General features: G+C 39.9%; 2 protein-coding genes across 2 annotated transcripts; one reads left to right on the top strand and one right to left on the bottom strand.

The window, feature by feature from the left end:
- The first annotated feature begins 1871 nt into the window (after nucleotides 1-1871).
- Nucleotides 1872-15345, top strand: CCKAR (cholecystokinin A receptor). Its single transcript, XM_058024795.1, has 6 exons — nucleotides 1872-1911; nucleotides 9067-9213; nucleotides 9957-10208; nucleotides 12225-12486; nucleotides 14081-14208; nucleotides 14819-15345. The coding sequence occupies exons 2-6, from the start codon at nucleotides 9090-9092 to the stop codon at nucleotides 15343-15345; spliced, it is 1293 nt and encodes a 430-aa protein (XP_057880778.1). The 5' UTR covers nucleotides 1872-1911; nucleotides 9067-9089.
- A 13789-nt stretch (nucleotides 15346-29134) lies between these two features.
- On the bottom strand, nucleotides 29135-87893 carry RBPJ (recombination signal binding protein for immunoglobulin kappa J region). Its single transcript, XM_058024984.1, has 11 exons — nucleotides 87882-87893; nucleotides 54514-54552; nucleotides 51106-51201; nucleotides 45408-45573; nucleotides 44111-44285; nucleotides 42450-42587; nucleotides 42121-42233; nucleotides 39872-40012; nucleotides 35436-35591; nucleotides 34533-34636; nucleotides 29135-33727 (listed from the first exon to the last, which is right to left on the bottom strand). Exons 3-11 carry the CDS (start codon nucleotides 51192-51194, stop codon nucleotides 33412-33414), a joined length of 1398 nt encoding a protein of 465 aa, XP_057880967.1. The 5' UTR covers nucleotides 51195-51201; nucleotides 54514-54552; nucleotides 87882-87893; the 3' UTR covers nucleotides 29135-33411.
- Between the last annotated feature and the right edge of the window lie 56286 nt (nucleotides 87894-144179).

Below are 144179 nucleotides of genomic sequence, written 5' to 3'. Positions count from 1 at the left end.
CCTGGTCTTTGAAGCTGAATTGAGGCTTGCACTTATAGAGAGTAGAGCTGGGTGGATTCCTGCTGGATAATGTACAGCCTCAACCTAAAATATGGAATTAAAATTCCTTATTGGAGTTGTTCAACAGCAGAAGGGCTTCTCATTTTGGCAAAATTAGGCTAATAACAAAAGCAGCATAATAAAATGTTAGATCAAAGGTGTGATAGGTGAGCTCGGCCCCCACACAGGTATTGGCATACAGGAGATAACAGCATGAGATCATCACAGAATCATAGAATATCCTGACTGGAAGGGACCTCAGGATCATCAGCTCCAGCTCCAGACCCTGCACAGATCCCAGCAGTCACACCTTGTGCCTGGGGCTGTTGTGCAAATGCTTCTTGAGCTCTGCCAGGCTGGATGCTGTGCCACTTCCCTGGGGAGCCTGTTCCAGTGCCCAGCCTCCCTCTGGGTGAGGAACCTCTTCCTGATATCCAACTTAAAGCTCCCTCTGACACAACTTCATGACACTGACTCTTTTAAGGAAGGTACTTTAAAAATGTAGGGTTGTTTTTCTTTTTTCCAGATATATATGTGGGGTTTGCAGCAAGAATATGGATGAGACAAATATATAAAACAGATTCTACTAGCTTTCATAATCTTATCCAAGAGGCACAAGTCTTTGAGACTCAACCATTTATTTCCTCCTTAGAGCTGGAAATAACACCAGTTGGGGGTACTGAACCCAAATCAGTTGAGTTGTCTAAGGCATGAACACTCCAGACTTAAGGTGCCATGTTCAAACTCAGTTTTGGCTAAGTTGGCCTAAAGCAGAAGAAAACTATGCACAAATAGGATGAGCAATAGGTAAAAAAACACTAATGAGGATGCACTGAAGAAGGAGCAGAAGAAGTTGTTATCATGTCACTAACTAAAAGAGCCACCATGTCAGGGTGATAGGAAAAGTGTAAGCAAGGAAGAATCCTGTGGTTTTTTTCTCATTCTCCTGTACTATTAAGGGAAAATAAATGTATTGCCTTCTTGATAATTAAGCTGGATTTCATCAAAAACTATCAATTTGTACTGCCAGTTTCTTCTCAAACAGTGTTAAATTTGCAAGGCCTTGGCTATTCAGTAACACTTCAGACTACAGGAATAAAAGTTTCCTATTATTTTAGGTTAGATAATATTGTATGTGACCTACCATCTACTCCTCTTGAAACAGAAGATGAAAACTTCTTTACCAATTTATATAATGATCTGATTTTTTAGAATTTATTTTACTATTTCTCACAGAATCCAATTTTAAATTTTTAGTCTTCTCTTTATAAGGTCTTGTGAAAAAGATATTCTGGTATGAAATGGCTCAGTTTAACAGCTAATGAAATAATGATTTTTTTTTTTTTTTTTTTTTTTTTTTTTTTTTTTTTTTTTTTTTTTGCCAGAGCATTCCTATTTGACTCCTAGTAACTTTCATGAGCAGTCACTGAGGATTAAGTGAAGACTTTGGGGAGGTCTGTCTTTACAAAGTATAAAATCACAGCTGATAATTCTAACTTTCTAACAGAAATTTAAATTGAAATTAAAGAGATAAATCACTGTTAGATTATGGTTTGAGCAGGATTATGCTTTAAGTACCACTGGGTTTAAAACCAGAGTGGGTGGCAGTGTAAACTGGGAGTATTTAACTAGCATATTGCTTAGAATATTTTAAAAACCTTTTACTTGCTCCAGGAACTCGAGTCAGCAAAGCTTGTAAAAACAAAAGACAAAATGTTACTGATCTTTTGTCATTATCTCATCAGAAATACCTTTCTTACATCAATTTATTCATTTTTCCCACATTGTAGGATTGCAGAATGAATGCATTAGAATGAAAGGAGAGCATTGTGAAGAGGTGAGGTATCCAAGAAGAGACACAGCAGCCAGAATGTGAGTATGGTCTGTGACTCCTTTGCTTTTTCTGTACAGAGCACCAGTGCAGTTGGTTCCGGAAAGGGCCAAGCCAGAATGGCATGAAATTGCAAATATGAGATAATGACTTCAGGCACACACACAAAAATATTAGGAAAAAATCACCCAGTTAATTGCAGTTAATATACTTCAAATTTTCAAGTGTTCATTAAAAAAAATCAAGAGTGTGGCACGTAAGTTTTCTATATACAAGGATTACATCCAAGAGATCCAACTTCTGATATGCTTAATTTATAAACCCTGGATATCTGGACACACCACGGCAGCCTGACTGCATCTGACTCTGTCAAAAATAAGTGTGGAGAATTCAGAGCTGAGTTTGTCCTTGGGGTTTTGTTTCTCCCTTCTTTTGAGAGTTGAGTCTTCTTGGCAGATTTAAAATAGTTTTGTAATGTAAGCAAAGACTAAACAATGAAAATTAATTTAAAACTTACATACTTTCAGTCACATTAACTCCCTGCACTATGTAATACCATATAAACATGAGCAAATAGTCCAAACTAACTGCAGCAATTGTTCCCCAGAGTATATTTTCTTAAGGATTATATAGACAAAAGTCTGGCAAGTAAGGCAAACAATACCATAATTTAACAGCTCATCTGTGCTGAAAAACTGGAAAGTATTATTTTCAGTATTTTAATAGTGTTTTGAAATTGCTATCAAATATTTCCAGGACTGGTTAGCACAATAATTGAAATAAATTAGAGTATTTTTTGTCAGTATGGACTTGACCTGCCTCCCCCAGTTTCTCAGAAAATTATAACTGACAACTTTCTGCACACAGTTATCGTTAGACCAATCAAAGTCCAAAATGCAAAGAGCATTTAGGTAATTTACAAATAAAGCTAGACATCACAGAAGTTAAGACCTGGAAGAAAACTTCAGCTGGGGTAAATTGTCTTTGCTCCTGAAAGTCTCCCTGTACCTCCTCTTATTGTGTTCAATAATTAGTCCAAAGTGCCAGCTAGCAGAGTTCCATTGAACTGAAAAAACTGGCCTGGAGATTATCACAGTAAGAGAACAAGAGTCAAACAATAAAATACTTAATTGTGTACGGCAGAACACAGGCCATGAGCCTAATTTAAAATCTTACTTTCATTTTATGAGTCCACAATTTGAAGGGGACAACCTGTCATCTTTCTGTCCATCTACCCTTCCATGCAAAATCATGACAATGGGAAACCAGCAAAATTCCAGACATCCCACAGTCTTTTGCTTTTCTGTTTATTAGATCAAAATCCTACTTTTGTTAGATACTTTCAAGGAGTGTTGTTTCCCTGTGGGCTCTGCTGACAGGGTTTAATAGAGTACAGTTTCTGTCTATGTTGTACCAGTAGTAATGACAGATAGGTCTTCTAGTGGAGAGACATTTTGCAATATCTTCCAAAATTTTTGCTCTTTACCTTCATTTCATGGTTTGAATTTTTTCAAATGACTAAAATTCATACTCAGATATCAGTTGTTAAGAAGAGGTTTAGCCAGTTAGTTACTCTTTAAAATCTGAGGCTATGTGCCCCTCTTTGATACTGAATAACAGAGAATTCATCGAAATATAATAAATTGTATGTTCTAATTCTTGTGCAGACTTGTACAAATTTATGTCAAACCAGATGACTGCTCATAGGAAGTTTATGTTTCCTGTAAAAAAGTGAAACTTTAAAGAATGACTATTGCTGATTAAATTTCTTCATTTTATGTAAGTGTAATTTTCAGTATTTGTCTAATAAAGACAATACTTCTCTTGATTCCCATATCTTGGGTTCCCTTAAAACAAGGATTAGATTACTCTTGGGAACTCACATGTCAGTGAACAAAGCTCAGTAGTATTACCTTCAGGGAATTTATTATCAACAGACACTGATACTCCTCTAAAAATGTTGATGTTGGATGAAATGCTATGGAACACAAAGTAATTTCTCTCTGTACATAGTAAGACACACAAACTGAAGCCCCGGCTTCAGACATGCTGGTACCAATTCACCCAATAATACATCAGCTGACCTTCTCCATTTCCTCCCTGCTAATTGCCCAGCCACTCTCTAAATTACTTACTTGGTGTTGTGAAACTAACATCTCTTTATCTAATTCTGTGGAAATGTGGAAATCCATTTGATCTTAACGTCATGAGGATAGAGTGGCTTCTTCTGAGGGCAAACTATCAGACAGCAGCAGTCTGAAAAGACTTCCTTGCTTTTTCCTTGCTTTTCCCAACTGTTCCACTCTCCCACTGAGTGGCCTGTGCCAAATCCTTGCTTTGTTTTTTCATCTTTAAATTGAAACTCATAGCAGCTGCAGTTAACACAACCAATTTCATTAATATACCTCTGTGAGATATGCTAATGAAAATCTCTTGTGGTAAAATAGTTGTGACTCTTTGTTATGTGCCTAACTGAAATATTAAAATTAAACACTACAGTTCTTAGTTGTGACAGGTGGGGTTTTATTTAGCAGCCTGTTGCTGTTTGGAGCTTTATTAGGGAGTTGAGTACTGTCAAGAGCAGTTGTACCATTTTGTTGCTGATGTTATAACCTATTGGGGTTGTTTCTGGTGGCAATCCCTGATCTTTTGTCTGTTTTTTACAAACCATGTCATGACTGTACCTCAGAGAAGTCTCAGATGACCAGTACCTTAGAACATGTGATGGATTTTGACTTTGACTGAGGTTGGTCTAATATGCAAAGGTTTGCTCAAGGGAGAGCATTAATGGCACCAACATTTGATGGTGTTAATATAACCCAGAAAAAGTGGTCTCCTGGGCCATGGGTTGATGCAGTTTACTTGGTGTGGAGTTCTAGCACATAATATACCCACAGCATAAGGGTATGCAGGGCTATTCACTTGCATGCCTAGTTTAAATCCTGAACTGTGTTTTCCTAGCAAATTAACATTCACAGGGTGAAGGGACAAAAAGGGTTGTACAATATCATGTATAGCCTGCAAAAGAAACAAATACCTTTTAAAATATCTGTGTTCCTCTTTCATGGGTGTGCATTCATTCCTCAAAGCACTTATGAATCCGTTGAGATAAGACACAAAAAGGAAAAGGATCAGCTGCAGTTGTTCAGAGAGCACTGATGTAAGTTCTGCCCTCATTTTTAATAGTTAGAGGGCAGAGGAGATGCAGCTGAGCTGTGACAGTCTGAGAAGTGCCAACCTGAGTAGCAGCATGCAAGGTGAACCATTTGGGCAGAATGAGTGCACCATGACTCATCCCAGACATCAGTGATATCACAGGGACTCAGAAGGATTGTTATGAGAACTTATGTTACACTGGACAAATGATTTACACATATTTCTTTGAAGCAGTTTCCCTAAATTGTATACAGAAATTGCATAGAAATTTCTGGAGCAGAAATCCATTTTGCACCCTGGAAGCCCATAGAAACTTTACCATGATTATGAAACTGGACCTGAGGATTTACAGAGACAGTGTGCTTTATTCATCCCGTTCCTCAGAGAGCTTTGGACACTGTACAGGACTCACAGCCATCACCTGGGAGGTCTCATTTCCTCTCTTCTGAGCAAGGTGGTAGCAGCTGGATGCCATGAATGCATCAGGACCAGCTGCAGTGCATCTCACAGGCAGGTCAGGTAGATGGTACTGCAAATATTCAGTAAGTTCAAACAGTATGACTTTGCACTTTCAAAACAATGAAAAGTGGTCACCCCCAAACAATTTAAAAGATACCTTGAGATGTGTCTTGATAATAACATGACCTAAATACAAGAATTTCATCATTGAAGACCTGTGGAGTCTTCCAGGATTAATTAAGCACCATGCCATGTAATATGTGACCTTTGCAGAAGCACTGCAGGGGCAGCAGGAGCACCTTGTTTGCCTTTGATTCCATCTATGGCTGGTGAAGGGGGTTTCAGAAATCACTGATAGTACAGCAAGGTGCTCAGAAGTAAATTTCATCCTTATATTATTTAGTTCAGATCAGTATGATCTGAACAGAACTAGACCATGACTTTCCATATATGTTTTTTCTAATTGATTTATTTAATTTCACTTGCTAGGACAAAAAAAGGCCTGGTAAGGTCTACCCTAAGATAAACCTAAACCTATTTGTAAATTGGACACCATGCTTTTCCAAAGTCATCATTTTACAAGTGGATTTTCTATTTAAGTTAAGTAAAAATCTTTGTCAAGTTAATGAAAGAATAGAACAGAATATTCTTCAGGAAAAAAGAATGAGGTAACTGTAAATTGATGTGGTTTAGTTTTGGATGTGAAAAGGTTCATATAGATAGCAGGAAATGGCAGAGCACACCAACTGTTTAGCTGCAAGGGCAGTGTGTTCAGCATATGACATTACAGGAGAGAAAATAATTAAGACTAGAATTAGAAGAGGCAGATTCTTTTATTATCACAGCTTAGCAAGCCTCCTTCAAATACAGGGAAAATATTTTGGTATACTTTTGTCCAAACTATCAACACAGTCACATTAAGATATCTAAATTATTTCTTAATTGAAAAACAATTTTATTAATAAATCAGTGTTTATTAATAAATCAGTGCTAATAAAACAACCAGCTCCAGAGAAGTTCTTGCCTAAAACTCTCAACATCCCAAATAATGCATGATTGAGTACAAGAGGACAAGCATTCGGGTTTTTGTTTCTCCTAAATGATGAAATTACATCTGCAATGAGCAAGCATTTTGTTAAAGCCTCCTTTTTTGTCTCTCTTGAAACGTGCAGGGAGACAATGAGATGATACTGATCTGCATGGAGAGTGATCTGTCAAGCAGTTAGCTAAATGTGGTGGAGAGAAATGATATTATAAAGGCAACTCAGAACTGTTCAAACATGGGGACTATTGGCTGTACATTTGAGTAAATCTATGCAAAATGAAAGCTTAGAAAAACAAAACTCTTTGATCTTGGTATGTTTCATACAGAAACCCACTCCAAAATGGGAGTCAAGAGTTCATAGCAAATTCTTCCTCATTTACTCTGGCAATTTAACTAGCAGATGCTGAATCGAGCTCAGCCCAGGACCAGATGGTATTCATCCAGAACTTCTAAAGGAAATAGTAAAATTATTAACTAGGATGTGCAATCTATTGTTTAGAACTACGTTGTTGCCAGGGAAAAAAAATTGTGTAAATGTGGTGCCAATGTTTAAAAAGGACTCCAGGGGAACTAAACCCTTGGAATTGTGAGCCAGTCTGTAAGCCTGGTGTTCAAAGGAAAACTGATGAGGACTCTAATAACAGATAAAAATCTCTGGACAAATTTGTAGAGGAAGGCTGCACTTTATACATTCAAAGTCCTGAGCAAGTGAACAAGGGGATCCAGTTAGTTTTAAACACTAACTCCACAGCTGCTGGGATGTGCAGAGAATAGCATTCCCTCACACATTCTGCTCTTGCTTTTGTTGAAATCCGTACCTTCTGGAGTTGGTCATGGCTCGGTGCTTACCCTCAGCCCTTCAAGCCTGTGCTGCCCCTGCTGTCTGCCAGCCTGGGGCCCAGCCCTTGGCCGCCTGCCCTGCACACGGGGCGCGCTGTGCCCAGCGCAGCCGGGCCCCCTTTGCCTTTCTGCCGGCCCTGGGCAGCCTCCTGGCCTCACTGGCTTCACCGGCGCTTAGCAAGCATGTCTTGACCCTGAAGTGGGCCTGGGGCTCGGTGAGGGGCTCCTGCTGACCTGGGGGAGCTGCTCCTTCACCCTGTCCCACCCATCTTTGAGGCTGATAGGAGAAACCTGCAGTGGCTTCGCAGCGTTAATCCCAGCCCTGGCCAGGCTCTCCCAGCCTGACAGCGAGGGGGGCAGTGGGACCATGCTGTGCTGTGGGCCACTGATGGCCAGCTGCATCCAGGACTCCCAGAGGCACGAAGGACAATTGAGAAACCAGAACTTTCAATCTAACTTTTCAATCTAGTTTCCTACATCTCTATTCCCATTACTTGTACTATAAAGCAAAGTTTTATGGCAAGACTGGAAGAGAAAGCCAGGCTTTCCAGTCCGTGTATATCAGCTTTGAGGGGTCAGGATTTATTGCAAAGAACCTATTATTGCTCTGCTTTTAAGTAAAAGGGATTTAAAATGTGAAATTAGTTTTTCATTCAGTTATAGTAGAGATTAATTTCTAATATTAATTTGCATTTCTATATAAACAAGCTATATACTGGAAAGTAAAAGCCCATGACTTTGTGAAAAAACCAGTGAGGATGATATTTATTAAAAAAGCAGAATTTCTAAGCCATAAAGATCTTTGTTTTCCACTGGTGTGTAACTAATGTGGCACAATTTATCAGGTTTATCAAGTTTGTCAAGTCATATACAAGTTCTTGCACAGAGGAAATGTATAGACTTCTGCTTATATTAACTAACAATTCTAATATGCTTTCATAAGGTTTGAACCACTAAGTGAAATTGGTGAGTTTTTCTATTGACTTGCTGGGGTTTGGATCAGGCACGTACAGCACTTTCACATGAAACTAGCACTTTGCCAATTGAGATAAATGCAGCTGCTTTTATTTCTCTGAGTCTACCCTATCTTCAGTTTACTCTGAAAAATATGAAGACAAGAATCATTTCCATGTAAGGAATGCAAAATCTTCACTATGTTTTTATCTTCTCTGCCCTTTTATTTAGCAACTCTTACCATTTTAAATGTTAGTTGAGAGACAGATTTATCACTCTCCTCACTCACTGGGTCTCATTTACAGGCTGTGACCTAAGAGGCTGCCTCTGAGAAATGATGCAGAGACATGAGTAGAAGCAATCTTGCAAGGGGTTAATGCTGTAATCTTTTTCTAGCCTGTTTATAATCCCAACAATAGTGCAGTGACAGAAGAGGGTGGATCTAAGAAGTACCCAGGGGGATGTGTGTGTGTGTGTGTGTGTGTGTGTGTGTGAGTGTGTGCATACGTGTGTGTGAGTGTGTGTGTGCACGCTTTGCTCTCCCGAGCGGCCGTGGAGCCTCTGGAATAAATCGTGTTCAGCCAGAGCAGGACTCTGTGTGCTGGGTGCTGCTGCTGGAGAGTCAGAACAGCTTCCTTGCACAGCTGCCTCCCTTGCATTTCTTCTGAAGACTTCATTCAGAAACCATTTGTTTACTGAAAGCATGGGCAGATAGGTACAAGCCCACCTTCTTCTTCATCAGAGCTGACCTGTGGATACTGAAGAATGGAAATAGTTGATGCCAGTAGCTTCCTTGGGAATGGCACCAACATTACTGATTTCTTCTGCGATATCATCTTGGAAAATGACACTTTTTTCTGTGTGGCTGATGCACCTTATCCTTCTAAAGGTATGTATGGAAAATTGATTTTTTGCAGGCAGTTTTAGTTCTAGCTGGATGCAGAGATACTATAGAAAGAAAGAGCTATGTAAGGCATTTTCTTTGAAAGAGTGCAAAATCAACTGCTTGCTTTTAAGTTAGTATGAGAAACAGGCAGCAAAAAATTTAGTATGTGCTGGTTTTCCGAGTTCAAAACTGAACTAGGAAAAAATTCGGATATAACTGAACACTAAAACAGTAACACTTTGGAGCACAAAATGCAAACATCTCTGCTAAGAACTTGGAGTAGTATGATTTTTATTCAATTCAATAACAATGGAGTGATCAGATCTGATACCATGTATGAAAGTGATTTAATATGAAATCATAGTACTCTGAAGCTGAAAAAAATCCATATATTAAAATGTCTTTTGATTGCTTGATCTTTTCTTACTTCTGCATAAAATAGAATCTCCCGTGGTGAGTAAGTGGTGCGCACTCAGCAGCATGAGAAGCACATGCTTTAAGTTGTATTTGACTCTCCAAATGTACATTGTATTGCTTATATTGTAGAGTAATGCTAGGCAATTTAGGTAGATCAGAATGCATTTAAGAATTTCAGCAGTTTCACTGATTTTGTGTTGGTGTAATGACATAAACCTTCATAAAACTGAATACAGAAAGGCTTTTACCTTGTGATTAAAGGTTGAAATATATAATATTAATCTGAGTTGAATACTGTGTAACTGATGTTTTCTCGTGACAATTTTCAGATTTGCATCAGATAATAAGGATTCTGCTGTATTGCTTGATATTTCTGCTCAGCATTTTGGGGAACATTCTGGTGATTACGGTGCTGATAAGAAACAAGCGGATGCGAACAGTCACCAACACCTTCCTGCTGTCACTAGCAGTCAGTGACCTGATGCTCTGCCTTTTCTGCATGCCTTTCACCCTCATTCCCAACCTGCTAAAAGATTTTATTTTTGGAAGTGCTGTTTGCAAAACTGCCACTTATTTCATGGGTAAGTCTGGGAAGTTTATACTTATTTTGAAGACTGACTAATGAGACAGGTGAGAAGGTATTAAGATCTGTAAGGGGCTGATTGCTTCCATACACCATTGAAGTTACCAGTATCATGAAGAAACAACTTTGTAGTGTAGATCTTCATGGTTCTGGTGTCCTTGGTCTGATCCAGCAAAACACAGAGGCACACACACACACTTAACTTTAATAACATACAGAAGTGTTTTGCTGGATGTGAAGATGTTGCACGATCAAACTTTAATGAGGAACCCAGCACTTGTTCAGCCATCACTGGCAAGATTCTTACCAGTGTCCAGATCACCCACCAGCAATGATGGGCTTGTACACCCTCAGTAAGGGCAGATCCTACCCACAGATTTTTGGCAGCAGTGATACATAAGCAAGAAAAGAGAAATAGGCCAAAGCAGGTGTAATTTGCAGAGCTGGAATTTGGAGCAAGTACTCTTTGCGCACAGACCAGGTGTGATCAGAGCTCCCCAGAAGACCATAAAACGCAGATATAGATTTTAGAGGCTGACTTTAATAAACATCACTTTTGTGTGCCTTGCCATACTCTTCTTGGTTGTGGAGCCAGGATCTAGGAGTTTCAAAATGTCTGGGTTATGTATGTGTAAGTGAATTTTTGTCTCACTTTAATATTTCCTCTGCATTTGCTTGTTTCTTAACCAAAAAAAAAAAAAAAACCCAAATAAACAAAACAAAAGAAGAAAAAGAAGAAAAAAAAAAGAAAAGGAAAAAAGGAGAGCATTATGTAAAGTTTTTGCTGCTTTGGGAGACTCTTAGTTGATTACTGAAACCTCAGGTCCCCTTTCAACCCATGCCCTTGAGAACTTTGATGTAATGTGAAAGTAAAGTGTACGAATGGGAAATCAACATCTTTTTGTAGATAAAACCAATAAAACTAAAGGCCATGTTTAAACAATTACAATGAATTGCTGGCAAAAATATCCTGAAACATTACTGAAGCATTGTCATCTTCCTCTTATTGCACACAGTGTAAGTTACTTTATTTTAAAAATCCAGTGAAATAAAGTTTCTTATCCAGCATAAAGTTTCTTATTATGAAGCTGTTTTAAGAGTCAGAAAGAGAAGATTTCCCACTAAATGTCCAGGTAACAGAGGCATCACCTGACAAACCATTGCATCAAATATGCTCAATTTTTCATTTTAAGATGCAGAAAGACAAATTTTCAATTACAGATGATTTCTTTAAAATAAACTGTAATGATACTGGCATTTTATAGTCTGACATATATTCATAAAGACAAATAAAAAATCATTCACTGAAAGAAAAATTTGTGGCCAAGTTAAGAAGAAATATTGATAATTTTACCGTGGTGAACTTGGGCACCTCAATGACAGAAACACAGACAACAACAATATATTTTATAAAATATGAACAGAAGTAATTAAGGATACTCGAAGGACAAAGACTCTGCTTCATCACTTCATTTTTCCTTGTTTGTAAGTCCATTAGCATCTAATTAAAAAGTTGTAAAAGATTTAACTCTCTTGAATGAAAAAATCAGATCACAAGTCAAGCAGGACACTCATAAAAATTAAAACAATAAAAAAGGGACTGTGAACATCTGTGTTAAGAGAGTAATTAACTGATCTCAAATGCTTTGTTTGAATTTCAGTGCAACTAGTGAACAAACTGCAGTAGCAAAGAGAATAATTAAGAGTAAAATTGTCTTCATTCCCTGTTACCAGAATTTTATCATTTGACAGAGTGTGTATTTTTTCTTGCACTTTTGGAGTAAGAGAAGCACAGAGCAGGAATATCAGTCTGGAGCAGTCCTGAGACCCAGACCCACTGCCCACACATTCCTCACTGACTTCATCAGACTGCTGTTTAGAAATCCTTTTGCTTATAAATAGTATGCTATATTTTTAATTTTTTGTATGCATACAGCAAGCTAGCAGGACCATTTGAACATAACATAACCTTTAAAATAAGAGGATAACCTTTTTCTTTATGTTACATGCATAGGTGTCTCTGTAAGTGTCTCTACCTTCAACCTGGTTGCCATATCTTTGGAGAGATACAGTGCCATTTGCAAACCACTGCAGTCCAGGGTCTGGCAGACAAAGTCTCACGCCCTGAGAGTGATTGCTGCGACCTGGTGTGTGTCCTTTGTGATCATGTCACCATACCCAATCTACAGCAAGCTGGTACCTTTCACCAAGTACAACAACACCACAGCCAATATGTGCCGGCTCCTCTGGCCAAGCGATGTCATTCAGCAGTCCTGGTAAGAACAGCTGGCTCTTAGCAAATGTGCAATTATCTGCTCGTAGCAATCAGCCTATGGAAAATCAAGTATTAACCTTCAGCAAATGTTTACACTCTATCATTCTTATTTAAGATATAAGAAAACCCCAACATTTTTAAGCTGCTTACATTTTGACATTTGAATGACTCTTCCCTTGCCATGGGAAAGACTGCCCAACGTGGCAATGATTCTCACACCATGGTCTGCTAAGCCCCAGCTGTCACTGTCAGGAAATAACCTGTCACTTGTAGCAAAAATACTGCTTTCACTCATTTACACATAAACTTCAACATTCTCAGAGAAACCCTTGATTAATTGTTGAGAAATGCAGACACACCCCTCTGTGTGCTGCCTGGCCTGTTAATGTGTTTGAAGGTTCTCCATAGCAGAAAAGTAGAATATGAAGCTGCAAATGTCTTATTTGAGAATCCTTTTGGTTGCTTATGGAGAACAGGGGCAGAGAGAAGTGGGAGAGACAAGCTCCCAGTCCTACACATCCAGGCAGGGTAAACAGCAGCACTATCAAACAGCAGTAGTACTTAGACATGATGTCCTTGCACGTTGACTAAACACTGACTGGCACTGACAAAGTGTAAGATTTTTTTTTTTACACTGAAGGTCAGCTGGAACTGGGGAAAAGATTAAAGTCTGCCCCATTTTGGTGTGGTATATCCACAAAGAGTAACTTTGTGTTAATACTTTCAGTAGTAATCTCGGGTATTCGGCAGCATGAGGAGGAAGGGTACAGAAAAAATTCTCTTCTCTGTGGTCTCCTTACAGATTCCCAGCTGTGTTACTGAGTTTGCACCAAGGCCACAGGGATCAGGAGGGGCATGGGCTCATGGATGCATTTAAACATCATTATTTCCCCAGCTTGTCACCACATCAGAGAGGCTGACTAGGAGAGTAGCCTATGTGAAACCACATAAAAGCTGCTTCCTTTATCAGAGAGATTGCCAGTCCTGGAATCCCTCCTCAGGAGCTCTTCATGGCTCCAGGGATGAGGACCCAGGTTGTGGCTGCTCTGGTTTTGCCCACATGTGCCAAGGCCCTCTGGAAGTCAGATCTCTCTGAAGCACAATAATAGAATAATTTGCATTGGAAAAGACCTCTAAGATCACTGACTCCAACCATTAAAATATTTTTAATGTACCAAGAACCCCTTTAAGAATCAGCAGGTGCTCGTTTAGCTTCTCCAAGGCAATTTTTGCATTGACCAAAACTACAGGGCATCTGATGCTCATCTGGTTACAGCAGGGAGTCCCACTCATGGGCAGAGAGAACTTCTGCCCCCTTTCACTACTGTGGGACTGCCCATCTCCTCTGGGCTGCATAGGTGGGATGAAAGGTGATTTTCGGCCATTATAGTCTTTTTCCTTTCTGAGGGAAGCAGGAGAAGAAGTAGGAAGCTTCAAAATTCTGAGGTGTCAAAATGATACTTTGCATTGGCATGAAAAAAAATTCAAAAAATCTTGAAATCCTGTGTTCCCCAATTCTCAGTTGTATAAAAAGGACTTTTTCTGTTTTTTTGCCATTCCCTATTCTCTCTCCCTATTATCTTTTGATTCCTTAGGTACACTTTCCTGCTCCTCACACTCTTTCTTATTCCTGGGATTATAATGATGATTGCGTATGGTCTAATTTCTTTGGAACTCTACAGAGGAATAAAATTTGATGCCAGCCAGAGAAAATCTTCACGAGGTAACAAAACAATGTGATTTGGGGTGGGATTTTAAAAGTTACAGTTGAAGATACGAGCAGTCATTTTGAGGCTAGTAAAAGGAAAGCTTTCTGCTTCCAAAAATGATCGTTATGGTCAGTTATGTCGTGAACTTGCCAGACACATTTCTTACAGTTAATCTGCAAATAAACCTTACCTATGGCTTGTTTGCAAAGATTCTGGGCAGAATACATTAAATTTCTAATTTGTTTATTATAGAAATACCAAGCTTTTTTTCTGGCGATGGATGAGGACCATTTTTGCCAATAAATGTCACAATGAAAATTGTCAAATAAAGTAGAAACATATAACCTTGAAAACTATTTTCTGTCCATATAACAGACTAAGTAACATTCTTACAACTTTTGCATCAGTTTATATAGACTAAGATGTGAGAATATCGGGAGACAGTGGGTTCAGAGCAGCTGGTAGCATGACTGACTCAGAAGCAGGCCAGTGCTTTCTTTGCAACAGTTGCTCAGCTATGAATTATGTTGTTTATTTAGATTTAGACTGCGTTCTTCATTTTTTATTTGGCTTACTGTTCAGAGGTATTTAGCCAAATATTTAAACAGCATTTTATATGTATAGAAAGAAGAATAAGTACCTGCAGCGCCAAATACGAGGATGGAGATGGATGTTACCTCAACAAAACCAAAAGGAAAAGGAAAATGCCATTGCAACAGCTCTCTGCTATGAGCCACAACAAAATAGAGAGAGTGAGAAGCAACAGCTCTTCTGCCAACTTAATGGCCAAGAAACTTGTCATCCGTATGCTGATGGTGATAGTGGTTTTGTTTTTCATTTGCTGGACTCCCATCTTCAGCGTCAACGCCTGGCGCGCCTTCGACACGGCCTCCGCCGACCGGCGCCTCTCGGGGGCTCCCATCTCCTTCATCCACCTGCTGTCCTACACCTCTGCCTGCGTGAACCCCATCATCTACTGCTTCATGAACAAGCGCTTCCGCATGGCCTTCCTGGCCACCTTCGCCTGCTGCGCCCCGCAAGCGCCGCCCGCCGCGCGCGGAGAGGCAGCTGAGGAGGAGGAGGGCAAGACGACGAGGGCTTCCCTCTCCAAATGTTCCTACACACACATGGCTGCCTCTGCACCCCCCTGAGCTGCAGCGGGGAGGCGGCGAGTGGTGAAACGTCTGCTCTTGGAACGTGGCTGTGGCGTCAGCTGAACGCCGTTTAGTCCTGAGCTAATGAAACGCTTCAGCTGGCAGTAAACACAGCAAGAATTTTATGGGAAATTGATGCTATCACTGTATGAGTGTTAAATCACTTTCCCTTCAAAAGTACAAAGGAGGAAGAGAGCTCTGAAGATAAAGGACTTTATGAAAAGCCTTAGAAGTTGCTCTATTTGTAATAAATTCCACTGCAAAAATTGGTGTCCTCTACATCAACGGCTTTGCTCAGTTTTCAGATGCAGTCCTGAGTATCTCAAGATATTTCCAAGATGCAAATAGATTCTCCTCAAACGTAAATATATGTAATGCAGTCTTCACTTCACCAGCTATGTCTCATAAGCAAAAATCTTTCTGTTATATTTGTAGTACTTTTTCACATTATTTTAGCTGAGCTAATACATGTTGAGATAATTTTGGTGCCACTCTCATGGGAATTCTGGGGTGGTGAGAATGGGCTTGTCCATGTGAAATTAATGCTTTTAAATAAAGTAATTTCTTTTTAAAAAATAAAATGAAAGCAAATATCATCGGCTTTGTGAGTGGAATGCTTTCTTCACTCAGACAACAGCATAAATTAGCATAATTTAATGTATTTTTCACTTATATAAACTCCATAGAACAAGGACAAAGAAATGGCTTTCTTTGGTGCTGAAAGCACACACATATGCAAGTGGTGGGGTCTAAGATGAGCCACAAAGGCCCGTGTGGAAATTTCCACTGTGGGAAGCACAGGGATAAATGCTTGGAATAAAGTAAAGAGGTGTTTTACAGAAGAGGCAGGACTGGAGGCACAGGCTGGTGCCCACGGCAGTCCCATTTCACAAATTAATTCACACCCACTTCAGGGACGGCACTGCCAACTTGGAAATAAAGGCATTGGTGCAGAATGGCAGAAAGGGCAGATACAACGAGCAAAGGCTGAAAGGCTTGGTCAGAAAACAGTTTTTCTAAACTTTGGAGCAGCTCTTTTCTCCAGCTACACACACTTATGTGTTTATTTCATGTAAACAGATTCACCGTGGAGCAGAGCAGCTTTGAATGAAGCAATTATTGGTGCTTTGTGGAGCAGGAATCCAGTCTCTTTCCTGTGCAGCACACAGGTGAGTGTGGGTGTTCAGGTCCTGTCCTTTGCTCTGTGGAACTCAGATGGAGAAGTTACATCCCTTATTTTGGTTTGTGAAAATATCCTGTTGGAGATGTTTCTATCTTCTAGCTGAATCAATATCATTATAAACCCTTGTTATTAGACAGAGATTAAATTTGAGCACAGTGTGGAATGTAGATGTGGATATTAAATATAAGCCCTCTCAAGGTTTTTAATCAGGAAAATCTGATCTCTTTACAGAATGATTTTAAATTAGAAATATACTGTGAGTTCCAGGACACAGATCCATGTCCTGCACTCAGTTATTGCCTGAAATGGTTTACCCTAAAAACTTAGGACACAACTTCGGCTATTATTTTTTTTTCCATCCAGCTTGTCCACACACAGGAAATTAAAAAAAAAATTCTAAACACTATTTATGCACAATCCATAGAAACAACGTTTTGCCTGCCTACTTAATAAAGCAGCACTGCTCCTGGAACAGTGCTGAGACCGCTGACATCAATCTGAACTTTTCAAGTACCCAACAAATTAAATTATGGGATTTAATTCATAGCAATAAAATGAAAATTTTACCTCACTTACAGATACGTGTTGAGACCCTCTACAAACCTGTCCTGTGCGCTGAAACTGAAGGAACAAACTTAGCTGCTTTGGAATTTATGTGGAGCAGTGACAGCAGCAAACATACTTGTGAAGTATTTTATACCATTTGAAAGCCTGGATCGATTATAGGCAATAGTTTAAAAATTGTTGTTTGAGCAAGAAAACCTTCCACATGTTAATAACATACTGGATGTGACTGTTGCTGCCTGTGTGATGTGTTGCAGGACAGCCCATAGCACAGCTCTGTGTGCTCTTTCAAAAGCAAATTCCTTTTTGTAAATGCAGCTTCTGCAGTAGCTGTGATGTCACCTGAGTGACATAAGAGGACATGCACAGTTCACCTGCTCTCACTGATTGAGTCTGAGCATGGTGGTTTCAGATGAAAGCCAAAAGCTATTTTCAACAATGCCTTAATCAGATCTCAGCCCCCCACGGCCTCCAGTAGCTGCAGCTGAGAGGAGCAGAGGTTCTGATTGATTCCCTTCTCGAAGCTGTCAGGGAGCACAATTAGGAGGAGATGAAACGAGGAAGGCAGGGGAAGATCCTGATGGAGCGGTGGCCGGGAGACAATCAGGGAAGGGCTGAATTGTGCCATTTCTCCAAGGCCCATCTGTGTGTGCGTCACTCGTCCCCTCCATTGCCCCCTCTGCACCTATTTTCTTGTTATATCAACACAATATTTCTTTTGATCAAGCTCCCTAAGCCACAAGCCTTGTGCCAAATTCCGGCAAGAATTAGGAATTAAGCTTTTAAAATGCAATATAGCAACCCAGTCATTTTGTATTTTTCTGCCCTGGTCTCCTAGCACAGGAAATTTCAGCCCTTCTGCATCTTAATGCCATTTTTCCTGATCTGTGCATTGCAGAAGTCATTCCTGGGTCCAAATGTTTCCCTTTCATTGTTAACAGATCATTACATTCTCCCAGTACCTTTAATTCAGATGCTGATATCACTGAAAAGGTGTCTTCAGTAATGAATATGGCATACCAAAATAAAAACAGCCTATGAACTCTTCTCATTTTAGCAGTAGTTTACAGGGGTTGTGGAGAAAAATCCTATCCTACTACAAGCAGTATCCTGCTAAACGCAAACTGTTTTCCAGATGTAGCAGACAAATGGCAAAACCAATGAATTTCCAGGTGCATAACGTTCATAACTCTCGGAAGTTTTTATCTTCTTTTGCTTTCTCCCAACTCCCAGGGCTTTTCCCCCTCTGTCTGTCTTTCTCTTATCTCTTTCAGCTGCATGACACCATCTGATTTTTCTCCTGCATGCTTCTCAGTCTCTAGGTTACTTTCCCAGCACCACCAATTGCTAGATGATTTTTTTCTCTTTGACAGGTTTATTTTCTATCCCAGATTTACTTTCCCAGAAAGCACTCTCATCTTCATTTCCCCTATCATCTCTGGCTGACAGACTCCTGGAGCACATTTCTCCAAGCAATACATCCTGCCCACAACAAAACAGCTCTGCAATCCCCCCTACCCTCCTTAGCCTGGGCTCACACAGCAGCTCTTGAACACTGGCTCTCTGACCAGCAGGATGTGCTGGTTCAGAAAACAAAAGTGGAGCATTAATTACACCCAGACCCTCCTTTGATACTTTTGTCACTGTCACTTGAACCTCTGTTATTAGGGCATGCTTTAATACTGATGCCTCACAATACTGCTAAATACAGGACTTGGTGAGGGGCCAAAGGAAAGGTATTTCACTATTGCCAAGACAAAATACTTTAATGCTCTTAATGGAAAGCTGTGTGTGCATTTGGAACTCCAGCCACCAAAGGTTTACACCCCTTATACAAGTCATGGCCTCTTTTCCAATACCACCAATCCCTTCTTGGCAAATCTGTGATCCCACCTGCTCCTGCATCCCCTCCTGTTCCTCCTGCCTCTGAGCTCAAGGATGGAGCAACCCCAGCACAGCCACCATGGCTCATCAAAATACAACCCAGCAGAGCCACCATGGCTCATGGCAATGCAACGCCAGCACAGCCACCATGGCTCATCAAAATACAACCCCAGCACAGCCACCACAGCCCGTCACAACTCAACCCCAGCACAGCCACCATGGCTCATCACAGTGACCCCAGCACAGCCACCATGGCTCATCAAAATACAACCCCAGCACAACCACCATGGCTCATCAAAATACAACACCAGCACAACCACCATGGTTCATGGCAATGCAACCCCAGCACAGCCACCATGGCTCATCAAAATACAACCCAGCAGAGCCACCATGGCTCATCAAAATACAACACCAGCACAACCACCATGGTTCATGGCAATGCAACCCCAGCACAGCCACCATGGCTCATCACAGTGACCCCAGCACAGCCACCACAGCCCATCACAACTCAACCCCAGCACAGCCACCATGGTTCATGACAGTGACCCCAGCACAGCCACCATGGCTCATCACAATGCTTTTCTGGCCTGGAATAGAGAACATCAGGATCAGTCAATACTGAAATGGATGTTGAGCTAAACTGAGGGTTTCTGGTGGTAAATGATGCCTATTATCAAAAGGAAAGTATAGAGAGATAAAACCTAATGGTTTTGAATTTGGGAAAGGATTATGTGAGAGCAGAGGCTGTAGCCTTTTTATTACAGCATCAGAGTGGTAGAGAGTATAAAATGAAGGTTTGGACTTTTGGTTGGGTTGTATTTGTCTGTAAAGTGTTTTGCTCTTCACTTCAAATATAACATAGACCAACCAAATACCACTTCACTCAGATGTGCATGTAGGTCAGCAGTTTGCTCACCCTCTGGCCACTGTTTTCCAGTCATTTTTTCTATATGCATTATTAACTTCAGTTAAACAGCATGAGCTTTTATGCACAATCCATCCAGCATGCACCCAGCTCATCTCCCAGTGCAGCACAGCCATGTGTGCCTTTAACATGCCAGAATTTCTCTCTCAAGTGTGTATAAAAACCTCAACGTCTAGAATTAGCCATTTTTATTTTTTCCTTCTGAAGTGGTTGTTAGGCTGCCTTGGGTACCTCCTAAAGAAAAAAATATAAAGGAAATATTCATGAATTGTAAAACTCCTGTTTTGCTGCCTAATAGCAATTCATCCCTGCTAGGAGCTATTTGTCTGCATCTTCACAGATAACTATTTCATGAAGAGTTTTCTTGGCTTCCACTCCAGTTGTGTCCAAAAAGCTGATTTTGAGGTAGCAAGATGTCAGTTGTTCCACTGTAAAGTGAGACAAGAACAAAGCATATTCATTAGCATCAGCTGGTAGTAAACATCAAGTAGGAATCATCCCCTATGGGGTAAACATGAGTTAATTGATGCCCTGCTATTTTGACAGTTATTAAAAATTTAAAAAATATTTCCTGATACAATGAAGAAATGCAACTTCTACACAAAGTCTGATTTAAAACAGTAGACAAAAATCACTGCATAGGTCCTGTGAAAGTCATACAAACACCAGAGTTACAAAACAGGCATGAGGAAAAGTCACGTGTACAGAACCTAAATTCACAGGAAGGGAGATACTCATGCACTTTGCTTGCTGTCAGAGGCAATTCTTCAATTATTATTGAATGGACATTGGCTCAGGGCCTTGTTCTGAGAATATTTAGCAACTGCTAAGAGGCCTCATCCCTGACCAAGTGAAGAATGACACACAGAGGTGAAACCAGAGGGGAAACTTTGCTAAACAGACAACAGTGCCCAAGAGAGAACTTTCCAGCCAGCTGGGAACTTTGCATTGACTCCTACAAACCTGCTATGGTCCTTCTAACACCTGAGATCCTCAGGATCCTCAGGAGGGTAGGTGTGGAGCAACCAGAGATGCTCCTTGCTCTGCAGCTGGCTCAAATCTCAGCCCATATCTTGTTGCTGAGGCTGGCTTGCTGCTATTGGAAAGGAATGTGGCAGTGTCATCCAAGACACTCTGTCTTGGGAGCTGCTTTTACTGTTGGCATCCCAAAAGATGATCCTGCCACATGCAAAAAGGAAAAAGAACACTACAGGTATGGCACTGAAATTAATTCAGGAGTTGTTCCTCCACTCCTTGTCCAGCAGCCAATGCAGAGCTCACCTCTGCTGCTGCTGCCATGGTGGGAGGCAGCTCCAGGAACATGACACTCCATCAGACAGAGCAGCAGGAGGGACAAAGCCTTCACAAACCATAAAAACCAGTTGCAGTAAGTAGAGAAACAACTATCTAATGAAGCAAAGGATTATTAAAAAAAAAAAAACAAAACACAACCAAACCCCTCCCAAATGGTGGTGTTTGCATTTAACAGTTACCAGTAACTAACCAGCATTTCACTGGAAAGAAGCAGGTATTGCCTCTCCTGCCTCACCTGCAGCTCACTTTTCTAAAGCTCTTTTTCACCACAGAGCTCCAGTGTCCTCATTTTGAGGACTGATAGCAGCAGTCTGTGGTGCATCTCGGTGCTACCACCTGGCTTTGCTAGATAATAATTGTCAAACCATGTGTCTGCTTAGGCTACAGTGCCTCGAGGGTTGAATTATTCTCCTAACTGTACCAAAAGTAACATTTCTAAATTAATATTAACTTACCAAAATGCAACTTTATAACTGATTCATGTTGTGTCTGTTCTTCCTCCAAATGTAGTTTGAATAATGTTTTCTAATCTACTAACACATAAAACAAACTGAAGACTTTGATATTATTTCCATGTGCTTGTGGGCTCAAACGTAGCCATCTGTGCAACTTCAGGCTCTCCTTGTGTGCCAGGAATTGTTATTTACTTACATTTGTCCTTGGTCCTCTCAGAGGAACGTTATTTGTGCAAGTGCTTTTGAGCACTTTGCTGTGTGTGTGAGAGTCTCCCCACCTGTGTGAGCGGCTATCGTGGGTATCAGGCGGGAGGCCTTTGAAGGAGGGACACTTGGGAACACCTGCTTTTTGCTTACAACATCGAGTACATTTACACCCACTTTTTTTTAATTTCCATTTTTAATACTGCAAATTTTCACATCTGGCTTGACATCCTTCTGCTTTGTTTCGCAGCTTTAAATGAATCTTCCTCTTTCACCTTCTACAACTGAGCTCTAATTCCAGCAATTCCCCTTTTCCTTGGGGAGTATCTCACACACAGGTCACCAACTAAACTACTGTTTTTTCGTATCCAGGAAATAAAAGCAATTTTTGATTGCTTCTCCTGATGCATTGTGTTCAGCTTCATCAAATTTAAAAGGTTAATTTTATTAATATTTCAGGACTTCCACGTCTGCCCTGACAGACAAATTACCGTTCACAATTGTTGGACCATCTTGCACTTTTTGGTTCCTTGCATTTGGACCCTTCAGCTCTTTCTGTGGGGTGAAGTGAGATGTGATGACCAACAACCTGGTAGGAGCAGTCCACGGGAGACACTGAGAATAAGGGGAGACAGATACATTTTCCAGATTTCACTCTCTGCAATAAATTGCAAGGAAGGAGTGACAGCACATACTTACGCATCATTAAGGAGGGTGAAGGTTTGGGCAGCAAGGCAAGAGGAGATTAAAATTTTTAGCACATGATGAAGCAGGAGGCCACTGAGTACATAGATTGCATCTGTGTTGGAGAGGAAATTAGCCTAAAATGCAGACATTTGAAGTCTTTGGTGTGGATGAGGTAGTTTATACCTGCAGCAGAAATGTTCAGAAAGGAACAGCTCTATCTTGCAAGAAATGGTGTAAATAAAGGTGCACATTACCTGAGGTGCTGATGATCTGGAAACCTTTTACACATTTATTAGCTACTTCTGCTTCAAACTCAGACTAGGTCAGTGCCATGTAACCCTGCTTGTTCCCAAACAGCAGCTCTGCAAACAATCTTGGGCTTACACTTGCAGATTCTATTGCAAGTGTAAACTACTACATCCAAAAAGCACAACTCCCCTTTCCTCTGGGTGTCCAAGAAGAAATTGTGCATTTGTTTGCAAGTGTTTGTCCACACTAGTCACCAATACATCTGCCCAGAATCCTACTCTGGCTGTGTCCATCAGGATTTAATTCTGACCCCAAACACCCATCTGTGGTGAGGGTGGGGCTGGAAGGCCACAGAGGCAGAGAGACCATTGGATCAGTCAAAGTTTAGGCTTTTTCATTATTATTTTTCACATCATTTTGAGGAGGCAGAATAGGTTTAGTGCTGTAGCAAGGCAGTGGAGCATTTATATCATTTACAAGGAAACAATTCTTTCACTTTTCTAATGAACTTTTAGCTCTGCCTCCAAGCTGAGATTCCTGCATGTCTCCATCCAAAAGCTCAGCTGATGACCAGACCTGATTTCAGTGCCTCACCACGCAGAAACCCAGCACAGCACTGGCATATTCCTCATCCAACAGTTCCCAGAGCAGGGCTTTTCCAGGCAGCAGCTACAGCTTGAAGCTCATCAGTCCCCATCTCCCCTTTCACACAAATACACTCTCACATTTTTGCTCAAGGTCTGCCACGTCCAGATCCTTATTGAGGACTTGCAAGTGCTAAAGGTCATGGTTCTTCAGCATCCTCAGATAACATGACTTTTCATTTGTGCACACTAAATAATTCCTATTTCTCCATCTCAGGAATGTAATTAATTCCTTGAATAACTTCACTATTCAACTCCAGCTGGGAAATTGGGTGAAGTGAGAGTTCTTCAGAGGCTTTCCTATTAAACTACCCAATTGAAAGTTTTTTGATAGAGGTAAGCCAGTCAGAGTTAATATTTTTTTTTTTGGCAGGAAGAAAGCTCTTATTGTCCAAGACAGAAATTCTGCTTTAAGGTGAGAGAGAATCAGATTTTAACCTCAGTGCACCCACCATGGTTCATCATTTTAGTCCTTTCTGCCTCAGAAAATGGATTTAAACCTCAGTTGGCTCCATTCCAGGCAAGTTGGACTCACTAAATGGTTAAGATGGAAGACAGACTTTACAGCCTCTCTGGTCTGATGCTTTATCAACATCTATGAACTATTCTTTATTGAAAGAACAAGAGAAACACAAATCCCTAGAGAAATTATTTCAGTAAGATGCATCCCAGCTTTGCATCTGAAATAACTATCTTGACCAGACTATGTTTTTTACCATTTTCCCCCTTTTTAAAAATTTTATTTTTAGACTTGTTCTCTCTGACCCTGGCAAAACACACCAAATTAGTTAAGATTAGGTAAATTCAAGATGATTTCAACTTGGATGGGGTACATGCCTGAGTTTTTTTAGTAGCTATCCTGAATATGATTTGATATTTTATATCTGAGCCCTTGACAGTTTACCAAGGACAATGAATTGCTAGAGAATAATAATTTTGAACTTGGTTCTGGTACAGTCTAGCAGTACATTGAATTGTAATTATCATTAGTCTGTTATTTAATTTTTCCTATTTTACATCATCAGGTTTTAGAACAAAATGATTCCTAAGTTCTGGTCATCAAGGCTACATCTGGTACTCAACAGAGGGATTTCATGTGTGGTTTTGTAACAGCCCATCCTCTTGACCTTATGACTCACTCTCTCCCTATACATGTCTATATAATTGGAAAGTTTTCAGTCACATATACAGAATAAATTAAAAAACAAGGTAAACATTTTTAGTGTCCACTCTAATATGACCAGCTGCAAAGAATTTGTTTAAACAAGTAAATGCAAGTACAGGTGAGAGAAAGAAGTTAGATTGCAATATTTGGTAGATTGTGATGTGCATACTGTGCAACTGACTAATAAAGATTTTTCAGATTCCAGCAGATGAATGGCAAAGTTCTATCATATTTCATAGCTGCATCCCTCAAGGTGGCTGAAAAAACATGCTGCAGAGATCTTTGTATCATTTTAAAAAGCTACGGCTGCATGACATATTTCAATTTTCTCCTTGACTTGAAGACAACCCCATGCAAGTAGTAAGCCTAGTTTATTGTTTCACCAACCTAAAATCCAGTGAGAGGAGATGAAATTCTTTGTTTTCTAATTTAACACATTTATCTTGGTAGCCAGTATCTATTTTCTACAAGTTTACCTGTAAGCTGACAGTAAAAAGTTGTGCAAAACTAGAATTGTATAAAAATTTATTATTTTAAGCTCTAGATATGGAAGACATCCAGGGGATAAAGACACCCAGATCATAAGTTTAGGATGAAACTCACTTGGTTCATGACAGCCCAGGTATCTGAAGGCAGAAATATAGAACAACAATAAAAATCAGATTAGGCTTTTTTTTCTTTGAATAAATAGCACAAAATTATTATTAACCTGAAAAATGAACCACTTGGTCAAAAGTGGAGCTGTATTTGAAAGTCTAAACACTCACCAATTGCATTTATTCTCCCAAAGTAAAGAATTTTTCTTATCAACATTATTTCTAAATTAAATGAAGAATAAACGACTTTTTCAGACCTCAGTTTGATTTCCATATCTATTAAATCTCCAAGGTAAAGCTGTTTAACAAAAAATTGATTTAGAAGCCCAAAGCTTTCTGAATGTGTGAAACTGGGAAGATGACACGACATCAGTCTCATGCCTGAGGTTACCACATCAAGCACAGTCCAAAAGGCAGATGGATTCCTTAAGCCCAGGAATGCTATAAAAGGCAGCATGGAGCAGCAGCAGGACTCAAAAGGAAGATACAAAAGCCCAAAAAAAGATTAATACATGTCAGATCCTTCAAGAAGTTTAATTTTCTCTGATCTCTCTTCTGAAATTTGTAGTAACTGGTGAGGAATCTCCACAGCAGAGCCACAAGACATTTTCACGTGGAACAAAATTAAACTGAACCCCTCCTTTGCTGAGAATGTTGTGCTGTCTATTTGGTCAATACAAGATTTAACACCTTTTCTGCTGATGGTTTCATAAGGGATCCTGCTGTGCATTCCTGCAGACTGCCAGCCTGTGCCACCTCAGCAATCACAGCTCACCACAATGCTGGAAATGACCAGGCTGCAGCTCCTATGGAAGCAGGGTAAAGGAACAACAGGACCATCACTCCCTCTCCTAAAAGCAGCAGGTGCTGTTAGAAACTGCACTGACACCAAGATGCAGCTCTGCAGTTGCTCTGTCTGTACACTGAAGTGCTTGTTTTCTAATTCTGGCAAACCAGGAATTGCCCAGAACTACACTAAATAATGCAAGAAATTTTAAATTCTTTCTTTCAAAGGCAAAGCATAGAAACACTTTGCCTTAAGACTAAGATGAGGACACTAAAAATCAGACATGCTACTTCCCAACCTAATGATTTCTTTTGTGTTAAAATCTAAGTTGCTCACCTTTTTGGAAAAGTTCCAATTACATTTTTTAAGGCAGTAAATTCAATTACTATGAATCCTCCACTGCCCTTCCCAATTTCCACAATGAAAAACTTTGAAAGAACTAAAATGGAATTTGAAGCACACCTAAGAGAGAACAAACAGCAACAAAGTACAATACGGCTAACAAGATACAAACCAACTATTTGTGTCTGTTTTTTTGTATGTGTGTGTATCTACATGGTGTTGCACAAGGCATGCTTATGCAGATAAAGAAGTATTTATAATTACCCCTGAACTAAACTCTGCAATTACACTGCACATACAGAAGTATCACACAGATACTTGGACAGAGACCAATGAAGTTGGAAGGCACTGCTGTCACATTTTATAGGCATGACACCACCAACATGGATCTCAGCATCACATCCCATTTCACAGCAGATACCTTGGCTGGATTTTAACAGATCATGTACAATTTTATTAGAATTATCAAAATCAAGAAGAAACGCTAGAACAAACTGTCTCATTTAAAAAAAAGTATCCTAAACTCACTTGGAGATTTTAAGAACTAAACTTTTGTTTGTCACTAGCTAGCTATTAATACAGGTAATTTCATGACAGAAAACAGTATGTATAAATCTGTGCTTCTATTTTTTATCTAAGTGGTGAGATTATTCTCCAAACAGAACTATGAAGCTCTTGGAAGGATTCTGTTCATATGGTCTGCAGCTTCTGTATCAAAATCCTTATTTTGATCGCCAACAGATGGCAATTTACTAAATGTTGTAATGTACTGGTATAGCAGTGATCATATGAATGCAGCTGCTGTTAGTTGGAAATGCCAAAGGCTTCCAGGTCAAGTCACTCAGGAGAAGCTGAAGCAGAAAGATGAGATGGAGGTTGGGCACAGAAGTAGCTGCCATAGCACAGGGCCCCGCTTGCCTGTGAACACACCCACTGGGATTCACAGGAGTGGAAATAAACTTTTACCAGTGAACAGATCTGCAAATAGAACAACAGAGAAGACTGAAGGTTTAAGTGAACATAGATGAGGGGGCAACATGACAGAAAATACAATTAAAAGATAAATAAAAAGCCAAGGGTTTCTAAATTAAAAGAATTTACAACTTTATATGGTTCTAAACTGTGCCCCCCTCAACTAAAAACCTGTAGATCTTTAGGGCCAGGTCTGTAGATCCTTCCTCTCCATCTACAAGCAGCTTAAAAAACAAACATTTCTTTCTCCCCACCCCACAGTCCAGCAGTAGAAACAGCACCAAGAGATGGCAGCATGCAGTCTCAAAAGTTGGGAGTTCATCTTACTTAAAACCAACTCCTCTCCTAAGTTATGCAGCAAAATTTACACATTCTGAGAAAAACTGAAACATAATTAAGAACGTGGAAAAGTACACATGAAAAATAAGGGAGCTGAGGCTAGAATACATAGGCACTAGCACACAGAACAGACAATATCCAACTTTTAACCATCCCTCTCCAATACAGGAAATGCAGAACCCGAAAGATGTCAAATTCAAAAGATTTAATCAGATCTTTGTCAATTTCTCTCACTTTAGCATAGCCATTAAAGTCTCTATTCAAAACAGAAGTATTTTTAAGTAATATGGGCTATAACTCCTCATGCTTCTATCTAACACTGAGCTTGTACTACTGGATATCAGAAATAAATATCCTTTACAGAGACACTCAGTTTTTTCCACCCTGCTCAGGAGCATGCAACTCCAATCTTAACTGTGCACCATGAAAAGCCAACTACTCGACCAAGTTCAGTAGTTCTCAATGTTCTGAAATATTACATGCAAACACTAAATGAATCATTTCCTCTAGCCCTCACACCACTCTCCTTTTAATCTTCTCTGAATCCTACTACAATCTATTACTGAGATTACCTATTTAGTTAATTGCCAAGGCTTGGCTGAAAAGATTTTTTTTCTATCCATAGCTGTTCATCTAAGACCAGCACCATCCCATGCAGTTTCTCCCAATGACACCAACATTAAAGTCTAGCAAGTGACCATTGTCTTTGCAAAAACCTCAGATCTAATTTCTACTCTGTTCCAGAAGAATCAATTTACCATTTCAAAAAAAGACTGAACGGTCTTGGAAATAATTTTGAGACCATAATTTTGAGAATAATGTCCATTATGTCTCTGTTTCAAAAAACAGAAGTTCTGCAACTGTTGAGTCTCTGACTATTTTATGCCTCTTAACGGCAAACACATTGCAGATGTCTCAATAAAAGTATCTGTAATCCTTCTTTAAAGCCAGTGATATTTTTTTGTTGTTGTTGTTTTTGTTGTTGTTCTTGGCTCTCCTATTTAAGAACCACTTTTAACCCCTTCTCACTCTTACAGGTAAACCTGTAGTTCTTCAATCAGTTTAATACAACACTAGTTAGTACTGGCAGGCTGCTCCTATTCTATATTCTCTCTCTGCCATGTCCACTTCCCATCTAAAAAACTTTCTTGAAGTGACTTGTGTCACTTGTGCTTGCAAACTGAGAGTGCATCATTTCTAGCTGTGCCTGACAGCCCTACTATTCTGTCAAAACAAGAAATAAGTTAATTTGCTGAATTTCTGGCTCTAGCTATCAACCGAGTGAAATGTCACACATTCTGCAACTAAGAATAAGATCAAAAGGAGTCAAGTGCACTAGTTGCAAAAATGAAGTTGCTAAAGTTAAACAATTAAACACAGTTCATTTTTTCTTATTTAATAAATTATATAAAAAAGTGAAACTTTTTTTTACACATTATTAAAAAACAGTTTCTTATCTAACTTCAGCAATAATACAAGCAAAAATGAAACCGATTTAGATTTTTGGGTGGACATTCCATATCCCATTTAAGTGGAGTCCAGTGCGCACAGCCTCACAAGTACTGATGACTTCTCACTCCCAGGGTTGGTCTTCTTTTGTGCTGCTCTGGTTCCACAGATGGCCTCACTGTTCATTTGGGGGGAAAAAAAAAAACCTCAAAACAAACAAAACAAACAAAAAACAAACCCATATTGCTTGGTCAACATAGAAAAAAAACTAACAAAATGTGGCAAGTTTCAACACCTGTTCAAACCATAAGTACTTTTGTATCATCATACAGATGTTCAGTTATGTTTGTCACAGCAACAGTAACATGGCATTTTATCATTAGCCTTGTAGAAAAAATGAAACCCGACAGTTTATGCACATACACACACAGAGTACACTTGACAAGAACACTTTTATGTGGTTTACATTTCACTTTTATTTAATCCTCAAAACTGCCCATATTGCAGGGATTTTCTTGATGAAATATGGAACTGAGCAATTAATTCTACAAAATTATGGTAAAAACTTGCTCGTTTTTCTACCTTTATTGCTAAGAAACTTTACAGGTGCACAGTTTGTAAAAATAACCCTTTTAAGACTGAATGCATACACATGCTACAGGATTCTAAAAAATGACATTAGCATAGCACCTCCAGATGGGGCAAATGCAGTGCTGAACACAGACAGAATGTTTACAAAGTTAGAACTGCTCATTTATTTTACAGCTTCTAAAGGGAAGAAATTGTTCAGTCCTAAAAGGGTTAAGTAGAAACCCTAATATACTTCTTTTTCTAACAAAGCTGCCACTCAATCCCACAGTACAGTGCTTGAAAACAAAGTCAAAAGTCTGGCACAGGAAAGTATACACATTTGTTCAGTACTCATAAACACAGCTGCTTTTGAAAGAAAGTAAATAATATGGTTAATAATTGAAGAGCATCTTAGTTTCAAGATGGACATCTCTATGGAGTCATTTAATCCACAAGTGGGTAGCTTACTTCCAATAGATAATTTAACTCACTAGGCATTAATATTTTCTATATGGGGAATTCATCAATTTATGTCTTAACGTCTTTTCAGGTAACCATTCTGATTTTTTAAGTCTGTGCAATGAAAACAAGTACAGAATACCATTATTAACATAGTTGTGGGATGCCCTTGGGGCAAATAATTAGGGAAAACATCAGCAGCAGATTATTAAGGACTACGCTAGTGTTGAATTCTGAAATGCAGTTCCAAGCAACAGAAAACAAGAAAAGGCATAGCTAAATTAGAGCACTCACTTTGCTTCTTCTTCCTAGAGTTGGAACTATAACAACATTCTGAACACAGACTCAGTTTCTATGTATACAGAATTAACAGCAGACTTAACAGCTAGACTTGAACAGTTATAAGAGTTTCATAGTGAAACATTTTATAAGTAGTTTTATCAAAATCTTGAGATATTGTTAATATCATGAAAACTGTTAACAGCTCACAAGGCCAATATATGTAACAATATCACCCCACAGAAAAAAAGTTCAGGAAGATAATATATCTGAACAACTGGATGTATTAACAACAGTAAGGACCTGGAAGACAATTTCTGTACTACAGAATAACTACTGGCAACAAGAGAGCCACAAGCCAAATGAAAAAATGTGGTTTAAAATGGTGTTGTAAGCAGAATAGGCTCTTTTTTCACCCACTTGGCTGTAGTGTGTAGAACAGCAGATATTAGGATAAATCTTTACAAGTCAAGGGATATTATATCTATTGGGCAAAATCACCGCATGTAAAGAAACGGAATATAAAAAGTATTGCATTTATATGTAAAAAAATTTAAAATAATGAGTATAAAAGCACGTGTCAAGTTCTGAAAAGCTATTTTAAATAGTCTTTGAAGGTTAAAAGGCTTGTTATGGTTTGCCTGCTGTGTGTCTATCATGGTTTCTTGAATACCCTCTAAATCTGATATATGTGTCTTGCTTATTTTAATTCTCAGTCTAATTAGTGATGAAATTCTGTGGCTCTTGAACTAAGCTGTACTGTAAGATATTTATGTGCTTCTAACAAAAACACTGTGAAACGATTCCCGCCACAACACAATAACCCAAAATTTTGCACACACAAAGGTAAACAGATTTGCAAGTAAATGCCAGTAAACAGTTTAAAACAGAGATAAGGCCACAATGAATCCTGCCCTTGGTCACTGAAATGGAGATGAGGTGAGGCAGCATTCACTAGTGCTAGGAACCAGCACTGCGACTACGTCACGGGAACACGTTCTGCAATACAGAGTCACGAGTATGAAGGCCTGTGGTAGAATACAAGCACATTTCAGGAGGACAGTGGCACTGATTTTACTAGTTGCTAAATATGCTTTATAACCAATTTCTTCCTTTAAACACATTGTTTTCACACACACAACAGAGCACTAAAGCAAACAGGTAGAATGGAGCGTCAGAGTACACAAACATGGTGCAGAGACAATGCCTTAAAATGGTGGTAGGTGTTGAAACTGGAATCAGTGGTCAGAAATAAAAACCCTATGAAAATGGTCAACAGGTACGCTTGTAAGCAATGCACTGTAGGAAACCACAGGTTCACATTTACACAGCAGTTGTGACTTTTGCTTCAGGGTACAGAAAAGGCTGAACACATAATGAAATTTTGGCTTTTAAAGAGGAAGATCACACTGTCAGAACTTGTCCTACAAGTCTATGCCTAGCTCTGTGACTACAAATGAACTACTGGCGTACGTTCAAATACAAATGAAGCAAGCAGGTCTACAAGGAGGGACAAAACATGGTAAAGTCAAAATGAAAAACAAATGCAATAACCAACAAAGTCAAAGTGCAAATGAGCCTTGAATTTATGCTGGAGAGAAGACTTGAATGTTGCACAAGCTGTTGGCAGGGAAAGGGAAACCCACAGGAAACAAGGATGGGAGGAGTTGACATCTTCATAGTGCTTTTATGATTTTCTATTTGCCCATTTCTAAGTAATAAAATTTACTTCTAGTTATTACTGTATGATCACTTCACAATGAAAGCACGTTCTCTATACAAGTGTTACACAAAAGTCTGGCCTAATTTACTGAAGAGTATGAAGAAAAACATGCTTGTTGTGATTCTCAAGTGATGAAGGGCATCACCTACAATCCCATTTGTAGCACATACTTCTCATGGTACTTTAGTTTCATGCCAACAAGACAGAAGACATGCTGCCAAATGAAGTTATTGGGAACATTCCACTTTTGAAATAAAACATTTAACTTACACTTAATACAAATTATGTACAAGATTAGAAAAACCTGAACAGATCCTGAAACATTTTCAGATGTAATATGACTGAGCAAGGAAGAGGGGGAGTAACCCAGTAACAACCCTTCAAAAACACCAACATTTGCCTGTGACAAGAACAATCATTAATATGACTGCTTGAGATGCCACTTTTAGGAAAAAAAAACTCATGTAATGTTAGAACCTCATGAATTATCACTATAAATACATATTTAAAAAAGAAAAACAGAAATAACTATTAACAATGACTGAAAACAGAGCACTAAAGTTAACATACATTGCATGTATTGCAGGCAAGGCAGAGGCATTTTTTAAAGCTTTTGCACAGACTTCATATAATCTTAAAAAAAATATGCTGGCCTTTACAAGGTTCTACTTGCTGAAATAAAAACAATTTCAGTTCATAAAAAGTCACAAGACTTCAGTTTAAAAAAAGGAACAGTTCCAGCCACAGACCAAAAATATATATTTTTTTTTTAAAACTGGAAGAGTATGGTAATTAGATTATACAAGCATGGTCAGGCTTGGAACCTGAATATACTTCAGAGCAAAAGCTCAGAGGAAAAAAAAATATAAACTATTTGGTAACAAAAGTGTACTATATGTTGTGATACAAAAAAGGTATGGTGAAAATGTACCTTTTATACTAAAGCTTATACAAGTTCCTTGGTCCATAAAAACTATGTTGTGTTCATGTTTTCTAGTTTGCTCAACATGTATCCCAGCCACATTTTTGTTTCTTGCCCACTAAAAAAAACCACAGCTGAAAAATAGATTTTCAATAAAGTTCTTATGTTTCGGATGTTGGTTTTTTCTTTTTTTATTGTGGCTTCTGTTTTTAAGATCAGCACTTGCAGGTAACAAGGTTGAAATCATATCACCTAAAATGGAAAAGTGTTTTCCCATGAAACCACAAAAATTGTTCAGTTCTCTTGAATGTAGCACGAAAAGTCAATGAAAGTCCAGACAAACAACAGTAGTTAGGAAACTACGGTTGCCGTAGATGACGTGACATTGGTGGGGTTTGTGCTGACGCTTGTGTAACTTCCCTCACTGTTTGTGTTTGTTTCACTGGAGGCCATGAGGCTTGAGTTGGCTCTGAGGATTGCTCCAGCAGCACTGCAGTGTGGCCGTGGCCCTGGCTCCGGTGTGTATGTGAAGGTAAGGCTGGTGGAGTAAATGATGCCATCGTTACGGACCAAAGTTACTGGAACCTGCACTGGCTGTCGGACCCACCGCCAGCCCTCTCGAAACGCAGAAATGTCTGGAACAACACAAAGCATGCTCTCTGCACATCTGAAAAACAGGAGAGTCAACTGAGTACAAGGTCCTTAACTTGAAAGCATTCAATAGAACAGCTCTGTTGGAAGGGGACCTACAATATTCAACTAGTGCACACACCGACCACTTCAGGGCTGACCAAAAGTTACAATCATATTATTAAAGCCCAATTTCCTTTATTTGGTTAAACACAGAGAGGCTTGGGTCATCAACTGTCTTTCTAGGAAGCCTATTCTAGTGTCTGACTACCTTCTCAGTAAAGAAATGCTGCCCAATGTCCAGTCTAAGTCTTCCCTGGGGCAGCTTTAAACCATTCCTAGGCATCCTGGCACATGATAGCAGGAAGCAGAGCTCAGCAGCTCCCTACCTCCCCTCCTCAGGGAGCTGCAGAGAGCAATGAGGTCACCTCTCAGCCTCCTTTTCTCTAAACCAGATGAGCCCAAAGTCCTCAGCTGCAACTCCTTGGGCTTTCCAGCCCTTCACCATCTTTGCCACCCTTCTCTGGACATGTTCTGGTACCTGAACATCCTTCTCAATGGGGAGCCCTGAACTGCAGGCAGTGCTGGTGGTGAGGCTGCCCCAGTGCTGACTGCAGTGGCACAGACACATCTTCTGACCAGCTGGATGCAGTTTGGTCTCCATGCTGCCAGGGCACATTGCTAACTCATGCTGAGCCTCTGCCAACCAGCCCTCCCAGACCCCTTTCTGCCGTGCAGAAAAGTGTACACTTGACTGTGTACACAAGTATACACTCTTCAAAGTGTACACATCAACACCCAGTAACACACAAACGCCACAGAAGCAATAGAAAATACTGTACCTGTACATGGTTTCAGCTTCCACATCCCCAAACCAGACACGTAAATTTGGAGTGAAGTTCTGTCCTGTAAGTTCCAACATTGCTACATCCCCACCACCATTCAACTGGAAACGGAGCAAACAGAAAAAGAACAAGAAAATCCCCCCAATATGTATTATTAAAAATATACACTCTCCCCTCAGAAAAAACCCAACAAACAAAAAACTCCACCAACCAAAAAAAACCTCACAAACAAAACCTTCACATGCAGATAAGCACTTTAAACAGTGCTGTTTTTATCAGCTGGACAAAACCGAAACACAAACACAAGCTACACAACTGAAGTATAAAGTAGTAAAACCTCTAAAAGATACTGCCAATTAATTTGATACTATGAAGGAATTTCCAAGTTTTGATAATAGCTGCTTAGAACAGATGTCAACAAGGCTTTAAAAACAGAACAAAATCTTTCAGAGAAGCTGTCAGGGGAGCTTTAAGTTTTTCCTCTGACAAATGCTGTGGCTTTTTTTTAGTAAGGTTCTCTTTGATCTATAATTGGCAAGAGTCAAAACCAATTTCTAAATAATCAAACAGAAGTTCTAAGGATATCATTACCATGGTAGTTTCAGAAATTAAATTCTACAATACAATATTAAATTACAACAATACAATTATTGTAATTAATTGTATTAATACAATATAAAAATTCTAAAATACAATATTAGTATTATTCCTATGATGGATAGGCTCATGTATTCTGAAATTTAAGAAAGAAAAATTATAACAACAAAGTAATTTTATTATTTATAAAGCTATTAAAACTGTTTTCCTACACTATTTCACAAGGGTACCATGAAGGTTACATGAGTAAGACAAAAATAATCTCACAGAAAATCAGTTTATTAAAACAAACTACTAACTTACTTGAAGACTTTCCACAACAGGCACAGGTGTCACTGGAGCATGGACTGGACCCATCCCCTCATAAAATGTGTATTCTGCTTTGTCTGTGCTAATGATTGTCCAAGAAGCTCCATCATTAATCATTTCTTTATTTGGTTCTTTTGGGCATGGAGTGGCCTTAGAGAGAAAGAAAAGTTTAAAATCTGATCTGCAGAGATATTTGTCAAGTCACAGACCTAAAAACCAACTCAGCCAGTAACAATGCCTGTTATTTCAAAAACACGTTTCCTTATGTTTTCCTCTAAAAATGACCTAGAGAAACACTCTCCACATTTCAGAAAAACTACTAGAAAAGTAGTAATTGTTAGGACACCATACCTCTCACCTACAACACTGTTACCTCTCCAACCTTATGTTTGAGTTTTATTTTAGTTCAACTTTTCAAAGTTTCAATGTTATTCAATAGGCATTAACAAAAAAACCTACAGCAACTGGAAGCAGCTGCTTTAAAACAGATATCTTATAAAGGCAAAATGTCTAAAACAGCTACAGAGTGAAGTGGAATACTTTTCATTAGTTATGATTTTCATCTGCTCAAGATATTTTTTTCTTTTTAGAGTTCTTCACCCTCCACAAAATGACAGAAAACACAAACCTGTATTGCAGCATTTGTGCAAAGGCACAAGAGAATAGCTGAAGTGACAGCCTTACAAATTAGAATAATGGAATCACAGAATGGCTTGCACTGGAAGGGACCTCAAAGGTCATCTAGTATCTCCCTCTAAATACTACTAAATTAGTATACTTAGACAGGTAGATACACAGAAAATACACAAACAATTTTTTTATGGCAACAGAAGCCTCTCTGAACAATTTCACCACCTAGCAACCCATAAGAAAATTGTGTATAGGTTAAAAACAGAAAAAAATGGGACAAAAAATTCTAATAACTAGATTATATTTCCCTCCATTAAGCTTTAAGGGTATATTGGTAGGTAGGTAACCATAACCTTCACTCTTCAAACTGGCAGATAAACTTCAATTAGCATGAGTCCATATCAGATGTTAAAAAACAAAGCTGCATTTTCATCTGGACTCTTCATTCTGGTATGATCATGTAAAAAGCACTGAAAACAGCTGGCAAGGGAAGTGTGTGACACGGGTAGTAACTACAGATCTCTCCGAACTCGAGATGCCCAAATTAAACTTCCATCAGAAACATTCACAGCTTCTAAATTATTACTAGCCCAACTTCAAAAGGTTCCAATTCTCCAACAGTTCCCATTCTATAGGAACTGTTATATTCTATTTTGAAGCATGACACCATTCCTATGGGCTGACTGAATTCTTGTTGGCATGGAATGATATACTTTGAATCATGACAAATAAAACCATGGATGTGAAAAAATGAACAACCCTGTAAATAGATCCCTGACTGACTTCTTTCACATTTCCTAAGTCCATGATGTGGAAGGCAAATGCCACAGAATTTGCTCTCAAAATCCTGTTACATCAAGAATCATTACAGTAACACATTACTCTGTCTGTTACAGAAATCTTTAACAGGTTTCAATTCCTCTTAGAGAAGCACTTGTCACTTCCAAATAGGGCTCCAAGGACATTTCTCACCCTTTTTTTTCCTTTTTTAACTAAATTTTCTCAACAGGTGGCACTGGAAGATTAAAATACCTAAACATCATGGTTAGTACTCATGTACTATCTGGCTTCAACTGGAGACAGAAGTTACAACCTGGGATCCTAGGGCTGCCACTGACAGTTGTCTGAAAGCACCACCTTGATGTGCAGTGGCAGCTGTGAGTGATGACACAATGCTGGACACCATCAGAAAACAGGGCTGGGAACAACTATCTGGTATTATTTTGCCAGTGTGAATCCTTTGCTAATTCTGTAATACTGGGTGCAGTTCTGGTCTCCCTGTCTAAAAAAAGTCATGGAGAAAAAACAAGAGAAGTGACAGAAGGGGCAACTAAAATCACCAAGGAGTGCTGAACTTATGCGAAGAAATGGAGAAGACTGTGCTTTTCCAATTAGGAGAGAAGAAATTAAGATGTCAATGGCTAAGTGAATGCAGAACTGTTGCTCACTAAATACTGCAAAACTGGACTAGGAATCACTCACAGAAATTGTTACATCATTCAAAACAAATCCAGCAAACATTTACTACACAGGGAACAGGACCTCTTAAACTTTCTGCCGCAGGTTACTGAAGAAAAGAACATTTGCACATTCTGAGGTTATCAAACCAATGAACACATTTACAAAATGTCACTAAAAGACAAGAATGCAGCCTTTAACAACACTTGGTACAAGTGCTGGCAGAGTACAATCACACTGGACTGTGAAACACAACCAGATCCACCTGCTTCCTGCAAGCACCAACCCCTGCTGCTGCTGCCAGACTGGGCACAGACAGGGATGTGCTCTGATCCAGTAAGGCACCATTCATATCCCCTCTCCATGCCCCAGAGCACATGCATGTCTTGAAAGAGAGATCTGGCTGGTGCTTCAGCACCTGAATTTCAAGTTTCATACTCACCTGCAGACTTTTTACAGCCTCTTTGCTTTAAGCTTCCATGGTCTCTCTATAGGGCTATTTCCATTTACCCAAAAGAGACTTGTCATCCATAAGTTTCAGGATTTTGGGGGATTGCTGTTATTGTTGTTTTGGTTATTTTGGGGGTTCTTTTGTTTTTGTTTTTCTTAGTTTTTTTTTTTCAAAGAATGATCACAGTTTGTCTAGATTCCTACTACAAGAACAGTATACACATGCTGTTTCCCTGGTCTTTGTCTTCTGATCCAAAATAAAAAACCCAGATAAAACAGGATTTCTCTCCTGGCATTGGAAGAAAGAGTTTATCTTTCACTGTGATTCACCTACCAAAGCATGGTAGCAGTCTGACATGCAAGTAACCAAACTTTATACAAGTATAAGCAGCAGGTTCCTACTCCACTAGGAGAATTCAGGACAGGGAGTGTCCTTTTATCTAACTCCTACCCATGCAGAAAGTTCAGAGCTCTTATCAGACTGGGCTCCACGAGTGCTGCTGAAATTGAAGAGTGGTAGGACATCCTGACAGTCCCACAGGCAATTCCAGGATGCTGAACTAAGGCAGCTGTCAGAGAAGCAGGAGCTGTTTCTTCATTCAGCACTTCCCATACAGTACTCTAAGAATGATTAAATAGCAGGCTGATCCTGAGTTATTGTAGTTCACATTTCACAGCTTTCTCTTCTTAATGACAGTCCATCTCCTTTACAAGAATATATATTGACAGATACATATTTCTGCTGTGTGCTGTGGGTAGAAACAATAGATCTAGTCCCTTCTGAACCACAGGTCATGAATGTTTACTGAAATAGGAACAAAGCTTCTCATATTCTCTTTCCATTGTGCCAATTCAGGACAGAATTGAAATTACTGTTTACCAAGCCTTCCTGTCTCTTCCCTTAAATTAAGGGACATTCTCAATGTTAGCTTCTAATTTCCTACCTCTATTTTTCCTACCCAAAAAGGTACAGCTGTTCTAAAGAAGTCCTGAATCTCTGCCACGCATGGCCATCTTCCTGGAGCACAGCATTATCCCTCAACACACTTTGTTATTTGAGCTGACCCCAAAATATTTAAAGAAAATTGCAATACTTAGCTAGTCCTGAACTCAGCCAAAGTCTTCAGAGTCACAGAATATTCTGAGTAAGAAGTGACCCACAAGGGTCATAAATCCAACTCAAGTAAAGACTAAGCATGTTCAGGGACTGAACCCACCACCTTATTGTTTTCAGCACCATGCTCTGACCAGCTGAGCCAATCTCAGGGTCCTTGGTCTAGTAGGAATTGCCATGTGAAAGTGCTACAAGCATACTAACCTACAAGAGACTAAAACTCTAAGCTTTTCTCCACCTGCTGGAGAAAAAAATATTTCAGAGATAGTTCTATTCTTTACAGACAAATCAAATTTCTGTGGCTTTTCAAGTTACTGTGGGCAACTGCCACAGCTGTCCATGTTTACTCTCTTAGCCAAGAGCAACACACGGCAGCTCTGCTGAGTTCATCATGAAACAAGACTATTATCAACTAGTATCATTTCCTATTTGCTGTAACCTAGAAAGGGACACACAAATAAGTGGTGCAGCTCCACTGGCACATGTAAGCCACAGTATCATGACCGCATGCACAAGTTTCTACTGTGTTTCCTATTTCTCCACTGGAGAAACCAGAATTCTTTTTCCACACAGACATGGAAGAAGATTATGAGGAAAGAAAAACAGATTTGGAAAAGCACAGATAACAATTTGTTGCTTTCCATCCTCCCTTTTCAAAACAAAATATTAGCCTTGCATTCAAAACCTACTGCAAAAATGGCGTTCATACATATTTTGGGGATACTTGAGAAAACTTTGCAACTACACATATCTATTGAAATAGTTTTGAACAACTTACTTGAAATTGGATTATTCTCTCCTGGGAAAGGCACAAATACATTCTCTCAGTGTCTTTAAGGTAAAATGCACATTTATGGAGCTGTGATACTGGATCATCTGCATCCAATAATGCCGTTTGTTTATCTACTTTTCGAATTATCTGTGAATGAAAATTGTACATATATACTTAGAACAATTTCTACACTTTATTACATGTATACAGTCAGTAAAGGAAGTGAAAAGTAATTTTTATAAGATTCCCATGCCTCTCATTTTGGTATCAACACTAGATTCACAATTCTTAATGCTTTTGAAACAAGAACACAACATGGAAGTGATACTCAGTACTACTTCAATGTGCTGCAGGCATATATATTTTATCTATTTTTGCTGAAGGAGTGGGGAAAAAATTGAAGCTTCAGCAAAATCTACTTCTGTTTCATTTGCTGGTGTAAAAAAGCAATTTTTAATTATATTGTCATCTTCATTTATTATTAATTACTATTTTTAGTAATTAATATGTTTCTACAGGATCTTTCACCATTGATAGGATTGACAACACTCTGTGGCAAACTGGTTGCTGAAGGAGAAGAATTAAAACAAGAATTTACTAAAGGTGTTGAGATGTCCTTAAATACAGTTTTGGAAACAACAAACATAACATATCTTAGCAGTAGTTGGTCATTAAATATTACTTAAAGACAACTGCAAAGAACAACTGTTCCTTACATTTGGCAGTGCAGTGAAAAAATATCTGCTGACTCAATTCAGATCTCTTTTGCCAATTAATTTCTAAAATCAAGATCTATTCCCTTAGTGAAAATCTGTAGCTCATAATTTTAACTCTACTCCTAGAAAGAAGTTTAATGCTTTATGCAACACTCCCAGATGCAACAGCCAAAGTGCTTGAATATTTCTAAGCTGACAATCAGAAACCCAATTGTCCTCTGCAATATCTAATTATAACAGAGAGTATTATTAGCAAAATAAATTTAAAGGTAATTTTTTTCTTCTAAATTCTTTGCATTTGCTTATAAAATACCTGCAAGTTACCTTTTAATTGCATCACCTTCCATCAGTCCTGGAAGCAGTATGACAAATGTTCCCCATGGCAAACAAAACAGGAACTTTTAGCCTAATTTGTTTTAATCTGTTTCTACTTACAAATAAGGTTTCTGGAATAATAAAGGATGGCATCTCATTTCATCCATAAAAAAGTATTAACATGAAGCCCACAAAAAGGTGACATCCTCTTACTGAATTTCCTGTGCTTAAATCATATCTGTAGTGTAACCAGTGTAACTGCTTTTATTGTCAAACAAAATTTTCATTTTGTACCATTTACAGTGAGCAGGCTATTATCTTTTTTGTTTAGCTAAGTTTGGTATTGGGAGAGAAATTCACATTACATTCCCAACAAAATTACTCTGGAAAGGGGAACAACAGCCTGACAGCAGGAAGTCTGTTTTTACATTGGTGCTTTCTAAAGATTACTTCTACCTAAATTGGATTTGGCAGAGCTTAGTACAAAACTCGCAATGAGCTCACAAACCACAATTTCACAGAAGATCCCATATGAAGCACTATTGATTATTAATAGCATAAAATTCCACTTAGGCTGGCATTAAGTGCATAAAACAGGGAAAAAAACCTATAATTCTACTTAACTTTGTTTACAAAACCCAGTATTGTGTATCCAGAAGTAATATTTTATTTTGTTCACAAACCTTAACTGGTTATTCCAAAGGCCATTCCCATGTTTCAGATTTAAAACAGACAGTATTAATAAATATGAAAAAATGGTTTCTGCAAGCTGTTACTGGTATAATATATCCTCAGGAGTACACAGAAGTGCTTTTATATTCAAATCAGTCAAGCATTTTTAAAGCTATGCTGGAACTCAACACATGGAAGAGTCCTACTGGTTGAAAATATTTTATTCATCTATTCAAGATCAATATTTGAAGCATTTTGGAACAGAGAAATCTACAATACTGTTTTTAAAACAGACAGATTAACCTGTTTTGGCAGGCTTAAATTCTGAAAAAATCCCTATCTTATTTTACAAGTTGTTCTTTGTTTAGAGAAATAATCTGCAGACACAAAAATATGCTTTAATTAAAATAAATGTCATTTGCCATAAAAAACATGTATTACCCAAAGGCAACACACAAGACAAAAACCTGTGAACACTGCAAACCCAACTATGGAATTGCACTAAATTGCCATCTATAAATGAATTACAGCATTGGAGAAATGAAACTGTACCAGTCTCGGGAGTGCCATGCCAGTAACTGAGCATACAAGTTTGACAGTCTGCCCATAATGAATGTAGCCATCTCTCACTGTGAATTCTTCTCCTTCTGATTCATCATCATCCACTGCATGAAACAGGAATTTTCAGAATTACTTGTTTTAATCACCGTTTTTCTTGATATGAGAAACATTTAACATCACACTGTTACATCAAAGATACACTCAGTAACAAAACAAGTGTACACATGGGCAATTAATATGGAGGAAAAAATGCAGGATGCTTTTTTGTGAGGATGAAGGAAAGAAAGTGAAGAAAAATATACAGATTTGCTTTTACTTACACAGGTGAATGTAAAATGCTCCCCACTGTTGTGAACTGGCATGGAAATTACCACCTTCTACGTGCAAATATCTGGTGCTAACTGTTTGGGATCGAAGTCTATTAAATAGTGCCACTTTTGTCCCTGATGCAATACATACTGCAAGGAACACATACAGACTTGAGATTATAAAATTACTTCATTATTAAAAAGAAAAGTATCAAAAAGTCACAAATAACATAAAATAAACTGAAGAATACTTGAAGTCACAACATAATTATAAAATATTGGCGAATTTAGAAAATATTTATATTTGTGACAGACCAAAGATAGACATAAAATTATGAGTGCAATAACATATATAGTGGCTGTTCTCCAAAGGCATGCTAGCTCACAGAATTCTGCCACTTAGCCAAATGGGCTAGAGCTGGCCAGCTGAACACTCCTTCTGTTCACAGTTCTCCAGCAGCTGATTTAAGCAGAAGCTTTAGCTTGCCCTTGTGAAGTACTTAAGACAACTTTCAGCAATCATTTGAAGAATATTTGAAATATAAAGACACAGTATTCTTACAAATCACAAGCAATTGAAAGGAAGACAGATGTAACTATGTCAAATTATAACCATGCAACTTGTAAGGTTCTCAGATTTGAACTTATTTATCATTCAAAAGACAGAAATGTAAAGTTTGCTCCCCTAAAAAAAAAAAAAACAGCAACTAAAATTTTGCCATCAGAACGGGCATGTTGCTCCACTTGGTTATATTTACTATTGAAGAATGCTTGGTTCATATTCACTGTCCATCAAAACTATCTGTCTGAACACAAATTCAACAGTGCATACTCTGAGCCCACGGGCGTGAACTGCACAGCAACAGATTGCCTTTAGTCATGTGCCAAGCTAGCGGCCCCGAGATCCACATTCCATAGGTGAATGGGTTCCAGCCCAACACAGATGGAAGAGCCTTTTAAAGCACTAGTGAAGAGAGAGAGAAAAACAAACAAAAAAAAGGGTATCTCTTGAGGTGCTCCAGTGGTACGCAGGCAAAAAAAGGTGGAGGAAAAGCAAAAACGTTCCCAATTCTACATTAGCACCAGAGATACCGTTAGTTGAAAAACATGGTAAGCAAATAAATCTGGGTGAAATATCACCATACAGATTTCTTAAATGACTACTTAAAAGGAACCATGCAAAACAAAAATAAGAACAACATGAAAATGGTATGAGACAGCAAGAAGGTGGCTGTGATGTGACAAAGTGCAGTCTGGATAACATGCTGCTACTCATTTATCACAATCTGAAAGCAATCCCTTTGATACTGATCAAAACATTCTAAGCACCAGATCATGGCAATTAAAGAGATCCAAAACTTAGAAAGTTGAGGTAGAACATCCTTTATACACTTGTCTACATGAATTCATTCCTTTGAACACATGGGGGTTTGGGTGGGCCTATTATATTTACTAATTAATTAACCATGACTGCATAGAACTAAACAGGGTAACCTATCTATATTGGAATATTTTAAGATACACTGAAGTGTACAGTTCTAAAATACAGCAAAAAAACTGGAGTTGAAAACTTCAATGTATTTCTCTTGTAGTCAGACCTTAAAAAACATAACAAAAAAGTAGTATGAAACAAAATTAATTGCTAAGTAAAGAAAAAACAGAGAAATACTTACAGTCTGCATTTTTCAGTGACTGTTTCTTTTTAGAGGGTTTGGAGATGACTTTGATCCGTTTACTGAGGAACACACCGATGTCATCACTATTGCCATAGAACATTTTTACTGATAACATGAAGTGCTTTCTCTTGTCTGAGTCTGATATGTATAATGTTTTGGCAGTGCAATAATTCTGTAGATGAAAATATACTGTGGTTTATTCTTTGAAGCCAACCCAGTTCAAGAAACTAGGCATATTTAACTATGAATAAAATAGGAAAATTGATGCAATAGTTTCTAAAACAGATGAGGACCTGTTTTTTCCACTTCTTCCCTATGCATTTCTTTTATGACTGTTTAGCTTTGTGAAGTTCTGCACCCAACCTCATTATTCTATCATCATTCCAAAGACCCTTACCAGGACTAGAAGAGACGACTGGAGACCATAACTGTGTCAAAGCTACCTGTGAAGGGTCAAGAGCACTAATAAAAATTACATTTGATTAGGGCTGTGCAGACCCTGCACTGGGCATCCACAAGGGCCCACCTGTGCAGAAGATGTGTTGAGCTGAACTTTTCTTGAAAGAATGGGAAATGATTGGGTTTTGAAACAAAAGGAAGTTATCTTTGGCTAAGTGTTTATGCTAGTTAAAAAATCTCATCAAGAACTTCAATTATTCTTTATTCTTTTCCTATTTTGAATATATGAAGCATTTCTGGTAGACTGCGCTGGAAATACCAGGTAGCTATAAAATACTGCTTAATAAAACAACCAGGTAAAATGAACACTTTTGCTGCTACCTCTATTCCAACTGCTTAAGTCATCACAAACACCTTAAAAAATACTTGTAAGCAATTAATACCCCTGTAAAAATAACCTACTAGATTTTTAAGATGCTACTTCAATTGCATTTTTAGGCAAAGGGACTTGAAGACTACTTCTAGTAGCAGATGTTTAGATATTTCCTTGATAAGATTATCCATCCACTCATGCAAGCCAAGGAGCAGGACAAAGAATTTGGGCCACAAACCATATTTTAGTTAGCCATTGATGCCTACCAAATAACCTAACAGTTTACTGAGTCTGCATCAACAACCTACAAATTAAATGTTAGTACCTTGCTATGACCCTAGGAGCCAAAACCAACTATTAAATTGTCCTAAATATTTTGAGGGATTTTTTTTCAAACCACTATGCAATACCTAGAAAGAAAATGATCCAAAAATAAGAAAGGGCATTCTTTGACATATACATCGTGCAGCTATAATATCCTTTGTAGTCAGTTATCTTAGTGGTTTATTACAGTTTTTCTACCTTTCCTTCCAAGTTCAGCTGCTGCATTTCTTGGTCACTGTTTCCTATCCCAATAAAGGCGCAAGGTTGTGACTCCTGCTCAGTGCAACCATCCCGCTCCATTTGCTCTTTTTTTTTCTTCCATCCACTGCCCATGAGATACACACATGGAGGAGGACAAAAGAACCTGAAAACAAAGAACATTATGGAATCACACACAGTTTTCCAGATAAACAAACTGATGTGTACCCAATGCTTCCACATTCACACTTTGCACTTGAGTTTATACAGGCACACCCTTCATTTGTCTTGAAGGTTTTCTAAAAGGCAAATTAGAAAAAAAAAAAGCAAGGAAAATCAGCAGTAGATGTACTGTCACTGAGAATCTTTCCAGTTCAATATATTCCAGGTAAAAGTCTGCATCTCTATAAAATACCTTACAAAGAAATTCTGAAAGAAAGGAAAAAAGGCCTCAATAGTCTTTTGCAGGTGCTTAACATGATGGAGCAATTAATACACACAGAACAGTTTCACAAACTAATTTAATGGACAACTGCTGACTACAATTCCTAAATGTTGAGAGTTTTGTCATAAGCAAGAAGGGAGTTTATTCTGTCCACACATAAATCCCATAAATCTCTCCCCAGTTTTTAAATGGAATTGATAATTTTATATCTTCATCAGTATGTGTAAAAAATAAGGCCTAGTTTTCAGCAGCACTGTCTCTTATCAGTCTAGATGCTATTTATAGCAATATGTTCAAAATTAAATTCAGCATTATAATACAATGCATTGGTCTTGAAGTTTCTGCAAATTGTTAAAGCCCAAATCATGAAAAGGTTTGGTTGTAGTTAGCAAACAAGCTTTGTGTTTTTACCATCATTACACTATGGTCAAAGATAAAGTGGAATGAATATAACCAGTTGTGAGGTAGCAAAGGAGGCATGTAAGGGAGGGGAACATGAAAAAGTTTCTCATTATTTTATTTACTTCAGTATGGAGAGTAGTGTTAAAACTCTGCACTTCTGCAACTTCTGCAACCCAACCATGACTCCTACCTTACAGGTGAGGGTTTTCTGGCCTTTTCTTTCTTTTTTTTTTTTCTTCTTCTGTTTTTTTAAATTGGGCTTGGGACATCTGAATTCCAGGCAGGGGGAGCAGGCTCCACGCTGGGGCAGCAGCCAGTTGTGCTGGTGGGCAGATGTCAGGGCAGGGGAGTAAACTGAACTGTGGGCTCCAAGTCATGGAAAATGACCAGAGGACACAATTATTCAGTTTCTGAAGTGTCTGTGGGAGTCCTGGGCAAGAGAGGTCAGTGCCAGGTAACTGGTTGGACTTGATAATCTGAAAGGTCTTTTTCATCCTAAATGATTCTTATTTCTATTAAACACCATTTAATGCTAGTTTTAGTATGAAAATCTAGTGTAAAACTCCTATTTATCTCAGCTATTCAGCATTATTTTTTCCAGCATGATCACATGTATTTAACAGATATAAATTGGTTTTTTAAGTTACAGAATTCTTAATAGATTAACCAAAGTGCTATTAACAGTACCATAAAATTAAATACACATATTAAGAATACATATAAATAAATCCAAGTATTTGTAGTATTTTTGGTTAATGGACACAAATAATGTGTATTTTCTGTCAGAGAAGCAAATCACCAAATTTTAAGTCTTACTGCTGTTTAAAAAGCCTTAGTGGTTATGAAAATGAATAAAAATTTACCTGTCTGCAGGCAAAAAACTCCTCAAACTTTCTTTCTTGACTATAAATCTGTAGTCAAAATTTTTCCCTTGCATTTGTTCTATTTACAACACAGCAAAGCAGGTGTTATACTAATAGGTATACAGCTGAAAGATCTATGAACTTCTTTCAAAAGTATTGTGGTCATCATCTGTAAGCTATTCTTGATGAAGAAGTTATGCATGGATTAAAAATTAGTGTCAACCTTTATTAACAGAGCAATGCTCTGGTAAAATAAAACCAAAACAAAAATCCAACAAATCCCTTCTATTCCAAATATTACACCATAAAGAACAAGACATATTTACCCTTTTTTTTTTTAATGTACTGTTTTGTATTTATCTTACTGGTTAGAACACAAGAAAAGGAAATCTCTACTTTTTTTCATACCCATTCTCATTTCAGCTTTATTCTAAACCAAGTCCTTTGAATAACTACAGCCACTAGATGGCAATAAAGACCTGTAAGAAACAAGGTGTAACCCACTGATGAAAACAAACCACAACAAAAAGCACTCTTAAAATTAGAACGCAGAGAAACATCTTTGAAAACTTACTGAACTAAGAAACTTTTAAAGCTGATAAAATTTTAAGTTTGGTTAAAACTACAAACATGTAGAAAGAGTCTGGACACTCACAATTTGAGCGGGTTTTCCTTCTTATATATCTACCTCTTTCTCAGCTTTCAGGCAGAGACAGCTACAGTCTTGGGTCTTTTTAACTTCGTATTTACCATTCCACGAACTCACATACAGAAGAAATTAGCTATGAATATTCTGTCCAATACAGAAATGTGAACCAGGTTTGAACTTTGAAAACACTGTATTACATCAGGTAAACATCAAAGGAGAGAACAGTATTCCTTCAGTCAATTCAAGCCAATCAATACAGAGAAAATGTGGTACTTCAAGCAGAGCAGCTACTCCAACTGACCTTGCTAGGAAGCAAGGGCTTAAAGGGAAATAAGAGCCGCTCGTGTAATTTCCACCTAATTCTGATGGACTCAATGCTCTCCTGAAACCACAGGCTTCTGTCACAAAGGTTTGCTGTTTCAAATCATCCAAATCATCTCTGTGTTCATCTTATAGAAGTCTGTGTCTTCAGGAGAATTCAGATGCTTCTACTAGCTAGTTATTTTATACCAAGAGTGACTTTGGAAGGGAAGTTTCTCCTTTGTATCTGTTGGTGAATTCTAAGTGTTTGTCAATTACCCACATTGTTCTGAGTATGAAACTGCTCAGCAATCTTTCTTCATAGGAGGTTAAAGAACTAACAACATCCTCTAAAGAACTCAACGTGACAACAAACAAATGAAAAATCCTTAGGTACTACAGTGCTAAGGACAAAGCAGTGGAGCCATGGGGTAAGCCCTGCAAAAAGCTATGCTCTCAATAACAAAATTTTACCAGAGGACAGGCACACTCAGTTCAGAGAAAGGAAGTACTTGATTAGAAATTACAGGAGCTCCTTCACTAACAGCTGTAAAACAAGATGCAGCTACAGCATTCTCATGCTAATCAGCAATGATCATGTTTAACTGCAAACAGCACAATCAAAATCCCTATCTGGCTCGAAGTCTTTAGATAAACTATGCCTTGGAATCCAAAACACTTCAGTCCTTTAAACTGCTGAATGTTCACACTGCTCAGACTTTGAAGAGACAACACTCAGTCAATGGTAAATATGGAAAACACTACAAGAAGTGCAAACCAAATACCCACAACTCATCAAGACTAAACAGCACCTGAATCTCTATCAGCTGAATGACTCTGAAAGGTGACAATCATGCAACAGCAAATATCAGGCACAAAGTCTTAAATTCAACTAAAGCCCAACCTGAGCTTCTTACCTCCTGGCTTCTTTGCTAAGCTAAAAACCATTGACTTTGTGAAGTGCAAGGCTCATAGGAAGGGTCGACTCAAAAAAGTCAACTCCCTTCATTCCTGTTCCTTAAAAGTACCAAAACCTCTCAAATGAACCTAGGAAGTCTGCATCCATGCACCTGGAATAGTGTTATTGTGATGCATATTTAAAACAGGCCAAGCTACATGATATCTGCACCATCTACAGTAAGCACTTAACAGAGTATTTCACCACCTAGTAACCCTCATCAAAACACTGAAAAGTAGTTGTTGTGCTAACCTTTTAATTATGATGTCCTAAGTTTGCTAATGGCAAGCATTTTCCATGACTTCGCAACAAGTAAGACTTAAATAAAGACAGGAACAAGAGGTGGAAATTTGTCCAGGTTTAAGTTCTATATTTACTTGAAAGAGATAGCAAATTAAAGAAATAATTCCTTTTGTAACTTGAATTCCTCATTACAAAAGTAATGCAAAGTAAGTTATTCTTTAAGGTCCAAAAATTAACCAGATGATATCAATGCCACAATGAAATCCCATGGAAAACAGGAAATTTGTCTACAAAAATGGGTATAAAATAAGTTTCTTTCTAAGATGTATGCAAACCAACTCACTTCAGAAATGGTGAATGTAAAAATGATAAAAACTTGGCTGTTGAGTTGCATAAAGCAGCTTTAAAACTTTACTAATTTTGCTTACTCCAGAAACATGAAGAAACAAAGGCCACAGTTTGCAATAAATAAAGCAGAAACAATTCAAAAACTCAAGAGAAAAACAAAAGAAGAAACAGGAATATAATACTTCATCATTCAGTTTTACTATGTACCTTAGGGCACACATGGATCCAAGGATTTAATAACTGGCAGTTTCCTTTATGCTGATAACAAGAGGACATCATTACTGATGCTGACAGTCTGGGAACTCACAGAACAGTATTAGAGACAGTCTACATGGCATGTTACAGCTTAAGAACAACTAAAATATTTAAACTGAAAAAATGAAACCTTAGTATGTATAGGACAAGAGGGAACAGGCAGAAACTGAAGCACTGAAGTTCCACTTGAACACAAGGATGAACTTTTTTACTGTGCAGGTGACTGCACATGAACAGGTTGCTCAGAGAGGTTCTGGAGTCTCCCTCACTGGACGCATTCAAGAACCATCTGGATACAATCCTGTGCCACGTGCTCTAGGTTGGAGCAGATGTCCCCACATGGTCCCTTTCAACCTGATTGATTTGGTGACTGATTCCACACCTTCATTTCATACCCATAGCAGAAGAGCAATCAACAAATTTCAGTACCATATTATATGATAACCATCAACCAACTATTTTCATTCCTGATGTCTTTTTATAAAGCTCTCAAGTTTTCTACACTCATTTGACATGCTTCCATTCTTAAACAGATGAATCAGAGATAACCTGCATGAATAAATGCAACTGTTAGGTCAATAAACCCACATATAAAGGAGCATCCTATTTGCTTCTACTAGTCATGCAAGAAAATCATCACACAGTGAAGACAGCAAGAGAAGACTGCAGGAAAAGCACCTTTGCCTAAAAGGCATTCATTCTCACGTATTCCTGCAGATTCTGTCCCTTAGAAAAGTACCTATAATTGTAACATGTACTGTATTGATTTTTGCAAGGAAATGTTGATCATAAATACAGTCATGATTGGCCTATCATTCTTGTTAAACTTAGTGCAGATGTGATTCAGAAACTTATCCTACTAAGACTACCAATTTCCATTTCATATTAATGTGAAATTATTCAGAAAAAAACTCCTCTACAAGTATTCACTGCTGATCACCTCATTTACTCCAACATTACAATGGAAGGTTTAAAATGAGAACAATTTTAAGTAATGGAAGAAAAGTTTAGCCCATAGATAGGGAACCTCTTGGTAGAAACTGGCATCACTCCATTGAATGCTATAGGTTTGCAGTACCTGTTACACAATTAAATGACTTAGGAGGAAGCATTTTATGTTTCTGCAGACTACAGTGCAAACTGAGCAATTCTGCAAAGCACTGTGCACCCAAATACTCAGTGTAGTTTCCCTGGCTGCCAGCTGCAGACAGACTCAGCACAGCATAAAAAGTTACCTTTTTTCATTTCCATATGATTTCTGCGCAACTTTCGCATGGAGTATTAGCACTGTTTGGTCACCTCGCTCCTTCAGGTAATTTCGCATTGCTTCCCTAAAAATCAAAACACAATATAAGCTTTCAAAGTTCTTTTGGTTTTGTTTACAACAAAATGAAGACAACTTTGGGGAAAAAACTTCAGGACCTGCAATTCCAAAAAGGCCATCGTTACCAGGGTCAAGATGTGTTTGCTCACTGTTTAAGACAATTACACAGGAAAAAGAAGTGACTATCCCAGACAATATGGGGTCTGTGATCATTTACAATTACTGTATTTCCAGGAAAAAAATTCTTCTGATGTAAAATCATACCAATGCCAGTAATTACACCATGTTTAAAGTCCTATTTCATTAAGCAACATGCCAGAAATTAGAACACATTTTATTAGTTAAATATTTTCTTCATGACCTATTTAGTATCTCATGATAAGGACAAATTGTCTAAGCTTTTAACCAACTCAGTGCAATATTTCTATACAAGTTTTCTTTTGGTTTTGAAGATACTAAGAAAAACTCAAATTCTTCAGCATATTGTTTCACCTAGTTTTCTAGAGAAAAGATCTACTTTCTGCATACAATCAGGTAAAAAAAAATTAAAAATGCTTTATTGTTCATCATCACTGTAATTACAGATGTTACATAAATGCTGTAATTACCTCAAACACACCAACAACAATTCCTTGAGAGAAGCAAGAGAACAATAACAGCCAGTCACTCTTCTGTATAATAATCTAACTGTTCATTAAGCAGCATGCCAAATTCAACGCCCTAGGGATCAGCTGTGCCGGAGTGCTGGCAGGAACACCAGTTCCTGAAGGAGCTTTTGTGGGTTGAATGCCCACCAATGCACTCATCTTCAAAGTCATCTACCAGAGAAATAAATTATGGATTTATCAGGAATTTATATGAAAAGACAAAACCCTACACAAGGTTTTTTCGTTTGGTTGTTTGGATTTTTGTCTTTTTATTTGTGAACTGCGCCAACTACTGAATTCCCTTAGGACAGATCTGGAAACCCAAACATTTCTAGTGAAAAAATCATGGAAGATAGAAAGCAGTATTTTATTGACCAGACCTTTTCCAAAAGAAATCCCCAGAAAGGCAAGTAGATTGAGCCAGGGCTGGGTTGGACAATGACAACTCAGCTTTGCTAATGATGTTTTGCAAATTCTTGTGTTTGTCACGCCTGCATAGGACATGATTAATGTCTAGTGATCAGTGAGCCGATTTTCTGTGTAAATACCAGGATATAAGAACAGAGAATAGACTTGAACTGCTGTTTTAAATTTGGACTAACTTCATCTATTTACATTTGACATTGGTAAAACTGATGTTTATCCATGAAATACAGCTGGATGAACTGTTTCAAAGCTCACAGACTTACTAATTTACAGACATTTTTAAAGAGTATATTTTAAACTCCAAAACATAATTCACTGTGAAATTATTATTATACACTTCATTATGATATATATTAGCTGCATTTAAGTTGTTTAAAAACTTTTAATCTAACAATTTGAAATATTCTGTTAAGAGTACTATCATACTAAATTAAGAACATCTGTTGTATTAAAAACTTTGACATGACTATTATTACACTTGACTATCAAACCCAGCAACTCATACAGAAAACTGCTCAATGCTATCTAATCTTTATTTAGCATTGTATGAGGAAGAAAATTTGTGTTTTCTATTGGTCTGTTCATACAGTGGATTTGTACAATCCAAGCTCCTGTGAGAATAAGTGATGTTCCCCCTCTGATCTCTCCCACTGTTATCTTATGTGACATTTTTCATTATTCAATGCTAAAACTCTTCATGAAGGTAGTATTAGTACAGTTTACATCTAAAACTAACTGGCATTGTATGAACAGAGTAGTGTTGTTCTGCTGGAGATTATTAGTCAAACCAGACAACCTTTAAACAAAAAACCCACAGCAATTTTCCAATAATTGAACTAAAGGCTTTTAAGGGTTTACAGACACATTTTCAGCACTGCATAAACAAGTCAATCTTAAAAATATGGGTGACAGTTGTTCTGTTTCAGCAGTTTACTCTTCAGAGGAAAGTTAGGTTGTTTGTTTCCAACCTCTATCATCACAGGAAAGGTTTTCAAACTGCAGTTTTGAAGGATGGCTGGCACTTCTCAAACACTCACCCTGTATTCAGCAAAAAGCAATGAGCATACCTAGTAGCTAAAATCCTGCACATGAAATTCAGAGTGACTACAGTAAATAGAAAACTTATTTAAAAGCTCTCATTGCATAGTAATTTCTTTTTTTGTTGCTCTTTTTGAAACATAGAAGATACATTCTGTTTTTGTTCATATTTTAATGAAGGAAGATAAATTCTATTAATAACTTCAGGGTTATAGTATGGATGTTACTACCCAAGATGGAAAGCAGCTCATTATTAAAACATAGTATCTTCAAATATCCCTGAAGAGTCCCAGGCCAACAAGAAACTGCCACGTTTGTTCAAATGCTTGTAAGTCAGTATGGGTCAATTTTGCACTGAAATGAAGTTTAATGATGACAAGCTAATCTAAAATGTATCCAGAAATGCAGTGAGACAGATATTCACAACACAAAAAGTAAATATTCCCCCCCATCATGTGCTAACATAAGGTATCATTTCATTCAAAACACAGGCTGTCAGGGTGACAAGAGGCTTCCTCTATCACCACACAAAACTATAACAACAAATGGCACATCCTTTTTTGCTTTCAAGCAAATAGTGGATTTCATAAGCCAGAAGTTAATTATAATTGGCCCAGTTGGTGGCACAGAATAATAAATATTTGCATAGACTCTGTTAAAGCAGTTCAAAAAAAGAAGGTGACTTCTTAACAGTTTGTGGTGTAAATACATCCCAGGCAGGCCAGGAGCAAATCAAGCACTGTACTCCAGTCACCCTAAACACCTTCCAGAATGGATTGACTTGATAGTTCTGTTTGATACTCTCTGATTACTCAGGGTTCATCAAAAATTGGTTCAGATCACTCATTGACAACACCGTGTTCAATTCTGGCAGCAAAAAGTGTTGCATGATCTCACTTTGACTCAAGAAACAAATCAGCTCATTCCTGAGGATTTAAAAACAAGCAGATCCATATCCTACAATATAACCTACAATAACTGATACATGAAGTCAACACCATTTCTCAAAATGCCTTTTGAGTTTCACATTAAAAATAAGCCAGTGTGTTAAGAATTGTACTTCTGGCTGCTGACTGCATATACAACTGAAAAGCTTTGATATTTAAAATTCTAGTGTCAGCAACCCACACATTTTTAACCTAATTTTTCTGAGAATGCAAGGGGTAACTTCAGAAAATTTTTAAATACTGAGTTTCTTGAATGCTTACCTTGTGAGCCGTTTCGGTTGAGGTCGCTCTCCAAATTTCCTGAAAAAAAGAAGTAGTTGCTAATTTAAAACAAAACGGTTTAGACATAATCTTACAGTAAGATACTATCCCAATTTCAGAATTCTTGAAATTGTATTAGAATTTTATGTCTTTTCTTTGTAATTTCCTAGATAAGATCACTATTAAAGTATTAACCACCTCCTTGCAGCAGCTTTTCCCACAACAGCAGAGGCTTTTTTAAATTTGAACACTGAGTAACTTTCTTTGTTGAGGTCACATTTGCTCTCAGAATCACTTCTGGAAAGTTCAGACATCACAAGAATGTAAAGAAGCAGATGATCTTTGCCATAGAATTGACCAGCAGTGCCATCAACAAGCAGTTACTGTAAACATACAGAAATTAACACACATATCTGTGTTGACAAATAAGTGAATGCTTTCCACCAGGACAATTTCTCAAAAATCTGTTTTTCCTTCTTGACTTCTTACAAAAAGGATGACAACATTTTCATACATGCCAGTACAGAATTACAGGAAAAATCTCTCCTATGGAATGCAGCCAAGCTTGATCCATAAATAGCCTGCAATACACTCAAGGTTTTTTCACCATAAAGTGTTTTGAGACAGCTGTACTTCTTTCAGTGCTTCAACACCATCCTTGAGAGGAAGAACACTCTTTACACTAGGCTAAAACTTTCCACGAAAGTCTTTATTTACATAAGACACCAAATTAACACATGGCACATACATTTTCATTACCAAAACCACCCTCAGATTAGAACTAAATGGTCAGGTAAAAGATCTGAAAAAAGGAAGGCTGCACCCAGCAATGTACATCTGCTAATCCTGGTGAGGAAGCGCAACCACAAGCTAAAATGATAACAAAGATGGGGGGAAAAAACCCCCAAGAAACCCACAATGCAAAACCAAACCAGCAAAAAGACAGGCTTAGTTTAACACCTTTTTGCCTAAAAATAAACAAAGACATAAAAGACTTTTGTCTCTGCTTTTACTGCCAGTGTTCATAAATATCTCTATGGCATGCCAAGTTCATTCTATAGGTGGGCATAGCTTTCCCCTTTATGTTTCCTGGATAGGGAAAAGAACCCTTTCCTACTATTGTCCTACAAGAGTGTTGGAGGCTCCCTAGGACAAGAATTTGATTATTAAGTGATGTGACAAGAAATTCCCCTGTTCGTGCAATGGATCTGTCCTGGACTCTACAGCTACTGATGGTGGAATGATTTCATACATTCCAATTTAATTTCTGTAATCCCGAAATGTACAAATATGTAACTATTATCATTGATATAGCTGAGCTAAATAGCACTCTCCTGATAGGGCAGTGACAACATTCAGCCAATTTAAAAGTTATTTTTCAAGACTTGAGAAATATGTCTTCTAAAATACTGGCAGTCTACACAGAGGAACTGAATAAATGACATGAAGCCAGATTTTCTTTCCAGCTTAAACAATGAAATAAAAATTTATTTTTCCAACCAAACATAAATTCCCTTCATGTTTTACTTTGTTGTTGTTAGTATACAGTTCACTTCTCTGGCTTGCTTTTAATTTTAAATGAAACAATGAAACCAGAATTCTTGCTGTGAGATTTGTTTTTATTCATTTTAAATTTTGAGGTCTACTGGACACAAACTTAATTTATATTTTTCTCTGTGGTATGCATCATTGCATAGACATATCTGTAATGCAGAAAAGGTAACTAGAAAACCCAAACAGCTTTGCAGTTTGGCAGAGGGAAAGTTTCATCCAAAGCCTTTCTGCTTCTAACACCTATGTTTTCAGGATCTGCCTAGCTACCTCCTGAGCACCCCCTGTGCCTCTGATTTTCCCTGGATAACAGTGGGAGCAGGTGTATATCCCAGCTCCCCTGTGTCTGTGTAGCTGCTCTTCTCCCCTGAAGACTCGGGATCATCCCATTTGGCAGAGGGTCTGTGACTCTCTGAGCAGAGAACAGATTGCCTTAAAGCAATATTCTACAAACAACATCCCTATAGATTAGCTCCCTGCTTTTGAGCAGAACTACTGTCTTTGTTTCAATCCCTCTGCACATTTCAATTCACCACAAAAAAATGAAGAGGTGCTTATCTTGGAGCAAAGAAGGCATTATGCACACCACACTTACCACTTGTCCTGTGGCCAATAGATCCAAAACAAGATGAGGACCTTATACACCAGAAACTGCATTAACACAAAAACCCCTTACAGACAAAACCTCACACTGCCCTAAGGCATCACACACCCTTGCAGATCTGGAGTGCAGCACATACACTTCATTACTAAAAAGAGTCTTATTAACAAGAGAGCTACACAACACAGTTGCAATTACTGAAAGAAATAAATTCCATCTTTTCCCTTAGTCAAATCCTGAACATACAACACAGGAGAAAAGTACCAAAATCCCCACTCTTCAAAAACAGAATCAGTCACTCTGGAGATACACAGGGCAAACTGATCTGATGCTCAGTGCAGCACCTCCCTAACGCATACACCAGCTTTCCCCAGCCTCCTCCACACAAAATGAAGTTATTTATGTCACTGTAACACTTGTGAGCCCATATAAGTGCTACCCTTAGCAATATGAGCCTTTCAAAGAGATGATGTAAACTGGGTAAACCTTTTATTATTCTTTCAATATACACTATAGAGAGGTAGAATTGGAGGAAATTGCACCTTGATATTTACTTTAAGTCTCATGTTAACTCTTTCTAAATTAAATTCAGTGACTTTTCCTCAATAATGTCGTCTTGACAGATGACTGATGGCTATGTACCATAGCCACAGTGTCAAAGAACAGCCTTTTCCTGCATCAGTACAAAATCATTTCAAATATCCCATAAATATTCACCTCCCTAGCTCAACAGCAACAGTTTAAGAAGTTAGAATTCATAAATGATTAAGAATGAAATAGGAAACGGAAACATCATCATGCCATGGCATTATTCTGCCACACCCTCACAACTCTGAAAACTTGCAGCAGTGGAAAAAAGTTATCTCAGAGTAATAAAAGTTAGCATGAAAGTCAGTATGAATAATCAATAGTTTTTGTATCCAACTGGCTAAAACTCCAGCCTTCAGTGACAGTATGAGAGAAAAGTGACAAACAGATGCAAAGATCTGATAAAAGGTCTAGGAGACTGATAAAAGATATGCAAAATGTGGAAAGGATATACTTATTCTCTGCTGTCTCACAAATACAGGAATTGGGAAATATATCCAACATCAAAAATTTAATTAAAATCTTTTTTTTCCTTGCTCCACAAACAAAAAACTAAGCTGTAAAACATAGTGCTAGAGAATATTGTGGAGGCTGAAAGCAGAAGCTCAAAAGACTAAACAGAAGCCTGATACAGAATTCAATTAAATTCTATTCAGTATAATGACCTGTTTTTTACAACCTTGTCCTCAGGAAAAGCTTAAGTATGTTCTACCAGCAGCAAAGAAAATAGTGTAAGTTTAAAAAAACCCAAACCAGTCTACATTTACCCTGTCTTTTACATGCTCTCCTTACTCATCCATTACTGATGACTAGCAGGCATGGATCAGTATATGTACTCCTATGAACAGATAATTCCAAAGCAGCAAATGCATTCAGGATGTCACATTTGCAGTCACACTACAAAACTCAAATATACAAACAATACACAATTGTTTTTTTTTAAAGTATCACAAGTATTTTGTTTAATGTTTCATCTGGTTTACTTTTTCCATATGTTTGCAAACTGAAGTAGAGATGTGTAGTGACAATACAACCTGAAGGACAGAAACCATCAGCAACTTCTACACAGAAGACAAAGAATCTTTTCAAGTTTTCTGATGTTAAGACAGATGAAAATGAAACAGATTCTATCTATGGTTTTATACTAAATGACATCCACTGCACAAGCTATGATTGTTGATGTTTCAAACTTTCATATTTGACTGGCATGCCAAAAAATGAGCCAGTTCAATCATTCCAAGGTTACCTGTCAGACATGACAGAGACTGCAACACTTTTCTTGTGTACATTTTCACTGGATTTCACTGTTCTGGAATTTCTTTATCTATTCAGTATTCCTATTTCTCTTTTTTTCATCTTGAAAATATGCAGATTGATGAATAACAAAAAGGTACAGGAGAGGAAACTAAAAATGTATCATAATTATATTCTTGCAGAGGTTATTAGACAAGAAAAATATATGTAATTTGAAGTCCTAATTACAGGCTATGTATCATTATATTTGAATGCTCACCAAGTTCCTTTAATTTGCTGGGTTTTTAAATTTTACTATCAAGGCTAAGTGCTCTTTCAGGTGTTCTGTATTGGATTCTAGACATACAGACATACAGTCAAGTTGCTGTTTCATTCACATCAGGTCAAGCTGTATTTATTAGTATAGCCCAACACACTGTACTGGAAACATGAGTGAGAGCATTAGTCACACCATAACCACTTGCTACTGGAGCAAGTTATACTTGCCCTAATAATTATTTTCCCAGTCCTGTTTTTTTTCCAACCACCCGTTAGCATTCTACTATTTCCTGTATTTTGTTTTCTGAGGCTTTGCATAAATTTTATCACTTCCATACTTTGCACTGTAGGCATAACTCTTCAATATCATGTCCCAAATAATTCTTTTCATTAAGAAAGTCCCAGTTTGCCATTTAAAATGCTTTTCCCCATTCAGAGAAATGTAAGGAAACATAGTCTTTCTCCTTTTATATTTTACTGCCCTTCAACTAAGTATGCAAGTTAAGAAGTAAAGTAACACTAATCTTGTCAGTACAGTGGATAGCTTTATTCAAACTTTTGAAATTCTCAGGTTAGGTAAACACATGGCACAATATACAGGATAAGTTTCAAATGTCTTCAGGCAATACAGAATGTGAAATTCTATTTGGAATTCCTAGCTCAGATACAATATGCACTGCAATTTTCTACAGCTGCAGGAATATGAATTTTCACCATCTATCAGTAGTTGTATGCCTTTACTAAACTTGCCAAAATTCTTTTGTTATAAAGTCTTATTTTCTGGACATAAATGATCTGGCTCTTTTTTTTTTAAACTCAATGGTGCTATGTGTCAAGTGAACTTTGGAGGGAAAAATAAATGAAAATTACCAAAACAGTTCTGCCATTCGCAAGAAAAAGAATTATGAAAAAAATCTCTACAAAAATCACATGCTATCCTATCTTCAACTCTGACTGAAGATCTATGGTCACTGAACAGCTCTAGCATCCTCCTGCCTGGAATATGAACTGCAAATTTTTCCAGCACTGGTCTTCAGCCAAGAACATCATTTTAACAGTCCCTGAGAAAGACCATTCACCTTCATGTGCTGAGCACAGAAGCCTTAAAAAAATATTTCCACAACATACAAATACAGACAAGCTTCAGCAATTAGGTATTGTATCTTCACTTGGCCTATGGATTGACACAATTTTTGGCATCTAGTCAGAATAGCATGGATCTTTCTGAAAATGGTCTCCAGAGAAGCAAAATGCAAAAGGGAGTTGTCAAATTCAACTACAGCAGAAACAACAGCTGAGCAGAAAGCAAGTGTGTTGGAGAGGCCAACATGGGGGAGCAGCAGAAACAGTGTGGACTAGGAATGGGAAGACAAGAGCTGTGAACTAACACTTGCTAAATGAAAAAGATGGACCTGAGACCACTATGGGAAATGGGGCACCAGAAAAATCTGTGGCAAGGCAAAACATTTGAATTTAACAGAGTATACAAAGTGTAGTAAAAAACACTACAGTTACTGTTTTCTGTGTCAATTTTTTTTTGTGACAGAAGTTTCCCTGGTGTCTTAAAAATTTCAACACTGAAAATAAAAGTAAATACTTTCCTTACCCTGAAGAATCCAAAAGCATTGTATCCAAAACCAGAAAGCTGCCCAGAAAGCTGCCAGATGCCCCATCCTTGGAAACATTCACTGGACAGGGTTTCTGAGCAACCTGATCTGACTGAAGACATCCCTGCTTGTTGCAGGGTATTTGGACTCCATGACCTTTAGAGGTTCCTTTCAAAACAAATATCCATGTGTTGAGATCTCTATCTCCTTTCTGCCTTACGCAAGTATAAAGAGATCATGAGGTGCTTTGTTGCTCACAGGTCACTAAACGATCCAGGTGTGTATTTCCCCCTCACCATCAGATGGGTGAAGAGAAAAACATGAATAAAGAGCAAGAAAACTTAGGTATCGACATCATATAATTGTTTAACATAGAAAGCAGAAGTGGAAGTAGAGAAAAACAAAGTGAAACAGGCCACTCACCACCACCCATGATCGATACCAAGTCACTTCCTAAGCCAAAGCTGGGTAACCTCTCTAAATCCCACAGCCCTCCAATTTATTGCTGGGCATGACATTATATATATATATATATATATTATGGCACGGAATATCTCTTCAGCTTCTCTGGGACACCTGCCTGGCTGTATGCCTCCCCGTACCTTGTACCCCCCTCAGGCACTGTGGGGGATCACACAGCAGGCAGAGGGAAAAAGAGAGAAGGCCTTGATGCTGTGCCAACACTGTTCAGAAAGAGCTGAAATATCAGGGTGTTATCAACACTGTTCTGGTCACCAAGAACATGGCACCGTAACAGCTGCGAGGAAGAAAATTAACTCTGTCCCAGCCAGACCAAGTACACTGAGAAAATAAAATTCCACATTTTCTGCATGGGAAACAAATGCCAGATTTTAAAAAGGCACAGAGTGCTTGTTCATTGGAAAAGTTTCACCCCCAAATACCTGACTGCAAGATCATTTCCAGCTGGACCTACTCACTTGCTGGTGCTGTTGACTGATGTAGCAAAGGCCTAACATCATTCCTGAACACTAAACTCAATTTTTTCTTTCTTAGTCCTATTATATCACAGTACATGACACAGTATTTGGTGTAGAACAAGTTAGAAGAACTCTTTAATAGGCTGCAAGAGATGACTATAATACCTCAGTATGGACTTTGGAAAAAATCCCCAGACAAATGTCACAAAGAAACTGGTGTGGATGGAACTTACCTCACACTTTTCAGTTCAGTGGTTTCAGTTCCATCTCCCAGAGCACAAATGTCTCAACATTGTGATAAGTAAGATATGGCAATCACTAATTTAGGACAGTAAAAGACCCAGAGTATTAAACATAGAAATTAAATACAGAATAGAGTGATCAAGGAAAGGTTTTACTTCCTTAGAGGAGATCCAAGGGAAACAATGCTTGAAACAGGAGGAGTCTAATAAAAGAACTCCAGATTTTTATATAGTCTTTGGCAATGTCTCAGACTACACTATGAATTCAAAAATAAAGAAAGTAAGAAAATCCACCCTCTGCTCTCCAATGATATGAAGTGACAAAGAAGTCTGGTGAGAGGCTCAAGTTAAGTCCCAACACTTCTAATACCTATCAAACAGCTGGTATCCCACAAACCATTGTGTGTGAGAGGATTGGGGAAGAAAAAAATGCTGCCATTTCAACTACTCTCAAGTGCATTTCAGCCAGGAGTGCAGCAAAAGAAATTCCTGTGCTTCACTTAACTCCAGTTCTAAAAACAGTGTCAATGTCAGCAACCTTTTCCTAGACCTCTTACAATGTAACTTGTGAACAAACAACAAGAGTTTGTGACTTAAAAGTCAGACAAAAGCTTTTTAAGGAAATAAATTAAAATAAGAGAAGTAATTTACAGGTATTTTTTTATCATTCCCCCTCAGCTTTAAAATAATTGCTATCTATCTGGAAAGCTAGAAAGTTTGTCAAGTGTTTGTTCAGCTCTTAGCACCAGATATCCAGAACCTCGTGGTAACAGACTCTATTACTTTCTACCATGAGAAATGAAAATACTTTTCAAAGAATTAATTTCAAGTTACTTTGCAATCTGTTACCACAAACTCACTACACTACAAGCTCACCAGTATGGGATCTCAAGGGTTTTCTTGGCCTACTGATGTTATCTAAGATCCAGGAAAGTGAAGTAGTCAGGTTTCCATTCAAAGTTTGAGGATCAATATAAAAGTATTCCTTTTCAGCCACTAACACAGACATCATCTGAGAAAAGCTGAAAGATGGATTTAAGTAGCATGCTGGGACTTTATTTTCTCTTTCTTTTAATTGTCTATCCTCTGCCTATTTCCAGCTTCAATATGCTTACCACGGACAAATCAGTGAATAAGTGAAGAAGCACAGAGGGAAGTTCATATTTATGGACTTTTAAAATGCATGAAATTATCAAAGCTAACATATGCCACAGTGCCCATGCACAGGGCACACTGTGATCCCTTAATCTGGGATTTGCTACAAACACTACCTTTGGACTGAACAGCATAGCACAACTTATATGGGAAGACTCAGGCACTCCACATCAGATTTGTTTTGGTTTTGCAGATTTCTACATTTAGGATAACATGTTACATCAACTGCAAAGCAGGTGTACATTTTAAAACACAGGATATTCTGTCAATATAGGTACACTTTTCTGTGCACAGATTTTGGTGAAGACAAAATGTAAATGCTGAAAATATTTCTGTGCAGTCACCTACACAGCCATAGTCTGTTAGAAATATTTTAGAACACAACTCAAGAGGGAAATGATCATGTGTAACTAGAAAACATTTTCCCATCTGGTGGTTTCAAAGACCCAAAGAGGAATTCCTATGTACTGGAAAAAAGGGCCATTTATGATCCAGCATGAGCTGGCATATAAAGACTACCACATTTCTCACAGTGGTTGGATCCACAGCACTTTAACATGTTTCCTCTAAGAGATAACTGCTGGATTTGATTTCTGTAAGTGCATCTTATTCCACACTGATATCCTTTATTTTTACATGAATCTGAAAATAGCACACTGTTATGATATATCAATGCTAAAAATGCAGAGCTCAAAAAAGTGATGATCTACAGGTTTTACACAGGATTAAAAGGCCAAAACAACTCAAGGACACAATTACTAAGAGATTAATGCAAAACACATATAATTTTATGTAAGAATTCAGTTAACATGGAAGCAAACACAAACAATCACCTATGCTCAAACTGAAGATTTCACACTGATCTTCTCCATGGATGAAGATATTAAATAAATGAACCATACCAGTGGCTAAAAAAAGCCATCAGAAGGAAAATTTTATCTTTTCCAAAGCAAAATGGGTTCAATATACACAAGTCTGATTATGTGTAACAAACAGTTGTATTACCAGTAACATCCAGCACTAAACAACCTCCACACTGGAAACAAACTAAAGAACTAAAATAAACTAGCTAATATTGTCAAAAGAAAGGACAGATGATGAGGAAGTAATTCTTACCCACTCTATACTCCACAGTCCACAGTTCTACACAACCTTCATTCTTCACAACACTTCTCAGGCAACTCCCCCTCCACCTCCCACAAGCTTTTTGGGGGTTTGCCCTCCACTGATTTTTGTAGGTTGCTGTAGCTTAATGCCATACAGTCTGATGTGCCCCAGCATACCCCATATTCCTCACTATCTGCGTAGCATCATAGGGTAAGGAGTCTTTAAACCCTTAGACTACCCACACCCTAAATACTCCACACTGTCTTGTTCTAAAATATCACACAGCTGAGGTACAGAAACTGCTGAAGCAATGCCACCTATTTCCCTCCCCCTGCTGCTCCCTCTAGACACAACTATGTCCATCAGTGTGATCCTCCCAAGGCTGATGAAGCCAACAGACTGACAGACAGCTTCCAGCTCACCCATCCCAGGCTGGTTCACCCTTCAGGATGAACACACACACTCTAACAGAGTCACACACAGTCATCAACTCACTCTCACTTTTGCCTGCCAGCAGCACTTTGGCCCTGATTCTTATTAGGGTGTCTACTGTAATAAATATTGCTATAAAGACTTTGTCCTGAAGGTTAAGAGTTGAATTCAAAGCTAACCCATTTTTAAAAATAAATACAGTTTTCATATTCACATACAAGGAACCAATCTCCGCCAACTTGCTTTGAAACACTATTGACACAAGTTACCCTCTTTCTTATCCATCCTACAAAAGGAGATAAAATTAATTAAAACCACACCAATCAAGAATGTCCAACAGACAAGAACAATAGATTTCTACCACTCCTGAAGTCCCTTTCTCCTCTGTAAAGAGTCAATGATGGGTGGTCCAATTGCACCGTGACTCTTTGGAAGCAGGGGGCACAGCAGCCCCTGAAATCACAAAAACAGAAGGTTTTTTTTATCAATACACAAAACATTCCCCCTCTTCAACAACAACAAAAAAAAGACCCACCTGCTCCAGGGTGAATGCCACCAACCGAGCACTATCACATCTTTGTACTGCATGATTCTGTCCTGCCCCTGACTATACCTAAAGAATTTAAGTCCCCCAAGACAGGGAGCATGTTATGTGTTTGAAACAAGTCTTCTACTCTACAGCACTGTACACACTTTTGGCACTGTATCAAATAATACTGACAAAAATACAACAGCAAAAGCTCTGCTTCACTTAGTCACGCCCTCTCACTGCAAGTCACTGGTTCAATTAGAAACTCCCTCTCCCTTTTCTGACCTGCTTTCATCCTCCCACACTGCTCTCATTATTGTCTTCTCTTTTCCAATCCTCATAAAATCACAGAACCACAGCTGCAATTTAAATAAAAGCTTGCACTGTATCAGTAAGCAGGCTCACTTTTTAACAGCTTAGAGAAAGTAAACAAATTCACTTCTTTATAGCATTCTACCTAGATATGGAAAAAAGCTCTATGCAGTAATCATTACACTTGTATATGACTCTAAAAGTCAAAGGTCTTGTCCAAACAGGACATAATTTTAATCAAGACAGCATTTACACAACTTGGCCACACTAAGTGAGGTAAGGAAGTCAGTAATGATAGCTTGTTTAATGAGGAAGTGCCAAAACACACCCCTGGAGATGTGATTTCCCCGATTTTGCTTTGAGCTGTAGGTACCTACAGCAAGGAGCTAGCAATCCAAAGGTCTCAGGTATACTAAAGAACTTGGATACTATCAACCTAAAGGATAAAGCCACTAAAATGTTGGAGTGGTGTAGAATGTAAGAAACATAGTAAAACATTAGTCAATTTATTATGATTCCTTTATATTCACATGCTATTATTTCTTTTTTATTAATTGCTTAATAACATTGGCTCAAATATTTAGTGGAAACTGTAGACCTGGACACATACCTTAGCAACTGACTGAGTTATTAGCTTGAAAAATGAGCATGCCAACAGAATCCCAGTCCCTAAAACACAGTATAATCTGGCTCAGCTACGGTAACTGCATAGCAAATGTGCTCATTAGTTTTATCTTCATCCATTCAAACCAAAAGAGAGTGGATACTTGGAAAAGGGAAAACACTTGCACATTCAGTTCACAAAACAGACTATTAAAGTAATGCATAAAATCAGCCTGGAGCACGATTCTACACAAAACATCCCACAGTCACAGCTTTCAATGACAATGACTTTGCCCAGCTTATGATTACCAGAACTCTTCCTGTCCATCAGACACAGCAATTTTCCTTGGGATCTCACTTTGCACATCACCTTTGAATACACACTTCACAAGCAATCTTGACTCTTATTTCCGAAGAAAGTGATTTTATATCCCTTACCAGACCATCATTTAAGTATCAGCAAGTCCTTAAAAACAAGCAGTTACCTATTAAAAAATTAAATTTCTAAATATGGCAAGAACAGAGCTCTTGAGTACCAAATCAGTGCTTTTTAGAGTTACTACTGGCCCATAACTGCACATAAGATTTAGTCTGAAGAAATTTTTTTAGAAGCATGATGGAAAAACTACTAAGTGTACTGATTATTATCTCTGTTGCCTGATTATTTGAAAAAAAGGCCACAAATTAGAAATAAGAGGAGAATTTTTCAACCACTTTACTGCCAATATAGGAACCCAGCACTATAGTATAGTACCTAAGGATTTGTTCAACCTTCATTTCAGTGACTGAATGTCTGCAGTGTTCAAAGAACAGTTTCTCCTCTGTAAATATAATTTCCATCCTTAACTAGAAGATAAGCAGATATTCTGTGCAGAAGATAAGTTTAAAGAAAGTGAATAAAAAGAAGGAAAAAAGTTAAGGTTCATTGTTTTCTCTGAACCACCACCATTCACTGCAACACCAAAAATATGTAAGAGGAGAAGTTGGGAATGATTTTATAAGGAAGTGGTAAGGAACCATATTAAATTTGCAAAGGCAGAAGATTCTCAAAAAGCCAGACTAACCTCACTAACCATGAAGGCAAATAGGAAGTCTCTGGAACACCTCTTTAGGAGATAACAGGTTCTTGATTGGTGCAGTCATTGGTCAGCTTCAAAGTCTCTAACCACCACTCTAATAGAGTAATAGGATAATCACACTTCCATGTCCTTTTCCTTACCCTATACCCTCATAAACAAAGGAGCTTTATTGCCACAGCAACTATGAGCAGAAAAACAAGGAGAATGGCCTAAGCTGTCTCTAAGGGGCTTACTGTCCCTGCTCCAAGCTCCTCAACTCACTTGCCCTGCACCACCTGCGGTGCTCAGACCTTCAAAAGGAGCTAACTCAGTCCATCAGTCTGGCTACACTAACACACTGAACACCACTAACACATGGGCAAGCAGGAGAGAAGCAAGAGACAGGGAAACCAGTCATGTATTACCACGCCTGAGTGGGTCGCAGCTGGTGAGAGAGAGACGGTGAATCTTGTATCTTGAATCAGAAGGCTGAATTTATAAGTTATGATATATAATACATTATTACTATACTAATAGAATATAGAGAGAGGTTTGCAGAGCAGCTAGGCTAGGCTAAGAATAGATAGAAAGAAACTATAACAAAGTTGTGTTCAAGGACTCAGTCCCCTGGCTTGCACTGGTGATTGGCCCTTAATTATAAACATAGAACATGAACCAATCACCAATCAAAATAGGTGCCCCTGTTGCATTCCCCAGCAGCTGATAATAATTGTTTATGTTCTCTTCTGAGGCCTCAGCCTTCCAGAAGACACAGAAATCTGAAAGAAAGGATTTCTGTGAAAAAATGTTTGCGACAGTCATGTTGGTTGCAGAAAGCTGTTTGGTCACCTCAGCAAACTCAACTTCAACAGAAGCAAAAAAAGATTACAGGAGCAGCTAAGCAAGCCTGTAACTCTCATGGGAAAGAACTATAACACAAGAGAACACACAGAGGAATCCATTATGGAAAATGACTTGCAAAATGCAAGAACTTAAGCAAAAAAAGATCTCACCAAGAGACTAACATTCTTAGTCAAAGTTTAGCTTGGGATACGTGTAAGACTCTCAGCCCAAGCACAGTCAGAACTTAATGCAAAATGACAGCTAAGCAAACTGGCATCTCTAAGGTTTAAGGAGAGGAACTGTGACAAGTCTTGCTGACAGTTTAAGTCACCACTGTCTCAAATGCCTTTCCCACCTCCCTGCTAGGTCAGGGCAAGCAAACGTGCCTGTATCCCAGCTGCTCCAGTTCACAGCTGGACTGTGCCTTCAGAGGCAGCTGAGATGATCTGTCACTGCCAAACAGGTCTTGCCTGCCAGCTTCCCCCAGCTGCACTGACCTACCCTCAAACACCAAATTCCAGCACTTGTCAGACCTTTCAAAAGATAATTCAAATCAGTAATCCAGAAAATAACCTATATTTCTGGGGAGGCCAGAGATGGAAAGGGGAAAGGCTTCACTGATTCAGTCACAAAGCCAGTGAATGCCAGCACCACCCACAGGCACACTCAGGAGAACATGAGCACCTTCTTTGGTAGCAGGGCACTGTTAGAAACCTGGTACACCCCACCTCCAATTTAGATCCATTTAATATTATTGTAAATACTCTAAATAATGTTAATAATAATAACAATAATAGCAAAAGGCCAACAAAAACCAGTTCATATATTCCCTCTACTGGTCTTGTTTTAGGAACTATAAGCTCTGACAGCAGTGCCTAGCCCTCCAAAGCAATTTCAAGAGCCATTTTTAAGTATCTTTACTGTATTCTCACACTTCTAAAACACACCTCTAAGAAATGGGGACAATTCCCTATCATCTCCCTCCTCTGGCAACTCAGTCATTTTGAGTCAACTTTTTTATGCAATATAATTTCTTTTTTTAAACACAGTGTCATTACAGTATGTACCCTCTCCTTTCATTCCCTTTCTTCCTCCAACTTCTGTACTGTGAGCCTTCAAAATGCAATATGGAAGCAGCTCTTTATAGTCAATAAAAGTACACTGGTAGAGTTCTATAAGCTTATTTCTCTGAACTATGTCTCACCCATTGATTCTAGACTTGTAAAACAATTAAAAAATTGTATCAGTATGCAAGCAGAGAATAGATTATCAGCACCTAAGCAGGCTGCCATGCCAACAGTAATTTCCAAACTGGTAAATAAAATTTATCTCCTCAGTAGATTAAAATGACACAAAACCGGTGCATACATAAACCTTTTAACAAAGCTGTGTTTGGCACCAACCTGTGTTACAAAATTATAGGGTTTCCTAGATATCAGATGCTTTCTTGCATCACCCAGGAATTACATGGTTACACTAACATTAACTGGGTGCAGCTGTAAAATGAGCTGTCAGTATCCTAGAATTAATCAATCTCAAGTGTATTGTTTCGTAATTAAGCTTATGAATACATCATCCCATGAATATAAAAACAGCAGCAATAAACACATCTCAGAAAAGAATGAGAATTAGAAGGCTCTTTTCTAACTTTCTAAGACAACTAAATCAGTTGGAGGCCTTCTCCACTGTTGGCCTTTTCCCTGGCACTGTGCTGAAGGTCTCTAACTGGGAAGCATTTAATATAAGCAAATTATTCTTAAACCTTTAAACTGACATAACTTGCAGAGACAGCAAAATTTGGTAATATTCCATCACAGTTTACAAACTTGTGTTTTAAGAAGAACAGTTGTTTTAAAAGATTCAAAAGCTTTGGACTTTTTGTCACTGTTGTTGAATTAATTTACAGTTAAATTCCAAGTTTCTAAGATAGTAAGTTATACTACAGCTACAGCCCCAGCAATAATTACTAGAGCATTCCAATACAGGAAAGACAGAAATTCATCCTGCCATTTAAAAAATGCTTGAAGGAGAGGGGCAAAAATAGGTAAGTACAACAAAAACTATATTTCTGTTTAAATTTTATAAGCTAGAAGCTCCTTCTACTTATTGCTAGTTCTAACTGTAAAACTAAAATATTTGGAAACAAATTGCAAAGAGAAATATAATCTCCACAATGCCTACCATCAAACATGATAATACTTTTAACAACTGTTATGGTAACTGGGTCAATGATCCCTGTACAAGATAATTAAACAGACACTGCAATAATAAACTTTTACTCCTCCTTATCACAGTACATTTACAATAACCATATGAAAAGATTAGATTACATGGCTGGAATGTCAGCAAGCTAACACCTTATCATCCTTTTTTCTGGTATTACAGTATTACAGGTCTCTTACATAGTCACACATGCTCCTATTGTGCCCTAACAGCTTTTATGCAGCATTTTTCATAAGAAAAAAAATCTCAAGAACACAAATGCAAAGCAGTTATTATTGTCCATTTTTTAAAATGGAAATTGTGTGAATCATACCTAATTCAAGGAGGCTTGCTTTTCGGGTTTGTCAAGTTTAAACTCCACACAGATGCAAATTACTGGTAAAACTTCTCCTTGCATCCTAATGAGGTACACTATAAACCATGAAGCCAATCTGAAAACAAGAATGCTGTCCTGAGACAAACTTTACTTAATGTAGGTATTCTAAATATTTAAGAAACCAGTAGTTTTTTACAAAAATCTACCCCCCAGCACTTAACTTCTGCATGATGTTGAACCTGTGACTGCTACAACTCGAGTTTCCCAGAATAACGCCTGTGCTGGCACAATTTTTCTGCAAGGATTTTACAGCATGAAAAGTGTGCCTCAGCACTCTTGTGAAGGCTCCCAACTGCTGAGCTCTGAACCCAACCTCTTTTCAAAACATTGTCTCATCCTCCCAAGAACATTCAGGCCAGAAGGGAATGTAAATTGTCAGAAATGTCTTGAAGCACTAAACAACCAAATCTGTCATTTCAGTTAGCAGCTACCAACCCTGCCAAGTGTAAACCAACACAGGACTACCAAGTGTGTAGTGTGTGAAACATGCCAGTCCATAGAGAGATCTCCTTCCTGAAATTCTGCCCACTGCTGCTTCAACAGGGCAGTCTGAACTCTCCAAAGCAGAAGAAAAAATTGACAAATGCAATCATTAAAGTTCAACAGCCAGAGAGATAACCTGAACTATAGAATGAAAATATGCAGAAAGCCACACAGCCCAGATAAATGAAAAAAAAAGAAAAAAATCCCATCAGAAAAAAAAATCAAGGGATAACCGGTATTAGAAGTTATCACTTAGACTTCACCATTTTAGAGAAATGGTATCTTTTCTTCAATGCATGAACTCTGAAAAATATGGCACACTCTGTCCACAGAGCAGGCTTAGTACTGTATTATTACAATTAATAAATTGATTAGCCACCCTTGCAATACCTTAGGAGCCCATAAATCTGTTTTAACTAAGTTTCAACAGAAGAAATGAGCTTTAAAAAAAAATTAAGTTGCTATGAGTTTTATGAAAACTGGAAGCTGGACAGACATTGCCAATGTCACCAAAAGAGACGAAGCAGAATTTGGAAATTACAGTTTCACAGCTGATCCCTTTGCATATGCCATTTGGCTAGACAGTAAGCTTATGCCTTAGATATATCAGCACTACACTTTGTCCATTAGGGATGAAGGAGTTTGTGGTACTGTTCCAGAAACCTCCCTCACCATACAAGGCACAAGTGTACAGGATACAGAAGTTTAGTCCTACCATTCACAGAACAACTTAAGAGGCTAAAAACCCACAAACCTGTCACATGACAAGAGAACATACACAAAATGCAGTCTAAACAAATGAAGGAAATTCAGAATACAAGTTTGAAAGTGCTTAAATTATCTTACATAGTTGTAGGAAAGATCAAATACTGTGAAGCCAGCATTCATATTGAATACAATATGTTATCTACATACTGCTCACCTAGGCATAAGAAATAGAGAAACCATTTGCTCTGTAGTCAGATTGTAAACAGGGCATCTCCAGAACTTCTAGTGACAGCAACACATTGATGAAATGCAACTTAACTGTCGAGTTACAAACAATTTTAGGGCCCCTGCCCTAAGTGGACTTTTGAACAAAAAAATCCCATGAGTTGCATACCAAATTTATTTATAACTGTAAACCTCTTGGAACAGGTATCAAAGTTATGTTATATTTACTAGCCTGAAAAAGCCTAATAAAACGTTCTGGCAAGTTAAAGATAAACACCAGAGAAGTGAAGCACCGTGTAAATTTTTTTATTTCCCTGGTGGTTCACAGGTTGTTGTAATAATTTGGTGTGCCACGTTAGCTATCACATTTGCTATGCCAGTGTGTAGCTCTCCAGACAGAGGGCATTGCTGTGGGTAGGGGAAGGACTGCTGGACTGCCTGTGTGACAAGAAAGGTGGTGGGAGAAGTGAAATGTGAGCCTCAGGTTTGGAAGCCTGAGGTATTTTTCGCTTCTGTTTTTTATTTTTCCATACACACAGGAAACTCCCTTGGGGGGAGGAGAAAGAACAACTTCCCTACAGCTAAATAAAAGAACACATGTAAAACAGAGAAGCCACTCAATGTTTCTGTACCCCAATAAATAAAAACATAAATAATCAGATAAAAACTTTAACACTGAGATAGCAAAACCTACATTTCCTAACTCCAAAATTTCTTCAATGTCTTTGCAGCAGTAGAAAATTCAAGAGATGATTGTCTCCACACACAGATACATACATCATTATCTACCCTCAGAGTTCATTCTGTTCCCCAGCCCCAGATCAGCATCCATCCATTTCTCCCCATTCCCTTTTGCTGTTACAAAGTGAGGCAAAGATGAGGAAGAAGGACAGAGTGAAGACAACCCACTGAGGCGTGCAAGGCCTTCTGCTCCCACTGCTAGGGGATGCACAGGTTATTCTCATTCAGGCCAAGGCTCCAGCAATCCACTTCTCCCTTTCCAGCAGCAGGATTAAGGGACAGCTGAAGAAGAGTAAGAACCATACAAGCCGAAATGTTACCTCACCTCAAGCTTCTCCTGTCTGTGACTCTCTTCACTTCAGTGCAAGGAAATCCCAAGGCAACTTCACATCATCAATATGATCAGCCTCAAAGAGTCATCCCACCCCAGAATCAAAATTCAGTTTTAACAGAGCAGTAAATCCAGGTTCATACAGGAGTGACACTGGAAGAGCCTGCAAATCACCCAGCTCAGCAGCCACAGCTGCTCACCACTGACCAAAGTGCTGGGACAGAATGCCACTGCTATCTGAAGGTACACACAGAAACCAGCTGGCAAGTGTGGCATGATAACACAAATGCTTATTAATAAAATTAGCCACAAACTTTAGAGGAAAACATAACAAATCTCTATTGGTAATTTTTCTGGAAGGAGGGGAGGGCAGCAAAGGAATGGTACTGCTGAGTTTTCTGGATCAAGTTAGTTTCTTGGGTTTTTTTAAAAATGAAAGGATTTTCCAGTTTTCCCCAAGAGACTGGCAACTGCAAAGCACAACGCCCTTTAGGAAATAAATTTTCATTAACTACATGATCAGTGCCATGACAGGGACTGTTTTTCAACCCAACAGCTTTTCAGCTATCATCCTTTTACTAATTGTAAGATCTGGTTGGCTATGCCAGCACACCTTGGGACAAACCTGAAGTATACCCAACATTCAGCACACCATTCCCAAAACACAAGGAGTACAGAGAGCTGGTTTTATGAAGAAAACCAGAGTTCACCCTTTAAGGCATACTAGAGCCCTGTTTAAAGGCCCCCCTGGACCTGCATGCCACCCAACAGCTTGCAAGCAGCTTTTGTGACAGGTGAATACAGGTTTACTTACAGGACACTGTGCCAAGACCTAGGGCACTTTGAACTTAGAGTCCTCAAGGTGTTTCTAACAGCCACAATTAACTACAACACTGCAGAAAACAGAGAGAATAAGCAATCAAAAGGACTGAGACAAGTCAAAAGCAAGTGGACAATGTAATAAACAGCCTCAGGCAGAAAAAAATGTAGTGGATTCCATTACAGATTATTTGGCAAAGGAGAAGCTGATAAATGACTCAACTCTTAGGAAAACTGCATGAAGCTACTTTTGGCTTCCAAGAAAGAAATTAAGAAAGCAGCTGAAAAAAAGGAAGACGCCACAGACTGAAAGAGCAATGGTGATCTGGGACAATGCTTAAAGTGTTTGCTTCCTGTTTCTCCAACTATGGACCAGTGCTGCAAGTCTGAGTTTGAAGATTTCTTTTACCAAATGACAAAACCTTTAACCAAAGGAGCAAGGCCGCACACATTAGCCTTGCTGGCTGGAACAATTATTCAATTCTGATATCCAAAGGATATGCCTGTTTGACTTTCTAAATTTTGTTCCAAAATGAAGTGGTGAAAATGCTTTAGACAAAGGCCTACATGAGCTGTTTAATCAGCAAAAGTAAACTGAGGCTCACTGTTGGAAGAAAAAGTGCACCATTGTTACACATCTACTTCCAGAATATCTGTATAGTAATCTTTCAAATAATTTTTTTTTTAAGCAAGATCAGACAACATCAGGATGTGTATCACTAATAAAAATGCCTTCTATAATGAGAACCACAAGTGTAAGAAAACTATCCTGATCAAACTGGTAATTTTTAACCTATATTAAGACACCCTGGTATGATAACATTTCTGTAGGGTTCTGAAAAGGTACTAAGAAAAGCAAATCAAATGCTTGCATTCAACCACTGAACCAGACAAAAAGAAAAGTTACTATTTTATGCAGAGTGTCACACATGCTCTTTTGACCCATCTTATGTTAGAAGAAACTACATAGTAAATATAAATCCATGTTGTGTACTAAAGTTACCTAACAAACACTTTCAAGTGTATCTATATACATAGACACGCACCCACCACTTTTTGGGCAATGTTTACTTACAGAATTTAACCTGGTCTCAGCTTCACTTTGTTTGCTTTCACCACTTCCAAAACAATCCTTTCTCCCTGTTCTGTTGCTTTAGAAATATACCATGTGAGTAAGAACAAAGTGTCCTGCTTCTTCACAGCTTTCAATATACACCCTCCAAAGCCACCAGCAACACACTACAGTCTGTATTCACTCCAAGTTCTATTTTATCCATTCTCTTTGGAGTGGCAAAAGGATAAAAAAATAGCAGTAGCTTCCAATACGTGAAGAGGATTGAAACATTTCAAAAGAAAGAAGCAAAACTCAAAACTCCTCCAAAATAAAATAATCCTTCACTATGCCTTCTTCCCCCTCCCAAAATATATTTCCTGCCTTCACAATAGTAACACTGGATCCTTCTCTGGCTTTACCAGTATAACTCAAATTTTAAGCTTCTCCCTCTGTATCAATGTTTTGTCTTTTGTTATATGAGATATCTCAGGTTCTTGAATTCTTTAGATTTTATTTTCTCTCCACTCCTCATCAGTTGTTAAGGGGGGAGACAAGGTGCATACAAGTACTTATTAGACATCCTCTCTCATGATCCAAGACAGTGACAAAGTGAAGTTTCAAGTTCCCAAAAGTAAGGAATAAGGTTTGGATTTGATTTAAAACACACAGCTGTTAGATTATCACACTAGCTGAGTAGCAACAGTGACTGCTCTGTAGATAATGGTTGTGGTGATGCTCTAAGTACACCACAAGCCTTAGGGCTAGTAACAGCAAAATATAGGGGAAAAAAGCAACAACACTGTTGGGCAGCAGTCTGAAAGTACTGCTCTGGACAAACCTAAGTGAGCATGGATTGCCCAGGAACAAAGACAATGGGGCTTACACAGAAACTTCACAGAAAAAAAAAAAAAACAACCCAGGGAAAGTATTCTGGTGTGCTACTCCATTAAAAATAATTAAAGAGAGGAAAAAAAAAAGGAAATCCAGAAGCAAAACTAATTGAGGGCTGCCCACAAAATTCAGGAGAGGGCACAACTGAAAATGACTAAGCAAAATACAATACTCTCTGTTATTTCAATACGTTTTATATATGTAACAAGAGGAAGCAGAATTGACCAGATATAAAACTGAATCAGAGAACAGGAATGTAAAGCTGTAGCTATACATATTTTTCAACTAATGTCAAACCAAAAAAAAATACAATATTAGCTAGGAATGCAATTTGCGTAATGGCAGAATAGTATTTTTCTTCTTAAAAATCTAATTTCATTACTGAAAAAACTGTTCTACAATCAGGGCCATTAAGCAGGAGAATACTGAACACAACAAAGAAAATATCTCAAGTGTCACCAGCAAAATCTGCTGAGTACTTCCAACAACAATATCCCCAATTTGAATCCTAATGACAGAGGAAAACTTTCAGTAAGTGAAGAAGTCTCTTATCTCTACAGATATAATATTCATCACTGCCTAATACCTTGTGGCAAACATAGGTCTGTCGCTTATGGTTCAGGATTTTTTAGAGACTGGTCAAACTGAGAAAGATAAACTTTTAAATTTAACCTGATGCAATGCTACTTTCATGACTATGCAAACCGACAAGTCTAACCAGTCTACTGCTAACTCTAAGTGCCATCCAGCAATATGGGGAGACATTAAGGCAGGAAGGTCAGTTCAGTTTTTTGATTATTTACTAAGTATTTAACAAACAAAACAAAGATTTTTTCCAGAAAAAACCACAGAATCCAGAAACATTAGAAAAAGAAGGGATATGCCTAGAGCTTTTCTTCTTCTGTATTTTATTTCCATGTGGAAATTCAGGCTGCATTCAAGGACTGGCTTCATACTCCATCCTGAGAGGTACCCTGAGCACATCTTCTGAGGTCACCCTCTGTTTGCTGCAGCCTCAAAAGCCACAGGCAGATGCAGCAAGCCAAAAAGAATGACAGCTGCCCTGACAGCACAAGGGGGCCAGTAACAAAAGCTGCCCTACACTTTCTAGGAGTCTTCAGCAATCACAGCTGACTGTAAAGGCCTGCTCTGCTTTTCCTTTGCTACATCTCAAGTACGATTTATCACTTCAACAAGCTGACTGGGAGTAAAACTCAGTACAACCTTTTTAAACGTTGTTTCATAACGACTGTTTTGTTTTGCCTGCTAACTGTTGTGAAATACAGGTATTTTGCCCATTGCAAAAAAAAGGGCAAAAAAAGCAGTAAGTTCTGATGTTTGTTTTGGCATAGTTCTCACGTTTGTTTTAACACAGTTCTTGGTATTTTGAGAGTGCTGCTATCTAAACGTAAGCACTGGGAACACTAATCTTATTTACTGTATTATCAAAGCTGAACATGAGCCCGGCCAACATCTATATTATTAATTAAAACAGATTATCAGAATAGGTTTTCATGCCTTTCCTCCTTTAGGTGACTCTTGGAGCAAGAAATTTGCTTTAGCTCTAGAGAACTGCCTGGTTTTTTCTCTCTGTTTAACACATTCTTCTATCACTCTTACAAACTAAGAGACACCTTACCTCCATAATCAACAGCAAAACAATTAACAGAGGAAGGCACTCTTGTAACTTTAGTACTTACAAAAGATCCCTTGAGCTTCTATCTTGTGATCAGAATTCCATCTCAGTATCATCTGTGCTGACTAAAACAATTTGTCACAATACATCAGGAGTGCTACAAGCCTCTCTCAAAGAGGAAGCCTTACCCCAAATACTTATTTTGGTTAACTGCTCTCTGTGACTTAGTGAGAAAATTGTAACGCGCACATAAACAAACGAAAAGCAACACCAACCACACAACAGCAAATAAAAAAAACTGGAATGCAAAAGTAAATTTTAAAAAATAAACAAAAACCCCCCACACAAACAAAAACAACACAAACAAAACCCCAACCAACCAACCACAAAACCAAACAAACCCCCAACAAACTACACCAAACCAACAACACCCCAGGACTCAATGCTGACAAAGAAGTACTGAACAGTAGAATAAAAGAATTTGGCCAAAAAAAAATACTTGGACAAAACGACATGTCCAAAATTGTTTTGATATATCTCCACAACTTCTGGAAGATATTACATTATTGAGGATTTTACTAGTCGTCATGTTTATCTACTACAAAACTAAGCATGAAAAGAAGCACACACATGCAGAATAACTGCAGTCTCTTACCAAAGCCTTTTCTTTCCTGAATTCTGACACTCACCACTGAAACCAGAGCTGGGTGGCAGATTTGGAAAGTAGTGAAATATTTTCAATTTTGAAAATAAGCAGCTATGCAGAGTAATTTCTCCTGCAGTATAAAGACATGGCAACAGCACAGTGCAGCTCATTTTATTACATGGCACATTTATCTAGTGGTCGAGCCCTAACCACAGCATTTGTCTCAACTGTGTAAGAGCAGCACCTCTCCAGTGCCCACTCTATTATCACCCACTCTAGCCAGAACACATTAATGATGAATACAGTCACTCAAGTCTTATTTACCATACCTTTCTGTTATGCAGATGAAAAACCTAAGGAAGTCTGATTTCTCCTGACCAGCTTTCACGGCCGCAGTTGGGAGAGACAACATGATGTCACCTGTCAAAACCCAGCAGACAGCCCATAACTACACCAAGTACAAGAACAGAGGCAGGAGATAGTAATTCTATTTCCACCTCTCCACAGAATCTGTCTGACCTTGGCAAGTCACTGGGGTTTTGTGCTTATTTTTTCACGTTCAGGACATGAGGAGCTTTTACGCAGACGGCTGGAACAACAATAACTGAGTAAGGCTAATTATTATTTATTCTGCCCAGCCTTAGAACTCTTCCACAATGGCATAATCTCAGACGTGCACAAGCACCTCCAAGACTCTAGACCTTCATTTTGAAGCTCCCTTTATGTAAGATCACACTGAAAGCAGTAACATCCCTTACCAAGACAACCTCCCCTGTAATCCATAACTGAGAAAAGCTTAGTTTCACAAATTCTTCTGCTAAACAAACAACTTTAACCTTATTTTCTACACTGGTAGCTCCTAATCCACAATTTGCAACTTGTAAACATTGTCTGCAAGACCCTCTGCCACTGCTCCCAGACAAAATTACATTACAGAGTAAAAATAAGAGCTGCCAGGAAAAGGAAGCAGGATATTTTCTGAAGAGTATCTTTTATTCCGTGCAGTTTCTATGGTTCGGCAAAAATCAGGAACCAGTATTTTGCACAATTCAATTCCCTCTTTAGGCTTGGAAAATTCTGCATTTCACAGCAGCCTGATCAAGTTTCATTTCGATACCAACTTTTCCTGGTAATCTCCCAAAACACCACACACTAAAATATGCCACAAGTATGGCTTTGAAAAAAACAAAGTGCAGCAGATGAAACTTCCTACAGACCAAGCAATGTTACCAAGAATAAAAGCAGAAGGACATTTTTTATGGCACATTCAGAAAAATGTCTATATTTGTCTGTACTCATAAAGGAAAAAATTTAGGTATTCATTCCTCCACTCAAATAACTATAAGAAATTACATTAATAACCAAAATGCCAACTAGAATCCATTGCAGTATATATCTTTAATTTAACCTAGGAAAAGTAGAAAAATTAAATGAAGAACCAGGTATGATCTCACACAGAGCCACTAAAAATTATTAGTTGCCAACAGAGCTTGTTGCCTATTTGAGAAAGTGTTGTGGATTTTCAATGCACTGATGAAATACCACTGCATACAAACTAGTCATGCAGGACAACAAAATGGAGATAAACTCTTGCTCCTGAATAAGAAACAAATGAAGAAAAGCTATAACCACAACCACTGTAAGGTCTTCATGTTTTCCAAGTGAAGCATGTAAACAACTTTAGAGTCATAGAACACCCTAAGCTGGGAGGGATCCACCAGGATCATCAAGCCGAGTTCCCGGCCCTGTGCACGACTCCCCCAGATACACACCGTGTGCCTTGAAATCATTGTCCAGATGCTTCTTGAGCTCACTCAGGCTTGGTGCTGTGACCACTTCCTTGGGGAGCCTTTTCCTAATGTCCAACCCAAACCTCTCCTGACATAAATACAGGCCATTTCCTTTTGTCCTGTCAGTGGTCACCAGAGAAGAGATCAGTGCCTGCCCCTCTGCTTCCTCCTGTGAGAAAGCTCTAGGCTGTGATGAGGTCTCCTCCTGGTCTCCTCCAGACTAAGACAGCTGATCTCAGTCTTTCCTCAAATGACTTCTCCTCCAGACCCTTCACCACCTTCACAGTGCTCCTCTGGATGCTCTCTAAAGCTCTACATCTCTCTTACACTGTGGTGCCCAGAACTGCCCCAGCCCAGAGCAGAGCAGGACAATCCCTCCCTTGCCCTGCTGGCCCTGCTGTGCCTGGTGCCCCCCAGGACACGCTCTGCCCTCCTGGCTGCCAGGGCACTGCTGGCTCAGGATCAACGTTCTGCCAGCCAGGACCCCCAGGTCCCCTTCCAGCCCCATCCCCAGGCTATGCACATCCACAGCTGCCCCATCCCTGGCACTCACCCTTGTTAAATTTCACATCTGGTGATTGCCCAGCCCTCTAACCGGCCAAGATCACTCTGCAGCTGATCACTCTCAGTTTAAATAACAATGGAAATACATACTTCAATTCAGCACAAATAAAACATTTTTTCAACATAAAAAGACATCCTCAAAACAGCCTCACAAGCTTCCTGAAGACACATGCTGTCGATTGAAGTGTACAGGCTGCTTTAGAGAGAAAAATCACGTCCCAGCAGCATGTCATTCACTAAAAAATCTTATTAATTAAACAGTAAAACATGATAGCAATTTTATATTAAAATAAAATTTTACAGATCAGTCAAACTTTTAAAAAAAATTTAAAAATCAGTGTTTATCTTAATCTCTCTTTATTTTACATTTTATATAGAATTGTAATAAATACATAATATTAGAATCTATTATATATATAAAATAATGGTCTGTCTGTTGTAAGGATTGAAATCTGCGAGCACAATCAAGAGACTTCTCACATGGTACATACTGAAACTCTTGCATTCTTTTCTTTCTTGGTAAAAAATTTGCCACCACAAATATGTAGTTTATACATTTACAAGCATAAGAGCAAGAGGATACATGGCCATATGCCACCATCTGGATAACTAAAGTGCAGTTGAAGAGCATGAAGTATTTTTTGGAAAATGAAATTATTTTAACAGTGTAAACAGGCTCTGAAAAATGGCTGTGATGTGACACAGCAAAGGTGACAAAAGTGTTTCCTCAGTTTGGAAAGGTTACTTCATTCTTTTTGTAAAAGGTAGCAACCACAAAATACATACACAAAATATAAGTAAAGAACACCACATAAGTAGAACCCCAGGAAATGAGAAACTCTAAGTTTAGCCCTTACTTTTCCAAGACTCAGTAAGAATACAGAGATATGGAAACTGCTTATATTAACAATTTCTTCTTCAATGAAATGTATTGGCTGTTTTCTTTTCTGAATTTTTACATTATAAAAGATAACCATAATTCTATATTATTTCCTTACCATATATAATCTTAATTGTTAATTAATACAATTATTTCAAGGTAAGGATGAAGTGTATGACATTATAATGCTTTAAGCATTTCCACATAAAAATAATGGAAGTTCACTGAGATCAAGAATATAATTTATACTTATAAAACTGCCTTGAAATACCATACAGTTAAAAGGCATATCCACTTCTGTCAACAGAATTAAGATTTCACCTGACAATACAGCTAGGGACATTTATTTCTTTCTCTTTTTCACCTACACATAAAGAAGAAAGTAAGTAATTCTATAAAAGCCAGCATACACAATTGTTCAATTTTTAGAAACATTGAAATAATAAATTAAAAAAATCCCAACACTTAAAATACACCTTCCCTGTGAAATGCTCTTTCAAGCAATATTTCAGCACATTAGTGCCATATAGTTCAGTTAATAATTTGCTTGCAATTACCATCCAAAGAATTTAGGAAGAATTTGCAAGTATTATGAACACAGAAAATTGATGTCCTGAAACTTCAGAATTCTGCCAGCATTATTTGGTCTCCAAATGTCAAACCAATACTGTGCATAAACTACATTCTTCATCCCAGAGATTCTAACAAACTGCATAAGAGAATACTTGTTTGTATTAAATATGCATTTTAAAAATTCAAATGACAACCTATCTTTTCAAGTTTATCTAAAACCAAACACAGCACAGAACAGGCATGCACTGCACCATAACTGTAATCTTCACCAACAATGAATTAGCAACTATAAAACCTTTCCTCAAAATCTTTGCCTCTGAAGGCACCACAAGTCTTTTAGAAAGACTTTATACACACCTACAGGCTACTTGCTCTTCTTTTCACAGTTTTTTTAAACACAGAAATTGGAGTTCAAAATAATGAAAAATAGTCCTAAAATAAGTTACTACTGCAAAATAGAAATTAGCAAATCAGAGGGAAAAAACTCACTCTCATTCACAAACCCATGATCATTATGCAATTCATAGTACAGAACAATACTTTAAAGAGAACTATTTTTGCAAAGAGATATCAGCAAAGGATATTGCCTTTTAATTGGCTGTAGCAAGCACACACATGCTATGCCAAATACAACAGTCTACAGATTATTTCTGGAGAAATCAAGCTATAGAAAGATTATTTTCAAACTTTCTTTGTGCTCTGTATCAACCAGAATAAGTCAAACAACAAAGAGCTACTTAACACAGTGAATACACAGCAAAAGCAAATAAAATCCAAATTAAGACTTTAACTCCATAAAATCGCTTCTACTGAAAGCAGAAGGTTAAAAGGTTAAAAAGAGTATTTGCCAGCATTTCAGAAGACTCCTCCAAGAATATATTGCTCACAAGGATTTCCCAATAGTCTGACTTGACTGCTCTTGCTCCTTGGTAACAATTTAAATGTTAGTCACACAAAGCCATCTACTCATTTGATTGTGAACAAGTTTTTCCCAATCTTTAACACTCATCAGGTGCACATGCACAACACAATAGCTGTAGTTGTACTACTACTCAAATCTTAATGAGCACTGTTAAAACCTTCAGTGACAGTAAAAACTGTAGCCTGAAGAACTCATCCATGAACTCTAGTCCCATAGTCTACATCGTCCTGTTTCCACTCCTTAAACATCACTGACAGCATTCTAACACCTCCTGCAGCCTCACTCTATGATGACCAGAATCAACACGTATTTGTTCTCTTCCTTGGCCTGTCAATCACCCAGACTACCAGCAATGTTTCTTTTCCAGAAATAACTCTCCCTCATTCCCTTGGCATTGCTGCTCTCATGACTCATCCCTTACCACTCTGTTCTTTCAGTGCATCCTCCTGAAGGAGCCTCCTCATTCACCTGTATTATTTTATTAATCACTTCCTAGGCTCTGCTCTTGCATCCCTTTCCAATTGTCTTCACTCAGTCCAGGGCCAGGATTCAGATTCAACCATGAATCAGAAATATTCTTCCTACTCCCTCTCTCCTGTGCTTGTCCAAGTCAACACCCCAGCCTGAGTGTCTTTCCCCACACTGCAGCCTCACAATCAGCTCAGTCTCAGCACAAACACACAGGTCACATTCATTCCACCACTGCCTCAGTCTCCTTCCCACTACTGCAAGTCCTGAACTTAACTAAGCATTAGCTCTCCAACCTGGCTTGTCCTCTAGAGGTCCTAGAAATAGCCTGCTGTTGGGATCCTAGCAATGGCCAACACATCACTAAGATTTCCCTCTAGTAGCTGAAATTCTATCATGTGACCACAGAAGTTCGCAGGTGAAATAGTGAGGAAATCTTCCTCATCTTTCAAGATCCAGGATTGATCCTTATGAACATTCCTCTCTCCACACTTTTAGCCTACAGCCAGACCACACAAGTCCTTCCCCATCTCACTTCCTGAGCAGCATCCACTTCACTCTCTATTTCAAGACCCTCACTGCTCAAGGTCCTCATTCTAAAATTACTAATCAGGATGTAGATGAGGTTAAAATTCTGGTGAACTGTTCTATTTTCACCTCTGAACTTCTTTTCTCTTGCCCTTGGGGTTGGGAGAGCTCCATGAAGCAGCACCCTCTTTCAAAAACCTCCTCCAAGTTTTTTTCATATTTCTCATTAAAAACAAAGAAACAAAATGACCATATGGCCGTCACATCAACACTACTGCCCTAAAATTCACAGCACCCATGCCAAACATTCTCCTGTGCCACCACAGATCTCATGAGTCTTCCCTCACCCTTAAATCATTGAGCATTCTGGGTCAGGACACCCCTCATAACCACTGAACTCCAGGATGACTAATTCAGACATGGAACTTGAATAGCTTGTTACTTAGAAATGTGACTAAAACAATTTTCTACTGTGCAGTGCCTATGGAAAACCAGCATCATACCAGCAAGAAGCCTACTCAAATTATTTTTGTCTTTTCCAAGGCTTCTCAACATGTTAGAAAAATAATCCAAATGCTATATTGCATACTGCTATTACAGAGGTTTTAACTGGTAATCAAGTACTTAAGACAATGCCTGCTATTTATGATTTCCATCTGTTATTTCTGAGTTGGATTCTAGTATTTTAAAGATCAGGTTGTCCCAGGCTCCTAAGAAGACACCACTGCATACTTTATGTCACTGTAAAATTACAAAATTAAGTTCATGGCACCAGAGATTTTCTCTGTCATATAGCTTTATCAGACCTAGCATGGCAATTTTCAAGCTAATGGATGCCTACAGGTATTTTTGCAGTATAACAATTATTTAGAAACAAGTGGTTTGCACTCAAAATATAATTAAAGAAGCATTTTCATTAATTTTGTAATCTTAAAAAGGTATTTCCCTACATTGTTCCCAACCAAAACCAAAAATACTCCACAAAACCCCAAAAATACTATCCTATAAACCCAGCCATAAATTATCCACTTCGAAACAGTAGTTGTCAATAGTAACTCCTCCCAAGTTCCTTGTCTGATGTTGCTGCTCACTTTCTCCCTGTATCTGGCTCTGACACTGCCCAGCTCACCCTGTCACCCTGCACAGCCCAGCCTGTCACCCTGCACAGCCCAGCCTGTCACACTGCCCAGCCCAGCCTGTCACACTGCACAGCCCAGCCTGTCACCCTGTCACACTGCCCAGCCCAGTCTGTCACCCTGCACAGCCCAGCCTGTCACCCTGCACAGCCCAGCCTGTCACACTGTCACCCTGCACAGCCCAGCCTGTCACACTGCCCAGTTCAGGCTGTCACCCTGCACAGCCCAGCCTGTCACCCTGCACAGCTCAGCCTGTCACCCTGCACAGCTCAGCCTGTCACCCTGCACAGCTCAGCCTGTCACACTGCACAGCCCAGCCTGTCACCCTGCACAGCCCAGCCTGTCACCCTGCACAGCCCAGCCTGTCACCCTGCACAGCTCACCCTGTCACCCTGCACAGCCCAGCCTGTCACCCTGCACAGCCCAGCCTGTCACACTGCACAGCCCAGCCTGTCACCCTGCACAGCCCAGCCTGTCACCCTGCACAGCCCAGCCTGTCACCCTGCACAGCTCACCCTGTCACCCTGCACAGCCCAGCCTGTCACCCTGCACAGCCCAGCCTGTCACCCTGCACAGCCCAGCCTGTCACCCTGCACAGCCCAGCCTGTCACCCTGCACAGCTTAGCCTGTCACCCTGCACAGCCCAGCCTGTCACACTGCACAGCCCAGCCTGTCACACTGTCACCCTGCACAGCCCAGCCTGTCACCCTGTCACACTGCCCAGCCCAGTCTGTCACCCTGCACAGCTCACCCTGTCACACTGTCACACTGCACGAGTTCAATGCAAACGCTCCTTGTGAGGCAGCAGCACGAGGGTGCCACATGCTGCCAACACAAAGCACAACAAACTCTGCCTGCCCCCCAAAACTGCTGCAGGAAATTCCTACTATTCCATTCCAACACTGCATAAACTTGTGTACCAAAACTTAAGCTCAGGCATACAGTTTTCACATGAAAAAAAAATAACCACCCTTCTCATTCAGGTAACACTGACTGCAAAAGAGGCTTGAGCTTTACCTCAAAGTTTGAGTGCCCATGTGATGCCCATTCAAACACAATGCAGGATTTGCATATTACATTCTTCAGCTACTGCTTTTTAATTTCAAACACTTTTTTTCCCCTTGTCCACGTAAGTTTTTCCCAAAAGAAAACTCCTTATTCTAACCATCTGGAAAAAAAAATATCAATCAGCTACTGGAGAACCATCAATTTTTGATCCTAATACACAAAGACAACTCAGCATTAGAGTCATACTCCAAAAACAGGTCATTTAATAAAAAAATAAAAAATTAGGCTCCTTAATGCAATATATCTACAACATTAACAAAAGTTAGCATATTTCATTTCATCTACACTGGAAGTATTTAACAATAAGAAAACAATTTTTTTTCCAGAGAATTATTTGACTTATAGGTTTAAACAATAAATGTAGCATAAAATTCTAAACTACAAACAACCATTTCACTCTCATTAAAATGGTATTTTTTCTAATGCTCTGATTATTTGATCACTGTTTTAAAAATAATCCACAGTTGTTTTGTCAACATTTTAAGAGACATCTGAAAAGGATAAAACTAATGTCACAAACATGACAACACTTCTGACAATCCTGTAATAATCAATAAACAAAAGGAAATGGAACCCAAATATTCAGATGAGTAAACTAATAGAAATGTGGAAAAACTTAATTGCCAACTGGAGCACAGGCTAACTTTGTAACAAACTTCAAAAGCATTTCTTCCCTTCTTTCAAGCCCAACCTCTAAACTAGTACACTCCAGGAATCATAACAAACAAGATTAGCTTCCCTAAAGAACATTTAATTGGGAAATTGTATATCAGCCACAAGATACCTTCATCAGGACTGAAATCAAGCAAAAGTTTCAATTTAGTTTTTCACAAACAAGAGTGAGGAGTTGGAAACACTATTGCAGCTAATCAAAACAACAAAATACCATAATGCTACCTTCTCCACGAGAACAAAAGCATCAACCACCAACCCCACCCCACCCCCAAGCAGGCTGTTGCTCTCTAACCACAGAGCCAATGCTGTAGACAATGTAATCCCACAGGGAAGACAGAAGGTCACAGACACACTGTGAAATCTTAAAATAAGGTCCACGTTTTAGAAAGACCCAGAAGTACTTTAACAAGACAAAATTTCATTTGGAACAAACAGGTGGAGTACAGAAACAGCCTGTTCTTCTCCTGACTGTCTCTTCCCTCAACACATAGAGGGAGGTCACACTTGCTCCACGTAGTCCAAAATTAAGGATCCGGCAGTCGAAATAAGCAGCAGCAATCGAGATGTGGCAAGGATGGCAACGTGCAATGTGACACTGCAGGTGTGATTGCGTACTGTACACCAGCAGTGGCTCTGCTATTATTCATCAGCTGTAGGTGGCTAAGAGGGTGTCACTTATTACAGTGACACATGCTGCAGCTGGCTAGCCATGATTAAGTATTACCCAGTGTGGTTGAAAGGGATGGAGACTACCATTCATTATGATCCAGCGTGGCTTAGTGGCGCAGGGAGGCTGCTACCCTTCCCTGCACCGCAGCATTTGAAGGAAGGCAGCTAAAACTCAACAAAGCGCTGGGAATGGTGCGCAGAGGAAGGGAAGCCCGGCGGCGCAGGCTGCCGGAGCGGGTGTCCTGCTCGCAGGGGCGGAGAGCCGCCCGCGCCCGGGAGCGCCCCGCCGCCAGTGACAGCGCCGGGCCGGGCCCGCCGTGCGAGGGGCGCTGGGGGCCCGCGCTCAACTTCCAACCACGGCAGCAAAAGCCTTTGTCCCAGCGCTCCCCGTCCGCAGCCGGGGGAGCCTGGAGGACCCCCGCCTACTGCGGGACGACCGAGAAGGGAGAGCAGCCCGTGGCAGCCCCAGGTCCCCTCCCAGCTGGGCTCCGCCGCTCCCCTGGGAGCCCTCCGAGCGGGACCCGCTCCGAAGCGGCCGGGATGAGCACTGACCCCGCACGGAGTCCCGACCGGCGTGTCCGTGCCGGAGAGAGGGAAAGCAAAGTGAGCGCCCGGACGCGCCGGGGCTCCCGCGCCGCGGGGCGGCCGGAGAGCGCGGCCGCTGCCGGGCCGGCACCCGGGGCGCCTCCTCCGTGCGCCCACCCGGCGGGACCCCAGCCCCACGAGGTTTGCGCCGCAGGGCCCGCCCGCGGGCCGTCCGGAGGGCAGTCCCCCGTGCCCTCGAGCGGCGGCCGAGGAGCGAGCGGGCGGGCGCGGCGCGGCCTCGCCCAGGCAGCCCCGGGCGGCGGCGGCTCCGGCGGGCGCCGCGAACGCCCCGCACTCACCCTGTCACAACAGGCGCCATCTTCCACAAACTCTCGCCAAAACTCCTACTCTCGCGAGAGCGCCCCCCTCCCCGCGGCCCGGAGCGCGCGTGCGCGGGCCCGCGAGACACGCGCGGGGCGGGGGGGGGCGGTGCGCCCCGCCCACTCAGCGCCCGGGCTTCTCCTCTCAGACACAACAGCCCGGGCGTGGGAACCGCGCCGCTCTCGCGAGAGCCCGGCGCCTGCCGGCATGCGGAGAGCGGCGCAAGTCTCGCGAGAGCGAAGCGCGCTCAGGGGAAGCCGAGGGATTCCCTCTGCCCGCTCGCGCGTCCCGCCCCCGCCGGCGCGAGGAGGGGCGGAGGGGGAGGAGCCATTCGGGGCTCGGAGGGAGGGGCGGGGCGGGGCCGCCGCTGGCGCGCGGGGATCGCCCACGGCCGGCACCGCCTCCGCCCCGCACCCCCGCGGGGAGCGCGCGTGGGGCAGCCCGCCTCGTGCTGCCCGCGGGCCCGGCACGTGCGCGGCCCGAGACCCCGCGGCGGCGCCATCGGGGCTGAGGCGCCATCGGGGCTGAGGCGCCATCGGGGCTGAGGCGCCATCGGGGCTGAGGCGCCATCGGGGCTGAGGCGCCATCGGGGCTGAGGCGCCATCGGGGCTGAGGCGCCATCGGGGCTGAGGCGCCATCGGGGCTGAGGCGCCATCGGGGCTGAGGCGCCATCGGGGCTGAGGCGCCATCGGGGCTGAGGCGCCATCGGGGCTGAGGCGCCATCGGGGCTGAGGCGCCATCGGGGCTGAGGCGCCATCGGGGCTGAGGCGCCATCGGGGCTGAGGCGCCATCGGGGCTGAGGCGCCATCGGGGCTGAGGCGCCATCGGGGCTGAGGCGCCATCGGGGCTGAGGCGCCATCGGGGCTGAGGCGCCATCGGGGCTGAGGCGCCATCGGGGCTGAGGCGCCATCGGGGCTGAGGCGCCATCGGGGCTGGGAACCAGGACAGGGCGGAGGGAACTCTGTCAAACGTGAATGAAAAGAGCAGGAGGCTGGGATGTGGAGGGACAGCGTTTAGGAAGACCTCTTGGGTTCCTTACGTGGAATTGTTAACAGAATTTTTTATTAGAAGTGGGTTTTACATTAAAAGCCCTGTTTCATAATTTTGTTTTCATGTGCAGCTGAAGTGCGTAAGATGCGTTTGTTTAGCAAACAGAAGCCGGGGAGTCTGGCAGGGTCCCAGCAGCCGAGCGGGCCCTGTGGCCGCAGGCGGCCGCGTGTGGGCACGGCCACAGGCGGTGTCTCCCCTCCGAGCTGCCGCCGTGTGCTCCGGCGTTTTGGCACTGCACAAAAAGAAGACCCCAATTTTGGATTTATTTGACAACATTACCCCTTCAGGGTGTTGGTCTCTTTGTCCATTAGGAGACCCAAATTTGAAAACTAATCCTTTTACATCAAGACTTCTGTTTCAGCTTCCTCTGTGTTTCGTATAGCACGTCAGGCTAACTTGGGGACAAATGCTACATTTATTTAAAGATTGCTGAGATTCCAAAGCCCACATCTTTTTTATTACGTTAGCTCTGTACCTCTGCTGTCTTTGAAATTACGGGGAAAAAATAACATTTCAGTGATCCCATGAATAAGATTTCAGATTTCTCGCCCACATACACACTTCACTGCTTATGCTAATTCAGTGAATAATGTCTCAGATAAGTAAAATCACGTTTGGAGAGATTCCTTGGTGACAGTTTTCTGTACGTGTCACTACAAACAGCTATTGTCTCCTGTCATTAAGGGACTTTCCCCATCATGATTTCCCCCTCCTCATTAGACACAGGAGGACTTTGATTGGCTCCCTTGTACGCACAGTTCTCGGCAAAAGCACAATGCATACTGGAAATCCTCTGTATTGTTTGCAAAGAGCAACTCGTAATCCCTTTGGAAATCTCTTCCTAAAAACATCTCTCTCTTTTTTTTTTTTTTTTTTTTTTTTTTTTTTTTTTTTTCTTTTTTTTCTCCCAAGGCTAAAGAATGATCTCAGCTCATGCTAACTCCATTCCATTAAGAATAGTTTCTGAATGTTTGCCATGGACTGTCTCTAGATGGTTATTTTATGAGGCCCCTCTTTTAGTGTGTTTTGAATCAAACTGGAAAATCTAAAAATATAGCACACAATAATCTGCAGTGTCTGGCCTCCTTTAATAATTTATAATTAAGGCACTTTGATTAATAACCAGATTAATTGGATACTGGAGCAGGTATATTATTTTGAAGAATTAATAATCATAGAAACCATTGTAGTCCTTTCCATCACTGACAGCAGTACATTATAAAACAAATAACCATTGATTTTGTTTTCTTAAATTATAAATTATCTGCAGTTCAAAAGGCCAGGAATACTATTCAAATCAAAAACAATAGCTTGAACCTCATATGAGTAGCTGATGGAAGAAAAGATAGTAAGCCTAAAGGTTTTTTTAATATAGTTTATGCATTGAATTTTCTTCTTGCTGCTAAAAGTTTGTATTTCACATAGAGTGTGAACAATTTCTGCTGACTTTATTGGAAACTGAAAGCATCCACTACCTCAGGGAACTAGACCTCACCTTCTGGCCTGTAACAAATATAAGCACTTCCAGAGCTGAGGTAGAAAAATTTAAATACCAGGTTTGCACCATTTAAATTTTTGTGTTTGCTATGCAAATCAGTAGTTTGACTTTTTTATTTAAGCTCAGCTGAGGCTGTCAAAAGGGCTCTGAATCAGGCCTGTCACTTCAGAGACAATTTGGAGAATCACAGCTGGAGGCAGCTTTGAAGGATGTGATTTCCACAGGTGTTGGGCCTCACCCGTGTTCCAAGCAGATGCCCTGCCAGGTGACTCCAGCTGGGTGCTCAGAATCATTGGTGACCTCTGAAAATGGAAGGCTGATGATGAAGGAAATCCAGTTTGCTCTCACCTGTCAGCTGGGGGACAGGACTACCTGGAACTTGGATTCACCAGCAGGTGTGTATGTGGGCAGAGCCACTTGGCAGTGCTCAGTGGATCTCAGCAGCTTCATCTTGGGAATCCATAGGATTCTCCTCTCAGTCTTGCCTTGTGTGGAAAGAGGAGGAAAGAAAGGAGCCTAGCACCAGCCCATGGAATTGTTAGGCCTTCTGTGTGGGTGAGGAGGAGGTCTTTTGGCCTGGAGTGTCCCACCAGTGGTACTGCAGCCAGGAGCTGCTGGCCAGCAGTGCTCAAGCAGGCCAGCTTTGGAGGAGGAGGGCGGGCATGAGCAGGGAGCAGGAGATGCAAGCTGTGATAACCATGCCAAAGATTTCAACAGCTTGTTTGACCAGTCCAGACCAAACTTTCTCCAGCTCAGCCTTGGCTCTGGGTTTCCCCTAAGCTCATTCCGTTGGGCACAGCACTAGCTAATTAATATGGCTGTCATTTGGCAACTGCTTCCCACCTCACTGGTTTGGAGAAAGATGAGAAAACAAAAGACCTGCACACTTTCGTGTAGAAGTAATCCCAAGTTTCTTATGTGCTTAGCACAAACACATGAGAGAGGGACAATGGGACAAGAGTCTCCGTCTCAGATCAGCCTGTCTTAAAAAAAACATCTCACAGTGTGTCCTGTAAAATCCCAGCTATTTAAAACTCAGTGACCTTAAAAAGCATTGTAGGTAGTGAGAACCACAGTTAACTGGATCTTCATTATAAGGAGCAGGTTTATCTTGAGATGTTGCAGTTTGTAGGTGGTGTAAATCACACATTCTAGTGGTAGGTACTGTGATACAGCCCTGCTGGGATTTCATAAGCACAGGATGCACAGTGTGGTTCAATCGCATGTCTAGGAAAGCAACTCAACAGGCAGCTGCCCACAGAACATCTCTGAGATCTGAACTGCGGTGTAGGTGCCAACAAAAGTTATCGCTTTAGCTGTTAGCCAGCCTGCTCGGTGTCAAAAGTGTCTGCTCCTTGAAATGGATGCTGATGTTCAACACAGCTCAGAGAATGTGCAACATTGTCTTAAGGATGACGAGAAAGAATAGGCTAATTAGCAGTGTTAGCAGTCTGCAGCAGGAGCATTGTTAAATAGTTTTTGCTTGTGTGTCATAGTCTGAAAGAGGATGGTAGAGCAAAGAAAAAATCTGAATCTGTGCCGTAATGTGGGCTCAGGTGTAAGTATACCTTGATGTGGGAGTCCCCAGAGGCTATGGTCAAGCTTGGCCCTTGCTGTGGTGTTGCCTTGAAAGCAAGTACAGTCCCTTCCCAGAGTGTTCTTTTAATGTAAAGACAAGAAGCAAGGGGTATAGGAAACATCAGAAAGGAAGAGAGGGAGGGAAGATGAGGTTAACAGTAATAACATCATATGGTTATATAGGTTAACAGTGTGAACAGCTTGATGACTGACTCCTATAACCTCTTAGTTTTAAATAGTTTTCTAGAATAGCCTAGCTAAGACACTTTGAGTTGTATTAAAATTTGATCCTCACCCCACCCTAGAATAGTATCTTCATTTATTTTCCATTGGGTGAAATGTTTTGTCAGTTTGCATGTAAACTACCCTGTATCCCTCCTTAGTTTTACTGGGCTCTTCAAAGAGTGCTCCTCTCCCACACAGCATTCCTGCCCTCGTGCACCATGCCTGTCCACCAGGTAAGTGTGGCACCAGTTATTCCCTGAGCCCTGCCTCCCATACACAGCCCTCTGCAGTGCTGGCTGGCACAGTGTCTCACCCTCAGGGTGCCCCTGCAGGGACCACCAGACCTCAGTGAATCATCCATCCCAGGAGGCTGAAATGTCCTGGGGGCTGGCAGAGCCTGCCCACCACACACCGGGTACTGCCAGCCCCTGCACCCAGCATTGACAGGCAGGGCAGTGCCAGCCCCAGCACCCAGCATTGACAGGCAGGGCAGTGCCAGCCCCTGCACCCAGCATTGACAGGCAGGGCAGTGCCAGCCCCAGCACCCAGCATTGACAGGCAGGGCAGTGCCAGCCCCTGCACCCAGCATTGACAGGCAGGGCAGTGCCAGCCCCAGCACCCAGCATTGACAGGCAGGGCAGTGCCAGCCCCTGCACCCAGCATTGACAGGCAGGGCAGTGCCAGCCCCTGCACCCAGCATTCACAGACAGGGCAGTGCCAGCCCCTGCACCCAACATTCACAGACAGGGCAGTGCCAGCCCCAGCACCCAGCACTGACAGGCAGGGCAGTGCCAGCCCCAGCACCCATCATTCACAGTGAGGGCAGTGCCAGCCCCTGCACCCAGCACTGACAGGCAGGGCAGTGCCAGCCCCAGCACCAGCATTCACAGGCAGGGCAGTGCCAGCCCCTGCACCCAGCATTCACAGGCAGGGCAGTGCCAGCCCCAGCACCCAGCATTGATAGGCAGGGCAGTGCCAGCCCCAGCACCCAGCATTGATAGGCAGGGCAGTGCCAGCCCCAGCACTCAGCATTTACAGGCAGGGCAGTGCCAGCTCCTGCACCCAGCATTCACAGTGAGGGCAGTGCCAGCCCCTGCACCCAGCATTGACAGGGCAGTGCCAGCCCCTGCACCCAGCATTGACAGGGCAGTGCCAGCCCCTGCACCCAGCATTGACAGGCAGGGCAGTGCCAGCCCCAGCACCCATCATTCACAGACAGGGCAGTGCCATCCCCAGCACCCAGCATTCACAGTGAGGGCAGTGCCAGCCCCAGCACCCAGCATTGACAGTGAGGGCACTGCCAGCCCCAGCACCCAGCATTCACAGGCAGGGCAGTGCCAGCCCCAGCACCCAACATTCACAGGCAGGGCAGTGCCAGCCCCTGCACCCAGCATTCACAGGCAGGGCAGTGCCATCCCCAGCACCCAACATTCACAGGCAGGGCAGTGCCAGCCCCTGCACCCAGCATTCACAGGCAGGGCAGTGCCATCCCCAGCACCCAACATTCACAGGCAGGGCAGTGCCAGTCCCTGCATTCACAGGCAGCAGCAGAGCAGGGGTTCCCTGGGCACTGCCTTGGTGTTCCAGCAGCTGGGTGCTGTGCTGCCCTGACCTTCTGCCATGGCTAATGTGTGCACGCACCAAAGCAGCTCTGAGATTGAACCACAGGATGCAGGATTACAAAGTCATTCATTACAAGGAGTACAGCAGGATAAACTGTAAAAATTTCCACGTTTCCAAAACGTACAGGAGAAGATACAGCTTCTTTTCAGTCTGTCTGATCTGTGTAGGACTGACTGTGAGCTGAAGACACCTAAGGAAGTTATTTGCATCCTCTTGAAATCAAGAAAATGAGGAAGATTGAACTAGTTGATTTGACTGTGAATTATCACAAATAATTAACAAAATAAAAGGAAGATTTAAAGATTATATGACTCCAGATGTTTTATTGATTTTATTCATATATAAATACAAATAGATTTTGCAATATTCTGAATTGGTGTGAATACAGATGCTTTTTGCAGGAAAACATTTTGATCAGAGGTGCTGTTGCAGTTCTGTTGTTTTCCTGATGTGTATCAATTCACATCTACACTCAACCCCAAGTCTGTAATTTAGTGACTGAGTTAGAGCTGATTTTTTCAGCTAGTCTGGTCTCTCATTCATTATGTTCTTTGAGAAAATATATGCTGACAGACTTCACCTCTATCTGTAAGTAAAATGTGTTTTTCAGAAACAAAGAATGAAAACTCATTTGATTCTACAAAACACAAGAGAATTACACACTCTTAATTATACACATTTTTCTTACAGGGAATATGTAACAGAACAATGCTTAAGGAAATTTCAGAGTAACTATACCAAGGTGCAAAAAAAGAACTCATCAGCCTACTATAAAAGAAAGCCACAAACTGCACATGACCTCTTGATAAAACTATTACTAATAACCCATTTGCCATTGTAAACCATCCCATTTTACTATGTATTAGGAAAGCCCTTGTCCCAGTGACACACAGTGTGTCAGAGGAGGAAATATGGACAGAAATCCTTAACCTGTAATTCTACATGCAAATATGTGCACACAGGAATTCTTTCTATAGAGAGAGGAGTTATGAAATTAATTGATTCACAGGTGTAAAGCTCAATACCACATAAATGCTCTCTGGAGAATTCAGTGACAGGTAAACCTCATTCTTGTCCTATATAGAGAAGTTAAACTGATTTTGTGTTTAGTAGCTTACAGACTGTCCATGGCTGTGGTCTATAAAGACAATACTTATTTGGGGGCTGTTTATTTAAATTATTTAGGAAGTTAAACAATCTTGAAACAGAAGATAGTCTAAAGGCATCACCAAAGAACATGTAATCCTAAAAAATATTTAACTTGTAATACTGCCATGTTGATTTCTATTTGGGTTACAAAAGTTCTAGTTGTTGTGGACTTAGTCTAGCTTTCATTCTGCTCTCATTTTGCGGTTCCATAGACCATTTTCCATAATCCTCCTGAAAAGAGACAGACTATCTTTGGTTGGAACTAGTGAAAATAAATTCCATAAAAATTGCCTGAGAATAGTGCTCAGATCCAGAGTGGCTGACACCTTTTGAATTTTTTCCTCTTAGAGAATTACACATGACCTTTTAATGCTAAAGTTCATTAGTGCTTGGATATCATATTGATGAATTTCATATAAATGAATGGATGAACAGATAAGCCACAACTAAGGTGATGATCTTATAATTGTTATGGAGGTGACTGAAGACATGTCATGGATGATAATTACTTAAATAATTTCTCTATCATTTTATTTACTGTCATTCTTGGTTCAGGATACACTCTCTCTTCTTTAACCTTAACAAGTGGTGTTTCATTTTTAATGTTCCAGACAGCCATATCTTTTCTAGAAATGCAGATATCCAGACATTCTTATTACTCACAGTTTCATTATCAGTTTGTTTTTCCCCTCATTACTGGCACTGACCTTGCCAAGAACTAACCACATGCATAATTTGACTAGTGTGATTAGTCTCATTAAAGCTAATGGGATTAGTCAAGAAAGTAAACCTACTTCTGTTCAAGTGTTTGTTGTTTGAGGTAGTGCTGCTAGAATCAAGATGAGGAAAGTCTGAAAGGAATTCAGACTGAACAATAATTTTCATTAAATGTCATACAAAGAGAAATTCAAAGATTTTTCTCTTCACCCAACCCTGATGTGTGGTCAACCCAAGGTGGTTTTACACTGGGAGCAGGGATTTCCTAACATTGCTTTTTCTTCAAAAGATGGGGGCTTGTCAAGAATTAAGCTGGTCTCAGCAAACTTTACAAGGTCGTTTCTCAGGTCTAGGATGAAATATTTAAATTAAAGATAATGAGACATCTCAGCTACCAGCCCAGCAACAGAGGCTGCATAACCTGATAGCAGTGTTGTGATGCTGTGCCCTGGGAGACTCTGGTTCCCCCAGGAATATTTCAGTAATGTGGGGATATTCAGAGAGGCAAACCCAGAACTGGTCTCCTCATTCTGCACTTAAATAGGGAGATAGCACTGAATTAAACAACATTTCCTCTTTCAGAGGAATGGTCTCACAGTTAGAACATGGGCTCATAGCTTGTGGGTCTTGTGTATAAAATCCTCAAAAGGTGTTTATGCCAGTATAAAGTGGGGAAAAAGTCTAAAGGATTTCCTTGCTATTACTCCTACCCTACCTTTGTTCCTCATTTTGAGTGCTGCAAGTCTGCTGGTTTTTGACCTGCCAGCTGAAAGCCTCCCAGAAGCATTATAGCAGCCAGAAATACAATGTTTAGAGTGCACCCGGTTTTCAGCCCTTTCTTTGAGAGCCATCTCTGCTAGGGCTGAGAGGGGAGGAGCATGGAGCAGTTGCTGCATCCATCCCAGGGAACTTCCCTTCTGGACCGTCAGGACAATTTTATGGGGACTGGAAGCACAGGCCAGACATAGAGTGGGTGATTATTAACTCCATCATGCTATAATTTGTCATTTCTGACCTCTGATGAGCTGCCTCATATACAGTGAGTTATAAAAAATCTGGCCTCTTACAGAATCAAATTAAAATGCTCTGATATAATTTCAAAGCAGTAAATCTCCCATGGCCTTGGAGAAAACATCACTTGTGGGCTTTCACCCGTTTTATACCTTCCTTTCAAAACAAACACTTATTTTGGTCTCTGATAAATACAAATGACAAGTAAAATTTATTTAGGCTGCAGACAGGCTATTTGTAGTCTAAAAGTTAAAAATATTAGTTAATACTGACTCCTGTACCCTGTCTTTTTCTGTGCAGAGGTAAAAAACCAGCAAGTCCATCACTGCAAAGTCTAATTTCAGGGGTGGTAGGTATATTTAATATTGCTCACTTTTCTCTACGAAAGCAATTGATCTATGCCCCAGTGCTCACAATTTTATTAACATTGGAAAGAGCCATGTGGTGTTCATGTAGTGTTTAAGCTCCATGCAGTGTCAGAGCCCAAGGTTTTGTGATTACTGTCGGAGGAGGAGGGCTGGAGTGACAGTTAGGGGTGCGCCGGTCCCTACTGTATATACAGCTGTTGCTGCGCAGGGGAGGGAAATGCAGGGTCTGGCTGTCTGTTCCAAACAAAAAGAAATGGCACATGCTATTACTTCCAGATCATTGCAGTCCCTGCACCACCATCTGCTGGGGGTCAGAGCAGTTGTCCGGGTCGGCGTCAGTCATGCACAAACTCAATGCCTTCCACGGAGCTGCGCCCAGCAGTACATATTTACAAGAACAATAAAGCAAACCTGCTCCCTGGACACAGGCACCACAATGCTCCATCACATTGGGAACAAAGGGGCACAACGAAAGTTGATATGCATTACAAAGGAGGTTCTCGGGGATCACAGCTTTGTGATTTCAGGCCGTAACACAAATTGAAGGGAAGAAAAACTGTCACCAATAAGCCCAGGCCTAGTGATCATTGTATTTGTAATTGACGCAGCATTGCTGAAAGGGTGCCTGAGTCTCTGTGCTTCTCCTCTTCCTATTGTTAAAGTCTTCTGTAGAAAACAGTTACATGGAAAAAGCTTTGATGGTAAATATCGAAAACTTGGATATGTTATTCTGTAACAGCAGCAAGATAATCTCTGCCACTTACCCCAGCTTGTCCATGCAGGTCTCTTTTTCTGGGGCTTATGCCATGTGCTGGAGCGAGATGTGGAGAGCCCTGACTGACGTAAACTGAACAGTTCCTGGAAACCGGATGAGTACAACTGTGTCACTGTGATGTTGAAACCAAATGAGCAGTTTTAGCATCTCTTCGGCCTCCCAACAGCTAGTGAGTAATTCATTTCTCCTGCTAAAAACGGCTGCTCCACCAGCACTGGGGTGACACATCAGGAGTTACTGTCGGGCTGCAAACCTTTCACTTAGCACTGCCCTGCACCCTTGGCTGAGCGTACACGTACAGGCCTGACACCCTTGGGGCCTAGGGCTTGAGGTGCCTTAGCTGGCAGTACATTAAGGCATACAGATAAAAAGTCCAGGCTTTCTTTTAGGTCTGGGCTAGCTTGCTGCAGAGCTACATCCAGTGTTTTGGTGCCGCATCAAAATGGAATGCTCGGTGCAGAGGCATCTGCATTTAGTGAGTTTATTAGTTTGGTCTCAGCATCAGCACTGTTAAAACAGGCAGCAGTGCCAGCATGGGGTGAGAGAAATAGGCAGCAGTTCTGGAAAGCTATGAAAAGGGCAGGTGGAGCTGCACCCAGAACATTTTTCAAGTGAGGCTCATTGCCAAATAACTAGAAACTATGCTGTGCTAGCAAAAACACACGAAGGACTGCTGTAGTTCCTGCCTCACATAGCTACAGCGTCTGTCACAGCACTACCACATACATAATCTTTGACATTTCATCTGATAATTAGTGGTTTTGGCACAAGTAAACACACTTTTGTTAGGTTCTGTCCTCAGTTGCTTTTTTACTAAGCATCACTCGTCATTTTTGCATAAAACCTCTCCAGTCCATGTAATGTTTGACAGCCTTCTTGGATGATTTGCCTGAAACATGATATGGAAGAGGAGACCTCCAGGTAGCTGCACACGCATGTCTTCCAGACTCCACCTTCCTGGCCTCACTGGCACCAGGACACCCCAGCTGCCGGAGCCGCAGAGCTGGTTCTGGAGCCTGCGAGGGCATGCACAGCAGCCTTTGCTTGCTTCCTTGGAGAGCCTCACCAGCTCAGTTACATATCTGTACTTGGAGGACACTTGCCCTGAGCCATTCCACACAGAGCTGAACTCCACAAGTTTGCACTGCAGCTAGGCAGGCTTTCAGCAGTGGGCCAGAACTGAAAGAAATAATTTTGTTTACCATCTGGTCCTGTAAAAGTTGCCCAAGAGCAGTCAATGTATAGCTTAGATGCATTTACATAATAAAATGTACACAAAGTGTAAATGATTTTGTATCTCTAATTTTGGGGAGGAGAAGGCAGAGGATGGGAAGCTGGCAGAGTGGCTCTTTGGATATTATATTTATTAATAAAATGAAAGGACAGAAAGCCTTCAACCTGTAGGTAATTGATGTAATTAAATACTGAAAGTTATTTCCATTAATAGTCAAATGTAAGTGATTGTCCTGTATGCCTACTCCACCATAGAGAGGCACTACATTTTGGAAATCATCTTGTTTCAGTGCCTGCTTGTACCCCTGCTGGAAGCTTTGTTCTACCAGCCAGGGACTAGATTAGTGTAGGGAACAGTCTGGGTTTCCCAGCCATCCTTCTGGACACAGTCCAGACATGGAGGAACTTGTTGTAGTAGAAGGTGCCCCTGCCCAAAACAACTAGATGGGCTTTAAGGTCCCTTTTAACCCAAACCATTCTAGGATACTGTGATATTTTTTATATAATGCCTGGGAAATTTAGAACTGGTCTCATGTATCCTGCAGATAAATAAGGGGCTTCAGTATTCAGGAGGCACTTTACAGGTCTTGTGGTCACTAGCAAATGTAAACCACAAGAATAGATACATTCTGACTAAAAAAATAAGTTTTCTGATAGAAATAAAGCTTTTACAGAATGAACAATCAACTCATTGGTACTCAAGCTTACCAATCAACAGTACAACTGTGTTGGTACTCTTGTTCTGTGACATGTTACCTGTAAACCATGCTCTCATTGGTGGCATATTCCACCCTTTGCAATCATATGTGTCATACTTAAATGCTGCCCTGGATAAACCATAGTCTTAACTTCATGTTGTAAGTCTATCATTTCAGGAAAAAAGATTTCAGTTTATTTTTCTTAATTGCCTAGATGAAATAAATCTATACCATGTCCAGCCCAGTGGGTATCCAGTTATGCATAAACCTTAGGAGTCTAATGTTGAAACCCTGCAGCATCCAGGGGCTGAGTGGAAGCTTCTGTGTTTGGGTACTTAAGTGGGAGATGAGCTGTTGGGAAAATCTAGACCAGAATAATATTTTAACTTTTAATCTTGACTCTTTTATTTCATTAACATTATCTTTTATCTCTGAGGTTGTAGATATGTTTTTGTGAAGAGTAATTCTGCAAGTTACTGCATCTCTGGGCAGCATAAATTCAGCCCACATCAGGCACAGCATGTTGAGTCACACAGCACACAGAATATGTGCACATCATGGCTGTTCTTGCCAGCTTCATTCTTTATGCTGCATCAATGACAACTGTTGAAGAAGTGATGTTTGATCAAACTCAGATTGCACAGAGGGAAGGTATGGCCTTTTTGAACAAATTTAATCTTTCACCTTCAGCTGTGCCAACTGAATACATTGCATCAAGGGACAGTGACATTTTTGATCTGGGATTAACTGTTGTAACTTTAGATTTACTGCCTGGTGGAGCCTTGGCCTGATTTTTACCCCCTGGCCATTTACATGCTGTTTCTTAACATACCTTCCTTGAACTCATTTTCAAATCTACTGACCTCTCTTCTTCCTACCTGTTCTCTGAATTCTGTCTGCAGTTAACTATATATGGTTAACATGGACTTTTGTTGCTTTTGTACTGCATCCCTTCTCACTGCTTACTCTGCCTACTTACAGATTGTATTTTAGCCCCTTGAATTTGCCTAATTGAAGAAGTCTTTGCAGTTGTATTTCCTAAGTATCATGTAGGAGGTTCCTCAAACATATTGGAGAGGCTTAAAACTTCATGAGGGAGAAAAAGCTTTTAATATTTAAATATGTTCCCATTGTCTGTGGTGTTTTGTTTCTATTTTTTTTTTTTTTTTTTTTTTTTTTTTTTTTTTGTTATAGAAATCTTCTAAAAGGACTATTCAAAGGGTTGTCTTGCCTTAATAAACTTAGGAAACTTTTGACTTGTCCCTTATGTTGATTACAAATGCAGCTGTTATTACTTTGTTTTTACTTGCACATTTTGGGCCATTGCATTGTGTTAGTGATTGAGCAGCACTTCACTGAGCAATAGAACTGTGCTTGCTCAGCTTAAATACTGCAAAAATAAATTAAATGCTGCAAAAGTAGCACAAGAGAAAAATGTCTTTAAGGTTCTACAGAAACTCTGCCTAAGCTGTAGTAGTGGACTGGAAAGAGATGTGGCAGAGAGAGAGAAATCACAGAAGTTAAGGAAAAATTGGTAGAAAGGCAAAGGGAGAGACTGTTGCTTTGGGAAACAGAGAGAGGGGTGGCTGAGCAGACAGTGTCAAATTGCTCCCCATCTCTGTTCTGGCACTTGCAGATCTATTGAAAACAGGCCAGAAGGACATGCTGAATTTGTTACTCCCATGTGCCAGCCTTTTCTGCAGCAGCAAGAGAAACCAATCAGTGCTGCTTCAAAAGCAGCTGGAAACTGAGAAATCCCTGGTCCCCCGCTGCCTGGCAAGCAGCAGCACAGGGTCTTCTCAGTTTCCAGCCACTACAGAGGCTCCATTGACAAAATGTGTGCGGCATTTGAAGGAGCACAATGTGACAATGAAAGAACCTGAGGGAAACAAAACAAGGAAGGGGGAGAAAGGAAAAAAGGGGGGAGAATTGAATGGGAATGAGGGAGCAACTGAAGACAGGAGGACAAAAATCAAAAGAAAAATATGCTAATCACTGCAAAAGGGGCAATAAAAATAAATCATCCTTGTCATATTTGACACCCTTTCACTGCTTTATCAAGCAGTATAGTTGTGATAGGAAGACTAGAGAAAAAGAGGTAAACTTTACTAATGTTTGCTTTCATTGCCTCTCTGAGATACAGGCATGCTTAATTTAGTCCCCTACTTTCACAAATACTGTTGTGAAGTACTGAGTGACTGGAAGATGCCAGATACCACACAGGGGTCCACATGGCATTGTGAATGGGACAGCTCCTACCCTCATCCTCTGTTTCTGAGAGAAGCAGAAAGATTTAAAGAGCCCTGTTAGTCAGGAGAATGGTGCCTTACTGTTGCTCAAAACAACCCAGAAAGAAACCAAAATGCTGCCCAAAATAAAGCAAGGCAGCTGGCTTGCTTTCTCCTTCCCCTTGTACTTCATTGCTCTGGCTATGAGAATGTGTAGCAGAGTGGAACCAGAGTATCACCAAGAGCTCAGAGCAAAGCAGCATAGCTGGGTTTTATTTCTTTTGCCTCTGTCTGACTGGTCATAAGGTAGAACATCCAAGAGGGGTAGCCACAGCTCAGGGGATATACCTGTGGCGCATTAATCTCCCAGCTGTTCCCACTTATGCTGCCTGTTCAGGATGAAGGGAGATCTGGGAGTGCCAGAACCAAAGCTAGTTACAAAGCAATTATACTGGAAGGGACTTCCCAAATGTCCTCACATGACTCAGGGAGTTTTTAGTTCATGGGTCCAGCTCGAGCTCCTTCAAATTAAAATCCCCTGAAACATATACTGGGTGAACACAGTGTCTTCAGCACCAACTTTTTCACTCCAGATAGCTGCTCTTACTTGGTACAGTAACATGCAAAAAGGAATATTGCTTGGGAGAGAGCACTGGCATCTACAGATTTTCTGGGAATTCTTCATAATTTCTGAAAGGTCAGCGAAGTGCTCCATAAAAACTGAGACAAGAAAAGGACTGTTGCTGTTAGTTTCAATAGGGAATATCAGCCAGGAATCCAGAAAGGGGGTAGATTTTGTATTGCCCAAGTTGAAAGTGACTAAACTCAATTTATATGCATTTGCCTTTGAGCACTGCACTGTCATCATCATACATGAGCTTTTCCTTTTAAGCCAAGGAAGGCTTCTGTCCTGGTGACAGGAGTTTTGCAATTAATAAAGCCTTCTTAAAATTCTCATTTATCTTAGGGGTTTGAAATAAAATGCTTCCATTTGCTCTCTTAGCTCTTATTTTCAGTCATGAGTAATAATTCCTGTAAAGTAGAAACTGCTTAGGTTAAAAAAAAAAATCTGTTTCTCCAAAGCAAACTTAATTTGAGCATGAACCATGGCGTCTACACAATCCCCAGTATTTAGATCAGTGATCAATTTGTCTTTCTCTGTAGGAGTAGTAGACAGTGTAGAACTGATTTTTTGTGATATTTTTATTAATGAGTTCTTGGGTGTTATAATTTTGAAAGAACCTACAGATAATTAAGTAGTTGCAAAATGAGACACCATCATGTCTGTCTGATCAGGAATCACCCATTGTGTAGTAGGTTAAGAATGAGGTGTTTTCTTTTTTTATTTCATTTGTTCAGTTCATGTATAGTAGATCAAAATTGGTACTGTATTTTCAAATTTACCATTTCAGAATTTTTTTCATCTAAATTAAAGTACAGGTATCTTGCTTCATCTCTAAAATCTTAGCTGTATTTTTTATGTCATAGGAGGAGATACTAGCAAGAGTAGAGCAACTGCCAGCATGATAAATAAACACATAGAGATAACTCTCAAAATACTGGGCAAAAACCTATCTAATACTTTTTGAATTTTTTTCCCTTTTATGTTTGTCTCATGGACTGGTTCTGATTACATTAACGAGTAACTCATCATAACAGAAACAGATCACCATATTGAAGTAGTTAGTGCTGAGAATCAGTGTGTTTGTTATAAACATTACAAGGATTTGAACTTCAGGCTACCTTTAACTTGATCCATTGGATTGGCCCTTCTCCCCATGCAGGCTGCCCAAAAGCTGCCCAAAGGCCACTGCTTGGTTTGGACTCATGACATCCTCTCTGGAGTGCACTTCATGTGCACTGAGCAGAGCTTCTGGGTTAGTTCCCTGCAAAGGGAATTCAGGGCTTCTGTGCACCAAAACTGCTCTGGGAGCTGAGCCAGCGCGCAGCAAATGGGAACAGTCGGGGGCTGGGATTTGTTGCAAAACTGCATTGCTGCTCTGAACCAAAATGGTAAATATATAGGCAATCATTTGTATTTTTGTGCCTTTGGGAAGGCGCTGCATATTTTTCTCTCGTGTGCAAACCAAGCAATTTTGCATGATAAAACTCAAATGTGTATTTGTATACTTTTCTGACCAGCAACCTCTGGTAAGTTCTGTGTGTTTATGATGCAAAGAGAAGGCAAGCTGCACTGAATCATTATGTAAGCAGAGAAATCCTTACATGTGTGCTTTACATGCAACTCAGAAGAGTAGATTTTATTTTATCAAGTGATTAAAAATTGTGGCTTTCACCTAAAAATTATGAAAAACCAGTCCCCTAGATTCAATTCTCTGAAAAAGAGAAAGCGATGGGTTTGCCAAATCAGGAAAACAGACTAATTTTCTATGATCAAAGACCCTGCACTACATAGGGTTTCATGAGAATACATAAAGAGTGAAGAAAGTCCAAAATCATGTAGTCTTAAAGCAATGTGCTTGATATCATATAGCACATTAAGGTATTGATGATGAAATTAGAACTCAGAACTTGTGCATGCTAATTTTGACTTTGTCAGTGAATTCAGCTTTTGTCAATTCATTACTATGCAGTTTCTCACCAGAGCAAAGGATTGTTAATGTTTCAAAGAACAAAATAAAAGTTCAATACTTAACAGTTTACCTATCTGATTTCCAGTTTATTTATTTGAGTGAATCATTATTTTGCTCTTAAAAGGCTGCTGAATTCCATTTATTGCTGGCTGTTTGCACTAAATGTTTTAATTTTCATTACTCACATTCATCTGTGTAATTTCAGTTCCTTGGCTGGATTGCTAGAGCTCAGACAAGGTTCTTCTGCAGCTGCTGGTATAAGTACAAAATCTAATTCCAGTTAATTCTTGCATATATGTTTTTTGCATTTGTTCTCAACAAACGATCAGGCACATTTTAAGTGAATGCATATTTCCAGAATCCAGTAGAAAGGAATGTAAAGTGAGTGCTAAAAAGCATTTGATTGCAAAAAAATGAGAATTCCTACAGTAGCGTACTCCAGTGATTTTGTGCTAATGCTCTTGAATTTCTTCCACTGGGGTCTGATCCATAAAGGGATTTGGTTATTTAAAATAGCAGTTATGTCCTAAAGTTCTTTGTATGTGCTATTAGAGCTTCATCTCAGCGTCTGTTTAAGCTTAATAGAGTGCACCCATGTTCACACCACAGATTATACCCACGATGTGCCTTTGAAGCTGCTTTGCTACCTGCCCGAGGGAATGGTGGCACCTGAAATGAGACACTGCAGCAAATTCAAGCAAATGTGCTGTACTGCCACCAGTATGCCTGAGCTCACCAGGAGCCTCCTTATTCTGACCTGGGGGCTCTTTAGCCACCTGTGATTGTGCATTTGCACGTATGCAGAGGTGTGTCTGTCAGTTTGCAGGTTACTGCTGTAAAGACCAGACAGACCAACTCTGATGCAGCAATGCTGGGGCTCTCCAAAGGGCTTTGTTTGGTGTGAGCTCAGGAGCAGGAAAGATTTGTCCTTGTAAAAGGCTGCTATCCACTTTCATGCAATATGCAGTTTGATCCATATTCTTGCCAATTATATTTTGAGGGTAGTGTCCCAAACTGTACTTTCCCTGTCCCCAGATGAGAGGCTGAGTTTGCCCAGGGAGTTGGAAGATGCTGCTTCCCGGGGAGCTGTCAGTCAGCTGTGGCTCCAAACTCCTGGTACGTCACTCCCTAATTAAAACCAGCTTCTAGAATGTCTTTTTCACTCATGCCTTGAGATATCATTCTCGTTTAGGAAACTTTCAGCCACAGCCATGCTCAGCTCCTTTCTGAGTCTGGGAGAACACAAACATTCTGTTTGTGTTCTGGACATCCTTCTGGACATCCTGAACACAATCCTTCTGGACATCCTCTGCCTCTGGGCATGTTGTCTTCCTTTGTAGTCCTAGAACAGCACAAGGTTGTATCTTCTCATAAGGAGATACTTTAGTAAAGTTTTCCACTTCAGTTTTGCAAAACCAAAATTTTGTGATGGTCTACAGATAGCTTGAGATCTGGTTTTTAATCTTAACTGGAGGCTCTCCACAAGAATGTTTAGAGATAAGGTCTCAGTTCAGTTTGGTGATGAACACCAGGAGTTTAATCTTCAAGGTGTTTCTGATTTTCTTCTTTTAATGAAACACAAAAATGTAAATTATCTCCCCTTCCACCCCAGGTTTACAGCAAGAGCTGTAGAAATTATTACAACTGCATCTCTGAAACAAAGGGTTTTTTTAAAGTTTAGCACACTTTTAAAATTTCAGTTTGGTTATCCTTTTAAAATTTCATCCCCAGAAGAAGGCTTGCAGAAATCCCTAGTAATTATTAATGGATCATCTGGTTTATCATGTAGCTCAATACTTGTTACCCTCAACCAGGTGAGAATGCAGAGTAAGCTCAGGCTTTTACTTTGGCACAATCCATACAGATTAATTAAAAAACAGGCCCAGTACAAATTATACCAAAAGAAAAAAGTCCAAAGCATGAAAATAAGCCAAAAAAAGAATTACATAATTTCCTTGTATCTTCCCTAAGGATAAGGAATTGGAGAGTATGAGTCAGTCTCAAGAAATGAAATAAAAACAGCCTAGCTTTTAGTGACTTATTCTTACCTTCTGGACCACAGCAGGCCATCAAGTACAAGCAGCAGAAATCTGACTGCCTGACAGGTTTTAAAACAGGAGTGAAGGTGCACTTGTGAGTAGTTTGGCTTTCTGGTTTGTGACAAGATGCAGTAACCAAGAAAAGTGCACCTGAATATGGAGCAGCACAGTGTTGTGGATATCCCATCTCCTGCTGCTACAGTCAAGTCACACCAAAAAAGTCGGTGGGCTCTGCAGCTATTGTGGGAGAAGTATTTTCAAAGCTCTCTCTAGTGAGGAGAACACACATTACACATGTCCTTTTGGATGCCCAAGCCTCTTTTTTATATATCTCCTTTCCAGTCTGGAACACAGAAGTGCTGTGAGGAGCAAGCAATGGATGACTTATAACTACTTTCTTGGCACAGGGACAGCACATTTTGTCTGTGAATTATCACTTTGGCATATCATTTTGCCATGGACTTGCCTTGCTCTCTGTCCAACATCACACTTTCAACTATTCCAGCAAATTACTTTTAACACTGAAACATATTTTCCTCCTTAATAGTTCAGTGATAATTATCTGGAATATTAATAAGCTTTCTGCTGTGCCTAAATGGTGTTGTTCATTTTTACTTAAATAAAGCTCAGGATAACAAAGGATCACCTGTTTCAGTCAGGGGTTCATTTAAAATCATCATTGACATTTCCTTCAAAATCAAGAGTATTCACAAGGTCAGTGTCTCTAAGGATACTTTGAAAGACATAATTCTGTGTTGTTTACATTGGTGAAGAAAACACAAAAGGGCAACACAACATATTTTTTGGTCACACTCTCCAGTGCCAGTGAAGTATTTCAGTGATCAAACCAGGTAAGTTTCAGAGCTGCCCTGGAGCATCCCATGTCTGAGTTTAAAAGGCAAAAAGTTCAGTTACCCAGCTCAAGTTTCATTGTACCCCTGTTCCTTAAATTTCATTTCAGAAGAAGATTCCATCCATATTTTTTTTTTGTTGTTTTCACCAGTAATTTCAGATGTCTTCTGTCTTTTTATGTCATGTTCTGTCCCTGCTCCAGATAGGTAGTTTGGTGAGCCCAAAGACATTTAAAGGGCTTCACCCAAGTTAAAAATGTGTGTAGAACTGATGGAAGACTTAAGATGAGAAAGTGGGAAAGGCTTACCTGGAAGGATACAAATCTTTTTTAAAAATATTTTTGATCCCCCCTCCCCACCTTGCCTTGGGATTCATTAGACTGTATCACAATCCCAGTTTTCATGTAAAAATAACTCCCTCTGAAAAGATACTGATGCCTGCATTTACAGCGTGAAACGATACCTGTGAGCAATGCTGATGTGCATCATAAAGTCCAACAGTGTTCAGTAGATTCAGGGCTCCCTGACAACTTTATCAAATGACCCCATGTACTAGGATGAGAAAAATACGAAGACCTTATTAAACCCTCCAAAACCTTGGCTTTTGCAGTAATGATCTCTTTGCCTCTGTCAGCCTATGAGGGGCAAATGGGATTGAACCATGGGATGATCATGAGAAGCCAGGACCATGCAATTTTCGTGTCACGCTGTGCCTTGGGCAGAAGCTTCCAGTCATCTGACCCTGTCCTCAGCATCTGTTTCCCCGAATTGCAAATAGTTCCATTACCATCATGCTGTTTTATGTCCTGCAAACGCAAATTTGCCCTATGACAGAGCGAGTCCTATGCCTGATGGAGATTTCGCCATCCTGTATTGTGTGTGTGCAGGTCCTGCGTAAGTCTAAGAGAAACCTTCTGATGTGTACTACTGATTGTTTACACATGTTATCAGAGGGGAAAAAAAACAGGAAAGAAAAGCTGGCAGCTTACACTGCCAAGAGACCTGGCAGTGGCTATAATCACATTTAGATCATTTTCAGTCAATAGACTTTGTTTTCATTTTTAAAACTAAACCCCTTCCTAGAAAGTTGCTGCACTCTTCTTTTTACTCGGCTACAGCCAGTCCAGAGGAATACCTAAATGGCTTCTGTCTTTACAACCAAAGTAGGCAACATCAGGAGATGTTTTCAGAGAGAAAGTGGAAGGTGTGGTAAGAGAATGTGCTTCATACCAGTTCAAAATATGTAACACTGCTTGCAGCTGTGATTATGGTTCAGTATGACAAAAATCTTTTAATGATAGGGAAGTCAGGGACTTATAATGCAAATAGAAATGGATACCAGGAGATAAAGTTTGGAACCTGGGCATATTTCTCATCTTTGGGTAAAGCTCCATATTGGGACTAAAAACTATGAGCGCTGGAGGACTGGGACTCCAGTGTCTAGGAATTGCCTGTAGCAAAGAGAATGGTTCCTTTGGCCTGCTAAGCCAGAAGAGCTTGCTACTTCTCTGAAACAAAATACCAGAGGCAATAGGCACCAAAGCAAGTTTAATTAACATCTAACTAAGTTAGTGTGCTTAAATCTGACTTCTTTCAACTATTGTGCACCCATTCACATGTACACGTGATAATAGAGACTTTTTTAGGGTGAAATAGAAGTCACAAACTTACATCAGCATCTCAAGTACTACAGTTCCTGTTGTCATTATAGCACAAAGGTTCGTATTGTCATTACATTGCAAGGGCTCCATATTGCCAGAGTTTTGTACCTCCTTGATGTTTCTCATAGGCAGCTCCTCTAGCACTGCCACATCCTTGTCCTCACAGCAGTCACTAACTCCAGTTCACCCCAGCCAACCAACCCACTCTTTTATAACACTCTGCTTATTGGCTACAGCTGTGGCCTGGTAAAGTCAGGCCTGCTCCTAATCTTTAATAATTGGCTCAGCTGCAACTCTTTAGGGGGTAAGATTACTTTCTGTACTCCCTTCATTTACTTATGTTCTATCCCCCTACAAGTTCCAGCTAGTCCAGACCCAAGCCTTGGGAATCCTATACTATTTATACAAAACTGTTCTCATAGGGTTCAGTATTTGGGGACTGAAGACTATAGTTTTTGAAAATGCTGACTCATTTTACAATAGCACTCCTATATTGTCTCTGCCCAAAAACATACAACCTGAGCAAAATCAAAATGTAAACGTCAATATCAGCATAAATATTAGCCATTCATATTAGCATTATCCAGAGTGAAAAAAAAAAGGATATTCAAATGCAAGCAGTCACAGAGATAAGGAGCTCTAGTACAAAGTCCATGTGAGAAGATGCAGTGTTATTGGCATCAACATTTCTTCTGACATCTTAGTCATCAGAAGCACAAAGTTGGCAATGAATGCTCCAGAGGAAGCAGGGCAGTGATACAATCACTTCACATCTAGCATCTGATTCCAGGTGTGAAACCAAACCAGAAGGATTATTGTTGTATGCATGTAGAAAAGTGACAAAAGCTATCTGCTTTTGACATCTAAATGAGATACACTGAAGTTAGCACCCTAGTTTCACTATGTGTTACTTTTCCTTCCCTAGAGAAGGGAAGACCAAACAGCACCTATCAGATGCTGATGTAGCTTACAGGTTACAGCACACACTCCTTCCCTCTGCCCTCCACTTGGAAATCATAGGTCATAGGATCATGTCAGAGGTTCTGGCTCATAGGTCACATATTCCAATACAAAAATGCAAGGCATAAGAAGTTGTCAATGATACAAGGAAAAAACCCAATACTTTTCAGCTGAGATATCAAAGGAAAACCACAGCTGAAAAGGAAAACCAAAGATTCTGTGCAGTCAGAACTTGGTGGAAGCTATCATCTTCTGCTGTGTTTTCCTTGTGAGAGGGAAAAGGATGCTATTTCCTAAAGCCTGGCAATGGTAGGGCATTGGTGTGCAAAACTTTTGTACTCCAGACCAACAGAAGTGGAAAAGAAAACAAGCTTGAAATAAATGGACTTTCAATCTCCATCCAAATCTCCATCCAAAAGACCTAATCCTGGTATGAGCTGCTTCAGAGCAGCAGTCATTGGTGCCAGACTCCCAAACATTCCCCTGTCTGTGAACTTTTTACAGGTTTGGGAGTAGGGTGGAAGGCTGGATGAGTTAATCCTGTTTGAGGTTACCCTGATTCCCCAAGGTAGTCTGACTTGGGACATTTTTGAGTTCAGCTCTTTTGAAAGAGCTGTCTGCCTTCTTTCCAGGAGAAGAGTGAAAGTGCACCAACACCGTTTTTACAGAAAAACCTTCATCCACGTTGTCTTCACACTCATGACTCCTGCAAATATCAGCTAGACTGTGGCTCAGAGCCAGCACGTGGCAGTGGCAGCACCAACTTCTTTCCACTGGTTTCTTTAATTGACCATTTCCCTTACAGATCTGAAAAGAGATGAATCAAAACTAATTGCTTGCTTAAGAAGTAATACTGACTTATTTGTTGTGGCACTGGGCACAGGCACCTGAATGGTCTGGAAAATATGAAAAGAATTGGCTGGGAAACAAAAACAGAGCTGATATGTGGTAATGGCAGAAACAGAAGTAGAAGCCATATAATAAAGGCAAATTCCTATTGAATGCCTCTCTGTCTTGCTTTAAAGAAATACAGAGAAGCACTCAAGATGTGCAGATAACTAGTCAGTGTTTCTCACTGCAGAGTTTAGGAAAGAAGGAAGCGCTTCAAGGGTTAGTTCCTGGCTATATGGAATATTGCTGGACTGAAGGCAGTCAGCTGGAGTTCATCCTGATAGTCCCCCAAACCACTTTATCACAAAAATGTACTGTAATCAGTAAGAGGCAGTCACAGTATTTTCCCACCACTTTCCTGCTTTATAGGCAGATGGGGGAAGCGGGAGAGTGTGGGGTTCATGATGCATGTGAATGATGAGCTTAGTCCACATTTTAAAGAAAGTGTCTTGTGGAAAGAGAGAAAAAAACAAACTGTGGTAGCATGTGAACTTCAGCTTTCCTCCTGCCTATTGATTATTTGTTCTATTTGTTAGGGCAAGGTTGCTTGCATAGTTGTTCATATGTCGCATCAAAGGAATAGATGAATCACTAAACAGAGGGTGCTATGTTCTGTAATGTCTTTGCATCTGCTTCCACTGCTACATAACCAGCTGCAGAGAGACTTTGGAAGCATCAGTCCTCCTTCACAGGCTGACCACTAGATTGATGAAGACAGAGTTTACAGAGGTAGGAAATTAGAAGCAGTGGGTGTTATACCTTCAGAGAAACTTACACTGGCTACTTTCAGAGATAAGGGTATTATTGCCTTGGCCTTCAAGCAATATCCAAAAGAATGCAGTTTTAATGTCTGCTCTTTTTTTCCACCAATCTGGGTCTGAAATTGAATCACTGTGTTTCAGTGTGATGTTTTGTAATGTTTTTGATACACATATTTTATTGTGTCAGTGTACAGATACAACTGTATCATCTTAAAAAACTAGACACTTTGTGCTTCAACTTACTTTGCAGTTTAGTTTCAGGAGTACAAGCGTTCTCAGTTTGTGTTCAGTTCCCACGATGGACTGCTTTACTTGGGTCCTTTGAACAGTGACATGGAAAAAGAATTAAATATAGTTGTAGTAAAGTCAAAGGCAAAATGACCCATTAAGGTTTCTGGTTAAGGCAAGTTCTTGCACTGTTGTCCTTCTATTAGTGCACTTCCAACTGACACATGGTGTATAAATAGTTGTTCATGTGTGATTAGAAAGAAAATCTCAGTCTTGGCCATAGCAAGGTAACTGAGTAGGAAGAGTTTTTATCTTATTTTGTAGCAGTAAAAGTCATAGGATTGATGGCATCTCAGAAAATTACTTTTCTGGAATCTTAGAGACATTTACTAACTCTGTGAAATTATGTTACAGTCTGAAGCATTTATATTTTTCTTTTACATAATGCATCCCTATGGCCAGGATGGAAGAATTCATTCAGAGATCATCTAGTCAATTTTTGTAAAAAAGGAAGTTAGAAAACTTTTCTACAAATGTTTGTACTCTGCTCTTGTGAAACCTGGTCTGGAGTACTACATCCAGCTCTGGGACCCCAACACAAGGACATGGTCCCGTTGGAGCAAGCCCAGAGGAGGCCATGACGATAATCAGAGGTGTGGAGCTCCTCTCCTAGGAAAACACACTGAGAGAGCTGGGGTTGTTCGGGCTGGAGAAGAGAAGGCTCTGGAGACACCTTATAGCACCTTCCAGTAACTGAAGAGGACTTACAAGAAATCTGGGGAGGGACTCCCTGCAAGGGCATGTAGTGGTAGGTCAAGGGTAATGCCTTTACACTGAAAGAGGTAGGTTTGGATTAGATATCAGGAAGAAATTTGATACCATGAGAGTGGTGAGTGAGCACTGGACCAGGTTTCCCAGAGAAGCTGTGGATGCTCGATCCCTGGAAATGTTCAAGGCCAGGTTGGATGGGGCTTGGAGCAGCCCTGGTGTAGGGGAAGGTGTCCATGCCAATGGCAGCGGGGTTGGAATTTGATGATCTTTAAGGTCCCTTCCAACTCAAACCATTCTGTGATTCTGTGAAATCTGCAGACCTGAAGTGCTTTTTCCTGATCTTGGTAGGCTGCAGAGGCCTGGCTCTGAGGGCTCTGTCTAGGAGCCTGTGGTCCTAGAGCCTACAGTTCCAAAACAGCCCACTGCTCAAGCTGTCCTTGGGGCCAGGATCCTTTGTGATACTACTCCAGCCAAGAGCAAGGAAGCCTTGAAAGCTCTGACTTTTAACTTTCTTTTGACCTCCATCTTTATAGCAGTCAGCTTGCAACCCCAGCTGAAGCCAAAATTTGCCTGTCTGCCAGGTGTCCTACCAAAGAAGGGGCTGCACTGCTACTTCAGATTGACCTGGGCTGAGGGTACCAGGGTTTCCAGGCTCCCAGTCCATGGAGCTTTAAGGATTACACCACCATTTAAAGATACACCTCTATGCAGTTTTAGAAGGCCCCAAAGCTGACATTTGCCTGAGCATCTAGCATCATCTTGGTTTCAGTGCTGGTTTATCTACCTTCTGCGGTGCTATGGTTACCAAACAAAGAAGTCCCTCAGCCATTGTGCTGGTCATATGAGTAGGAAAGATAAGCACAGCATCACTGCTACCATATCTCTCTGCAGGGCTTCTGAAAAGAATTAAAAATAGCTTTCTGCTTTACCAGGAAACTTCCTGTTATTTATACAGTCTTCTCTGTCACCTAAGGCAAGGTGTGAAATGAAATGTATTTAAATGAAAAAAAATGTGTCAAGTATTATACCTCCATGAAGTTGAACAAATTCTCATTTCTATTGCTTTGTTCTCATGGGTACTAAGAGTGGCATGAACAGAAAAGCAAAATGAGGAAGTTTTTGGATTACTGTTTTCTGCTAGAAATTCTTGTTCCTATGTTAAAATGAATTTTGGAGCAGTGGAAGGGGGAGAGTCTCTTTTGTAGTGTACCTTCCTCACACTTCATGTGCTTTCAGCTGTCTATTTTGCCTCCAGCCAAATACCCAGGAATAGGGCCTTCAACCTTCCAGCTATATGAATCTTCAAGGCTTTAAAAAAAGAAGTGGTAGAGTATTATTTTATTATTGCTTCTGCTTGTTAAGGTAGAAAGAGCAGTGTGGTATGGCAGAATGGTATTTGGCACTGTGAGACAGTGGGGCTGAAAATTAGGGGACTGTGTTATTCTTTACTATTTTAGTTTTCTTGGCAAATGTGTCCATCCCTGTATGGTAAGTAGGATAAAGGCTATTAGAGAGTGTTTGGAGTAGCAGGACAGAAAGTTCAGTGTAGGTTCTACTGCTGCAAACAATTTTTCCTGGTACCAACTGCATCTGAATGTGCAAAGGTACAAGCATGGGAATAGGAAATCTGGCTCCACAGTCAAACTGTTATTTTACTATTGCAGATCCAAGGAATCCTCAACTCTAGAAAACTGCAATTAGCAGGTATCTGTGCTGTGGCTTTTATTTGGGGAGCAAAAGTATGAACATGAACCAAGATATTTTTCTTGGTCTGTGTTACCACCATAAGAGATTTGCTCATTCAAAACAGCTGTGTACAAGTTCCTATAATTTAAGTGATAAACAAGAAGAGTACCAAAGTCTTGCACAAGTGTGTGTTTCCTGCTAAACTGTGTCCTTTCTTCTCTTCCTTGGCAGCAATTGATGGAACAAATCTTTCCAACTTACTGAGGTGCAGTAGGCTTTTCTGCTGAACGTTTTTGTTGCCCCTCCCTGACTGTTTTGGCTTTTGAGGTAAAAGGGGTTTCATTTTTCAGATCTGCTAGGATTTGGCTTGCATGTTTTGTTTTCCTTTTCCTGTGTTATTCCAGAGTGTTCCCTTCTTGCTTACTTATTGATTGGTAGCCAGATAATGACACTCAATAAGACTTTTTTGCTGTGTTTTTTTTTAGGAATGTTTTTTCCATGGTAGAAAAACCAAAGGCAGTGAAATTAAGTTTAAAATTTAGCATTCACAAGCATTGGTTTTGTTCAGAATAACTTTCAATTTTCTCGCTTCAAAATACAAACAGCCAGAACTGTTTTAACAACAATGGTGTCATAACCAGTCACAGATTTTTTTCATTGATGTCCAGCCTGCTTTTAATTGTCTGAGTGTTATAAAAGTAAATTCAAAAGTTTTGAATTAGCAGTGTTTAAAAATCTGTGCAAATCTGGAACTCATAAAGCTTGTACTGAATGTTTGTTCTAGAAAGTTAAGGCCATGTCAAACTACATTCATTTGTGGCTATTGCAGCCTTGATTTTGGCCTGAACTGACTTTGTACAGAACTGAAGAAATCATGTATGATGGTAAGAGAGAAGCCAAGCCCAGAACTCAAAAGGATGGACAATGCTAGATGTGATGAGGGAAATAGAGATGCTTGATAGTATAAGAGCAGTGAGGAAACTGTAACCATATTGCTATGAAACATCACATAAACAAAGGCACCAAATGGATGGGGTTGGTGTTCTTTTGAGAATTGTGCATGAAGAAAGTATTGCTCATTTGGCTTACACAAGGGCTAGAAAAAACCTCATATGAATTTGTGCAGCCACCTGCCTAAAGTCAAGTGAAAGTTATTGTGCAGCTAGACAGACAGAAAGGAAGATTACTGAAAGCATTAAAATGAAGCAATTCAGCTTTCCTATTACAACTACAGATATAAGGCATAAAGTGAAAGAATAATCCGGGAGAATTTGAACCTAGTAATCATTAGATCAATAAAAAGGAATTTGTTTAGGACAACTGGGAACTTAAGAATGTTAAAGCAAGCACAAAAGTGATGTTTTGGCCAGGAATGTCTGGAAAGGGAAAATAATTTTTTTTCTAATGTCAGCAGAAAACCTTGTCTAAATGTCAGCAGCAAGAAGAAAATGTGAAATCATCAGCAAAAAGAAACATTTATCATTCCTGAACTTCTATGTCACCTATGGCAACTTCTGGGAACAAGTTTTTCTGCAGGGAATAGTTTGAATATTTACTGGCAATTAATTCATTTCAAATATTTTTAAATTTCTCCCTCAAAACAAAATATATCCTTGGATGTCCACTCCAGAATGGTCTTCTGTATCTGAGAGAAGAAGAAGTGTGAACAACAACACCTTCTTTAAAGCACAATCCAGAAAGATTTTCAAAAAAAGCAATGATGGAGGAGGGTGGGGTTTTCTGGTTTTGCTGTGTGGAAAAAGCTGAACCTAAATGTTGAAAAAATTAAACCAATGTAGTCTTGTAAGTCACAGTGACAATCCTCACAGTGAAATATTTATGTAGGGTTCAGTGATAAAAAGTGAATCAAGAACAGGTAGGCAAACTCATAGCAGGCTATTAGCAGATAAACATGAACTTCCTCCCCTGTGGGTGTAGTGATGCTCTGGTATGTACCCAGTGCAGCACTGCTTCCCATGGCTCATAGCACCTTGCATCTGTGAGGGCTGGAAAATGACAGCAGCAGCTCATCTCCTTCAAGCATCCCAGACTTTCAGATGAGGCCCCTGCAGTGCAAGGCGCTCAGTGTGCAGGGCAGCTCAGGCAGCCACAGCAGAAGGCTGATTGTCCCCACCAGCCCATCCGGCTGTAGGGGCCCCTCCTGCTGTGGAATCCCCTTCTGACCAGTCCAGAGTGGGAGCCTGTGCTCCTCTCTGTCCCTTCCCCTCTGAAAGCTTGGTGCTGCTGCTGTGTCCAAGGTGCTGCTCAGGGCTCTTCATGGTACTGCACCCTACTCCTTATTTGTAGGATCAGGTGGAGCTCTGGGTTGAGGTTGATAGAAAGCTCCTGTGATGTTGGGCAGAGGTCTGGCTCTGCTGGCAGGATGGAGGAAAGGATCTTATCTTTGCTTCTCTAAACCCAAAACAAGTTACTCCTAATAAAGAAAAGATTATTGGCCTGCAGGTAAAGACTAGGGGTAAGTAGGTATTTTTCTGCTTACCAGGGTCTGAGTGGAATGCTCATTTTGGAGATACACAAAAATAGTTAGCTTGACAAAAGTGTTTCTTTGAGAAAATGTTTGAAATATTTTGTAAATTGTGACATTAGCTGTCTGAAATGTATGTCCTGCCACAGAGTCTGTGCTGGAATTGTGATAAAACCCAAAACCATGACCACAAGAAGGCACAACGTCTGGAAGAACTAGGCCTATCTTTCTCAGAGTGTTCATCAATAAATAGCATGAATTAATATTTTCTTCTGCATAGAAGAAGACCTGAAGGACTCTCAGAATACCTAAAAAAGGCAATAGCCTTTTTGTATTTTTGTACCAAATTCACACTCTCTAATAAGCTTTTTAATCTTACAGTTTTTAATCTTACAGTTTTTAATCTAGAGTTTTTAATCTTACAGCCTGATTACCAGATACTGGATTACATCCACCATGATCTTTTCTAGGGAGACAAAAAAAATACCTGAGTGAAACTACTGCAGTTTGCATCAGTTTTGTCATGACCAGAGCCATGCCGGTTTACAAAACCAGGAGTTTTAAATTTTAGGAAGAAATTTAAGTAAGAAAATGGCACCAAAGGAGATTTAAGCCACAGCTCTCGGTTGTGCCACAAGATAAAGTATGTGGAGGCACAAAGAGGAGCTGCTAAAGCGCTTTACAGACTGTCTTGGGCCACTGAAATGGTAAAAGTGGGGAGATGGCAGCACTAGCTCCACCCAGTGCAATGAACAACCAGAATTCTTAGCAAATAGCCACATGTGGTGTTTTTTGGGAGTTAACACTGGAAAATATAATCAGCTCCAACCACTTCACCCTCAAGCTAGGAAACCAAAAATCCTAAAGGAAAAAGTAAAGCAGCAGCCTCAGAATATCATATAAGCCTGTTAAAAATCAGCCTACACTATGTCTCCAAGAATTTAAAGACTGTGAAAATCAACAAATTTGACGATGCAATATCTAAGCAAGAAGCTTCACCATTACCTAATGGCCAGCCAAAGCTAGATAGTAGTATGCTGTAATATTTAAATAACACCTTGACAGTGCTATTAGAAGACAGATTATTACTGAAAACTTTGAAATATGGAGGCCTCATTTGCTGAGGTTACTGAAGTTTAGTTGAAAACTTGGCTTTTTCCTCTATGGCCTACCTGTCTATTATCTAAAGATCTTATAGAGTGTCTCACAAAATAAAGCCCAGATTCTGGAATATAACCCTTTACTGGAATTGTTAAAATCTTTTCTTAAGAGAAATAAACATTTGCATTTCCTGTTCTGGGTTTATGCAGTTCTGGACATATTATTACCATGGAAAATTCAGGAATATTTGACAGATTTTGTTAAAGAAACATCTTAAGGAAAAGGTTAAAAAAATCCCATGCCTATGCAATATTTTAATGTATTTATAATTATAAAACCCACATTCATGGAATTCTGAGCCCAGCACAATTTTTATTTTGATGGACTGGAAGACCAGACATTTTACCAACAAACAGGAGAACTTCCAAATTTCTTTTAATCATACTGAATAATTATTTTTCCAAAGTCTCAAACTAAATTTCAGTGATGCAGAAAAATTCAAAGTACCATTTCTTAGTATAATATTTGTAAAATGCCTTTTTGTGTGTATATATATATCACACACATATGCACATGTGCATACACTCACGTTCTCTTTGCTGTCATTTCACCATTAAGTTCTATATAAAAACTGCAGAGGTTCTTTGGATAGTTTCTGATGGCTCAAAATACCCACTGAGACTGAAAGCAAGCCAGACTTTCTGGAAACCTAAATCCTCTCATTTTAATAGTTTTGCAAATCCTTGGCATTTTGCTTTGAACTTTAACCAAGAAAAGTTATATCTTATAAACAATGGCATTTGTTGATTGGATGAAGGACTAGATCAATATTGATTTTGGCAACTTGGTTTGGCTGGGTTTGCATGAAAAAATATGCTGGTTGTGGTGTTAAAAAGTTATGTCAGTTCCTCAACATGTGCCTCTTTTTCTTGGAGCACTGCCTGAAACATAGTTTCCAAAGTTACTTCCAGAAGTTAACCTAGAGGCTATCTATTATTGTGAGTAACAACAGCCTTCTGCTGAGCTATCAGCATGTATGAAATAAAACTATTCAAGAAGGCAGATTAAAGACAGATTAAAAAATTGTATTTCTGTTTCACAGAAGTGCTAAAGCATAGAACCCCATTTTTATTTCCAATGAATCTGATCTGCATTGTTCTTGCAATTTAAAAGGAGCTCTAAAGTAAAAACCTAGAGTAATAGCAAGAAGATTTTAGGCACTCTGAGAATTACCCAGTTGACACACAGCAAAGTAAGAGCCATAGGATGCACATGAATCAGTTCTGATTCAAGGGTAGCACCAGGAATGAACAAAAATGTATCTATTAGAGAAAATGGGCCATTTTCATTTCAAAGTTTCCACTGAGACAGAATCCACAGCTAACTGATCAATTATCATCACAGCTAAAATTTTCAGCTGGTTTTGAATTCAGTTTTTCTAGTTTCACCTTCCAGCTCTTTGAGCCTCTGATACAAGTGCTACAGGAAAGAGTCACCCTGAAAGTGACTATCTATTTATACATCTATCCATCTACCTACCCATCTTCCATTTCCTGTAGATGCTGTTAGTTCACATATCTTTCTCCTCTCGTGGTGCTCAGCCCTCTGATGTATTTCCAAAAAGCAATCACATCACATCCCAGGCCTTTTTTTCCCTATGATAAACAAGACAAGCTCCTTCATGCCTGCTCTACCATAGCAATTTTCTTTCATCCAGGTGCCTGCTTTACTCATGAACAAGTTTGAATGCTCAAACATGAGGGAACAGATTTTCCAGATAGTATCTTACTAATACTCTTGACAAATAGCACTAATATTTTCCCAATTTTAAGGAAAAACTTTCTTCACCTGATTCTTCCTGAGATTACTTGTCCCTTTTTGCACTCAGGTTGCCTTGTTGCTCTGACTGCATCCTGTGGCTGACTAGCCTTTTCATTTGTGGGGATTTTTACTGTGCCCTCGTGAGGAATGCCACTTTACAACAGAAATTTATGTTCTTTGACCCAGAGGATGGAGTTCAGCTCCTCTGTCTTTAGGGACTTTTGGAAAATTATTTAGTCTGTTCTGAGAGGAGTCCAAGACAGGTGGGATAAATGAGCAGCAAAAAGCTCCTATTTCTATGTGTTGAATGCAAATGCCTTAAGAACTGCTATACTTTGTAGTATTTCATCAACAGATTATGTGAATACAGTGTTGCATTCCCCACCCCCTACAAAAGAACAAACCACTTACTAGACATTTCTAGGTTTTCTGAATTATTTCCTTATTTCTCATTTTTATTTAACAAAGACTAAATACATTGTCTGTGGTTCTTTCTGGTCATTAGTTTTGGCCCTTGATGTTATATATATTTAAAATTATAATTTATGTATCTGTATTTTCTGGGAATCATCCCTCACTTCTGCCTCCCCAGAACCAAGGATTTTTTTCTTAATTTTTAACATCCAAATTAAGTTTTTCTTAAGGTAATACAAAAGACACAAAACTTTACTCTGTATTGACATACATTAGGATAAGCAGAGTAAAATGATGCATCACTAGAGCTGCTATTATTGAGTTCCATTAAGGATTTTGTGATAGCATTTTCCTGTAAGTTCCTTCATTATTCCAGAAATCTTTTATAGCGTACAATCAATTAAATGTATCTTATGCATTGCCAATTCTAATAATTTCAAGAAAAGGAGAGAAAATGTTCAAGTAAGTGGCTGGGGTTTTTTCACTTTACAAGAAAAATGTCAGTCATTTCAGACTTTTATACATCCAGATGTTGCTAAAGTAGTTCAGAGTATGCTGTGTAAAGTTTGATCAATGCTAGTTTTGATGGCAGGATCTGTTATCATTTTGAAGTGGCATGTGATAGGAGGTTCTTCAGCATTTATTCTAAGTTTGGCCAGAGAGATGAAATTTTCTAACCATTTTAACCTGAAACTGTGTTTCTAAATTATGATGAGAACAGAAATAATCTCCTTATTGCTCCAGAATTTGTCAGACACCTGTAGGAACGAGCTGCACCATGGGATTTCTGTGTCTCTGACTCTAGGTTGCCAAGTTCAACTATCAGAGTACCCAAAAGTGGAAAGTAAAAACAAGTTCTTTCTCCAAAGGCAAAAATTAAATGTTTCCCTTTTTAGACCTCACTTCTTTAGCCCCTGTTTGCTCAATCCTGATGCATGTTAAAAAAACCTTATTTTCCAGCCCCAGTCTATGACACTAAAATCAATCCAGACTTCTTAAGAACCCCCCAGGAATTCACAGGTGACTTGTCAGCTGTGTAGAATCTTGTCTGGCTTCTTCTCTAATGCACAGTGCATTTGATGCAATCCTTGCCACCGAGGCCTGAGCAGGGCTTTGGCAGAGCCCATCTTGCTGGAGGCAGTGCCTGAACTGCATTCAGCAGAAGCTCCTTCCACAATCTCAGCTGGACCAAAGTGATGGGGGAAATTTTCTTTTCTGTTGGACTTTTAGGGGAGGCCTCAGATCACATCTAGGTCTTGTACTTGTGTCTATTGGGTTACAAAGCCCTTTATCATCAAATTCTTTCTTCTTCAATGAGCACAACTTGCAGACTCTCTCCTAACTTTATTACATGCCTAATACATAGGTTGAGATCCTTTGAGTCTTTGTATATCCTCCAGGTCTTCAACCATTGCTTTGGATCCTCTTTGAGTTCCCTCCAATTTTTTTGAGATCAGTCTTGAAAGGTAAAAACAAGAACTGTCCTGTTGTAGAAGCTGTTGAAGCAATGCCAGCTACAGAAACTCCCAGCCAATTCAATTACTTGTCTTCTCAGCTTGGTGTTTTACATACTGAATTCCACCACTGAGCTCCATCCTCCTGCTAAAAGGCCAAAATAACCAATGAGATTACCATTCAACCCCAAGATCTTCATCAAAGGCTCACAAATATGAGGCATTGTTTCCCCAGCCATGCTAAAGACATGTCAACCAGCACACACACATGCCAGGCCACAGTTCAGAGACATTCAGGGGCTCACTGTCTCCACACCCAGCTCCTTGGAGAGAGTCGTGGGCAGGTGGGAGCCAACACACACTTCAGCCACGTGCTTGAAGTGAAGAGCTAGAAAACAGCTATCTTGAGTTGTTTCACAACAAGTACCTCGTGAACAATGTAAACATGTCCACAGAGACATTCAGACTCTCTTTAGAGGCCCAAAACTGTAGCCATAAGTCTCCCAGAGCAAAAAAAAAATCTAGAAATAGAGAGTAAATAAATAGTCTTTTCACCTTCTGAGATGAGATTTCTCAAAATTAGGCATGAAGGGCAGGGAAAATGTAAAATTACATCGTTTTGCTTTTTTAAAGCATCAAGCTGAGGTTGTTAAATTAACAATTCTTTAGAAAATGTATTGCTAAAAGAGCTATTACAAAGTGGGTCAGAAGCAGAGAAAGTGCAAAGCCGTTAAAGAGTATGTTTAAATAGTGTGATAAGCACTTGCAAGACTTTTGTTGGATCTGTATCCAACAATGATCTTGCAGTGCTTTGACCTCCTGAGCCACAGAACTGACAGTCTCCTGCTTGATCCCCATTCCTCTGTACCCCTCTGGCTTTTGGGCTGAACTTTGTTTTTTTAGCTTGAAGTTGAAAAGGGAACTTATTCAGCTCTTTCATCTGAAATTCAGCAGCTACCTAAAGAGCAGACTTCCTGGTTCATGTATGGAGCAGGTCATATTCCTCTTTCACTATGACTGTCAGGTCTGTCATATAACCTCCACAAACCCACTGCAGGAGAAATTCAGACGTATTTTAGAGAAGTAGTTCGCTTTAGCTAAATATAAAAGGGCAGGGATTTGCTTTCAAAGACTGAAATTTTGCTTTAAAAGTGATCTTACTAAGAGAAGGAAAATGAGTCAGTAGCATGTGGAACATTTATTATGTGTGAGACATCTTACCCAAGCAAGGGGAGAGGGGATACAGAGAGAAGTTTTGCCTGCACTTGCAACAGTCTTCAGAAGCTTTTTTCCCCCTTGGTTTGCAGGACTGCATATTGCTTTGTTCATATACAGAAGCAGTCATTATGTGATCCAACCTCCCAAATTAGCAAGCAACTCAATTACATCTTCCTGTCTGGTGTCACTGCTTTGAGTGGCACTGCCAGTACAGCCTAGCAGTAAAAACATATTAAATGGTCCAGTTCATCTGAGTTCCAAGATAGGTCTTAACATATCCCACCTCACATCATGCTGTGGTAGCAGCAGAAAAAGGAAGTGGCTGGAAAGCTTCTGACCCAGTCAGCTTTCCACTGCATTTGAGGTGTTCTGTAACTCCAGAGCTCCAGCACCAGCTCAGTGATACCCTGTCTTTCCCCTTTCTCATCATCCCTCAGAACTGTTGTGCTTTCCATGCAAGGATGTGACTAATAGGAGAGAAACAGGATAAAAGAGGGACTGGGGATAAAATTATGATATCACATGGCCATTTGGCACTGATGGGATTCAAAAATCACGAAGTTGTCAGAAAGAGAGATCTGAGATACTAGACAGGTCTAGTAACCTTTACAAGAAACACCCACATGCTCTTCCATCTTCTAACATTTTCTCCTTTACGTGTGTGCATGGCAGGAAGAAGCTATTACTGCTTTCATTTTACACATGAAGAACTGGGACTCAGTGCTTATAACTAAACAGCCCAGTGCAGGGACACATGAATCAACCCAGTTCAATTATGTAGCAGCAAAACAGGCACTGGGCAAAGAAAAGTCATGCTTGCTTAGCTAGTCAGCCCTGCTGGAAAGCAACCTGTGCCTTGCTAATGAGATTATCCTGCTTCCAGAAACCAGGATTTCTCATTAAGGGACTCTCAGTATCTGAAATCTGGCTTTAGAAATTGTCTTGGTATGAAAAGGTTCAGAGCTGGCTTGGTCATCGCTGCATGGAAAGGTACCCAAAGGAACTGGAAGGATCATGCAAAAAAGCAGTGAAGACTTTCAGAGGAAGCTGGGGCAGAGAAAGCAAGTGTAGCCACAAGTGTTTGCCAAACCAACCCCCAAACCAATGAAATGTCTGCTCTTCTGCCAGTGGCTGTGGAGACTCTCACTCACTTGAAAAAGCTTTGACTTGGGCTCCTGGGTATGTCAATGGCTCCACTGAAATTATATTACTGTTTTCATAAGCTATTTATTTCCTGTTAATACCTTGGAAAAATTTTTAGAAGAGACATAAATGAAGACAGTATTGCAACTTGGCAAGTTCACTTCAAAATTCATTAGTGCTCTTTTTCTATATTCCTTTGCAGAGCAATGGTGCCTGTCATCAATAGTCAAGGGGAGAGTTGAGGCCTCTTTTGTTTGATTCTGATTCTACAGAGGAAAATCCTACTGGCTTCAGTACACTAGGCTTTGACCCTTGAAAATTATTGATTTTCCCCTAGGAAGCTGCAACTTTAAAATATTCTGTACCGATAAATTTTTAAGTCTGCCCAGATGTAAAATGTTTACATGAATTAACTTGACTTTTTGAGTACCTGAGACAGAAAAAATTCCTAATTAAAGAAGATATATTCTGTATTAGTCTTTCCTATCTATTGTGATTCAACCTATATGATCAATCTATTTTCCTTCTGTCATGGATTGCAGAGAACATTTGGCTGTGGTGATTTAACTTAATGCTGTGCTGTGTTTGTACAGAAACACTGCACAAGGGAGATTCCAAAGGGATTTTAGCAACCCTCTTCTAACACAGGATTTTTGAAAAACACTACTTGGCCCTAGGCAAAAGAATTTCCTTTTGGCATTTTCTTTTCTCCAATGAAAACACAAAAAGTGGAAGTTAGATAGTGCTGCTGTTAGAGCTTTGTTGCAATGAGAGAAAAAGTGGTGTCCGCAACAGTATGGACACAGCAGCTGAGAGACAGCTCCTCTGCTAGACCTTCATTTCATCAGCTTCTTTCCTAGATTTAGGTCTTCATGGAGCTGATCCGTCTCTTGGACCATTCCTAGCACATTCCACTTCCTTTTCTTAGAATCCTCTGCATCATTGGGAGTTTGGGAGGGCAGAGAGCAAGTAATGAGTTTGGTGTTGAGATTTTTGTGTTTTAAATGTCAGTTACTCAAGAAATGCTTGGAAATTTTAAGGTTTGGTCAGTGTGGATTTATTATGGAAATAAAAAGATGAAGACAGAACCTGTCAAAAAATCCATAAGCAGAAAAAGCCACCTATACTTGCCCTTGGCTGCAAGCTGAATAGAGTAGGAGCACCAGAACACAGCAGTTCTGTTTCGTGCACTCACTAGAGCCAGTGAAAAGTGTTAATATTTTCATAGAAAACATTTCAAAATAATCTCCCTTCTGCAACAGCTTTTGGATTCTCAAGTTTTTTTTCTGGTTTGTGTTTTTTTCCCTTGCTGTCCTTCCATTTCAACTTTACTGGTGCAAGAGAAGAGAGTAGAAAGGTGGCAAGTTATCTAGCTAACTAGATACATAAGTAGGTATCTTGCAGTGAGAGGGCTGTAAATATGACTTAAGTTCACCAGGCCCGTTGAATTGAAATGTAGTTTTCAGGTTTCCTCCCATAAACTCAGCCCATGCCAGGCTTGTGCCTGGTCCCTGTGACCGACACGCCGTGCCAAAGGCACTCACACATCTGTGCCCAGGCAGCTGGGGGCACAGTGTGACACTGTTTGCTGCCCAGCAAAAGAATGTGTTCCTGTCCATTGCAAACACAGAACAGACTTGTCTCTAAACAGGCTGTTTATTCTTTTGACTTGCATTTGTCACCTGTATATGTCGAATTGTAACTTAGTCTTGTTTCCATTTACTTCTCCTTTGTGCTGTGCATAGAGAAAGCAGCAGTGGGTCCTTGAACAGTTCCCAATTTTCATTAACAGTTCTCTAGTTTCTGTTCCTAAGAAACTATGTCTACTTAGGGTTTAAAGAATTGGCTCACTCTTTTCCTTTAATCATTTAATGCAGTATTCTGATTGCATAAGGTAAGAAAGTCATAGAGCCTTTCTCTTCCTCTGTAAGATTTAAAATAGAGCTACTAAGTCACCCCTCCTGAGGGCATGGCTTTCTGTTTTTAAAAGCTGGCACTTACTTTTAGATTTTCTTTAGAGTTCAGTATTAGATAACTCTCAAATCCAAACTGAAGTCACACAAGATTTTTTTTCTTCTATGAACTGCCAAATAGATACTTTTTTGCATTAGGGTTGTTCCTTTGCACCTTGAAGGGGTAATATGCACTAGAGGGTGACTATTTTAATTTCAGAATTTTATAACTGAGGCAAATAGTGTAATAAAACCAGCATTAAACTTTGATAAACTTGAGACAACTCTGAAAAAAATAGTTTCTTAACAGAAGACTTCCTAGTGTATGTTTGGACTACCATTTAAATGGCCAATAAAATTTTGGCCATGAGCCCACTTCCCTCCTTCTCCCTGCCCCCTCCCCTTCTTCTCCTGGTGCTGCAATTTACAGAAGCAGAAAGAGGAAATCTGCTGATGACGTTTTTCCAACTGAAGAACAATTTTTGCTTGGTGTTCCCTGTAGTGTTCTTTGCATAACTTTCTCATTTCTACTCCTTTTTTTACATGATGGCAGAAAGAACTGGTTCCTGCAAGCCTTGGTGTGCCCGGGCTTGCTTTCCTGCAGAAAGAAGAGCAACATGGAGGCTGAGGACACAACTGCAGAGATTTTAGCCAGGGTTCCAGGTAGTTCTTAGTGCCATGTTGTACCACATACTCACTTTTGTGAGCCCTGGATACACTGCCAAGGGCAGAGTCCAGAAACTGACTCTGTTGAGACTACTGTCTGAATACATGCTTAAGTTATTTCTCACAAATCTTTAAGGAGACAGGCACATAGCACAGGGACACTTCCACACCGACACCACTTCCATCAGATGGCCTCAAGATATTTTGCAAGGCACATATGAGAGAGGAATAGGCCTTTAAAAACTGACAGACTACTACCCCAGAAACTGTCGGGTTGCTGGCATTTCAGCATTCAGTGGCCCTTCCTGATAGCTGACAATATTAGATGTTTTAGAGGACACTGAAAAACATTTTGTAAAATAATAGTTTATTTCTTTTTCAGGGAAACTAATAGTGACTAAGTCATTGGACAAAATCCACTAATCCAAAACTGACAAAATATATTGCATGGACATAGCAATGTCAAAATAACAAAAGTCTCCCTCTCCTGACTTTCTAAAGTCAGGAAAGATTATAGACAGAAGGAATTTAAAAGTTCAGAGAAAAATGCTTGCTGAGTGAAATGCTGGTGAGATTATATTTTTAAAAATGGAGAAATATTCCAAAACTGGTGAGCAGTAAAATTGGCTTATTTGGCAAACAACAAAAGAATAAACCTATTTTACTTATTGCACTTCTTTGTCCATAATTTGATTCCAAGAAGGCTGAAAGGAGGGAGATATACCTTTGTAGCACAAAATGCCCGCTATATGCAGGGACTTGGGGGTTCTTTATGGCATTACTGAACCTTAATTCTCCTAATGTTAAGAGATGATGTGGGCAGGCAGAGTTGATGGGAAGGATCCAAAACATAGCCCCATTTCTACTAGTTTCTATTCACTTCTGAATGATATCCAGCATGTCAGGCTCAGGTTACTGTTCCCAGTTCTCCCTGCTATCTCTTTTTCCTTCTTTAATTCAGTCAATCTTTCTCTGTTCTTGCCATCTGTTTAGTTAGTCTGTCCTAAACTGTTTCTTTTGCAACATGGCTGCAATCCTGCTACCAGCAAGATAACCAAGAGCTGCCTTTGGCAGCCCAACGCTAGTGTAAATTTTCCAGGTCTCAGAGTGGCTGATAAACTTTCTGATACATTTTTTTCTTTGTCTAGCAGAAAGCTTGGAGGAAGTAGAATAAGAAAAACACTCTGTGGCTGTTTTGCTGTCCTATTCTCCCTCCCTTCATAGGATTTTTTTTCTTGTCTTGTCCTCAAGAAACTAGGAGTCAGTTTTAAGTAAGAGTCAAAAAATTAATCTCTTTTCTGTTCCACCAAAGGGACAGTTAACACCATAAAAATTTAGGAAAAGGGAGTAAAGGAATGTTCACCAGAACTTGCTGCAGCTAAATGGAAAGGAAAAAAGAGGGAGGGTTAATTCCATTTCCTTCTTTGTCCAGGTCTCCAAAAGTGTCCGAGTGATTATTAGTGGTACTGTTTGTCACCACATCATAAAAGAGAAGATCATGTTAACACCTGTGAATCTCTATGCCCAAGTGCTTCATTGGAAGGAACTCAGAGCAAATGTCCTTCCTCTGCTGCTGCCTTCTTAGTTGACTGCCTGTTATTGCTGCAACCAGTGCCCATGGCAGAATGCATGCTCTGCCTCAATATGATATTTTAAAAGGCAGTTAAATGCTCTGGCATCTTCATAAGAAAATTTCTCACCCTCAGATTGTCCATGATGAAGCGGACAGAACTTCTCAGCCACTAAGTGGCATTTTATGGCAATGGAAATTTGGCATTTTTACCTGGTTCAAATATGTTCCCTTGAGTCTGTTTCCTTTTAGTGAACACTTCATTTTACTTACTTTTTCATCGAGTTCTGCTGATGACAAAACGAAGCAAGGAAGGCTGACTGGAAAATTGGAATTCCGTTTCATTAAACTGCTTCTAGTTTCAAAATTTGTTTCTGTGTTCATGCAAATGCAATCCGCGACCTTTCCACTGGAAACAAAGCTCTGCTCTGTGACAAAGCCCCCAGAGAAGGTTCACTGTGGCTGCACTCCCCAGGAAAGGACGAGACTCCTCTGGAGAGCTTTCACTAACCAGACTGGGGTTGGAAACTTGGTTTTCCATAGCTGGGAGAAAGCCAAGGCCTTTCTCTTAGCTTGTCTCTCCTTCCCTCTATATATCATCTGGAGAAACTATTTTGCCAAATTTTGGTGAACTGACATTTCAATGTTTGACTGCTGCAACAAAATGACATTTTTGGACAAAAAAAGAACTGTCAAAAGAATCTTAATGTTTTATAGCTGAGTGCCCAAAAAATGTTCTCTACAATTCATTACTGTATAATCTTTTGAGAAGAGAAGCAGCCCTCTAAACTTTTCTCTCATCAGTTGCACTGAAAACAGCACGCCAGTCTTGGTGCTTAAGAATCAAGACTTTTATGCCACAACTTTGATGACAACACAAATGTAGAAAAATAAATTGTCACCGTAACTTTTAAGAAAACTGAACTCTACAATAAGCCCTACTCATAATCAAAATTTAGACTCACCTTTTTTCTGAGTGTTTTTTAATTTATTTTTCTGCAGTAATACTTGCAGAATGCTTGAGTTTCATATGCATAATTTAGCATGGAAAAAAAAGTGAACAACTGAGCTGTAGGTGACGCTTGGGGCAGAGACAGTAAAACAAGATCCTATTGTTGAACTGGCAATATGGCCTGTCCACCTCTGAGAGCAGAAAATGTACCCCCAAGTATACTGTGACAAGGCTTTAATCAACATAAAATGGAACTGCCACTGAAAACATGGATCTCACACTTGATGCACTGTTTCCTTCTCTTTCCAACCATCTCTTTTCTATATGGCCCCACACAAAGAACAGGACAGCTTTAGCTCTTCTTCTCCCTTGACCTTTTTCATCACATGTGATAGGAAAAATGAATGGATCAGAGCTGGGAATGAATAAGCTGCTGGAGATGGACAGAACAATATTTTTTATTGCAATGGTGATGTCATTTTCAGCAGAATTACAGCATTTGCTGCTACGTGGTAGTTTCACCATAGCTCCTGGTAAGGTCACCAGGAGCCATGAATTTCGCTGTAACATTTGGGTTATGGGGAGATCTGTTTTTATGACAATTGCCTCTCTGTTTGCACTACAACAAAAAGAAAGCATATTTGGACCATCCTGAGAACACCCATCTTCCTGAAATGGAGCAGATGGCCCTGGACTCTTTAATAGATGCTTGGCACACCCCAGGCTGGGCTGTATTATATCAAAGGTAACCTCTGGCACACACACTGCAGAATGGGATGTGCAGCACAACACTGGATTTCACTCTCCCATCAGAATTCAGACAATCCACATACCTATTATTTCTTCAGCTATTGGGAGTGGGATTTACATGCTTAAATTTCTCAGATTAAGAAAAAAAGTCTATTTTTTTAGTTTTGACTAAACAGTATTGTTCCTCTAAAAAACCACACAAGACATAAATAAAGACATAAATGCAGATGAACTGTTAAGTAATTTTCAATAGTTTGAAATACTTATATTTATACCATGCTTGTAGACTTTTTTTCACTGGAATATATTTTGCCCTTGTTAACAAAGATGCTATTCCATTTAAGTCAACTGGGGCTTCTCTGGTGTATCCCAGAACAGAACTGGAGCCAAGATATGAATCTTACTCAGTTCATTAGACTCTCCAAAGCCGTAGATTAAATAAGCAAGTATGTCACTAAATCTGTTCAGCATTAAAATGATACAAAATGTATTTTTCTTCTTCCAACGAAATAGTTTTCTTCAAATTTGAACCAGATGGAAACACAGTGAGTTATCTGAGATGAGCTCATCTGGACTTCTGAGTGGAATGTCCGACATTTGGTCACACATCTTGAGATGTTAGCTAAGGTCTGAATGGGGAAATTTTGATCATCTTGTGTTTACTCTTGTGGATAGGCTCATTAGCTTCAATGGGCAACAAGAAAAACACATGACACATGCACAGGCAATGTAAGACCATGCAGGACATGGTTCTGTATGAAATCTCTCAAATGTGGTTCACATTCCAAAGAAAATTGTCCCTGAAAAGTCCAGCAAACACAATAAATAAAAGCTCAGCATCAAAATCAGTTAAGAAATGTGGAGCAGTTCTTATTTTTCTATGTCTTCCATTAAACCTGCTTTTGCTGTACTTGTCTGGAGGATTAATATTTCAGGGGACACACTGACTTGTAAGTTTTCTGTGGAACCAGGCATACTGTTACCATTTGACTAATTTAAAAAAGCAGGCATGTACATTATTTCTTGTAATAGTAATTTTTAAAAACCCCAAACTATGAGGGAGTTTATAAATGTAGAGCACTAGATATTAAATCCCCTTGCTTTCAGGGTTAAAACCAAACATTTCCAATGAGAGCTCACTCCCACATGGCAAGGCAACCAGGAAGCTCCATGTGGTTTATTCTCCATGTAGAGTCACTTTCTGTGTCAGGTACACCAAGTGCTGCAGTCAAACAGCTGCTGTGTTGAAGAAGTACCTGTCCTTTATTAGCCCAATCAGGCTAATCTTGCCCCACTGAACTCAGGGGAGTTCTGCTGTTGCTTTCACTGAGGCAGGAATTTTACCTTTACTCAAGAGTCTAAATATTAAATGTCTTAGGCTCCCACATTTTCAGCAAAGAAAATGATACCCAAAAGTACCTCCTCTATATTATTACGCACATTCAATTTTCAGACAGTGTGTGATGGCTGCTTCAGGCTCATTTAGCAGGCTTCCTGGTAAAATGGATTAGCATAGGTGGAATTCATGTCTGTGAGAATTAAGCTGCTTCTAATATTTAGACTGAACAGGTTTGGTTTTTTACACTGCATTGAACTGGGGCCAGCATACTTTTAACGTGCAACTCTCCTGACTCCCATGAGCAAGCTGGAAGAGTCTGTTCTGTGGCAATGAAGAAAATCTGTATACCTGAGAGAGATTTAGCAGCCATCTGTCTGAAAGTTTTTCTAAACTATCCTACAGACTCTTGGGTTTGTTTTTTATTTTTTAAACACTTTGTATCATGATCCTAATCAGAATGGCCTGAGTTTATTCCTCCTATGACTCCACTGCAGTTCAATAATTATTTTGTATTTATTCTTTCCCTCTTTTGGAAGGAAGATAGTGAAAAGATCTGCATTTAAACAAACTTCAGGCTCATAAGATAGCTTTCTATCCTGAAGAATTCAGAATTTTATGGTTTGGGGTTGTTTTTAAATCAAAATCAGATACACAAAATCTGATTTGTATTGGCTAAATTCCAATGTATTTCTCTTGCCTGATGTTTCCCTCTGGCTAGCCCTGCATCTTCAGCTGTGTGCAGCCAAGAGGAATCACCAGCCATGGGGATTTTAGTTGAATTTAACTGAATAAATCTGAGCCCTTCATTTTGTGAATTTCTTTTTTGATAGCCCCAAAGTGTTTGACAAACACTTAAAAGTTTGTGGGCCAAGATTTAGATTATTAGTTGAACAGTAAAAGATGAAACAGACTATTCTGAAATATAAACAAATTTGCACACAAACTCAAAGCTGAATTTATCCAGCAGAAATGTCTTGGTAGGACTTTACAGACACCAGGAAGAATGAAAAATAGCAGGATGAAAAAAACATAAAATCATACTTACTGGAGCTGTGGACATTCTCAGGATAATTAGTTACATATGTTTTGGTTGTGCCCTAGGGTAAAATAAGTTCTGGGATGAGGTAATAAATAAATTAAATGTGGTTTTGGAAATAGTTATCCCTCACTACCCAAAATGTCCACTGCTAGAAGAATTTGGAGGCAGCCAACTTTGGAAATCTGAAAGGACCACAGGCACAATTTTTATAAGGGCAACAATACTGTAAAGAAGACACCACAAAAACTGAAGTCAGCACAATTTGAATGCTGCTGATTGATGTGCTGAGCTAATCTAATTGATAGATGTTGGAAAGATTTGTTTGAATAAGCAAGGTAATTTAGAAATGAGCTATATAATGTAGCCCAACTTAAAGTCATCAATTATTATAACAGCAGCTGTATATATGAAATACTAGCTACATGTTTTGATCACATGGATGAATTTTATAAACAATGAGTTGCTTTCTCCAGCCACCACCCTTCCTTTTTTTCCTCCATTTTTTAGAGTGGAAAATGTAAATACAGTCTGGTATCCCTTATCATGTTGTATGTTCATTTGCTACTGTTATTCAGCCTTGCTTGCAGTACTTCAAGAGCAACCTTTTCCTAACTGTGTCCTGCCCCTGTGATGAAATAGAGAACCTGCTTGACCCAACCAATCTGAAAAGACATATTTTAAGTCCTTGACTAATCACTAGGCTTTTACTTAGGGATAATATCAATTTTCAGGGGAAAAGACGGATTTCAAGGACTTGACAACATGCTATAGTTTTATTTGGTCTTGTAGAAGCAAGAAACAAGTAAATTTGCTAGAGTCTCCTGAGGTTTTGGTAAACTGCAGAATTTCCTTCTCACAACATGTATAATTAGCCTCAGAACTTTTTCATCAACTTTCCAGAGGACTTCATAGAACTCTCACAATTTAAAATGTATTCTTTTGTTGGACAAAAAATATTAATACTTAGTTTACAGTATCGAACTCATTTCTACATATCTTTGCTTCAGTTATCCATTTTAGCTCTTTTCATTCCTCCTTCCATTAGATGCAGGATGATTCTGGGGTGGCAGCTCCAAAGTAAGGACTCTCCCAGCAGAAAATAAGAATCAGCAAGTCCTGGATGTGGTGTATTTTTGCAATGCCCATTTAGCATTTTATTAAACAAATGGACAAATCAAGGCCTGTCAATTTACCACTCCTGCCCCTTTGTGTCAGATTAAGCCTCAACCAGTTTACCTCAGCCCAGTCCCAGGTAATGAAAAATTCAAATTACTCCAACATGCAAAGGATTTTAGTCAGGGACTAGACTTAGGTCTCTTTCTTCTGAGTCAAGAGGTCACTAGTCTTTGGGCTCTTCCATCAGTAAATTTTAAAAACTTAGCAAAAAGATAAAAAGACAAATTACTTCCTATTCTGTCTTTGCTGTTCTTCTCCTTTTTCCACTTAGAATGCAGGTGTAGGTTTTCTGAGGTGCACAGTATCCCCATCAGGCATCCCCTCCTGAGGCAGAGACAGAGCAACTGAAATATGGCAGAGGAAACCAATGGCAATGTGCCCTAAAACTTATTTGATCTTGGGCTGAGGCATGTAAATAAAAAGGCAAGGAGAAAACGGAACCCAAAACCTGATTAGGATGTTTTGAAGGAGCTTTAGGAGGGACTGCCACCTGGAGAACTCAATATGCTTGAACATTGTGGTCTTCCAGCTGCCACAGAAAGGATGTGTCAGGGGACCCACACAAATTCCAAAGTGGCCTGTGTCATTATAGAAGCATTTTCATAGAATATCAAAGATACATGCTAAATCTAAAAAAGCTGCATGAGCAACTGTATTTTCTCAACTGAATTTAGCAACACAATCTGTCTAAAGCCATTAAAAATTATCTTTTAAAAGCAACAATTTTCTGTTCTATCATTGTATTTCTGAAACACATTCAAGGGTGTTAGAGAAATAGGAGGTATTGTGGGTAGAGGTAATCTGGATTCTGCACCAGTCGGTGCTCACAAACACACATTAACCACAGCTGGGGACTGGAATTAAGTTAGAGTTAAGCAATTTTCTACAGGATTGCATTTTACCATGGTAGGAAGGAAATAATTTTAATCACATAACTAAAACAAGTATCATTTATTTACTTCTTTCCATAATGATGTGTCAGTGTTCGTAGACCTTGTTGTGAAATCCTGTGCTCTGAGGAGCAGCAATTTTTGTAACAACTGGTAGAACTTAAGGATCAGGATTCATAGATAAATCAGGCAAATCAGGCTTCATAGATACTAGATTGTGCATTGTAACATTAATAATATATTAAAAGTTAATAATAATCTTGATCTTATACAATAAAAAATGTAGGGCTGTAGCACAACTCATACTGATTTTTTTTTTTTTTTTTTTGTTTTTGCATGCTGAGAGCTGCTGCTGTAGTTGCACCACCAGACTGCGGTTCAAGAGATGTAGGGAGAGCCACATGTTTCCTGTGTGACCTCTTATACATTGTTTAATCCTGTTTCTTAACTCCTCATCCATGAAACAGAATTATTCCCTTGTACCACAGGAATGTCTATTAAAACACATGCATTAATGAGCATTTAGAGTGGCAATAAAAACTCTAAAATGGCCATTAGGAAAACGTCAGAGTGAAAGCTCTCTGTATTCATATTTGTAATTTATTCCTAACTTCATGCCCCTCCACATTTTCTGCAGACCTCTGCTAATACCCCACAGGTAAACTTATTCATTTTCTGCTTAGTTCCCAAGAGAACATTACAAAAACACTTTGTTTGTCTAGATAGTCTTTTATCAGAATATTTTTTTTACTATTTCTTTCAACATGTTGTGGATACAAATGAAATGAAAAAATATATCAAAGTAGAGGAACATCAACAACTATTTATCTAAGAAATAAAGTATCATATAAGGAAATAATCCCACAAAACTTTTTACCCTTCAACAATCTTTGCCAGTGATAAATGTATTGCTGAAAATTTGATTTGTCCAATGTGAAATTCAGATATGTTAGAGATTAAATTGTTGCTCACTTAATAGGTAGGAAACCTGTAAATGGATTATAGCAATGCCTACTTTAGGAGTTTCCAGTAAAAAAGCTCTGATTAAGCCCTGAGTGTATTGGAGCAACACTTTTCATGACAGATAAGGAAAATGGAGAGGGGAAGAGTGAGGAATGATGTGAGATTGCACAACTGCTCCACGTGGAGCGAGTCTGCCCTTGCGCTGAGGAACCATTTGAGGAAGCTGGGAAATGGAGAAGGGTGTGGCTGGTGAAACCCTGTCTCTCAGAGCCATAACCACATGTTTAAAATAGCATTGGAAAAATACACTCTGGCCCATCTTTGTTGTTTTTGAGGGCAGTAAACTCTCTACACAAGTCCTTTAAAACAAGCATGCTTGCACAAGGAGGACTAGGAGCCATCAGTGGCATAAATCATGTCCCTAATTTCCACACTCCTCTCAGTTCTAGGTAAGAAGTAGTTCCCAAAGGCTCCATGTAGTTATTGTCTAGCTGAATTATCCCTGATGCACAGTGACAGAAAATATTTAATTCCACAGAAAACAAAAGAACGGAGAACAGGGAAAATCATTATTTACAATAAAAAGGTATGTGTGGGCTTCTGCATCGTGAGTATTAATAGGTCATAGTCAGGAGTAATATAGTGTTCTGGCACAATAAGTTTCCCCTTAAGAAAATATTTCATTTAGGCAGGGCAAGAGATTTTTCAATTATGAAGAAATAACAAAGAAAACCATGCAGCTAAAGGCAGTAACTTCACTAAAGGTCTCTTTCTAACCAGTTACTTAAATAGAGAGGAAGTAGACACTCAGCTCCCACAATCACAGCTACCATATGATTTTGATAGAATGCTTCAGGAGAAAGTAAAATGACAGAATGAAAACAAAAGAGATACTCATTTGTGATCTATCTCAAATGAAGTCTGAAGGCCTTTATGTCACTTCATGCTAGCCCCTATTTAAAAATTGTTCAGAAGGCCCTTTCCATAGGATGGCAGTCCCACATGTAGGATGCTAAGTCACTTCTGAGTAGCCATGCAAGAAACTTCTTTCCTACTTCTGTAGCAGCTTCTTCTTTTTAAATTTTGATTTAAGCTGAGATGTGGTACCAAGGCTTATACCCTGGCATGACACTGGGATTTGAGATTTTCATTGTAAGGAGTCAGTGCAGTTCTTTGATCAGTTACTAAGACAAATGGAGTCCTGAATATATAGGTACAAGACAGCAAGTCAAATAACAAAAAATATTGTCATGCTTTGTCTCAGTGTTGCAGATTCTTCTGCATTAAATACAGACTTTATGTATTTGTCAAGGTCACACAATCGCGGAATGTTTGAGGTTGGAAGGAATCTCTAGAGGTCATCTTGTCCAACCCACCTGCTCAAGGCTGGGCCAGTTTTCCAGGACCATGTCCAGATGGCATTTGAATCTCTCCAAGGATCGAGACTCCACAACCTCAGGGCAAACTGTGCCAGGGAAACAGTATTTCCTGACCTTCAGAGGGTTTGTGCCAGCTGTCTCTAGTCCTGCCAGTAGACAGCACTGAAAAGAGCCTGGTGTCCTACTCTTAGCATCCTCCCATCATGTATTTATATAGAGTGATGAGAACCCTATGTGCCTTGTGTTCAGGCTGAACAGTCCCAGCTCTCTCAGCTTTTCCTCACAGGATACATGCTCCAGTCCCTACATCAAATCCATAGTCTTTCACTGGACTGTCTCCAGTAGCAGTTTTACAATAAGCCTCCTCATAACTGGTCAAGCTGAGGAAGAACTGTGTGTCAAGTTCCTTGAAAAAAATGTAAAGTCTCCGTCACATGAGGTCCATAGTGATAAGTTAAAAATTAACTGTCAGGAATGTGTATGGATACCTGATCCTGCAGCAGTGCTGGGCAGTTTGAGGTCCAAGTTGTTTCCACTCAGCCATTTCTATAATGCCTAGGTAAGAGCTTCCTTTCTCCACTGGAAGTCAGTTCTTAGGCTGAAATACTCCTGATACATCTTCCTTGTTGCACATGCATAGACCAGTTGAAGGTGGATGAAACCACTTCCAGCACTAGTGCTTCTAGTTACTTCTGACTTCCCAGTGAGCAGCATCATGTCCCCAGCCTCACAGAATCCAAGCCCACTAACCCCACATCACTGAGGTTGCTTGAGCCTACACTCTCCTTCATATACAGAGAATCACCATAAAGAGACCATTTCGCCTCCCTTGCACCTCTTTGACTTTTGCCTTGATTTATTGATTACATATCAGAGTTCAGGAAGGAAATATTTCATACTACTTTGCAGTCTTCTCATGTCATCTTCTAAGTTTCTGTGCATATTGATCTCTCATTACAGAAAACACAGTTTGTTTTGGGGAGCTCACAACTAATTCTAGCCTCATAATCAGACATGAATATTTCAGAAGGGAGAGTCTACCAGATAATCCAGAATACTTCAAAGACACCCTGACAGGAGCCAATTCAAATAAATTTTTTGTTTAGATTGATCTGACTTGAGATTAGTTAGAATTGTTTTTAATAAACAGTGAATGACTTTATGCTGAATATTGCTGCCAGTTACTTTATTCAACTGTGCCCAGAGTGAGATTTTTTTAAAAAGATCTCACAGGTCTTACATTCTCTCACTGTAAAAGGATTTCTTCTTGTTTCTTCTTCTTGTTATGTACACCTACAGCCAGTTCAGGCATTCAGCTTTGAAACCCTTCTTGGTCTGACACTGCCGGTTCTCAACCACTGTCACCCAAGCTGTGTGACAGCAAAGGCTGCCATTCAGATCTCTAGAATGCTGCCTTTTTTATTAATTGACTGTAATATAAAGGTTACTGCTACAGTACTATTGCAGTAGTCCCAGTGTGTATTATGATAGTAATCTTCCTGATATGCAAATAGAAATAAATTAATATCACAGTCTACAGGGGTTACAGCATCTCCCTATGATCCTCTGGTTAGGACCCAAACCCTGTGGCAATTACATCTGTATTCTCACACTCATTCCTGCTGTGCTGACTTGGACCAATTTTCAATCATTTGCATCCTTCAGTTTCATCATTTGTGAAATGACACTTTTGTAGACCTTCGTAATGTTTGTGAAAAGCTTTGAAATAACGGGTTTAGAAGACACTACCAAACCCACAGTTAAAACCTTCTTTTGTTTGACTGTGTTTTACGTAGGATCTATGTGTTTTACCTAGAGATCTGGTAGACTCATGCCCAGGGTAGCTGAACTCAGGGAAACCTGAGCCCATCCTGCTCATATTCCAGCCTGGCCAGCTGTAGGGCAGCTGTGGTCTGCAAGCTAAGCCACCATGTCCAAGCTGACATGTCCCTGTGTTAGCATGGGCCAGGGCTTTCAGGTTGGAGCCTGGCCATTTCAGTTGGATCAAAGGACTCTTGGGCTGTCTAAACCAGCACAAAGATACCTGGAAATATTCATAGAATCCTAGAAAATAATGGCATATTCTGAGTTGGAAGGGACACAGCAAGGATCATTGAGTCCAACTCTTAGCCCTGCAGAGGACAGCCCTAAGAATTACACCATATGCCTGAGAGCATTCTGCAAATGTTTCTTGGAGTTTGGCTGGTTCTGTGACCACTTCCCTGGTGAGCCTGTTCCAGTGCCCAGCCACCCTCTGGGGGAAGAACCTTTTCCTGATACGTCATATAAACCTCTCCTGACACAGTTTCAGCCCATTCCCTTGGGTTCTGTCGCTGGTCACCAGAGAGAAGAGAACAGTGTCTGCCCCTACACCTCCCATTGTGAGGAAGTTGCTGACTGCTATGTCTCCCCTCAGACTCCTCTTCTCCAGGCTGAACAGACCAAGTGACCTCAGCCACTCCTCCTATATTCAGTATATTCCCCATCTCCAGGCAGGTATGGTTATTGTTAAACCACTCAGTGTAATAATTTTGCATCTCACAAATAGTGGGTCCCTATTTTTTCTTATTCACAAATCCACTTCCCCACAGTGCTAGTTGGGTGGGTCACTGCATCAGAATGGATTCATGGATTCTCAACAGAGAAGACAAAAATGCATTTTGCCTCCCTTTGGATGAGAGGTCAGACTCTTTGTCATTGGAGAGGAAGGCAAAAGGCAGAGGTGTGGCAAAGACTGAGGGCAGAGCTCTCATTACTCATCCTGACATTGCAAAGGCCCTAAGCTCAACGGCTCTGCCCTCCCGCTCATCCCTGCCAGAGCCACAGTGACAGGCCAAGGAGCAAGTCCTCCAAGAGACTGCGGAAGTTGCAGAGCCTTTTTTGCTGTCACCAGACACCTGCCACCCTTGACAGGGCTCTGCTTTGCCCTGACTGGAGCCCTCTGCAAACAGAGGTGTCCCCAGTGCCCCAGCAGTGACAGGAGTGTGGCCCTGGAGCACTGGCAGCCATGGCTGTGGCAGGGAGGAGCTGCTGCTCTGCTCATGGGCCGAACCCTCAGCCCTGGCAGGCCTCAGTGCCAGCTCCTCTGAGAAGGGCTTTAGCAGATCTGTGCAAGCAGTTAGGCCATGAACCGCCTCCAAGGAAACTTTCTCCTAACCCTCATTAGTAGTTAGAGGTTGGCCACAAAGCAAGGAGCTTTACATTCTCAGACTTACAGACACCATTCTGACGGACGGCCCAACAGGAGCCAATCCAAAGCAGATCCACGGCGCTGTGCTGGGCAGTGTGGGCACGCTGGTCTGCGTGAGGCACCAGCGCCGCAGCTCTGCACGGCATTGACACGGCTTTATCTTTTCTAAGCACTGCTCTTTAGGAGATTAAAAAAGAATTTTTTTTAATCTGAAGCCAAAATTTTGACAAGACTTCAAATTGCCCTGAAACCAAATCCAGACAATCTACAAACATTTGAAAATGAAATCTGTTATGAAAAGTAATTTATTTTTAGTGGTTTAAACATATTGTTATTGACATTTCATGTAGTAGTTTAGAAATGCTGTCTAAAAGGATGTGTAATGTACAATGCTGTCAATATTCTATGAGTTGATTTTCATGTTTTATTTTATAAGTGGACAGATGTATCTAAATCAAGGGAGAAACCCTTTACAGATTGGGAAGCCTTCTGTTTGTACTGTGACACATTTTTTACAGAGTATTTCAACAGAATTTCCATTCTACAGGAAGTTTCAAACTGTTTTGTTTCTGAAGGAGAGTAATTTGCGAAGTGACAATATTTTCCATGACAGGGAAATCCCAGCTTTTAACTCATTTCTGTCCCAAAGCAAGGAACTGTGTGGGTTCACTCTCACTCCTAGCCCCAGTGCCACTTCTTGCATTACTTACTGTTGTTTTTCAGCACAGAATTTGTGTCTCCAAAGTTAGCAGGTGTGATTCTGAGTACAGGATTAGGAAGATTTCATAAAATGAGCACACCATATTTTTGGAGGTCTCTCTCTTTAGATCAGAATCACACTCTACAGCCAAAGTCACAGCCCAAGATTTTATATTCTGTGTAACCAAGCCCTGCATTTTCCAAGTCATAAGAGTTATTACGAGCTGGTTTTAAAGGGAGTTGGGTCCTGAGCCATGCAACTAATTCTCAGATCCTTTTATTTGCATGAACAGCTTCATCTGTAATCATACTTGCCCCGTATGCAAACTCTTGTTTGCAATTCACATAAATTATTAATTCACAGCTTAAGCTGCACATTTCCTCTATTAGTCACATTTCTTGGAGGCTTCTCATTACTACAGCATATGGAAGTCTTCTTTCCCTATGGTGCTGTGCAGTGATTAATTGTGGGAATCAAAAGATATGTAAAAGATATAATTTAGGACCAAACTCAACATAGAAATTTCCCTAGCGCAAACCCTGTCAAGCAAGCAATAGAGTTGCTGAAAGTTTACATTGCTACAAGCTTTTTCAGTGTTTGGAGACAATGTATTTTCATCTGGTCCAACGCTGAATGGACAACAGGAGTATGAGAATTGTGTGTAGGGACTAATGACTGACTGAGAAGAGCTAATGGCTCAAACACAGTTGAGGGCTATTAATTGTGGGCAGTCATTAATTCTCAGACAACACCCAGTGTCAGAGCTGTTACTCTTATGAATAGTTGTTTAAAATCTTGTCTATGAATGTTTTTAGGGTTAGGTAGTTATAGTCAGCACATATGGGGCATTTCCAGAAAATTAATGCTTTGTATGTTGGGCAGATTGCTTATGTCAGCTCTCCCCATGGCTCTCATTTGCTAATACATTTTGAATGATGAATTGTGGTTTATGTTTTATACACTCCCAGTATTTAAGTTACATCTATTGATTTTCAGCAGCTTCTCTGTGTGTGTGTGTGTGTGTGTCTGTGTGTGTGTGTGTGTGTGCACTCACCTTTTTCAGAAGAGAAACTCCATGTTGATATATCTGACATGACTTGTAACAACCAAAGGAAGGAATTTTAGGTAAATCACAAATGAAACCGAAAACTGCCCAGCATGTTTCAGGTTATGTGAATATGCAAGAAAAGGACAAAGAAGGTAGAGCAAGCTGCTGCCAACAGCCGTATCAGCCAGGTATTTTAAAGTCAGTTGCAAACATGCAAACACATTCCTGTTGGACACACTGCAGATTGCTCCAAGATGGGTACAGGACTGGTAAGAAAGTGCAAGTTCAAAGAACTACAAGGAGCTCAGGAAAATTATGTTGGCCTCCAATTAAAACCTTGCCAATGATGACCTAAATAATTTTTTTATGGGTTGTATGAAATGAAGGTGTAGTTTCAGTTCCAATCTCAGTAAAGGCCTATTTGCATTACCTAAGTCATCATCAGAGAAGATGTTAATATGACTTCCTTAATGGGGACGCCAAGACCTAAGGGACCATGGAAAATGAAGCTTCCTTTTCCTATTAGAGTTGTTTGTTCCAGGTTGAGTTGGAAAGATATTGGTAGTGAAATATAAAAATTATTCCTGTCCTATGTATGTCTCCCAGGTGTTTCAGCATGCTTACTTAACAGCTTTCGTGACTGCAAGATTCATTTTTAATGGGCATTTTAAGGAAAGAAAAATCTATTGCTTTTTTGAGTATGACTACTAAAGCCAGCAAGCAGACATATAAAAAAAAAGAGAGCATATGAACAGCTGCAGATGTAATCCAGGCAGCCAAAAGACTAGTGTGAGCTTACTCTTCCAGAACTCAAAGCCTGCCAGAGGACACCCTCTCTTCTCCTTCTCCTTCTCCTTCTCCTTCTTCTCCTTCTCCTTCTCCTTCTCCTTCTCCTTCTCCTTCTCCTTCTCCTTCTCCTTCTCCTTCTCCTTCTCCTTCTCCTTCTCCTTCTCCTTCTCCTTCTCCTTCTCCTTCACCTTCACCTTCTCCTTGTCTTGCAGATTTATTTATTTTCTCTACAATTCCATAGATTCTGATGGTTTTCCTCACATAAGAAAATAAAACTCAAGTTACTGGTAGGAAGACTTAGAAGGCTTACTGAGATCAAATTACTGTAAGAACAAGCCAATATAACCTCATTATAACCTCATTAGTAATTTTGCTTCATATAGTGTTTTCTCTGAGGGCAGTACATTTTAGAAGCTTTAGATTGTTCTGTAGGGGAAAATTTTATCTTTTGCACATGGAAAACAGAAGGGTCAAGGAAAGAGGTAAGGAAAGAGTTTAATTGTCAGACAAAATTAGGTACTTAATTCACCCTTATATAACATAGAGACAACTCTGCAAATCTGAGAGATGTGTATTTTCATGACGGGGGAACTGCCTCATCTGCAGATGCAGTTGTGTATTTATGCACACCTGTTTGACTGCACAACAGCTCAGATTCTTGATCTGACCACTGCAATGAACTTTTCACAAGCAGGTCCCTGTGCGTAGGTGCATTTTTTGATAATGCGGCCTCTAAGTCTTTCTTCAGAATAGTTTTACGGTTTCCATGAACTTTGCTCAAAAATGTGCCAAAAGACTTCCAAGTAACAAACATGCTTTTGCAATTTACTGAAACTTTCCCCTTGTGTTCCAGAGAAGCAACCTCCCCATTAGTCACCAGAGAGACACATGAGCCAAGGAGGAAGGAAAGGGAATCAGCTCGTAAAAAGTCAATTCCCTTCTTTAGTGTCTACACTTGGTCATTAAATTAAAAAAAGAAGTGAAATCCAAACTTTTTTTTTCCAAATGGGTCATTACTTCAGTGCAGATTGAATAGATGAGGACTATTTGCATGTTGATTTTGATCAGGAATTTTTGTAATTAGTTGCTTTTTCCTGCACTTCATACCCAAGTGAGGGCTATTGTGCATTTGAGGTACTCTGCATCCTTCCAAAGGAATGCAGTCTCCCAGGTATATCTTTTTACGCTTCTTTAAATGACCAGTGAACTATATTACCCAATAAGCAAGGGGGTTGGAGTATGTTTGCCAGATACTAATTTTACTTAGAAAAAACCTGAGTCAAGGCCAAGGCACAAAGTTCATATCTAAATCAAATTCATTTTCCTCTAAAGATAGAATGTGTTGCAGTTTGAGGTTTCCAGCTGACTCCTTTTAAAAATGGACATTTAAATACTTGCAGTGTTGAGCCTGCTTGAGTTCTAGGCCTGGTTCAGTTGGGAACTGTTAATGTAGATTTTGCAAGCTGTGTCACATGGAAGGACAAGCAAAGGAGATTATAATGTCTCTTCCGGCCTTAAGAATATGGCACTCAAGTAGAAGTTGAATTTTCAAAGCAAACTGTCAGTTGATGCGTGATGAAATGGTAATTCCTGTTCATTTCCCACTACAATGCATTCAAAGCCCAAGAGTGACATTCAAACC

Source organism: Melospiza georgiana, chromosome 5, assembly GCF_028018845.1.
Source record: "Melospiza georgiana isolate bMelGeo1 chromosome 5, bMelGeo1.pri, whole genome shotgun sequence".
Lineage (NCBI taxonomy): Eukaryota > Metazoa > Chordata > Aves > Passeriformes > Passerellidae > Melospiza > Melospiza georgiana.
Note: the sequence above shows the minus strand (reverse complement) of the source record. Positions and strands in the feature narration are given on the sequence as shown.

Excerpts from the sequence above, each read along its gene's own strand:
- CCKAR (XM_058024795.1), top strand. The coding sequence starts at position 9,090 with ATGGAAATAGTTGATGCCAGTAGCTTCCTTGGGAATGGCACCAACATT. Across the intron at positions 9,214-9,956 it reads TGCACCTTATCCTTCTAAAG|ATTTGCATCAGATAATAAGG; the intron begins GTATGTATGGAA and ends GACAATTTTCAG. Across the intron at positions 10,209-12,224 it reads AACTGCCACTTATTTCATGG|GTGTCTCTGTAAGTGTCTCT; the intron begins GTAAGTCTGGGA and ends TTACATGCATAG.
- RBPJ (XM_058024984.1), bottom strand. The coding sequence starts at position 51,194 with ATGCGAAATTACCTGAAGGAGCGAGGTGACCAAACAGTGCTAATACTC. Across the intron at positions 44,286-45,407 it reads AGCTGAACTTGGAAGGAAAG|AATTATTGCACTGCCAAAAC; the intron begins GTAGAAAAACTG and ends TTTCATCTACAG. Across the intron at positions 42,588-44,110 it reads GTCACTGAAAAATGCAGACT|TATGTATTGCATCAGGGACA; the intron begins GTAAGTATTTCT and ends TGTTCCTTGCAG.